This window comes from Phocoena sinus, chromosome 5 (assembly GCF_008692025.1).
Source record: "Phocoena sinus isolate mPhoSin1 chromosome 5, mPhoSin1.pri, whole genome shotgun sequence".
In the NCBI taxonomy this organism is placed as follows: domain Eukaryota; kingdom Metazoa; phylum Chordata; class Mammalia; order Artiodactyla; family Phocoenidae; genus Phocoena; species Phocoena sinus.
The window spans coordinates 30,639,943-30,784,121 of record NC_045767.1 but is presented as its reverse complement, the minus strand read 5'-3'; the positions used below and the strand labels follow the sequence as shown (position 1 = coordinate 30,784,121).

The window sequence follows — 144,179 nt, the reverse complement described above, 5'->3', positions numbered from 1 at the left end:
ATGATGTGAACACAGACATCTGTTTTTTTCCCTCCCCAAACCCCGTGTGAAAGTATAATAAATGAGTTTTGTTCTAAACCTACAAGTGTGGGGAAAGCGGTAGAGGAAACGACAGCGACAAAATTTTGAAAGGTGGAAAGCGGATGGATGTGTGATAACTGATTTAGCACCCCCAAGAAACTCAGATCCCAAGCTGGCAGCAAGGAAAGTTCAAAATCAACAAAATTTGCACCACAGCCTCAAAACGATCAGAAATTGGCAATGCTAGAAAAATGTGAAGCACAGTGTGAAGAAGAGTTCCTAAATAAGGGGGTGTAGGCAAAAGCCGTTTGAGAAACAGTAAAAATCCCAGGTCCCTTTGCTCCAACCTAGGAAAAACAGAGGAGGGATGCCAGGAGACCATATGGCCAGTGAATCGCCGAATGCAGACACCTCTAGCCTTCTTCCCCAGTACAGCTCCCAACATGCTGGCAGCCAGACACTTACCCTCCAGAAAAGAAACTGAGGCTCCTTTCCACAGACGCTGATCTGCCTAAAAGCAAGACCTAAAGGCACTGACCTCAGAGTTTCCCCTATAAATGGCCCACCCAGATTCCGACTCAGTGAAGCTCAGAGTTGAAAAGTCCTTCCCACAGGCTCAGGGCGTGAAACAGTTTTTTAGTCTCACGCTTTCTTGAGCAGAAAGCCAAGGGATTACAAGCCCAAAGAAGAAAGGCTCTGCCGCAGAAACTGGAAACCAAAATAAGTAAAGAGAAAAAAAAGGCAACTGTGGAGGAGGGAAAAACTAGATCCAACATGATTGGCTATGAATGGATAATTGTGGAAGCGGAATAATAGTAGGTAGGGATTCATTGTATCACTGTATCACTGTAGATATTAAAATTTTATGTAATGTGGAGTTTTAAAAGGATGGTAGGAAACGTTTGGATTTCTCAGCAATACTGGAAATAAAAAGCCAATGGAGCATAGGGCCACCTATTAATTTCTAATAATTGAAAATTTTTAATAATTTCTAATAATTGAAATTTCAAATAATTGAAAAATTTTGAAATTTCTAATAATTGAAAAATTTTCCAAACAAATTCTATAACTAGACAAACTATAAATCAAGTGCATAGGAAGCACCCGAGTAGATGGACTGGCCCTAATGAATCAATGGCGGTCCACTCATTCTACTAGGAAGTAAGACAAAGTATCTGGGTGCACATACAGGTTGGTTGGTATATTTGGTAATGGAAATAAGAGCCAGTTCTCTTCTGATTGCTTTACTTTGAGGAGCACATAGTCTAGTGGGACATATGGATACATAAAGAGATAGTGTTTATATGTACTAAAATAAAATGGCTGAGTTCTGTTATAGAGCTTATAGTCATAGTCTTATGGGACCCCAGCCTTTTGGCTCAGGAAAGGCTTTAAGGGGTAGGTAATGCCTGAGATGAGTCTTAAGGAATGAATAGTGGTTACCCAGAGAAGAAGGAAGGGAAAAGCATTCAAAGCAGAAAGACTGCCATTAACAAAGGGACAAAGGAATAAAATATCTTGGTGTGTATGGAATATAGCACAGAACCAAGCACAGAAAGTGTGCAGTAAATACTCACTGGCATCAATTAAATCACTTGGTATTTTCATGGACTTGGTATATCTAGGGTTACTAGAGGCTAGAAATGAAGCCAGAAAGTATACTGCAACTGTCTGTTATTCAAGTGTTAAGTTAATCATTTTGAGACAGCAGAATCAAGAAACAAGGTGCTGGAAACTGTATTCTGGAAGAGGTATTAAGGAGCTGGAAAATAGGAAACAACTGAGATGCTAAGGCTTCATCTGCTGATGGACTGCAGCACTTATTTTTAGGAGTTTTCTGATTGACTCACAGTTCAAAGATTATTTTTGAACTGATTGAATTTAGCTTTGGCTGATACTGCATTTGTTTAATTCAGCAATCTTTATCTTTACCTATTCTTTTGCTAGTTCATTCTACAAAAATTTTTAAGTACCCACTTGTATAGACACTTTATATAAAACAGTTCTTGGGGCTTTTGTAGTCTGAAGGGAAAGACATATGCTAGAGAAATTATGCATGATTAAATATACAGATGGTATTTTTATATGGCACAAGGTTCCTGCCATATGACACAACAAGAATGTTCAAATATTTCAATACCAATAAGGTCGGCCTCAATCTTAAAAATATTACTGCAATGTTGGTGGGAATGTAAATTGATATAGCCACTATGGAGAACAGTATGGAGGGTCCTTAAAAAACTAAAAATAGAACTACCATATGACCCAGCAATCCCACTACTGGGCCTATATACCCTGAGAGAACCATAATTCAAAAAGAGTCATGTACCAAAATGTTCACTGCAGCTCTGTTTACAATAGCCAGGACATGGAAGCAACCTAAGTGTCCATCAACAGATAAATGGATAAAGAAGATGTGGCACACATATACAATGGAATATTACTCAGCCATAAAAAGAAATGAAATTGAGTTATTTGTAGTGAGGTGGATGGACCTAGAGACTGTCATACAGAGTGAAGTAAGTCAGAAAGAGAAAAACAAATACGGTATGCTAGCACATATATATGGAATCTTAAAAAAAAATGTTTATGAAGAACCTAGGGGCAGGATGGGAATAAAGACACAGACCTACTAGAGAATGGACTTGAGGACACAGGGAGGGGGAAGGGTAAGCTGGGACGAAGTGAGAGAGTGGCATGGACTTATATATACTACCAAATGTAAAATAGATAGCTAGTGGGAAGCAGCCGCATAGCACAGGGAGGTCAGCTCAGTGCTTTGTGACCACCTAGAGGGGTGGGATAGGGAGGGTGGGAGGGAGAGAGATGCAAGAGGGAAGAGATATGGGGATATATGTATATGTATAGCTGATTCACTTTGTTATGAAGCAGAAACTAACACACTATTGTAAAGGAATTATACTCCAATAAAGATGTTAAAAAAAATACTAAGTACAATGGTAATTTTTAGTGCATATTATAAACAAGGGCCAGGAAAAAAACAAAACGAATTTGGTCTTTATATGTGTTCATTATAATGAAAATACTAACCACTACTTACTATTCATGTGAAATTATAAATTTTTATTCAAGATGAGTCCAAGCCTATTGGATAGACTTTGAATACTAGTAAAATGACAGAACATACTACAGGGAAAGAGTAAGAACATGCAGACTCATTTTCTTTTAAGTTTGAAAAAAGGAGTCTTTGATTCAAATGGAGCTTCTGTGTGGTGAATTAATGGGTCATCATAACCAAATGACTGTAAGTCACAATTTAACTGAAAACCAGAAGGATAAAAATAGCAAAGACTAAACATATAATATCCTTCTTTCTTCATCTTTGCTTCTGGAAGGTGTGTCTTTCCTGAACTATGAATCATTGCCTCAGACCTTGCAAATTTGTTCCATGAGAGGGAAGTACCAGAGAGCATTAATACTCTCATTGTGGGTGTCCCTGCTCAGGAGCGAAACGGCGCACAGTCTGCAGTTTGGATAACTCTCCTTCCCCGTAGGTTGCATAAAATGGAAACTAATGTTAAAAGAAAAATAGTCCAAGTAGTTTCAGCCTTACCTTTCTATAACAGCTGTAGTGACTGTACTAACAGAAGGAAGATCTTACTGCCTCCTAGCCTTCTTTAACTAGCCTGGGATATTGTCATAAGCAGCCACATCACAGAACTTCCAAGAGCTCAATCCTAAAAGGTAAATGAAAGTGTGATTCATTAAATGTACAGTTTACGCTTGATATTTTGGCAACCGTTGCTACTCTATAAGCCTAGAAATAAAATGAATAGGGCTTGAATTTTGAACCAGAATCAAAATTGAGGTTTTCTTTCTTTCAAGACTTAGCTTGCTTGTTACAGAATTTTACCAAATTTCCAGATTAATAATCGTTATATTAACAAAAAATAATTTCAATATTGCTAAAAGTATAGCATTGTTGGGCTTCCCTGGTGGCGCAGTGGTTGAGAATCTGCCTGCCAATGCAGGGGACACGGGTTCGAACCCTGGTCTGGGAAGATCCCACATGCCGCGGAGCAACTAGGCCCGTGAGCCACAACTACCGAGCCTGCGTGTCTGGATCCTGTGCCCCGCAACAAGAGAAACGATGACAGTGAAAGGCCCGCGCACGGCGATGAAGAGTGGCCCCCGCTTGCTGCAACTAGAGAAAGCCCTCGCACAGAAACGAAGACCCAACACAGCCAAAAATAAATAAATAAATAATTTTTTTAAAAAGTATAGCATTGTCTAGAGTCTGTGCATGTACTTTATTTCTGATATTTTTGCATTCCCTATAATTTCTATTTTTAATATATTCCTTTTGGTTATTCTATTAAAAAATAAAAATTAGGATTGACTTTTTAGCTTTTCTCCCAAGACATTTTTCTTTCCGTATATGAAACAAAAATTGCAAATGACAACGTCTTCAAAATTATATAGAAATAAGTTATGTACCATTTATTCTCTTGTCTTCCCAATAATAGTTGCTTAAACAATTATGATAACGAATTTGTGGGTGAAATTATTATTACTTTGTATCTTTAAGCTTTCCTGGCTAATTCAGTGTACAACAGCAACACCTACTGGACATTTTTGTACTTCTCAGCTAAGAATCATCTCACTACCATTCAAAGTATGAAACTGGCTAAGGAATGCAATTTATACGGGTATTACGGATGATAGCTCTTAACACTGCTCTGATCAGCAAACTTGTGAATTCACAGAGTTCACCTAACATAAAGAATGATAATCAGCCTCACAATTATTGAGTATTAAAGGTGAGAGAAGTATTTAAAAATGTGTGAAGATACACATATAGTCAGTCTGTGCTTCAAATTTAGTATGTCATATTAATTATTTTCTAAAACTGCTTTATAGGGGAAGCAGAGCCAATGCCTGAATTGTTGTGTAATAAAAATTCTCAGAGTTAAGCCACTCATTTCTCACTCACATTCTGTACATCTGTGGAAAGATTCTTAATAGAGCTAATTGATGCCGTTGTGATAAAATCAATGTCACAAAAGCAAAAATAACGTACGCTATCCGAGGAGATGATATGTAAATGCAGTTAACAAGGGGGAAAAGCTATGCTAATAACAACATTCTCATTTTCTCTTGCCACAGTAAAGTTGGATTTGTCAGAATTCAATTAAAATCAGCGTGGGAGAGAGGATTTTACACATTCATGGAGAAACATATATAGCTGCCATCCAAATGCAATAATACGGTATTCAATATAGTTCGGATACTCTCACCACTTTTCTCCCCAGAATAACTGAACCTCACTAACTCTGCACACAGCTCCCCCACTAGATTGGATCAGAGACCCAGAAAGGCCTAGTTATGTAGAAGAAAAAACTCATCCTTGGCTCCATGTTTTGGGGGTTCATCCAGCTTGTTCTTAGGATCAGGCACGTGGGAAAGATTCGGGACTTAGATTCTGGTGTAGGGTGGGAGGGAGCAAAATGGAGTCATTTGCAAAAGGTAAAAAAGGACAGAGGCACTCCTAGAGAGCTCGGTCATGTAATCACTCATTTAATTAATCAGACATTACTCAGTGAATTTCTATATCCGCAGAGCACTGATCTGGGGACTGGGGACTGTATAGCAGGGGTTGGCAAGCTACTGCCAGCTTGGGGCCCGTTTTTGCACAGCCTGTGAGCTAGGGGTGAATTTTGCATTTCCAAAGGTTGTTGAAAAAAGAAACGAATATGTGTAGGGGAAAAGCTTGGGTTTTTCCTCCTATGAGTCTCCTTTACTCTCACACTACTCCTGCATTCACAACAATTCTGATATTAGATGTGAGGGTGTTTCCCCCACCAAGAAATCCTGTGACACCAGCGGGGTGTCCTACGATTCAACTCAATTTTGACACTGCCTACCTGGAGATAGCATCCGATCCCACAGGTTAAGCGCTCAGTCCCATAAGACCGTTCCCCCTCTTCAGATGTCAATCACAAGTGGTAGGGCCCCAAGTTAACCACAACTTCTGTCCAAGTTGGCTACAAATCAGAGGTTCTCACAATCCTTTCCTTGGGTATAATTACTTTGCTAGAATGGATCACAAAACTCAGCGAAACACTTTAGGTTACCAGTTTATTAAAGAATATGTCAAAGGATACAGCGAAAGAGCCAGATAAAGAGTTCAGGGCGGGGTCTGGGAGGGTCCCGAGCTCAGGAGCTCCTGTCTCCTTGCAGTTGGGGTGTGTCACCCTCCCAGTATGTTCACCAACGTGAACATTGGTGAACAGGACGTGTTCACCAACCTAAAAGCAATCTTAACCCCACACCATTGGGATTTTATGGAGGTTTTCTCACCTAGGCATGATCAATTATTAACTCTATTTCCAGCCCCTCTCCTCTCTCTGGAGAAGCGAGTGGGGGGCTGAAAATTCTAAGCTTCTTATCATGGCTTGGTCTTTTTGGTGACCTGCCCCCATCCAGGAACCATCCAGGAGCCCACCTAGAATCACCTCATTAGAACAAAAGACATTTCCATCACCAGGAAGTTACATGGGTTTCAGGAGCCCTATGTCAGCAACTGGGGTCAAAGACCAAATATCAGAACAAAAAGATGCCTGTAGTGCTCTTATCACTTGGGAAACTACAAGAGTTTTAGTTTCATTATGCTGGGAACTAGGGGCAGAGACCAATATACATATTTTTACTATTATTTAACAATATGTGACAGAGATCTATGTTGCCTGCAAAGCGTAAAATACTGACTTTCTGAACTTTTACAGATAAAGTTTGCTAATGCCTGATATATAGAGAGATTTAACCCTCATGAAGTTCGAGTCTAGAAAGGAAATTAAAACAACAATAATAACAAACACAATAACATAACAATAACATGATTTTTTGATCTTTTACTATCTTTTGAGCATCGAGTTAGGTGTACTACGTCATTATCTCATTTAATCTTCATCAACAAACCTGTAAGATAGTTATGATTATTGTTAACTTACCAATGAAGAACCCAAGACTAAAAAAGGCTAACATCAAAGACCACATAAATGACCAGACCTGGCATTAAAATCTAGGCTGTCTGATCCAGAGCCCGTAGCCACGCAGTTCAGGTACACAAATAGAATGACAAAAGGTAGAAAGTGATAGGTATCTCAAGAAACAGAAAAACACAACACGCTGTGGGAAAACAGATGTGGCAGCTAACACTTCCGGAGGGGATGTTCAGGGAAGATTTCAGGGACAAGGCAGCTTTTAAAGGTCCTGAAAGATGGGAAGGATTGTAAGACTGTGGTGAAGGACAAGGAGCCATGGAACAGCCTTGAGGCATTGGTGTGTGGAGGGAACAGGGAGTCCCATGTAACGAGAAGGGAGTACTGGGAGACCAGTGGAAAACCTGGATCAGAGGGAGGTCCCAGACGGCGCTGAATGCAGAACTAGGGGAAAAACAGAATAGAAATAAATGTGACTAAACATTTATGACTAAACTATTAGCACAATCAGCCCGATGCGCCGGGGAGATTAATCTGAGAAGGATGTTATTAGATGGAGTAGTGGAAGGAGAACAGAGGCAGAAACATACGTTAGGAGACTACTAACAATAATCCAGATCTGAGATGATAATGATCCAGATTAGAGGGGAGACGAACAGAGTGGTAGAGAGAGATGTCAAGGGTATTGTTAAGTCTCCACCTACACTCCTTCCCAAGTCAGAAAGCCACGCAAGAGGGAAGGCAAATGGCTTGGCAACCACAAGCCCCTCTTGCTTCCACAGGCCCCTCGGGCTAAATATCGCCTTTTCATGACATCCTCAGTCTAGTTTTTTCCCAGCCTCGTGCCAACACACACACACACACACACACACACGCACACACACCAGTTTGACTGTTTTGCTGACTAGAGGTCCCAGTTTTAGACATAAAGAACAGACTTGTGGTTGTCAAGGAGGAGGGGGTGGGAGAGGGATGGATTGGGAGTTTGGGATGAGCAAATGCAAACTATTATATATAGGCTGGATAGACAACAAGGTCCTACTGTATAGCACAGGGAACTATATTCAATATCCTGTGATAAATCATAATGGAAAGAAACTAACACATTGTAAATCAAATATACTTCGAAAAAAATAAATTCTTAAAAAATAAAAATAAAGGTACCAGTTTTGGTCCTCTTGATAAAGTCATTACTTGATATTTGTTTTAATGGAATTTCACCTGAATAAAAATGTCAATGTTGTGGGGCTGAGTGGGGAGGTGGAGGGAACAATGCCCACACAGTGTCATTTCCCAGGTCCACAATCCACAGGAACTGTCCTCCAAACGGGTGGTGACATCTGTACACAGATCTACAGCTCACACTTCCTGACATGCAGGCCTTGGTTTGTTGGATCTGTCAGTTCAGTCACTTAAAAACTTAAGTGGGGGACTTCCCTGGCAGTCCAGTGGTAAAGACTCTGCACTTCCACTGCAGGGGGCATGGGTTCGATCCCTGGCCGAGGAACTAAGATCCCACATCCCCAAAAAAATTCGGTGGTTATTCAGGAAGGGAAATAAGAGAGATGAAAATTTGGTCTGTGCTCTTAAGAAGCTAAGAGTTTAATAGGTAAATGAACTATTGATTGAATAGTCCAATGAATACAGAATGTTTTAATATAAATGCATGTTAATATCATCAAATTAAATTCATTTGAAACACTCGAGGAATAAATTTTGTTTGAATAACTGAATAATATGAACAGGTGAGGTTTACCCACCCTCTCACTCTCCCTTTCCATAGCCAAACTCTCTTTACTTAACCATCTTGAATAGAAAGCTTCTTTGAAAATACACTAATCGCTACCACTACTTCTGAAACATATCTGGACCTCAGTGGAATGAGTCTGTCTCCAAGGGCAGGATATGGTTTGGTAAATCTCAAGGGTGAAGCCAAGCAGGGAAGGACATTCTTACCCTGCGATGGTCTGTGAACGCTTCAAGACAAAGGAGAAAGAAGAAAATGTGGCTGGGAGGGAAAACAAACTCAAACCCCAAGAGAGGCTGTATTAAGCATTGAGCTGAAAGAGTAGGGTGAGGACACAAATCCCAGGGAGGCATCAACATTGAAAGCCAAGAGGCGAGAGAAAGCCCTGTGGAGGGGGTGGAGCTTGTGGGTCAGACACGTGGACAGGAGGTCCTTGTACAGAAGAGCAGCGGCGTCTGGCTGGCTGCCAGGGGAGAGGAGCTCCTTAAACGTGATGCCAGACTGGACAGCCATAGTCTACTGACCATAAATGTGTTCTGGATTGGTGGCCATTACAGGACAAATCTGAAAACATACAGGCTGAAATGATGACAAACAGTAAAAGAGCTAATAGAATCCAATAAGATTCTTCAGGTCTATTCTCTTTGGGGTGAGTTTTGACTTAGATTTTGAAGCTCATATTCCAGGCCTTCTTTGCTATTGTTGACTCATCTGGTCCAACTCCCAACAGCAAGTTATGGCCTCCTTTGTTTTGCCTGATTGTGCCTTTGAATCCCAAGTCCCACTGCCCTCGATGTATGTACGAATCATCGTCGTGCGCACAAGGAAGGATTCCAGTAAAGGAAGCAAGCAGGGTTGTTAGAGGAGCGATTCTGGGGCCTTGTTGTTATTCACTGGACACTGCTTATTTCACTTTGCGGGTTTACAATGCAGCAGCTGTGTTTCAATGTCTCCTGTAAAGCTAGATGCAGAGAAATATCACCAATTAAAACAGACCAAAAAAGACGGCAAATTACTTTACCAGCTACCCCCAAGTTGACAGTCTATAGATTACAACCAACTCTTAACGTGTTTTTGCTGGTCAGTTTTATTTTTCTGTAGCTCTTAAGTATCTACTTGAAGACCTAAAGCAGGTGATGTTTTCGGCCCAGATCCAGAGTTTAAAACTTATGTCATAGAATGTAAGCCTACCTAAAGTTTTATGAGAATTTCTGTTAAGCTTTTGGGGGTTTGGACTGTATGCTGTCATCCTTCATTTTCAAAGAAGACATTTTTTAATGATGGTGTTTCACATATATACTTCCGCTTGTCGGCAACATCTACGCTGCATTACTTATAAACTACTGTCAAACTCTCAAAACTTTGCTGCCTCATGGCTCCTGAACTTGACTCCTTCTCCTCTTTCTCTCATGATGGATGGAGAAACAGATGATCATAAAGCTTTCAGAGGTCCTTGGTGGGTTTGTGTGGTAGAGGAGAACTTGTGGGGAGAAAGGACAAATTGGAGAGTAGAGAAATAGGAACCGTTCTTGGCAAAAGAGCTTTGCACGGGAGTCATTGCATCTGTGTGATACCTCAATGCCAGCCTGTAAGAAGACCAAGCCTGTAAGAAGAGCAAGAATAATGGTTCCTGCCGACTGGCAGCAAGAATTTGTCCTGTCTTTCCAAAATGCTGTGGAGAGACTTCTTTGCCAAGGAATGCATCCTTGGGTTGCTGAAAGGGACAAGCAAATTTACACATATGCCTCCAGGTGAAAAGCACAGAAAAAAGGTTTCCTCTCCTCTGTACCTAGGAGACCTGGGTTCTAGTTCTGATTTTACTAACAACTAGTTGTGTGGCCCACGGTAAAACCATTTAGCATCTATGAGATCTAGCTATGTTTTGTGAATAAAGGGAAGATCTGAGTAAATAATCTCCCTGGCCCTAAAATTCCCTGGGCCTATAATCTATTATGTATCTGGTAGGCTCAACAGCAGTGAAAGTCTGGTGCAGCAGTTCTTCTAAAGCTTCTATTGTCTGGTCCTGTCTACAATCGGGCCAAGTCCTATAGTTTGTGGGATTAACACGAGGCACAAAATAACTGTGTGTCATCAGAAACAAAGAGTTTGGAAAAGACATTTCCCCTAACGAAATTAAATATCACTGCTCAAAAATAATAAAAGGCTATAGATAGAAAATATCAACGCCACCACAAATCAACATCTGAGGAACAGCTCTTAGAAAACATCTGGAAAATAGCACTAAGTTAACAAACCACTAGATAAAATGTTTGATTTCCCAGTCACTGATGTTACTAACTGCAAAAGCAGTTTAAAAGTCTTATGAGGAATAATATCTTGGCACTGGATGAACAGCAAGAAGCCCAGCTGTTTGCACTTGCTGTATAACAAGTGCCAGTGTACATACTGTAATCCACACAGTCTGCTGAGGATAGAACAGCCAACCGCACGACGTGATGGAGAGTTCGGACTGGGTAGGGGTGATCAGGCCATGGGGACTAAGTAACAGGCACTGACCTCTTTTTACTACAACAGCCTACTTCCAGGGCAACTTCCTTGTGAAATGTTGTTTCTTGTTATATACTCATTCATTTGCTTTTACTAGAAATTTATATCATGGCTTGGAAAGAACTTCTGTTTTCAGACAAGAGTCCCCTCTAAACCATAACAGATGTTGGAAATGCTACTGAGACTGGTCAAAAAAGAAAAGGAGGAGGGCATGTTAGCAAGGACTGTATCAGTGACAAACAGAAAAGGAAGGGGCCCTTAGGTGAGTGGACATGTAGAGAGAGAAGCTGAGAAGCACGGGAAAGCAAGATAAAGTGAATCCTTCAGCCGCCTCACCTCAAAGGACCAGAGGATCATATCCATGCTGCTACTGAGATTTTGAAAGAGACTAAGGTAAAATTCCAAGATAAAGGAAAAGAAGGGAGCATTCAGACAGCAGGACAATATGTTTATTTGCAAAGCTTCTTAGGCACTCCTTGAAATCAGCAATTCTTTGGAATTTAAAAGCTAAAGTCTGGTCAACTTTCCTATCAATCATTCAATGATTAGTTGTTAAGCTCCTCAGTATGCTTGAGGAAAGCTTCAGGGAGTGGGTGGGTAGGGGGAATAATAGTAAACAAACAGAAGTGGTCTATGTGGAAGACACTTTATTCTGGTAATCTCGTTATTCTGGTAACCGATCAATCACCACCTACAATAAGTGTTATGAGAACAAAAAAAGATATGTAGGGAAGGGGTTTCTTCTCTTTCTTTTATTTATATGCTAGAAAGATAGATAACAATCAAATAACCACAAAAATAAATATAAAATTGCAACTGTATGAGTGCAGCAAAGGAGAGGTGTCTGGTCCTATGAGAGAATGATTAGAAGATCTGAACTTGACAGAGGGGAGAGATAGCTTCCTTGAAGAAGCGATACTTGAATTTCAATATGAAGGATGGATGGAGTTTAATTAGATGAGGCTGGGAGGGAGGTGAGAAAGAGTCCTCCAGGAAAAGGTCAGAAGAAATGGAGTGATCAAAGAGCTGCAAGGCCCGTGTTCAGGAATGGAGAGCGCTCAAGGAGCATGTTGCAAACTGAAACTGGAGAAAACATAAGAGCAAAATTTGCAGGAGTCTATAGGTCATGTTTGTCTTTATTCTCAAAGCATTAAAGGGTTTTTGTGGGGACAGGGATAATGTCAAATTTGGTGTTAAGAAGATCACTCTGGCTGCAGTGTGTACAATGGATTATAGGAACAAGAATGGATGCAGACAGCCTGGTCAGTAGATTATTTCAGTAGTGCACAGTCCAGATGATAAAAGAAGGTAGCTGGCCCCAGGGCACTGCTGATGTTGGAGGCGCGGGAGTTTCAGCGAGACTCATAGCCGGTAGTGGGTAAGCACGTCAGGTCTGCGATTGTTCTATGATTGGGCGGGGTGAGGCACCAACAGTCCCAAGAAGCTACACTTCATTCAAACAAGAACTTGCTTTGAGTGCAGAATGCACAAAGAAGGCAGTGGTATTCTAAAGAACACGAACAACCAAAGAACCCTACCCTGTCTTTTCTTATTTACATAATTTCCTGGTAATAGCCAACCACTTCCACTGAAAAGGATGACACAGAAGGAGAGGGAAATATAGGGGAACACATAGTTCCTTTTCCTTTTGGTCCCTCCTTATTCATCAGGAAGCTAAAGTATTGTAGAGCACATTGGTAGGATGTGCATGTATAAATAAGTGAAAAAAAAGTGTGAGAAATAAGACAGTTTTGTGCAGCGTTTCTGTTCTTCTGTCAATACCAAAAACAAAATGCAGGGCTTCCCTGGTGGCGCAGTGATTAAGAATCCGCCTGCCAATGCAGGGGACACGGGTTTGAGCCCTGGTCCAGGAAGATCCCATATGCCGCAGGGCAACTAAGCCCGTGTGCCACAACTACTGAGCCTGTGCTCTAGAGCCTGTGAGCCACAACTACTGAGCCTGCACGCCACAACTACTGAAGCCCACACGCCTAGAGCCCACGCTCTGTAATGAGAAACCACTGCAATGAGAAGCCTGCGCACCGCAACAAAGAGTAGCCCCTGCTCGCCACAACTAGAGAAAGCCTGCGCACAGCAATAAAGACCCAACGCAGCCAAAAAAATTAAAGAAATAAAATAAATAAGTTTTTAAAAAATGGATGTGCATGTACCAGCTAAGAAGCATGAATTGTGTAATTTTGGTGATTCCAGAAGTTTAATGCTCTTATAGTTTCATTTAAACTGGTATTCCACAATATAAAGAGGAAAGGTAAAATTCATGCTCATAACTAAATTTTCAAATTTTTCTTTATTTAAAATGGCATTAAATAAAAAATAAAAGACACCAGAACAAGTTGAAAGAGACCATGGAAGAAAAGGGAAAACATATTTTCATACCTTTAACAGCCCTTTTCCCCTACTCTTTTGAACAAGGCATCTTGCATTTTCATTTTGCACTGGGTCCCAAAAATTACGTAACAGGCCCTGCATAATACTTTCATTACTAGCTTGTAATTGGCTACTTACATGCTTAATTCCTACTAGATTGGCCCACTGCTGAACACATAGCAGGCCAGAAGGAAATGTCAAACAAAAACAAATCTGGACATAGGTAAGAAGAGACCTTATTTAAAAGGATTATTGTGACTGGAGGAAAGGGACTATTGCAGTAGAGAATGCTCTGACCATAGGATCTGCAATGGTCTTTATAAGAAGAGGAGATCTGGACACAGACGTGCACTCACAGAGAAAACACCTTGTGAGGACACAGAGAGAAGGCAGCCGTCCACAAGCCGAAGAGCGAGGCCTCAGAAGACACCGAACTTGCCAACCTCTTGATCTTGGACTTCTTCTCTCTAGAACTGTGGGAAAATAAATTTCTATTGTTTGAGCCACAAAGGCTGTGCTATTTTTTTATGGCAGCTCTAACTAACAAATACAATCTTCTTATTTTTGAGATACTTTATATATTCTGTTTATGTCCCTTCTCAGATATACATATTACAAATATTCACTATTTGACTGAATTGCCTTTTCACTTTTTTAGTGATGTCTATCAAAGAATAGAAGTCTTTAACTTTCAGGAAGTCAAATCATTTAGTTCTTTTATGTTGTGGTTTGTGCTATTTGCAATAATTCCCAACTACTCCCTCTGCCTCAGCAGTCCCCAACCTTTTTGGCACCAGGGACTGGTTTCGTGGAAGACAATTTTTCCACGGAGGGGGGTGGGGGTGAGGGCTGGGCAGGGGGGAGGGGAATGGTTTCGGAATGATTCCAGCACATTACATTTATTGTGCCCTTTATTTCTATTATTATTACATTGTAATATATCATGAAATAATTATACAACTCACCATAATGCAGAATCAGTGGGAGCCCTGAGCTTGTTTTCCTGCAACTAGATGGTCCCATGTGGGGGTGATGGGGACAGTGACACCCGAAGTGTGTTGCTTATGTCCAGTCTACTCCGTGATCTCATTTTGGTCCCTGTCACTGCAGAAAACCCTGCTTCACAAGACAGGATGTTGGAAATGCAAGCAGGCTTTTCAGTGGTTTTGTGGCAGTCTCAGGATATTTCACCTTGACTTTAATCCAGAACATATGGAGATTTGAGGTTGTCTCAAACATACTTTTAAGGCCACCGTCATTTGCAATCTCAAGCAGTTGATCCTCTTCTAGCATGGACAAAGTCATTCACCTGGCTTATTCACAAATGTGTCACGGATCCATTCCTTCCCAGTTCAGGGGTCTTTTGTGGTTGGGAAGTAATGCTCAAACTCTTTTGAAAGCTGAGATAGGTGAACAGTTTTGAAGGTTTCATGGCTTCCTTGGATAGCCAGTCGCCACATATTATACAAAGTGGGCTTGGAGAATGTGAAGCACCTGTTGCAATGAACCTGTAATTTAAGTAGGACTCAGTATTTTCTTTTAAATGCAGCTTTCTTTTTGTGGGCAGTCTTAGAGTCTTCTGCTGTCTCATCACTGGGTCTTTCCCCCTTTTCAAAGAAGCTCTCCAGAGATATTTGTTTTTTACTCATTTTGGCTAGGGTTAGCTTGTGAGCTTACCAAAACTGTGACCGAGACAAGTGCACAGTGTGGGAAAGAGGCATGGACAGAGGTTGTAAACAAAATAATGGGCAAGCCATGCATGGACTAAAATAAGTGTCGGATTCTGACTTAAAGCCTGCCACCAGATGCAGCTCTACAATTGAAGTACATCAACTCACTTGCCAATATAAAACCTGCCACCAGATGCAGCTTAATTGTCACTTGACAATCACTGATAGGGTTTTTTTTTTTTTTAACATCTTTATTGGAGTATAATTGTTTTACAATGGTGTATTAGTTGCTGCTGTATAACAAAGTGCATCAGCTATACATAAACAAATATCTCCATATCTCCTCCCCCTTGCATCTCCCTCCCACCCTCCCTATCCCAATCCTCTAGGAGGTCACAAAGAACCAAGCTGATCTCCCTGTGCCATGCGGCTACTTCCCACTAGCTATCTATTTTACATTTGGTACTATATATATGTCCAAGTCACTCTCTCACTTTGTCCCAGCTTCCCTGTCCTGCCCCTAAGTTCTTCAGAAACTTTTTTTTTTTTTTTAGATTCCATATATATGTGTTAGCATATGGTATTTGTTTCTCTTTCTGACTTACGTCACTCTGTATGACAGTCTCTAGGTCCATTCACCTCACTAGAAATAACTTAATTTCATTGCATTTTATGGCTGATTAATATTCCATTGTATATATGTGCCACATCTTCTTTATCCATTCATCTGTTGATGGACACTTAGGTTGCTTCCATGTCCTGGCTGTTGTAAATAGAGCTGCAATGAACATTGTGGTACATGACTCTTTTTGAATTATGGTTGTCTTAGGGTATATGCCCAGTAGTGGGGTTGCTGGGTCATATGGTAGTTCTATTTGTAGTTTTTTAAGGAACCTCCATACTGTTCTCCATAGTAACTGTATCAATTTACATTCCCACCAACAATGCAAGAGGGTTCCCTTTTCTCCACACCCATTCCAGCATTTATTGTTTGTAGATTTTTTGATGATGGCCATTCTGACCGGTGTGAGGTGATATCTCATTGTAGTTTTGATTTGCATTTCTCTAATGATTAGTGATGTTGAGCATCCTTTCATGTGTTTGTTGGCAATCTGTATATCTTCTTTGGAAAAATGTCTATTTAGGTCTTCTGCCCATTTTTGGATTGGATTGTTTGTTTTTTTGATGTTGAGCTGCATGAGTTGCCTGTATATTTTGGAGATTAACCCTTTGTCAGTTGCTTCACTTGCAAATATTTTCTCCCATTCTGAAGGTTGTCTTTTCATGTTATTTATGGTTTCCTTTGCTGTGCAAAAGCTTTTAAGTTTCATTAGGTCCCATTTGTTTGTTTTTATTTCCATTTCTCTAGAAGGTGGGTCAAAAGGATCTTGCTGTGATGTATGTCATAGAATGTTTGCCTATGTTTTCCTCTAAGAGTTTGATAGTGTCTGGCCTTATATTTAGGTCTTTAGTCCATTTTGAGCTTATTTTTGTGTATGGTGTTAGGGAGTGTTCTAATTCCATTCTTTTAAATGTAGCTGTCCAGTTTTCCCAGCACCACTTATAGAAGAGGCTGTCTTTTCTCCATTGTATATTCTTGTCTCCTTTATCAAAGATAATGTGACCATATATGTATGGGTTTATCTCTGGGGTTCCTATCCTGTTCCATTGGTCTATATTTCTGTTTTTGTGCCAGTACCATACTGTCTTGATTACTGTAGCTTTGTAGTATAGTCTGAAGTCACAGAGCCTGATTTCTCCAGCTCCATTTTTCATTCTCAAGATAGCTTTGACGATTCAGGATCTTTTGTGTTTCCATACAAATTGTGAAAATTTTTGTTCTAGTTCTGTGAAAAATGCAATGGTAGTTTGATAGGGATTGCACTGAATCTGTAGATTGCTTTGGGTAGGATAGTTATTTTCACAATGTTGATTCTTCCAATCCAAGAACATGGTATAACTCTCCATCTGTTTGTATCACCTTTAATTTCTTTCATCAGTGTCTTATAGTTTTCTGCATACAGGTCTTTTGTCTCCTTAGGTAGGTTTATTCCTAGATATTTTATTCTTTTTGTTGCAATGGTAAATGGGAGTGTTTCCTTAATTTCTCTTTCAGATTTTTCATCATTAGAGTATAGGAATGCAAGTGATTTCTGTGCATTAATTTTATATCCTGCTACTTTACTAAATTCATTAATTAGCTCTAGTAGTTTTGTGGTAGCATCTTTGGAATTCTCTATGTATAGTATCATATCATCTGCAAAAAGTGACAGTTTTACTTCTTCCTTTCTGATTTGGATTCCTTTTTTTTTTTCTTCTCTGATTGCTGTGGCTAAAACTTCCAAAACTATGTTGAACAATAGTGGTGAGAGTGGGCAACCTTGTCTTGCTCGTGATCTTAGTGGAAACAGTTTCAGTGTTTCACCATTGGGAACGATGTTGGCTGTGTGTCTGTCATATATGGCCTTTATTATGTTGAGGTAAGTTCCCCCTATGCCTACTTTCTGGGGAGTTTTTTTTTTTTTTTTTTTTTTTTTTTTTTTTTTAATGTTGGGGTTAGGAATTTATTAATTTATTTAATTTATTTTTGCTGTGTTGGGTCTTCGTTTCTGTGCGAAGGCTTTCTCCAGTTGTGGCAAGTGGGGGCCACTCTTCATCACGGTGCGCGGGCCTCTCACCATCGCGGCCTCTCTTGTTGCGGAGCACAGGCTCCAGACGCGCAGGCTCAGTAGTTGTGGCTCACGGGCCTAGTTGCTCCGCGGCATGTGGGATCCTCCCAGACCAGGGCTCGAACTCGTGTCCCCTGCACTAGCAGGCCGACTCTCAACCACTGCGCCACCCGGGAAGCCCCTCTGGGGAGTTTTTATCATAAATGTGTGTTGAATTTTGTCAAAAGATTTTTCTGCATCTATTGAGATGACCATATGGTTCTTCTCCTTCAATTTGTTAATATGGTTTATCACATTGACTGATTGGCATATATTGAAGAATCCTTGCATTCCTGGGATAAACCCCACTTGATCACAGTGCATGATCCTTTTAATGTTCCGTTTGATTCTGTTTGCTAATATTTTGTTGAGGATTTTTGCATCTATGTTCATCAGTGATATTGGTCTCTAGTTTTTTTTGTGACATCTTTATCTGGTTTTGGTATCAGGGTGATAGCGTATGCAAAGAATTAGTTTGGGAGTGTTCCTCCCTCTGCTATATTTGGAAGAGTTTGAGAAGGATAGGTGTTAGCTCTTCTCTAAATGTTTGATAGGATGTGCCTGTGAAGCCATCTGGTCCTGGGCTTTTGTTTGTTGGAAGATTTTTAATCATAGTTTCAATTTCAGTGCTTGTGAGTGGTCAGTTTATGTTTTCTATTTCTTCCTGGTTCAGTCCCGGAAGGTTGTGCTTTTCTAAGAATGTGTCCATTTCTTCCAGGTTGTCCATTTTATTGGCATAGAGTTGCTTGTAGTAATCTCTCATGACCCTTTGTATTTCTGCAGTGTCAGTTGTTACTTCTCATTTTTCATTTCTAATTTTATTGATTTGAGTCTTCTCCCTTTTTGTTTGATGAGTCTGGCTAGTGGTTCATCAAGTTTGTTTGTCGTCTCAAAGAACCAGCTTTTAGTTTTATTGATCTTAGCAATTGTTTCCTTCATTTCTTTTTCATTTATTTCTGATCTGATCTTTATGATTTCTTTCCTTCTGCTAACTTTGGGGTTTTTTGTTCTTCTTTCTGTAATTTCTTTAGGTGTAAGGTTAGGTTGTTTATTTGAGATGTTTGCTGTTTCTTGAGGTAGGATTGTATTGCTATAAACTTCCCTCTTAGAACTGCCTTTGCTGCATCTCACAAGTTTTGGATCGTCATGTTTTCATTGTCACTTGTTTCTAGGTATTTTTTTTTATTGCCTCTTTGATTTCTTCAGTGATCTCTTGGTTATTTAGTAGTGTATTGCTTAGCCTCCATGGGTTTGTATTTTTTACAGATATTTTCCTGTAATTGATATCTAGTGTCATAGTGTTGTGGTTGGAAAAGATAGTTGATACGATTTCAATTTTCTTAAATTTACCAAGGCTTGATTTGTGATCCAAGATATGATCTATCCTGGAGAATGTTCCATGAGCACATATGAAGAAGTGTATTCTGTTGTTTTCGGATGGAATGTCCTGTAACTATCAATTAAGTCCATCTTGTTTAATGTGTCATTTAAAGCTTGTGTTTCCTTATTTATTTTCATTTTGGATGATCTGTCCATTGGTGAAAGTGGAGTGTTAAAGTCCCCTACTATGAATGTGTTACTGTCAATTTCCCCTTTTATGGCTGTTAGCATTTACCTTGTGTATTGAGGTGCTCTTATGCTGGGTACCTAAATATTTACAATTGTTATATCTTCTTCTTGGATTGGTCCCTTGATCATTATGTAGTGTCCTTCTTTGTCTTTTGTAATAGTCTTTATTTTAAAGTCTATTTTGTCTGATATGAGAATTGCTACTCCAGCTTTCTTTTGATTTCCATTTGCATGGAATATCTTTTTTCCATCCCCTCACTTTCAGTCTGTATGTGTCCCTAGGTCTGAAGTGGGTCTCTTCTAGACAGCATATATACAGGTCTTGTTTTTGTATCCATTCAGCCAGTCTATGTCTTTTGATTGGAGCATTCAATCATTTACATTTAAGGTAGTTATCAATATGTGTGTTCCTATTACCGTTTTCTTAATTGTTTTGGGTTTGTTTTTGTAGGTCTTTTCCTTCTCTTGTGTTTCCTGCCTAGAGAAGTTCCTTTAGCATTTGTTGTAAAGCTGGTTTGGTGGTGCTGAATTCTCTTAGTTTTTGCTTGTCTGTAAAGGTTTTAATTTCTCCATCGAATGTGAATGAGATCCTTGCTGGGTAGAGTAATCTTGGTTGTTGTTTTTTCCCTTTCATCATTTTAAATATGTTCTCACACTCCCTTGTGGCTTGCAAAGTTTCTGCCAAAAGATCAGCTGTTAACCTTATGGGGATTCCCTTGTATGTTATTTGTTGCTTTTCCCTTGATGATTTTAATATTTTTTCTTTGTATTTAGTTTTGTTTGTTTGTTTGTTTGTTTTTTTGCAGTATGCGGGCGTCTCACTGTTGTGGCCTCTCCCATTGTGGAGCACAGGCTCAGTGGCCATGGCTCACGGGCCTAGCCCCTCCGCAGCATATGGGATCTTCCCAGACTGGGGCACGAACCCGTGTCCCCTGCATCGGCAGGCAGACTCTCAACCACTGTACCACCAGGAAAGCCCTGTATTTAGTTTTTGATAGTTTGATCCATATGTGTCTTGGCGTGTTTCTCCTTGGATATATCCTGTATGGGACTCTCTGTGCTTCCTGGACTTGACTGACCATTTTCTCTCTCATGTCAGGGAACTTTTCAACTATAATGTCTTCAAATATTTTCTCAGTCCCTTTTCTTTTCTCTTCTTCTTCTGGGACCCCTATAATTCAAATGTTGGTGCGTTCAATGTTGTTCCAGAGGTCTGTGAGGCTGTCCTCAATTCTTTTCATTCTTTTTTCTTTATTCTGCTTTGTGGTAGTTATTTCCACTGTTTTATCTTCCAGGTCACTTATCCGTTCTTCTGCCTCAGTTATTCTGCTATTGATTCCTCCTAGAGAATTTTAAATTGCATTTATTGTGTCATTCATCATTGCTTGTTTGCTGTTTTTCTTCTAGGTGTTTGTTAAACGTTTCTTGTAATTTCTCCATTCCATTTCTAAGATTTTGGATCATCTTTACTATCAGCATTCTGAATTTTTTTCAGGTAGACTGTCTATTTCCTTTTCATTTGTTTGGTCTGGTGGGTTTTTACCTTGCTCCTTCATCTGCTGCATATTTCTCTGTCTTCTCATTTTGTTTAACTTACTGTGTTTGGGGTCTGCTTTTCCCAACTGCAGGTTCATAGTTCTTGTTGTTTTTGGTGTCTGCCCCTGTGGGTAAGGTTGGTTCGGTGGGTTGTGTAGGCTTCCTGGTGGAGGGGACTGGTGCCTGTGTTCTGGTGGATGAGCCTGGATCTTGTCTTTCTGGTGGGCAGGTCCACGTCTGGTGGTGTGTTTTGGGGTGTCTGTGAATTTACTATGATTTTAGGCAGCTTCTATGCTAATGGGTGCGGTTGTGTTCCTGTCTTGCTAGTTGTTTGGCATAGGGTGTCCAGCACTGTAGCTTGCTGATTGTTGAGTGGAGCTGGGTCTTTGTGTTGGGATGGAGATCTCTGAGAGAGTTTTTTCCATTTGATATTACGTGAGGCTGGAAGGCCTCTGGTGGACCAATGTCCTGCACTCAGATGTCCCGCCTCCGAGGCTCAGGCCTGACACCCAGCCAGAGCACCACGGCCCTGTCACCCACATGGCTCAGAAGAAAAGGGAGGGGAAAAAAAAGAAAGAAAGAAGAGAGCAACCAAACCAAAAAAACAAATCCACCAATAATAAAAAGCGCTAAAAACTATACTAAAAAGAAAAAATAAAAAACGGACAGACAGAACACTGGACAAATGGTAAAAGCAAAGCTGTACAGACAAAATCACACAAACAGGTGTACACATACAAACTCACAAAAGGAGAAAAAGATAAAATATATATACAAAAAAAAGGAAGAGAGCAACTAAATAAATAAATCTACGAAGCTCTAAATACTAAACTAAGATAAACATACAACCAGAAACAAATTAGATGCAGAAAGCAAACCCCAAGTCTACAGTTGCTCCCAAAGTCCACTGCCTCAATTTTGGGATGACTTGTTGCCTGTTCAGGTATTCCACAGATGCAGAGTACATCAAGTCGATTGCGGAGATTTAATTCGCTGCTCCTGAGGCTGCTGGGGGAGATTTCCCTTTCTCTCCTTTGTTCGCACAGCTCCTCGTGTTCAGCTTTGGATTTGGTCCTTGCCTGTGTGTGTAGGTCGCCTGAGGCCGTCTGTTCCCTGCCCAGACAGGATGGAGTTAAAGTAGCAGCTGATTAGGTGACTCTGGCTCATTCAGGCCGCCCCCGGCAGGGGTATGAGATGCGGGTAGAGCCTGCAGCGACAGAGGCCAGCCTGATGTTGCAACAGCCTGAGATACAACGTGTGTTCTCCGCGGAAGTTGTCCCTGGATCATGGGGCCCTGGCAGTGGCGGGCTGCACAGGCTCCCGGGAGGGGAAGTGTGGATAGTGACCTGTGTTTACACACGGGCTTCTTGGTGGCAGTAGCAGCAGCCTTGGCGTTTCATGCCCGACTCTGCTGTCCACGCTGATAGCTGCGGCTCACGCCTGTCTCTGGAGCTCATTTAGACGGTGCTCTGAATCCCCTCTCCTCGCGCACCCAAAAACAATGGTGTCTTGCCTCTTAGGAAGTTCCAGACTTGTTCCGGGACTCCTTCCCGGCTAGCTGTGGGGCACTAGCCCCCTTCAGGCTGTGTTCATGCAGCCAACCCCAGTCCTCTCCCTGGGATCTGACCTCCAAAGCCCAAGCCTCAGCTCTCAGGCCCCACCCGCCCTGTCAGGTGAGCAGACAAGCCTCTTAGGCTGGTGAGTGCTGGTCAGCACTGATCCTCTTTGCGGGAATCTCTCCGCTTTGCCCTCTGCACCCCTGTTGCTGTGCTCTCCTCTGTGGCTCCGAAGCTTCCCCCCCCACCCACCCGCTGTTTCCACCAGTGAAGGGGCTTCCTAGTGTGTGGAAACTTTTCCTCCTTCACAGCTCCCTCCCAGAGGTGCAGGTCCCATCCCTATTCTTTTGTCTCTGTTTTTTCTTTTTTCTTTTGCCCTACCCAGGTACGTGGGGAGTTTCTTGCCTTTTGGGAAGTCTGAGGTCTTCTGCCAGCGTCAGTACGTGTTCTGTAGTAGCTGTACCTCATGCAGATATATTTTTGATGTATTTGTGGAGAGGAAGGTGATCTCCACGTCTTACTCCTCCGCCATCTTGAAGCTCCAGTTACTGATGGGTTTTGTATTTTTTTAAATAAATTTATTTATTTATTTAAGGCTGTGTTGGGTCTTCATTGCTGCTCACAGGCTTTCTCTAGTTGCGGAGAGCGGGGGCTACTCTTCATTGCAGTATGAGGGCTTCTCATTGCAGGGGCTTCTCTTGTTGTGGAGCACGGGCTCTAGGCACGTGGGCTTCAGTAGTTGTGGCACACGGGCTCAGTAGTTGTGGCACATGGGCTCTAGAGCGCAGGCTCAGTAGTTGTGGTGCATGGGCTTAGTTGCTCCGCAGCATGTGGGATCTTCCCAGGGATCGAACCCGTGTCCCTTGCATTGGCAGGTGGATTGTTAACCATTGCACCCCCAGGGAAGTCCCCACTGATAGGGTTTTAATATGAGTCTGAAAGCGATTGATTTATGGTCTCTGTGCAGTCAACCCTCTCTGCTAATGACAATCTGTATTTGCAGCCGCTCCCCAGCATGTTAGCATCACTGCCTCAGCTCCACCTCAGATCATCAGGCATTAGATTATCATAAGGAATGCACAACCTAGATCCCTTGCATGTGTATTTCACAGTAGGGTTCGCACTCTTATAAGAATCTAACACCACCGCTGATCTGACAGGAGGTGGAGCTCAGGCGGTAATGCCAGTGATGGGGAGTAGCTATAAATACAGATGAAGCTTTGCTCACTGGCCTGCCGCTCACCTTCTGCTGTGAGGCCTGGTTCCACAACCCAGTACTGGTCCATGGCCCGGGGGTTGGGGACCCCTGAGCTGCCACATTCTATCATCCAAGGTCCAATCAGGAGACAAAAACTATATCAGTTATTTAAATAGAAAAGTTTAGTATAAACGACTGTAAAGTAGTAAAATGTAGTGAGCTACTAAAGGAGATAAAAGAGGATTCTAAGAGGTACAGAAATGGCACCTGCAGATAGCAGCTACCACCTTTAACATTAGTGGAAAGTGAATAAGGAAGGAAAATTCAAAATTTAGAGGCTTCCCACACCAAGGTTGAGATGCATAACTCCAAGGAGATGTGTGGCTGCCACAGGAACCTTCAACCTTCTCGTGGCAACGGAACTGCTACAGGACATGAGCCACAGCAGCCCCACCACTGGGTGACAGAGAACTTGATGGAGGGCACAGACCTCAGCTGGTCAACAGGACTCACTGACCACAGCTCAGGTCTCAAGATGTGGACTTGTTAGTCAAAATGCTCCTAGCAAGGGAGTGAGGAAAGAGAAGGGAAAGGAACTCAGGACCAAGAAGACTGAGAAGGAGCCAGACAGGTAAGAGGAAAAGGTATTATGGAGGGCATTATGCTAAGTGAAATAAGACAGAGAGAGAAAGACAAATACTCTATGATATCACTTATATGTGGAATCCAAAAAAATACAGTAAACTCGTAAATATAACAAAAAGGAAATAGACTCAGGTATAGAGAACAAACTAGTGATTTCCAATGGGGAGAGGGAAGAGGGGAAGGGCAAGAGAGGGGTATGGGATTAAGAGGCACAAACTACTACGTATAAAATAAATAAGCTACAAGGATATTGTACAACACACAAATACAGCCAATATTTTATAATAACTATAAATGGAGTATAACCTTTAAAAATTGTGAAACACTATGTTGTAAACCTGTAACTTATATGATATTGTGCATCAACTATATCTCAAAAAAAAAAAAAGGAGTCAGACAGGTAAGAGGAAAAACAGAAAGGTGGGAGGTAACAGAATCTGAGAGTCAATGACTGGTGCTGCTAAGAGAACTGTCTCAACACCAGCTTTTTGTATTTGCAAATTTCCTCTATGAGGTTTTTTCTTCTAATCCATCTTCATCTAATCCTACTTAACATTTATACCTTTCAATATCAATTTAGATATCTCCTCTTCTGGGTGCCTTCTCAAATCTGCCCCTTAAACACATGGTTAGGTGCTCCTTTGGCCGCTAAATGCATTTGCACTTATCCTTGTGATAAAATTTAAGCTCCTTAAACTATGAGATTATGTTTTATTCCTCACCGTATCTCCGGATCATAACACACTTCTCAGCACATTGTTAGCATTTCAGCATTTGATAAATTTTTTTTCATCTTAATAAATTGCTCTTTTCTCTGTCCCAAATCACTTTTGTTATACTTCCGTCAAGGCACTTATTACCTATTATTATTTTTGTGTGTTATTTCCTCTCCCCAAGAAACCATTAGCTCCTACTACTATGATTGACAAGCACTGTGTATTGCAGAGTAAGCATTTTCTAAATATTTGCTGTATAAAATGTCACCAAACTCATAAAAGGTGATTAAACTATAGTTAGACTGTTTCAGGATTGGCTTTTGAACTGTGTCTGAAGACATTTCCTTTTATAACTTTATCAGGAGGCATGCAAGAACCTGGGGGAGTACTGTTTTAAACTCATTTGACTACATGAAGCAAATTAGCTTAAATGGAAATGGGGGAAGTTTCTTCCTATTAGGAGTGGGGCTGCTGTGGAAACTCTGGAGTGAGCTGGAATCAGGCCCTTCATTGCAGGCAAGAGCATTCTCTGTTCCTACCCTCCTGCACATCCTCTGCTTCCATCCTCCCACTCACAGTGGCCTTTCATTCATTCCTTCATCCTTTTCTTCCTTTCTTTTCTTCCCTGATAACAATGATGGAATCACAAGGTGAGGGAGGGAAATGCTGTTGAAAAGCATTCCTGGGAATTCCTTCCCTGGAGGTCCGGTTGTTAGGACTCCGAGCTTCCAGTGCAGGGGGTGAGGGTTGGATCCCCGGTAGGGAAACTACGATCTCACAAGCCATGAGGCCAAAAAAACCAAAAAACAAAAGCCTTTCCCTAAGGTTGGCAATGGCCTCCTACAGCTCCAGAATTTACAGATCCTCCATTCAAGAGAGGTTCCAAACTGAGATTGAATTATTTTATCCAGCCCCACACTGAGAGCAAAGGGACTTTGATTTACCCAGTTTGTGTCAAGTGCCTACTCCTGGTCCACTCAACTGCAGGGTCTTGCAGCAAAAGCATGGCTAAGAGTTATCCCTGTAACTGCAGCAATGGATCAGTAGGGGATAGAGGTTAGAAAGGATAGGAAACTAAAGAACTAGACAGAAAGAACCTACTACATTATCCACTACACAACCCACCCAGGTCAGAGTTTAAGAGGAGGAAACCATGTCTCAGGGGGAGGAAGGATCCTAAACAACTATAGCGTTGGCCCTAGATTTAATGGTCAGCAGTCCAATGTAGGCAGTGTAGGGTCAGGTCTGATGTGACTCGGTGGACACGAAGGGCCTAGATCTCATCCCTAGTCACATCAGATACGGCCACTTACGGGGCAGAGGCTCCTTCAGCAGCTCCTTCGGTAGCTCCCATCTTGCTCATTTATGTCTGACCAATTGGTGAAGGCTGGCCTGCAGGTGAAGGCACTGGAGCTGGGGACAATGGAGGCTTATGATTTCTAGTGTGTTTTGCATCTAGCAGCATATCATTATCCAAACTGACCACTTTGAAAGGCAGCAGTTTTTATGTAGCTAAATATGTTCTTGTAAGTATGTATAGTTTATCACATCTCATACCACTTGCCCTATATTTATTATAGGAGAGGATGACATTGAGCAAGCTATATATTTAATGTCTCATTTGTTTTACTAATGGAAAAATGACAAAGGAAATTAACCAAAAAAAAAAAAAACCCACTGAATTTTATGGATTTGATCATCAACTCTGCTGCCTCGTATCAACTGTTAACTACTTTCTTAAAATCATATGGACTTTTAAAAAAATCTTAACTCATAACTCATTGACCAGAATGGGCCCCAGGGCCAACCTACCACCAAGTGAAATCTGACCATGTGTTGTTTAAAGGCAGAGCTGGAACTGCTCCAGGACTAGCATGACCCATTGCTTTTCCTCTGCTACAAACATTCCCCAACCACATCTCTGCCCTAGCCCTTTACAGATGTGTTACACCTGTAAGGGTTATCTGCATTTTTAAACTAAAAGAAATAAAACAATTATCAGAAATTTTAGGTGTAGGAGAAGTGAGGTTGTAGAAATAGAAATGGATGTAGATACAGAATTTCCTGTCCTTTCAGATGAGATCGCTGTATAAACATCTTTAAGTTGGTCCACGGTGTTTTATACTATGGAGTGTGGAGTTGAAGGAGTCTAGCAAAATTAGTTAAAGAATATTTTAATTACTTTGGTTCCGTATCATCCTAATTTGTAATCCAACACCTAAAAACTGTTCCCCTTTCTACAAAGAAATAAACCATTTTTTATCCATCTAGTTTTTTTATTTCTGTGCATTCCTTTCAGATCAACTGCACGAAACACAAAACTCTTCTTATTAATCACATCTCTCTAGGCACACCTACATATTGTCCACCAGATGGCAATGGAAGCCCACCAACAGTTTATACCATCAAGACAAAGGGCTGGGGGGAGGTTGCTTTCTATCTTTTTTAAACCTAATTGTTAAATGGAGGAGGGTTGTTGCATTTTAGAGCCTTAGATATTGGGCTTTTTAAAAAGCCTAATTAAAAAGAAAACTTTTAGAAAGATATGTTAACGACAGTGTTTTTAGTACTCTAACTAGATTACATTTTCTGGTGATTTTTTTCAATGAAACAAAATGGTACTGAACATCACTGCTTGGGTAAAGTTTGCTAAGATATATTTTTTAAGTTCTCAGTAATCTGCTCATTGAAATGTTTGGCTGGGAGAGGAGTAGAAAGTGGCGTTCTTCTATATGCTTGAAATCTCTTATGCTTTTTCTCACCCAACTAAGGCACACGAGAGAATATCCTCTTCACAGACCTCATCAAAAGCTGGAAACTGGGTCAGCTACTTTTGCACTTGGATTCTGGAGTCTTTCAGGCAACCATCCCTTCTTCCTCTATGACTTCCCCCATGTCTCATCCCACTCACTGAATTATTGGGATAATTGTGAGCTTGGGGGGAGTTTCTTAATCATTTTGAGTTTCATATTTCTCAACCTGAGAATTATTTTTTAAATGTCTGCTATTTTGTGGAAATAATATTTTAATGAACCTAAAACAATGCCTGGCTCTTGGTAGGTGCTCAAACTATAGCAACAATGATTATTTTTGCCTCCAATTTCTACCTTATTTTGAAAGTGAACATGTGACTTATTAACCATAGTGAGTTGTATAGTGTTATCATTTTTGCCTCATGATAAATGCAACAGAATTCTTGCAACAGAATTATGACTGTGCCTGTGGTTTATGTGTGCAGGTTAACTATCAAAATTTACATATTTTATGTCTACAAAGAACTCAGGAACTCATGTATTTGCAGCCGTTACGATTTTTGGTTTCTTTAGCCTGGTAGGCTGAATACAACAACATAGTACACACACACGCACACAGAAGAAATGTCACCTCAGCTCAGAGTGTGTCTCAAAGCACATATTTTCCAAACTTCAGATGAGGGGGAAGAAACTAATAGATCTCAGAACCGCTGGTTCTCTAGCTCTTAGTTATGGAGAAAGTATATGGATCTTATGCTTCAGTTATGCAACTTATAGCTCCACTGGAGTTTCATGGAAAACAAAGTAAGAACTTTTTTTTGTCTTGGAAACTAGACAGGAAATCCCCACTTTACTCATATATCATAAATCTCAGGAAATAAGAACAGCTAGGCCTAGAGATCCTTTTTGGATTAAGCTTGTTCAATCTACAGCCGGGTACCATGTGATCCAGTGTCTGTGGGGAGTCTCATTAGAAGATAATGGCACTAGTTTTGATGAATAATAAAGATCTTTATTATTATAAGTTTCCTTAGAGATGTAATACAGAGGCCTTTCACTGAAAAAGCAGAAAGGAAAGCTTCCTACAATACCTCTGTATATATTTCCTCTCTCCGAAGTTCCTTATTCATGATAGCTAAAATCTCCTACTGCTCTTTCTTTTTTTTTTTTTTTTTTGTTATTTAAATTTTTTTTTTTTTAACATCTTTATTGGGGTATAATTGCTTTACAATAGTGTGTTAGTTTCTGATTTATAACAAAGTGAATCAGCTATACATATACATGTGCTCCCATGTGTCTTCCCTCTTGCGTCTCCCTCCCTCCCACTCTCCCCCTCCCACCCCTCCAGGCTGTCCCAAAGCCCCGAGCTAATATCCCTGTGCCTTGCGGCTGCTTCCCCCTAGCTATCTACCTTACTACGTTTGTTAGTGTGTATATGTCCATGACTCTTTCTCGCCCTGTCAAAACTCACCCTTCCCCCTCCCCATATCCTCAAGTCCGTTCTCCAGTAGGTCTGCGCCTCTATTCCTGTCTTATCCCTAGGTTCTTCATGACATTTTTTCCCCTTAAATTCCATATATATGTGTTAGCATACGGTATTTGTCTTTGTCTTTCTGACTTACTTCACTCTGTATGACAGACTCTAGGTCTATCCATCTCATTACAAATAACTCAATTTCATTTCTTTTTAAGGCTGAGTAATATTCCATTGTGTATATGTGCCACATCTTCTTTATCCATTCGTCCGATGATGGGCGCTTAGGTTCTTTCCATCTCCGGGCTATTGTAAATAGAGCTGCAATGAACATTTTGGTACATGACTCTTTTTGAATTTTGGTTTTCTCAGGGTATATGCCCAGTAGTGGGATTGCTGGGTCATATGGTAATTCTATTTGTAGTTTTTTAAGGAACCTCCATACTGTTCTCCATAGTGGCTGAACCAATTCACATTCCCACCAGCAGTGGAAGAGTGTCCCCTTTTCTCCACACCCTCTCCAGCATTTATTGTTTCTAGATTTTTTGATGATGGCCATTCTGACTGGTGTGAGATGATATCTCATTGTAGTTTTGATTTGCATTTCTCTAATGATTAATGATGTTGAGCATTCTTTCATGTGTTTGTTGGCATTCTGTATATCTTCTTTGGAGAAATGTCTGTTTAGGTCTTCTGCCCATTTTTGGATGGGGTTGTTTGTTTTTTTTGTTATTGAGCTGCATGAGCTGCTTGTAAATTTTGGAGATCAATCCTTTGTCAGTTGCTTCATTGGCAAATGTTTTCTCCCATTCTGAGGGTTGTCTTTTGGTCTTGATTATGGTTTCCTTTGCTGTGCAAAAGCTTTGAAGTTTCATTAGGTCCCATTTGTTTATTTTTGTTTTTATTTCCATTACTCTAGGAGGTGGGTCAGAAAGGATCTTGCTGTGATTTATGTCATAGAGTGTTCTTCCTATGTTTTCCTCTAAGAGTTTGATAGTTTCTGGCCTTACATTTAGGTCTTTAATCCATTTTGAGCTTATTTTTGTGTATGGTGTTAGGGAGTGATCTAATCTCATACTTTTACATGTACCTGTCCAGTTTTCCCAGCACCATTTATTGAAGAGGCTGTCCTTTCTCCACTGTACATTCCTGCCTCCTTTATCAAAGATAAGGTGTCCATATGTGCGTGGGTTTATCTCTGGGCTTTCTATCCTGTTCCACTGATCTATCTTTCTGTTTTTGTGCCAGTACCATACTGTCTTGATTACTGTTGCTTTGTAGTATAGTCTGAAGTCAGGGAGCCTGATTCCTCCAGCTCCTTTTTTCGTTCTCAAGATTGCTTTGGCTATTCGGGGTCTTTTGTGTTTCCATACAAATTGCAAAATTTTTTGTTCTAGTTCTGTGAAAAATGCCAGTGGTAGTTTGATAGGGATTGCATTGAATCTGTAGATTGCTTTGGGTAGTAGAGTCATTTTCACAATGTTGATTCTTCCCATCCAAGAACATGGTATATCTCTCCATCTATTTGTATCATCTTTAATTTCTTTCATCAGTGTCTTATAATTTTCTGCATACAGGTCTTTCGTATCCTTAGGTAGGTTTATTCCTAGATATTTTATTCTTTTTGTTGCAATGGTAAATGGGAGTGTTTTCTTGATTTCACTTTCAGATTTTTCATCATTAGTATATAGGAATGCCAGAGATTTCTGTGCATTAATTTTGTATCCTGCTACTTTACCAAATTCATTGATTAGCTCTAGTAGTTTTCTGGTAGCATCTTTAGGATTCTCTATGTATAGTATCATGTCATCTGCAAACAGTGACAGCTTTACTTCTTCTTTTCCAATGTGGATTCCTTTTATTTCCTTTTCTTCTCTGATTGCTGTGGCTAAAACTTCCAAAACTATGTTGAATAAGAGTGGTGAGAGTGGGCAACCTTGTCTTGTTCCTGATCTTAGTGGAAATGCTTTCAGTTTTTCACCATTGAGGATGATGTTTGCTGTGGGCTTGTCATATATGGCCTTTATTATGTTGAGGAAAGTTCCCTCTATGCCTACTTTCTGGAGGGTTTTTATCATAAATGGGTGTTGAATTTTGTCGAAAGCTTTCTCTGCATCTATTGAGATGATCATATGGTTTTTCTCCTTCAATTTGTTAATATGGTTTATCACATTGATAGATTTGCGTATATTGAAGAATCCTTGCATTCCTGGAATAAACCCCACTTGATCATGGTGTATGATCCTTTTAATGTGCTGTTGGATTCTGTTTGCTAGTATTTTGTTGAGGATTTTTGCATCTATGTTCATCAGTGATATTGGCCTGTAGTTTTCTTTCTTTGTGACATCCTTGTCTGGTTTTGGTATCAAGGTGATGGTGGCCTCGTAGAAGGAATTTGGGAGTGTTCCTCCCTCTGCTATATTTTGGAAGAGTTTGAGAAGGATAGGTGTTAGCTCTTCTCTAAACGTTTGATAGAATTCACCTGTGAAGCCATCTGGTCCTGGGCTTTTGTTTGTTGGAAGATTTTTAATCACAGTTTCAATTTCAGTGCTTGTGATTGGTCTGTTCATATTTTCTATTTCTTCCTGATTCAGTCTTGGCAGGTTGTGCATTTCTAAGAATTTGTCCATTTCTTCCAGATTGTCCATTTTATTGGCATAGAGTTGCTTGTAGTAATCTCTCATGATTTTTTTTATTTCTGCAGTGTCAGTTGTTATTTCTCCTTTCTCATTTCTAATTCTATTGATTTGAGTCTTCTCCCTTTTTTTCTTGATGAGTCTGGCTAGTGGTTTATCTATTTTGTTTATCTTCTCAAAGAACCAGCTTTTAGTTTTATTGATCTTTGCTATTGTTTCCTTCATTTCTTTTTCATTTATTTCTGATCTGATTTTTATGATTTCTTTCCTTCTGCTAGCTTTGGGGCTTTTTTGTTCTTCTTTCTCTAATTGCTTGAGGTGCAAGGTTAGGTTGTTTATTCGAGATGTTTCCTGCTTCTTAAGGTGGGCTTGTATTGCTATAAACTTCCCCCTTAGAACTGCTTTTGCTGCATCCCATAGGTTTTGGGTCGTTGTGTCTCCATTGTCATTTGTTTCTAGGTATTTTTTTATTTCCTCTTTGATTTCTTCAGTGATCACTTCATTATTAAGTAGTGTATTGTTTAGCCTCCATGTGTTTGTATATTTTACAGATCTTTTCCTGTAATTGATATCTAGTCTCATGGCGTTGTGGTCAGAAAAGATACTTGATACAATTTCAATTTTCTTAAATTTACCAAGGCTTGATTTGTGATCCAAGATATGATCTATCCTGGAGAATGTTCCATGAGCACTTGAGAAAAATGTGTATTCTGTTGTTTTTGGATGGAGTGTCCTATAAATATCAATTAAGTCCATCTTGTTTAATGTATCATTTAAAGCTTGTGTTTCCTTATTTATTTTCATTTTGGATGATCTGTCCATGGGTGAAAGTGGGGTGTTAAAGTCCCCTACTATGAATGTGTTACTGTCAATTTCCCCTTTTATGGCTGTTAGTATTTGCCTTACGTATTGAGGTGCTCCTATGTTGGGTGCATAAATATTTACAATTGTTATATCTTCTTCTTGGATCGATCCCTTGATCATTATGTAGTGTCCTTCTTTATCCCTTTTAATAGTCCTTATTTTAAAGTCTATTTTGTCTGATATGAGAATTGCTACTCCAGCTTTCTTTTGGTTTCCATTTGCATGGAATATCTTTTTCCATCCCCTTACTTTCAGTCTGTATGTGTCTCTAGGTCTGAGGTGGGTCTCTTGTAGACAGCATATATAAGGGTCTTGTTTTTGTATCCATTCAGCCAATCTGTGTCTTTTGGTGGGAGCATTTAGTCCATTTACATTTAAGGTAATTATCGATATGTATGTTCCTATTCCCATTTTCTATATTGTTTTGGGTTCGTTATTATAGGTCGTTTCCTTCTTTTGCATTTCTTATCTAGAGAAGTTCCTTTAGCATTTGTTGTAAAGCTGGTTTGGTGGTGCTGAACTCTCTCAGCTTTTGCTTGTCTGTAAAGGTTTTAATTTCTCCATCAAATCTGAATGAGATCCTTGCTGGGTAGAGTAGTGTTGGTTGCAGGTTTTTCTCCTTCATCACTTTCAGTATGTCCTGCCACTCCCTTCTGGCTTGTAGGGTTTCTGCTGAGAGATCAGCTGTTAACCTTATGGGGATTCCCTTGTGTGTTATTTGTTGTTTTTCCCTTGCTGCTTTTAATATGCTTTCTTTGTATTTAATTTTTGATAGTTTGATTAATATGTGTCTTGGCGTATTTCTCCTTGTATTTATCCTGTATGGGACTCTCTGTGCTTCCTGGACTTGATTAACTATTTCTTTTCCCATATTAGGGAAGTTTTCAACTATAATCTCTTCAAATATTTTCTCAGTCCCTTTCTTTTTTTCTTCTTCTTCTGGAACCCCTATAATTCGAATGTTGGTGCGTTTAATGTTGTCCCAGAGCTCTCTGAGACTGTCCTCAGTTCTTTTCATTCTTTTTTCTTTATTCTGCTCTGCAGTAGTTATTTCCACTACTTTATCTTCCAGGTCACTTATCCGTTCTTCTGCCTCAGTTATTCTGCTATTGATCCTATCTAGAGTACTTTTAATTTCATTTATTGCGTTGTTCATCGTTGCTTGTTTCATCTTTAGTTCTTGTAGGTCCTTGTTAACTGTTTCTTGCATTTTGTCCATTCTACTTCCAAGATTTCGGATCATCCTTACTATCATTATTCTGAATTCTTTTTCAGGTAGATTGCCTATTTCCTCTTCATTAGTTAGGTCTGGTGGGTTTTTATCTTGCTCCTTCATCTGCTGTGTGTTTTTCTGTCTTCTCATTTTGCTTATCTTACTGTGTTTGGGGTCTCCTTTTTGCAGGCTGCAGGTTCGTAGTTCCCGTTGTTTTTGATGTCTGTCTCCAGTGGCTAAGGTTGTTTCAGCGGGTTGTGTAGGCTTCCTGGTGGAGGGGACTAGTGCCTGTGTTGTGCTGGATGAGGCTGGATCTTGTCTCTCTAGTGGGCAGGTTCACGTCTGGTGGTGTGTTTTGGGGTGTCTGTGGCCTTGTTATGATTTTCGGCAGCCTCTCTGCTAATGGGTGGGGTTGTGTTCCTGTTTTGCTAGTTGTTTGGCATAGGTTGTCCAGCACTGTGGCTTGCTGGTCGTTGAGTGAAGCTGGGTGCTGGTGTTAAGATGGAGGTCTCTGGGAGATTTCCACCGTTTAATATTATGTGGAGCTGGGAGGTCTCTTGTTGATCAGTGTCCTGAAGTTGGCTCTCCTACCTCAGAGGCAGAGCCCTGCCTCCTGGGCTGGAGCACCAAGAGCCTTTCATCCACACGGCTCAGAATAAAAGGGAGGAAAAGTAGAGAGAATTATTAGAAGTATGAGGAAAGAAAGAAGGAAAGGAGGAAAGGAAGGAAGGAAGAAAGAAGCAAAGAAGGAAAGAAAGGAGGGAGGGAGGGAGGAAGGAAGGAAGGAAGGAGGGAAAGAAGGAGAAAATGTAGAGAGAATTAGTAGAAGTATGAGGAAAGAAAGAGGGAAAGGAGGAAAGGAAGGAAGGAAGAAAGAAGCAAAGAAGGAAAGAAAGGAGGGAGGGAGGGAGGGAGGGAGGAAGGAAGGAAAGAAGGAGGGAAAGAAGGAGAAAATGTAGAGAGAATTAGTAGAAGTTTGAGGAAAGAGAGAAGGAAAGGAGGAAAGGAAGGAAGGAAGAAAGAAGGAAAGAAAGGAGGGAGGGAGGGAGGAAGGAAGGAAGGTAGGAGGGAAAGAAGGAGAAAATGTAGAGAGAATTAGTAGAAGTTTGAGGAAAGAGAGAAGGAAAGGAGGAAAGGAAGGAAGGAAGAAAGAAGCAAAGAAGGAAAGAAAGGAGGGAGGGAGGGAGGAAGGAAGGAAGGTAGGAGGGAAAGAAGGAGAAAATGCAGAGAGAATTAGTAGAAGTATGAGGAAAGAAAGAAGGAAAGGAGGAAAGGAAGGAAGGAAGAAAGAAGCAAAGAAGGAAAGAAAGGGAGGGAGGGGGGAAGGAAGGAAGGAAGGAGGGAAAGAAGGAGAAAATGTAGAGAGAATTAGTAGAAGTTTGAGGAAAGAAAGAAGGAAAGGAGGAAAGGAGGAAAGGAAGGAAGGAAGAAAGAAGCAAAGAAGGAAAGAAAGGAGGGAGGGAGGGAGGGAGGAAGGGAGGAAGGAAGGAGGGAAAGAAGGAAAAAAGACAGAAAGAAAGAAGATACAGTAAAAATAAAATAAAGTATAATATAGTTATTGTACTAAAAAATATTTAGAAAGAAAAAAAAAAAAAAAAAAGAACAGATAGAACCCTAGGACAAATGTTGGAAACAAAGCTATACAGAGAAAATCTTACACAGAAGCATACACATACGTGTTCACAAAGAGAGGCAAAGGGGGAAAAATCATAAATCCTGCTCCCAGAGACCACATCCTCAACCTGGGGTTATTCGCTGTCTAAAGGAGGGAAGGAAGGAAGGAAGGAAAGAAAGAAAGAACGAAAGTAAAGTACAATAAAGTTATTACAATTAAAATTAATTATTAAGAAAAAAAAAATTTTTTTTAAAAAAAAAAAAACCATGGACGGATAGAGCCCTAGGACAAATGTTGGAAGCAAAGCTATACAGAGAAAATCTTACACAGAAGCATACACATACACGTTCACAAAGAGAGGCAAAGGGGGAAAAATCATAAATCCTGCTCCCAGAGACCACCTCCTCAACCTGGGGTGATTCGCTGTCTAAAGGAGGGAAGGAAGGAAGGAAAGAAAGAAAGAACGAAGGTAAAGTACAATAAAGTTATTACAATTAAAATTAATTATTAAGAAAAAAAAATTTTTTTTTTAAAAAAAAAAAAACCATGGACGGATAGAGCCCTAGGACAAATGTTGGAAGCAAAGCTATACAGAGAAAATCTTACACAGAAGCATACACATACACGTTCACAAAGAGAGGCAAAGGGGGAAAAATCATAAATCCTGCTCCCAGAGACCACCTCCTCAACCTGGGGTGATTCGCTGTCTAAAGGAGGGAAGGAAGGAAGGAAAGAAAGAACGAAGGTAAAGTACAATAAAGTTATTACAATTAAAATTAATTATTAAGAAAAAAAAAATTAAAAAAAAAAAAAAAAACCATGGACGGATAGAGCCCTAGGACAAATGTTGGAAGCAAAGTTATACAGAGAAAATCTTACACAGAAGCATACACATACACGTTCACAAAGAGAGGCAAAGGGGGAAAAATCATAAATCCTGCTCCCAGAGACCACCTCCTCAACCTGGGGTGATTCGCTGTCTAAAGGAGGGAAGGAAGGAAGGAAGGAAAGAAAGAAAGAACGAAGGTAAAGTACAATAAAGTTATTACAATTAAAATTAATTATTAAGAAAAAAAAAATTTTTAAAAAAAAAAAAAAAACCATGGACGGATAGAGCCCTAGGACAAATGTTGGAAGCAAAGCTATACAGAGAAAATCTTACACAGAAGCATACACATACACGTTCACAAAGAGAGGCAAAGGGGGAAAAATCATAAATCCTGCTCCCAGAGACCACATCCTCAATTTGGGGTGATTTGTTGTCTAAAGGAGGGAAGGAAGGAAGGAAAGAAAGAAAGAAAGAACGAAGGTAAAGTACAATAAAGTTATTACAATTAAAATTAATTATTAAGAAAAAAAAATTTTTTTTAAAAAAAACCATGGACGGATAGAGCCCTAGGACAACTGTTGGAAGCAAAGCTATACAGAGAAAAATCTTACACAGAAGCATACACATACACGTTCACAAAGAGAGGCAAAGGGGGAAAAATCATAAATCCTGCTCCCAGAGACCACCCCCTCAACCTGGGGTGATTCGCTGTCTAAAGGAGGGAAGGAGGGAAGGAAAGAAAGAAAGAAAGAACGAAGGTAAAGTTCAATAAAGTTATTACAATTAAAATTAATTATTAAAAAAAAATTTTTTTTTTTTTTTTAAAAAAAAAAACCATGGACGGATAGAGCCCTAGGACAAATGGTGAAAGCAAGAGTATACAGACAAGATCTCACACAGAAGCATACACGCACACATTCACAAAAAGAGGAAAAGGGAAAAAAATCACAGATCTCGCTCCTAAATTCCCCCTCTTCAATTTGGGATCACTCCCTGTCTATTCAGGTATTCCACAATGCAGGGCACATCAAGTTGATTGTGGAGCTTCAATCCGCCGCCTCCGCGGCTGCCGGGAGAGACCTCCCCCTCTCCTCCCTGTTCTCACAGCTCACAGGAGCTCAGCTTTGTACCCGGCCCTGCCCCTGCTCGCAGATCGCTGGAGGGCGTCTGTTTTTTTGCTCAGACAGGACGAGGTTAAAGGAGCCGCTGATTCGGAAGCTCTGGCTCACTCAGGCCGGGGGTTGGGGGATGGGGGAAGGCGGGGCACTGCGTGCGGGGCGGGCCTGCGGCGGCAGAGGCAGCGTGACGCTGCAGCAGAGGCCGGCGTGACGCTGCACCGGCCTGAGACCCGCCGTGCGTACTCCCGGGGAAGTTGTCCCTGGATCCCGGGAACCTGGCAGTGGCGGCCTGCACAGGCTCCGCGGAAGAGGGGCGCGGAGAGTGACCTGTGCTCGCACACAGCCCCCCTGGTGGCGGCAGCAGCAGCCCCAGCGTCTCCCGCCCGTCTCTGGGCTCCGCGGTTTCAGCCGCGGCTCGCGCCCGTCTCTGGGGCTCGCGCTTCCCGCCGCGGCTCGCGCCCGTCTCGGGGGCTCGCGCCCTCAGCCGCGGCTCGCGCCCGTCTCTGGGGTTCGCGCTTTTAGCCGCGGCTCGCGCCCGTCTCTAGAGTTCCTTTAAGCAGCGCTCTTAAACCCCTCTCCTCGCGCACCAGGAAACAAAGAGGGAAGAAAAAGTCTCTTGCCTCTTCGGCCGGTGCAGGCTTTTCCCCGAACTCCCTCCCGGCTAGTCGTGGCGCACCAACCCCTTCAGGCTATGCTCAAGCCGCCAACTCCAGTCCTCTCCCTGCGCTCCGTCCAAAACCGAAACCCGAGCCTCAGCTCGCAGCCCCGCCCGCCCCGGCGGGTGAGCAGACAAGCCTCTCGGGTTGGTGAGTGCCGGTCGGCACCGATCGTCTGTGCAGGAATCTCCCCGCTTTGCCCTCCGCACCCGTCGCTGTGCACCACTCCGCGGTCCCGAAGCTCCCCCCTCCGCCTCCCGCAGTCTCCGCCCGCGGAGGGGCTTCCTAGTGTGTGGAAACTTTTCCTCCTTCACAGCTCCCTCCCACTGATGCAGGTGCCGTCCTTATTCTTTTGTCTCTGTTTTTTCTTTTTTCTTTTGCCCTACCCAGGTACGTGGGGAGTTTCTTGCCTTTTGGGAGCTCTGAGGTCTTCTGCCAGCCTTCAGTAGGTGTTCTGTAGGAGTTGTTCCACGTGTGGATGTATTTCTGGTGTATCCGTGGGGAGGAAGGCGATCTCCACGTCTTACTCTTCCGCCATCTTCCCGCCGACCTTGCCTCAGCTGGAGATAGAGTTCTCCTACTGCTCTTTCAATCCCCCAGTCCCTCAGAGGGACTTTGCTTCCACTTTGTTCACTACCTTCTTCCCACATGATGTAAAAGTGAGAAGCCGTGGGTTCCAGTGTCCCTGTGTACCAGCTACACCCAGAGGACGGCTGGAGGTCTCCTGGTTATTCTTCTCTTCTTGGTAAGAAGCATGTGGCATCCCCTGGAATGTGTATTTCTCTTTTCCTGAATGTTTGCCTACATTCCCTACCTTGTTATATTTAAAAGGAGAAAATTTCATGGGAGAAATTCTTGTTCAAAATAACTCTCTTGTACCAAGTTTCCTGTAGCTTAAGCCCTATATTCTATGCTTGCTAGCATGTGATAAGGGTTATTTTAGTCTATCACACAGCAACTGTGCATAGGAATCTACTTGATTTCTACTTTTCATTAGTGAAGAAGAAGGCTATTATAAGAAAAAAAAAAAAACCTTTTTGAAAGAGACTATGAACCAAGAAAGTAAAGAAACTCTACTTCAGTACCTGAATATAATATAGAGGAAAGGAAGGACCTCACAGGAAGGACATTGTTTAGTTTACTAGGGCTGCCATGACAAAATACCACAGACTGGGTAACTTAAAACAATAAAAATGTATTTTCTCATAGTTCTGGAAACTAGATGTCCAAGATCAAGGTTTCAGCAGGGTGGGTTTCTTTTGAGGCCTCTCTCCTTGGTTTGCAGATAGTATCTTCCCTCTGTGTGTCCTCACGTGATCTTTCATCTTCTTATAAGGACACCAGCCAGATTGGATTAGGGCCCATTCATATGACCTCATTTTACCTTAATTACCTCTTTAAAGGTCCTATCTCCAAATACAGTCACATTCTGAGTTATCAGGGGTTAGAACTTCAACATATGAATTATGAGGGGATGCAATGTAGCCCATGACAGATATTTGAATTTTACTGGAATTAGAGTTGTATATGCCTTTGAAGACTTTAAGGATATTAATAAAGGTTTTTTAATTACTGAAAATATCAAACTAAATGAAATCCAAATGACAAATAGAATGACAGGCTATGGAATCTGGAATTAGGAGAAAGTAGCTAAACCTCCCTCCCAGTGTGGGGATACCTTCTCCAGGATTCCCAGGATCTGTGCTTGAAAGTATTTCATGTATCAAAATTCAACTCATTTGTCCTTGTTCTGACATCTGAAGCAACAGGCTTACCACTCTTCAGAAGAAAGCTTTCAAAGCTTTTAGGAAGTTTATCATTTTGCCTGGTCTTGTCTTCTCTAGTCCAAACCCCCCAAATTCCTGGACATTTTTTATATGGCAAGCTTTTTAGACATCTTGCCGTCATAGTGTTTTTTAAAAGTATGGCTCTCTAAATGAATTGGTATCTTCGACATGTTTTTAATCTGGCATTTTTTGAATAGGGAATTGCGTTTCACACAACTGATTTTTTTCACATAATTGAAGCTTATCCTTTCAAGTAGTAACAGAAAAATTAACTTAATCTTCTGTAAAACAGAAACACTCCTTCTTATGATATTTTAACTTACAAAGTTTCATTTAAAAAAATCAGCCTTTTTTTTTTAAATACTGAGCAACAGTATATCAACTTCACCTGCTTCCAGCAGATGGCACTAAAGATTGTACAAAGTAATTTTCGTCTAGGGTAGAGCTTCCCAGCCCTTTCATGTCATAGCAGAGCTGGAAAATAAGAGTATTTTTTCCTGGATAAGTAAACAGTGTGTTGCAGCCGAAGAAGAGGTGCATCGGGGGTCACCTAAAGGCCCCCTCTGGTTCTGAACTGTGTTGATTCTACATTCATATGTTGAAGCCCTAACCACCACCAACCCTCATGTGCTCGTAATGGAAACAGGGTCTTTGAGGAGGTGATTAAGGTTAAATGAGGTCAGAAGGGTAGAACCCTGATCTGATAGAACTGGTGCCCCTGTAAGAAGGGAAGTCCCTGGTGGCGCAGTGATTGAGAATCTGCCTGCCAACGTGGGGGACACGGGTTTGATCACTGGTCCAGGAAGATCCCACATGACGTGGAGCAACTAAGCCGCAGCCTGCGCTCTAGAGCCTGTGAGCCACAACTATTGAGCCCGTGAGTCACAGCTACTGAAGCCCGCGTGCCTAGAGCCCGTGCTCTGCAACAAGAGAAGCCACCGCAATGAGAAGCCCATGCACCACAACAAAGAGTAGCCTCTGCTCGCCGCAACTAGAGAAAGCCCACGCACAGCAACGAAGACCCAACGCAGCCAACAATAAATAAATAAATGAATAAAAATTAAAAAAAAAAAAACAGAAGAGACACCAGAGAGATAGCTCTCCCTTCACCGTGTGAGAACACAATGAGAAGGTGGAGGTCTGCAAGCCAGGAAGAGGGCTCTCACCAGAACCTGACCATGCTGGCACCCTGATCTCAGACTTCCAGCTTCCAGAACTGTGAGAGAATAAATTTCTGTTGGTTGAGCTACCCAGGCTATGGTATTTTGTTATGGCCGCCTGAGCTAATACACCATCTTTCTACAACAAACAATAACCGGCAAGAGGAAAAGTAATTGGCAAAATGGAAACATTGTTGAATGGGTGGCAAGATGATCAGTGTCAACATCAGGCACCCATTAACCCATTAGGAGGTGTTTCAGTATCTTAAAGGCCTAAGAAAGTACTGCTGGTGTAGAAAGCCAGGGAAATTCCAGACCCATTTTAATCTGTACCTCATCAACAGGAACGGTGGGAATACACTATAGCTACTAAGAGGTTCCCTTAGGATTGTAAAGAGGGGCATTCCTTCCCTCAATGGACTTTCAAATGTAAATGAAAAGATGCCCTTTGGAACCTTGCTGCTCAAAGTGTGGTCCAGGACCAGAAGCATCAGCATCACCTGGGAGCTGGCCAGAATTTCAGAATCTCAGGCCTTCCCAAACCTACCAAATCAGAATTTGCATTTTAACAAGACCCTTGAGTGATTCATAGGCACTTTAAATTTTGAGAAGCATCACTTTACATCTTATATCAGCAAAACAAAAAGAGAAGAGTAAGCTTGGTTCTAAAGCTTCAAAGAAGCTCACTTTTGGGAATTCCCAAAAGTGGCAGTCCAGTGGTTAGGACTCTAAGCTTCCACAGCTGGAGGCCTGGGTTCAATCCCTGGTCGGGGAACTAAGATCCTGCAAGCTGTGTGGCACAGCCAGAAAAAAAAAAAAGGAAAAAGGGGGGGAAAAAAAAGCTCACTTTTCTGTTTGGTGGAAATACATTTGTGGCCTAGGAGAGTTTACCCTGGATTTGTGAATATTGGGACTTGTGAACAAGGAACTTTGGGAACCTAACCTGTTCATATGTAAAAGAGTTTATAAGGTTCTAAAAATGGGTTGTATATCCCTGCTGTCAATGCCCTTCAGAATACCAGGTTAGAAATTCTCAGATGGTAGAGACCTGTGGGCTATGTTTATCATATTCTCAGTGTAATATACAGGGTTGTTCAATTTAACTAATTGCCCCAGACTGCTGTGCATTTAAGTTCTTCCATTTTTTCAATATTCTACTGGTAATTGCTGCTCTCACTGCGCCTATATCAAGTGTTTCCTTCTCCTGCCTCGTGATTCATTGTTTCTAACCTGCTGGGGGCTGGATAAGTGGATAACTACAGAAATTACGGTATAGCTAAAATAATAGCCAAATATTCTAAGTGAGAACTTGAGAGAATTTTCTGTAAGTGCACTTTTGCACGTAGGCTGACTATGTGGTAATTATTTGCCTAAAAATCCCACCTTTCTTTTAGGATCTTAGTTTGTCTTAGACAGTTGAGACTTAAATGATAGCTAAATTACATCAACATAAGTGATCAAAAGATATGAACATCAGAGAAATTATTTCTTCCCATCATAATATGTCCTGGAACTCAACTTAGAATGCCCTAATCAGGGGTCCCCAACTCCCGGACCACAGCCCAGTACCGGTCCACGGCCTGCTGGGAACCGGGTCGCAGAGCAGGCGGTGAGCAGCGGGTGAGTGAGTGAAGCTTCATCTGCCGCTCCCCGTCCCTCCCCGTCCCTCCCCGTCCCTCCCCATCCCTCCCCATCCCTCCCCATTGCTTGCATTACCGCCTGAACCATCCCCCATCGCCCCCACCCTGTCTGTGGAAAAACTATCTTCCACGAAACTGGTCTCTGGTGCCAAAAAGGTTGGGGACAGCTGGCCCTAATAAAAAGGAGAAACAAAGATTCACAAGGAACGTGAGAAAAAAATAACACAAGTTTGTAGGAAAAAAATCAAGAAATAAATATAAGAAAGTAGGATTATATGTAAAGGATCCTGCATAGGATCTTCAGGGACACATTACATCCTATTAATCTTTGTATCCCCAATACCTGGCCTACTAAAAATGCAATAAATGTGTAAAGAGATCAGAAAAAGGAGAGGAAAGAAGAAAATCATGTCTTCATATTGGGAGAGGGACATCTAATAGGGAATGCCACTGAAAGAGGAAAGGTATTCTACAAAGGTCACATGTAATTTAAAAACTAGAGGAAAAAAAAAAAAAGCTGAGGAAGATGGGAAGCCAGGTACAACAGAGAGGGACCTGGATTAGCATTTTTTGAGATAAAAATAGGTGTTCAGTTGTTCAAGGCTCTCACAACTTCTGTTACAGAGAATGTGAGTCCTAAATTGGGGGTGACAAATAGTGGCACGTGTGTCAGAATTTGACATTCAGCAAAAATGTCCCTCCTGCACCTGTGGCAGGGCTTATTTTCAATTATAGCACTTTTTCCCATTGAACACAAACTGGGCAACAGCATTTATCTTCACATTGCCCATCAAAACAATTAAGATTGACGCTACCATATTTGACACTCCTGGAACAAAGTATCACTTCTAATGACTGGCAAAAGATTGGAGAAATGTCCTGAAGAAAAGGACCATCGTTTCCTGATGTTGAAAAGAATGAACCAATTCAGCTTAACTTTGCGATTCAAAGCAGTGGTCCTCAAATTTTCTTGTGCATCAGAAACACCAGGAAAGCTTGCTTTTGGGTCGCATCTCCAGAGTTCAGTAGGTCTGTGGTGGGACCTGAGAACTTGCATTTCAAACACTTTGAGATTTGCCATTCTAAATGTCACTGGAACAAATTCTAAATATGTAAAACTGAAAATCCTTTGACAAGCAAAATAGTACATAATAATTAGCATAGCTTTATGAAGAAAAATGTAAATTAATCAAGTATACTACGTATTGAATAGAGCAAAGACTTTGGAGCTAAACAGATTTTGGTTTGAGCTCTGGTTCTGCCATTTACAGGTTCATGATTTTTACTAAGATTACTTGAACTCTATATAAGCCTTAGTTTCCTCTGGTAAAATGGGGATAAGAAAAATACCCAATAGAGTTATTGTGAGGACTAAATGGGGGGGGAATATATCTAAAGTGACTAGCACAGTGCCTGGTACATGGTAAGCAGTCATTCAATCCTTCATCCTATTCCTCATTTTCTTCACTGAGAGCAGTCGTGGGACTTAAAGCAGTAGAGTGAAATAACCTATCTTCATAAAGGTTGTAGGATCTGTCATGCAAAAGATTCTTACAAGCATGCTAGAAAATACCACGGTGAATTAGCGGACAGGTGGAAAGAGTTTAGGTGATAAAGACTGTGGGGAAGATGAGTCAAAACACAGAGTCCCCGTCCTCCTTCTTCAGGAGTCTCCCTTAAAGAGACGGGGCTCAATTTCAGTCCATATACCTGTGATTAAAATGGGCTTCTTATACCCCAAAGCAGCGGTCCCCAACCTTTTTGGCACCAGGGACCAGTTTCGTGGAAGACAATTTTTCCACGGACGAGGCAGCGGGTCGGGGGGATGGTTCAGGCGGTAATGCGAGCGATGGGGAGTGGCAGGTACCAGTCCGTGGTTTGGGGGTTGGGGACCCCTGCCCAAGAGGATACATTCCAAGGACAGAAAGCCAATTGGCTCGTTATTCCCTTACCCTTAAAATATCAGCCCTTAATACAGGGCTTTTCTCTGAGCCATTTTTCAAAGGCAGCACTGGAATCTGTAATCGTGTAATCTTCTCCATGAAGCAGAGTGTGGTCTTTTGCTTATGTGGGGGCTTAGGTTTTTGCGGAAAAGCTGGAAATGCTGTAGAAAAGTGCTTGCCCATTTTGTGTAGATGGATGATGTATTGTTGAAAATCCTAAAACTCAGAAAGTACAAACTATTACAAAAGACAATTGTGGACTGTATATTTGATGATACTGATGAATTATTTTTAATGACTTTAGGTATAATAACGGTATTGTGTTTATGTTATACATTTAGAGATACATGTTGAATACCTACTGATAAAATGATATGTCTGAAATTCATTTCAAAATAATCTCAGAAGGTACTTCCCTGGCTGTCCAGTGGTTAAGACTCCACACTTCCACTGCAGGGGGCAGTGGAACTGATCCCTGGTCGGGGAATTAAGATCTCATATGCTGCACAGAGCAGCCAAAAAGAAAAAAACTTAATCTCGGGAGAGTGGATGTTGGTGCCAGTATAGATAAGCAAGATTAGCCCTGAACTGACAAATGTTGACGCTGGCTGATGAGTATATATGGTCCATTATACTACTTTCTCTTACTTTGTATTTCTTTGAAATTATCTACCTAAAATGTTAAAAAATTCAAGTAGTTTTATTAATGGGATATTGCTTTCTAGGACAGGATTGTGTTATAATATCTGTACAGTGTAATTTTCTCTAAAGATTCTGAAAATTTACATTTAACAAAATTATTGGCTTTTAAACCTAAGAATTTGGCTTAATGCCTCTTTCACATGCAGGAACTAGTATATTTTAGCTTCTGGATATTGTAATGTAAAAGTATTGCTTGGGTTGCTTACTAGTGTAGCGTATAAAATGGAAAGGAAAAATTAATCAGAATTATGGAAATAAGAATAAAGATAAATTCCAAAAACAAAAGTACAAATCCAACTACTGAAATCCTATTTGTAATTCATTTGGTGCATTAAAGCACCAAGTATCATTAATTCACGGCAGCAACTAAAGGGAAGCTTCGCATTATTCTAGGACTACAACACACTTTATGTTTGGCATAATCATTCAGTAATTAGACATCGCTCCAGAAATAAAACCTTGCAACATCCCATTCGGAATTCGACGCTTTTGAACAATTTCATTTCTAACAAACACAGAATGACTGTGGCATACTCAGGATTCCAAGATGGCAAAATGACTTGCTTGCCAGGGCTTGCTTACCAGTTAACATGCTGGGACAGGCCAGAGATTCAACGATTTCACTAGCGTAGACAAACCACGCTGAGTTCTTGCTTTGGGTGTTACAGCTTCTCTTCTGAACATCAACAGGATGAGCCAACTCTTGGCAAAAATCATGAGGACGATAAAGTTTGCCTTTCAGCTTCCCTTATACTCCATTTCCCCCTTTCCTTTCCCAGGATTTAAGTCAGTGGGAAAAGTTCTCAATTCTTATTGAGATACTGTGTTTATCATAGAGAAATATTTCCTTTTCTTTTGCCCAGGATTATAATTCCCTACGGACAGGGAGCTTGAATGTCTATTTCCTTTAGGATTTAATATTAAGGGGGAAAACACCTCAAGATTAAAAAAAAAAAAAAGCCAAACCCAGGGTTCCTCTTCGGAGGAAGGGTGAGCTGGGTCAATCCGGCCAGGCGCTGCCTTGGTCTTCGGAGGTCACCCCGCAGCTCTGGAACCCCGTCCCCGCACCGCACCGCCCGGCCCAGGCCCGCCGCGCTCCTGCCTCCGCCCCACGTGGGAGCGGGCCCAGCGCCGTCTATCCTGGTCCACCCCTTTCGCCCCGAGGCGACAGCAGGTCCGCCTGGGCCCGAGGTCGCAGGGCTGGCTGGGAGGCTGCCGCCCCGCGCCCCGCCTCCGGCCTGGGCGCGCCGGGCTCCGCCTGCAGGGGGCGCTGCGGCTCGCACAGTCAGCGCCTGCCGGGAGCGACCCGCGGGGTGGGAGTCCCGCGTCTCGGGGCTCGAGGCGGCGGCGGGGCAGGGCCGGGAGGGGTTCCGGCGCCCGCAGCGGCCGAGCTAGGCTCCAGGGCGGAGCGCGAGCACTCCAGCCACGGTCCCGGGCGACTCCGTCGGTGACGCCGGGCGCGTTCTTTCCTCTTCCTCTCGCCGCTCCGGCTCCGCCTTCCCTTCCCTTCCCTCCGCCCAACTACCCGAAGCGGAGCCGCGGCCGCCGCCCGCAGTGCCGTCATGTCGGCCCCCGCCGGGTCACCTCATCCGGCCGCCAGTTCCCGGATCCCGCCCAAGCTTGGCGGAGCCGCCGCCTCAGGAGCCGCCGCGCCCGCGGGCCCGGGCCCGGGGCCTCACCAGCAGAACGGTGAGGAGGGCGGCCGGGGCGGAGCGCGGGGCCTAGTACTGGCGGGGCAGCCTGCGCGGCCGAATCGGGCGGGGCGGGAGGGAGGGCGGTGGGAGGGCGGGCGGCTGCCGGGGCGGGGTGGGGGGCGGCACGCGGCGGGGGTCGGCCCCGGGGGGTTTCGGGGGGCTGGGGGGGAGGGGCGGCCCGGCGTGGGGGCCGGCCCGGGGAATCAGGGAGCAGGGCTGTCTCTGTAGTGTGACCCCGGGCCCGAAACCACGGGGACGAGTAGGGGCCATAGAAAAGGGGGAGACCAGACACCGCGTGAAATCCCTTTTATCCAGCCCGGGCGCAGGGGAGTTTCCACGGGCGACCCCTTCGCCCAGATACCGGGCGAAAAGCCGAGGCCGCAGAGTGCGTGGTCCGTGGAAGGCTGGTGTAGCCATGGAGCTGGGAGGGTTGTGCCCTTCCTGTCTCAGGAAAATTGCTCTGATTTCTGAGGCCCGGCGAGCACGCTGCCTGGAAGGGAACTGAAGTTAGTGCCCAAGTTTGTAGACAAAGGATGTAAAGATGCAACACAAGTGTAACTGTAACCCTGACCCAGTTCGGCCTCAAGATCTGTCATTGCTGCTGCGGCCGCTACTCGAGCGTTTGGTTTGCTGGTCGTGTTTGAAAGGGAGCAGGTGTCAAACGGATTTAAACGAATACTTTTAGATCTGGGTGTTTCCCCCCCCGCCCCCCCCCAGCTTCACTTTCAAAAACACAAAAACGTGCCAGAGTTGGCCCTGTTTGAGGCAAGGCCTTCATACCGGCAGCAGCCAATGCACCGTGAAAGCACTTTCATACTAAGGTCGCGGGCTTTGGGGATGCGCGAGTTTCAGCTGAAAAATGATCGGCTCTAGTATTCCCTCATCTTGAAATTTGGAGTGTTCGTGGCTGGGGCCGGGGGAGAGGGGGCCTCCCTTTATAGACGATAACATTTTAGATGAGAACTCTCGAAAGTGATGGACTGAATACTTCAGAAGAATATGTCTGGTTCTCTGTAAAAGAGAACAAGGTCTGCTGGTACTCTTTAAAAATGGTTGTTGGACTGACCTATTTTATCCAATCTGTGATATGAAAACTTACTAGACTTTATAAACCAGTTCAGCCAGCATCTAAATTTTATAACTGATGCTTTTCAAGCTTGCAGTTTATCGTTTATCCTGAGAACCAGAAGTTGAATTTTTTTCATAAGTCAAACGTGATGGCTTAGCCTTATCCTTTGGATCAGCCATACTTGTCAGTATTACATGCTTTACTTTAACTGGTCATTGTTTACTCTGTGGGTTTTGAATGTGAACAGTGTAGTAGGTTTTGTACTTCTGTCCTGAACATACATGAAGATATTATTTGTGAGCAGGTTTTGTTCTTGTAAACTTGATATAAATTCTTGTTTTTGTTTTGTTTTTAGAATAGCTTTGTGTGTGGAGGAACTAGAACATGATAATTTAGGAAGTGATCCCAAGTCTTTTAGAATATTTTAAATCCATGATTAATAGTGATCCAAGGATTGTGTCTTGATTTTCTGAGTATGCATTATTGTCTTAGTGTACAGTTTTTAGAGTGGCAAGTATTTACCTCAGCCTTAACAAATTTTGTGAACGCTCAAGGAATGGCAGGATATCAGTTGTGATCAGGCTGTTAAATATGTAAAAACAAATCAGTTAATACATTTAGAAGCCGAAAATAGATGATGCTTGATTTCTGCTGTTTATAATCGTTACTTTGACATAATTCATTTCAACATTTTTTGCATGCTTGCCAGTTGGGAACTCAAGGTTAGCCTAGTAGAAAAGACAGAATCCCTGCCTTTCTTGTAAATTGACGTGTATTTTGGTGACATTTGAGTTGGTTATGACCTTGAGGGATTTGACAGGGATGGATAGGAGAGGAGGGCTGTCTCAAGGACATGAACAGAAGTCTCAAAATTTAGAAACTAAGAGGCAGAAAGGGTGTTGGGTGAGAGGGAAAACCCAAGAATACCTAAAAGGGGCCAAGTTACAGAAAGGCCTTAAATGCTAAGGAATTTAGAAATTAAGATAAAGAACTAGAGTTAATTTTTGTTTGTTTTTGTAAAAGTAAGTAGCTTAAGTAGGTAAATAACAAGATCAAATCTGTTTTTGTTTTGTTTGTTAATCTTAGAAAAAAGTAATTTTTGCTATATGGTATTTGGCACCCATAGATAACGATTAAGCAGACATTCAGGTTTGTGGTTGATTCTTTAGCCCCACGTAAACTAGTTTGCCTTTTACTATATCTCTGTGGAATTCCAGCACGGTGAAAAAGAAATAGGTCAGAAGTATGAGTTTGAAGCATCACAGAAGACAGAGTTGTAAAACTGGAATGGTACTTAGAGATCACTTAGTTTAGCGGTTATCAAACATTTTTAAAAACAGATTTGTTTTCCTGCAGAGCCCTGCTATAGAAATCAGAAAAAAGCAGAGCTGTTGTGGTTAAAATAGAGATGGAGGTCCAGGTGTTTTGGGAACACAGTCTGTAAAACACCTAGTTCACTTCTCTAATTGAACAGATCCAGAAAGTTTTGGGTGGGTGTTTTTCACCAATGCCCGTATGAGCTTCTTGAGGGTAGCAGCCTGCCTCCTGTTCACTGCTGTATATTCAGGGCCTAGAACAAGTTATAGTCTCATTAAACATTTCTTAAATGAAGTCTAATACAGTCTTCTAGTTCCAAGTCCAATCTCTTTCCATTACCAGACTCTAAGAAGTCTCTTATTAGAAACTTTGATATTGGAAAGGGTAGGGAGGCAGAAATCGGGCCTTCATTATTACTTTTACTTATTTTCTATGTTTAATTGTTAACATGCTTTCCCCCATTTATTTGAAGATAGAATTTGACTTCTTTGAGTCTTTGAAATATTTCTTTTTAAACTTCCTCCCTTGAAGTTATATTTCTGTAATTTAGTTTTTCATTGAGAACCGTGTGGGCGGTTTAGAATTATTTGTATTTTCATATGAAGTATTAGTTGAATATTTTTCAACTTTTACTCTGCCTTTTGAGAGTCCTTCCAAAACTGAGTCCTCAAACAAGGGAAGACTGAGTGAATAATATCCTGGTAATGATGGCATAACCCTATAATTTCCCCCAATCGACTTAAATTGAAAGAGGTCTTTTTAGAATTTTGGGGGGCGGTGGGTCACCCAAATTTACCAGTAAAACACTGCTTTTTAATTCTACGTTTAGGAAGCAAGTGGTGCTCATTTTCAAATGAAAATGTGTTTTCTTCCTTCCATGTGCCTTTTCCAAGAATGATACTACTGGCAGTTTTATCATTTTAATCGTTAATAATGCAAGGAAGATGAGATAGTAATGGGAATTATGAGAATTCATTATGGAAGCTATAAATAAATATACCATTCACTCAGCAATACTGTCTGGTAGGTTATAGGAAACCCTTCAACTTTGAGAGCACATGCAAAATTTAAAATGATACAAATCTCCCTAGTGTGTCTGAAGTAAGTTTCTTTTGATCAGAGCAGTATCTGTGTCTCAGGTTTCTAGTCTTCCTTTCTAGCTAACCAGAAGCATCAAGTCCTCTCATGAAGATACTGCCATGGTATAACATAGCTTTCTGCACACATAATTTCCCCCTAGGTTGATTAATAGATATCTCAAGGAACTTAAAAAATATATAAACAAGTGTCTTTTATCTGGGTTTAGTTTTTATTGTTGTTGCTGTATTGCTTTGGTTATTTTTATTGTATTTTCATTCCCATGCCACTCCCTCCCCCTCAGTTTCTGAGGTTATATCTGTACTGATTTTTGTAAATCACATTCATTGCTACTGATCCTAGTATTTCAGCTAACTTCCATCTTTCTGATTCACCTGTAAACCCTGAAGTATTTATTAGATGCTAAAGACGTTGAAATAGAACAGATTTTGAGCCAATCTTCAGCAGACTTTCCTAGAAATGAGAGTATCTTCACAGTCAGCACTGAGTGTTAGAGCAGATCATGTTATATTCAGCCCTGGGGAAGCCACTATTATTTCCAGTAGGCTAAGCATACTCAGAATTATCAGAAAGTGTGGGCTAGTGAAAAGGCTGTAGGCTCTGTTACAGCCCAGGGTTTTGTGGAGAAAATTACTTAACATCTCTGGACTTCAGGGGATAATAATACCTCCCTCGTAGGGTTGTTGAGAAGATTACATTAAATGAGGTACTATTTTTTAAAGTACCTGGTGCTTAGCAAAATGAGACGCTTAGCAAATGAGGGTCCCCTTCAAAATACCGGGATATAAATTCTTCATGTGGCAGATACCGTGTGAGTTTTCCTCATCACATTCCGTGGCAGCATGCAGTAGGCACTCAATGGAGTAAGTGAACTTGTCTATTATTTTTTTACACTCCCTCCCACGAATCTGCTCTTGGAAGGTTTCCTCTAATAGGCCACTACCTCTGCTAGCTGGTTTGCGGGAAGAGGGGTTTCATCGGTTTTAAGTTTTCTAAAATTGTGTGCTGAAAGCTGCCTGTAAGAGGAACTGAGGAAAAAGCAGATGAAGTAGGGAGGGGGGAGGGACTAGTAAAATGCCTTGCCTAGGCAGTGGCCAGGTCCTAACTTGCTTATTTTTCCTAGTATTTCTGTGAAATGGGCTTTGGAACCTGCAATACCTGGCTTCTTCACTACTTCCCAACTATTTGAAATTGTATGAATTAGTGACCTTTCGTGTCCCTGTTTGTTTGTTTGTAAAATGACAATAGTGGTACTTCACAGGACTTGAGAGAATTATATAAGATTATATATAGGAAAGTAAAGTACCTGGCATATAGTAGGTTTTCAAACAATATTGATTTTCTTTTGGCCCCTTCACTCTTAGCACTCATTATCATGACATCCAAAGAGGACAACTGATGTAGTGGCAGGAATAACCTATACTTAGTACAGTGAGATTTCATCCAAATGGTTGCATAGGCTGTGTCTGCCAGCAGTGACTGGAACAGTTACCTTTGTAGCTATTAGCCCTCCATCAGGAGGAATAATCCAGGGGAATCAGATGTGATTGAGACTCCCCAGTTTTTAAATAACTGGAGTTTCTAATTGCAGATTTCTTTAGAGGTGTATGTGTGTGTATACATTTTATGCTCACTAAAAATGTATTTTAGTAATATTATTGATACTTTATTGGTAGGGGTAGTATATTCAAACTATTTAGTACTCAGTACTGCATGTACTGACCACTGAATGGATACCAACCTTGCCCCTAGAGCAGAATTCAGACAGACTGCAGTGTGCCAGGCATTAGTCCTTTAGCTGCTAAGTCGTGAGTGGCTGTGTGGCAAGGGGCCAGCATGGTGGGGCGCAGCGGAGAGTCAGGGTCAGGACTGTGGCTTTTGACCAGCTGGTTCTAGAGCATTTTAACAGTTTGATGAGGACGATTGTTAAAGTGCATACTGGCTGAGTATTGACGGACTTCTTGGTTACTCAGTGATGAATGAATTACCTTCTTAAATCTGATTCTCCTTCTCCCAATTAGTACGAATTGTATCTCAATAGGATAGAGGAGTTTGTACTCCGATGACCTTTCATTATCTTTTAAAGATAATGAAAACTTTTCATCTGACTTTTTTAAAAAGTTGGAAATTCAATTCAGGAAACGACTAATGAAACAAAAATACATTAAAAATGTTGCTTCTCTGTGGGACTGCGGGGGGATGAGAAAACATTAAGAGCCTATGGGTTTTTGTATAGTGACTAGACTTTCCATAAAATACTTGATTTGTAAATTTTGATTTTCATGTCGAGTTTGCTTAAAGCAGGAATATAGAATGAGTTTTCCTTTGGTGAGACTCTTATCTCTGAAAGGAGATTATGTCACTGAGGCAGATCTATCCCTTGGGTGGATCTTGTGATAATTTACTCTTGCTAAGGAGGGCATAGATGCTTATAGAAAATCAGGCTGTATCTAGCTTGTATATGATAATATCAGTCAGGCTGACCAGCTGAAACCTCTGCAGCTGTGATTAGAGTTGGGGAGATTATCCTGGATCTGGGCAGTCCTGATATAATTACAACCATCCTTATTAGAAACTGGAGGAGTCAGCCTGCAGAGAAAGTAATGTGACCATAGAGCAGAGGTTAGGATGTTGTGCTTTGAAGTTGGAGGAAGGGGCCATGAGCTCAGGAATGCAGGTGGTTACTAGAAGCTGAAAAAGGCAAAGAAATAGATTCTGTCCTCAGGCCTCAGAAGGAACCAGCTTTGCCCATGATACCTTGATATTAGCCCAGTGAAACTGACTTTGGATTTCTGACTTCGAGAACTCTAAAAGAATAAATTTGTGTTATTTCAAGCCATTGAATTTGTATAATTTGTTATACTTGCAGTAGGAAACTCATACATCTGGTGAGAAGGGAAGAAAAAGTGGCAGTGTCAAAACACTTTAGATGTAATGAAATACAGTAGGTTTTTACTTTCCTTTTGTTTCAAATGTTCTTATACTTGAACTACTACAGAGTAAAAAGTGTAGAATGCCAAGGTAAAAAAAAAGTCAGACTTGTATATTTGTTCTCATAGTAGCGTATAAATGACTTTACATAGTGGAAGCTATTAAGTTTTGAATCTTTCTCTTTCAGTATCATATAGTTCTTGTTGATAATTGTGATGAGGTAAATGCCTGATACAGAAATATTTGAGGATTATTTATGGGGCTTAATTTTTTTCAAAATATAGTAATGGATTCCATGAGCCAATCACTATCCTAAGCCTTAAGGATATGATAGAGCTGAGAGCAAACTAGGCCCAAGTTTTTCACTTACAGAGTGTACACTTAGAGTTCCACGTGGAAAGCACTGTCCAAAATACTGTAGTACAACATTAAGCAGGCATCTGCTTGTAGGGTTAGACAATGTCTTCTAGAGGAAGAGCTGAGCTGAGAACTGAAGAATGAGTAAGAGTTGGTCAGATGAAGGGAGTAGAGGGAGTTTTTGAAGTTTCCAGGTAGAGGGAAGAGACTGTGTGAACAGTCAGGGGTGAACAAGCATGACTTGAGAAAAATTTTCTATGGTAAGAGTGTGGAATAGTGATTTTCAGCCTTTTCACACTCATGGCTACTTTAGTGCCAGAGTTTTTGGTGACATTCTTTTTTTTAAAATTATTTTTATTTATTATTTGGCTGCGTGGGGTCTTCGTTGCTGCGCACGGGCTTTCTCTAGTTGCAGCGAGTGGAGGCTGCTCTTTGTTGCAGTGCACGGGCTTCTCATTGGGGTGGCTTCTTTTGTTGCGGAGCACGGGCTCTAGGCACGCAGGCTTCAGTAGTTGTGGCACGTGGGCTCAGTAGCTGTGGCTCGTGGGCTCTAGAGAGCAGGCTAAGTAGTTGTGGCGCACGGACTTAGTTGCTCCGCGGCATGTGGGATCTTCCCGGACCAGGGATCGAACCCGTGTCCTCTGCATTGGCAGGCGGATTCTTAACCACTGCGTTTGGTGGCATTCTTGAAAGAATTAAGCTTTGAATACCTGTATTTTTAAAAAGCAAGTTTCAGAAAAATATCACATAATTTACTTGATCCTCTTCAGAAGTCTTTATATGGCAACTTAACTGTTGTATTCTGCCCTAATTAAACCTCTTCAATGGCCTTTTGAGGCAAAGCTCCAGCATACAACCTTACCTGATGTTGTGCTGTGGCTCCTTTGCTTTTCTCATGGCAAGTTATACCTCTTCCTACCAGGTCAGCATTCTGTGTCACTTCATCATAACAGTAGGCATTCTGAGTTGTGGCAGAATTACATTTTATTTATTGATCAAATTTTGGCGGACCCACGTAAGGACTCGCAGTATATTAAGGTATACCTATAGGAAATCATTGTGAGAAAGGAGAGTGGTAAGCAATGAGTTGGGAGAGGTAAGCAGGGGTCAGATCATGAAGGGTCTTTGCATTGGTTTTCTCTTTGCTGATGTAACAAATTGCCACAAACTGGTGGCTTAAAACAACATGAATTCATCTTCTGTAGGTTAGAAGTCTAACTGGGCTAAAATCAAGGTGTCATTAGGGCTGCATTCACTTCTAGAGGCTCTAGGCAAAGTCAAAGGTCTTTTTCAGCTTCTAGAGGCTACCCACATTCCTTGGCTTGTGGCCCACTCTTTCCATCTTCAAAGTCAGCAACATTGCATCTCTCAGAGGAGTCTTCTGTAGTCACATCTCCCTCTGACTCTCTTCTGCTTCCCTCTGCCACCTTTTTTTTTTTTTTGCGGTACGCGGGCCTCTCACTGTTGTAGCCTCTCCCGTTGCAGAGCACAGGCTCCGGACGCACAGGCTCAGCGGCCATGGCTCACGGGCCTAGCCGCTCCGCGGCATGTGGGATCTTCCCGGACTGGGGCACGAGCCCGTGTCCCGTGCATCAGCAGGCGGACTCTCAACCACTGCGCCACCAGGGAAGCCCCTCTGCCACTTTTAAGGACTCTCATGATTACACTGAGCTCACCTGGATTATCTAGGATATTCTCCCTCTTCTAAGATCAGCTGATTAACAACCCTAATGCTATCTGTAACCTTACCTCCCCTTTGCCATGTAACCTAGCATATTCACAGGTTCCAGGGATTAGGAAATGGACATATGGGATGAAGGAGGGATATTCTGTCTTCCACTATCTTACAGGCCATGTTAAAGAATTTGTATTTTTCCTTGATGGCAAGAAAAACCCTTAGAAAGCTTTAAACAAGGAAGTAACAATCAGATTTTTTTTTTAGGAAAATCACTCTGGTGGCTATGTTTGGTGTAGTCATTTGTTTCAAAAATTTTGTCTATCAATTTAGTAGGTCGTTTCCAGCACTTTTTTCATTGATGGTTTAAAAACTTGTTATTTTGCAATAATTTTAGATTTGCGGAAGTGATACACTGTACGGAAAATGTAATAACCTTCACTTAGCTTCCTATAAATTCTTATTAACATCTTCCTCTCATGATTTACCATCTTATAAAACTATGGGGCTTCCCTGGTGGCGCGGTGGTTGGGAGTCCGCCTGCCGATGCAGGGGACGCGGGTTCGTGCCCCGGTCCGGGAGGATCCCGCGTGCCGCGGAGCGGCTGGGCCCGTGGGCCATGGCAGTTGAGCCTGCGCGTCCGCAGCCTGTGCTCCGCGGCGGGAGAGACCACAGCAGTGGGAGGCCCGCGTACCGCAAAAAAAAAAAAAAAAAAAAAACTATGGTACCTTTATCAAAACTAGGAAATTAACATTGGGGAAATACAGTTAACTAAACAACAGATTTTTATTTACATTTCACCAGTTTTTCTGCTATTTTTTTTTTCCATTCCTGGATCCAATCCAGGATATCATGTTGCATTTAATTGTCGTGTTGCCTTAGTCTCCTCTGGTCTATGACAATTTCTTAGTCTTTTTTTTGTTTTTTAGGACTTTGACAGGACTGATAAGTTATTTTGTAGATAGTTCCTCACTTTGGGTTTGCTGATGCTTTCCCATGATTAGACTGGGGTTATGATTTTTTTAGGAAGAATACCCAGAGGTTGAAGTGCCCTTATCATGTCATATCAGGGGTTACATGATATCAATTTGTTTTATTACTGATCATGTTAACCTTGGGCACTTGATTGAAGAGATGTCTTAGTTTGGGCTACTATGACAAAATACCATAGACTAGGAGGCTTAAATCACAGACATTTATTTCCTCAGTTTTAGAGGCTGGCAGTTCAAGATCAGGGTGCACTTGATTGAAGAGATGTCTTAGTTTGGGCTACTATGACAAAATACCATAGACTAGGAGGCTTAAATCACAGACATTTATTTTCTCAGTTTTAGAGGCTGGCAGTTCAAGATCAGGGTGCCAGCATAGTTGTGTCCTGGTGAAGACCCTCTTCGTGGCTTGTAGACCTCCGTCTTCTCGCTGCTCGAATGGTTTTCTTCTTATAAGGATACTGATTCTTCATGAGGGTCCTTCCCTCGTGACCTAATCTAAACCTAATTACTTCCCCAAAGCCCCACCTCTTATTAATACCTTCAAATTGGGGGTTAGGGCTTCATACGGATTTGGAGGGGGACACATTCTGGCCAGATTCCTCCACTGTAAAATTACTATTTTTTATTTTTTCCTGCTCTGTTGGGAGCAACTCATTTAACTCAAGCCTACATTCAACAGAAAGGGAATTATGTTCTACCTCCTGGAGTGAGGTGTATCAAATAATTTGTGGGCATATGTTAAAATCACCACAGTAATTAATAAACATTCTTAGGGAGATACTTTGAAGTTACTATCCTGTCTCTGCTTAAAATTTCATGTACTAACTTTAGCATTCCTCATTCGCTCTTGCCTGTGGTTATTATTGCTGTGGAATTCTAATGGTGATTTTCTTTTTCCCTCATTCTTTCTACATATATTATTCGGAATTTTTCTGTAAGGAAGTCTTGCCCCCTTTTCTCTCCCATCTTAAAACTTATTCAGTCATTTATTTATATTATTATGGGCTTAAGAATATTTATTTTATTCTTTGGATTATAAGCCAATACTATCATTATTTAAAATTTTTACTCAAATTGTTACAGCTTTGGCCATTGGGAGCTCTTTCAGTTTGGCTGTTGTGTCCTTTGGCCACCGTCCTTTTGTTTTTTGAGCACTTCCTTACTTTCTGGCATTAGCAGATGCTCCATCTTTTACTTGCTCTATGGCAGCACCAGAGTCTGCTCTTCGTCCAAGGAGCCCTGATTCCTTTTTTTGGGACATGGTGTTAAGAAACCAAAAACTGGGCCTTGGATGTGCTCATTGCTACTGTGGTGTCACTGTTTATAGGCTCTCTCAGCAGACAGAGCTAGGGGATATATATGTATAGGAACCCAAGTATGTGAACCTATTTATATAATTATATCTGTTGCCTGTTTATCTGTATGTGTATTACCTAAATATCCTTCTGTTAGGTTATCATACATTTGTAATAAAGTTAGACTGATTTGTCACAGTCTGCATTCCATCCTAGATTTTCTCAACATCTGGTTGATTTTTTACAAAAATTTGCATGTAGTAAATTTCATTCATTCTTTGTAGTGTACAGCTCTATGGGTTTTGATGAATGCATGTACTAGTCAAGTATCAACCACCACAATACTATTCAGAACAGTTCCATCACCATAAAAAAAATGTCTTCATGCAGTCCCTTTGTAGTTAACAGCTCTCCCTTCTCCAAATCCTGGCAACCATTGCTGTTCTCCTTCACCTTTTCCAGAGTGTTGTATAAATGGAACCATAAAATATATCATCTTTTGGGTCTGGTTTCTTTCACCATGTTCATCTATGCTGTTGCATGAAACAATGTTCTGTTCCCTTTTATTGCTGCATAATATTCTAGTATATGTATAAACAGGATTGTTTATCCATTCCTCCGTTGTTGAATATCTTGGTTGTTTCCAGCTTCTGGTGATCATGAATAAAGCTGCTATAAACATTCAGGCACTGGGTTTGTGTGAATACTAGTTTTCAGGTCACTTAGGTAAATATGTAGGAGTGGGACTGCTGGGTCATATGGTAAGTGTATGTTTAACCTTTTATAAGAAACAACCAAACCATTTTCCAAGGTAGGTGTACTGTTTTGCATTCGCTCCAACAATAAATTAGAGTTTCTGTTAAACTATATCTTTGCCAACATTTGATATTTTCAGGGTTTTTGTTTCAGTCATTCTAATGAGTGTATAGAGATATCTCATTGTGGTTTTAATTTGCATTTCTCTGACTAATGATGAGCATATTTGCATACATTTGCCATCCATATATCTTCTTTGGTGATTATCTTTTCACATCTTTAACCAGTTTTTGGTTGGGTTGACTGTTTTCTCACTGTTGAATTTTAAGAGTCCTTAATATATTCTGAATACAAGTTCTTTACTGAGCATGTGATTTGCAAATATTTTCTCCTAGTCTGCTACTTGTCTTTTAATCCTCTTAGTGGTTTTTGCAGAGCAAAAGTTTTTAATTTGATTAAGTTCACTTTTTCAATATTTCATGCTTTTAGTGTTATAGGTAAGAACTTATTGCTAAACCCATATTCACCTGGATATTCTTCTATATTTTCTCCTATAAGTTTTAAAATTTTCCATTAAATCTATGCTTCGTTTTGACTTAATATTTGTTTAAGATCTGAGACATGTGTTGAGATTCATTTTTTTTTTGCATATGAACTATGCATCGATTGAAAAGTACTGTCAATTGAAAAAACTGTCTTTCCTCCATTGAATTGCCATGGCATCATTGTCAAAAAATCAGTTGACTGTGTTTTTGTGGCTTTATTTTTATTATTTTCTGTATGTCTAGCCTTTTGTCTGGACCACACTTTTTTTTTTTTCTTTGTGTGTGTGTGTGTGTGTGTGTGTGTGTGTGTGTGTGTGTGCCACGCAGGCCTCTCACTGCTATGACCTCTCCCATTGTGGAGCACAGGCTCCGGACGCACAGGCTCAGCAGCCATGGCTCACGGGCCCAGCCGCTCCGCGGCATGTGGGATCTTCCCGGACCGGGGCATGAACCCGTGTCCCTTGCATCGGCAGGCGGACTCTCAACCACTGCGCCACCAGGGAAGCCCTGGACCACACTTTCTTGATTATTGTTGTATATAAAGTCTTGAAATTTGGGTAATGCAAATCCTCCAACTGTTCTTTTTCAAAGTTTTTTGTTTGTTTTTTGCTATTTTAGTATCCTTGCCCTTTCCTAGAAATTTTAGAATCGGCTTGTTGATACCCATAAAAAAGCCTTCATGTATTTTTATTGGTATTGTTTGAATCTAAAGATCAAAATCGAGATAATTTACATCTTAATGTCAAGTCTTCCAGTCCACAAACATGGTATATCATTCCATATCCTTGATTTCTTTCATCAGTGTTTTGTTCTATATATAGTTTTGTTTTGTTCTGTATATCAGTTCTATATATAGATCCTTCACATATTTCATTAGATTTGTATTTTAAGTACTACCTTTTGTGTGTGTGCTATTATAAATAGTATTTTGGTTTTAGAATCTGAATTCTGAAATTTTAAAAACAGTAATTGCTGCTCTAGTTGCTATTAGTACATAGTAAATTACAACAAAACAATGGTTAAGCAACCATTTTATTATGCTCACAGACTGTGTTGAACTAAGACTTTGAACAGGGCATGGCATAGATGGCTTTGCTCTGGGATGTCTAGGGCCTCAGCGGGGAAGACTTAAAATGATTTTGATGGCTGGAGATTGGGATGATCTTGAAGGCTTATTTATTCTCACATCTGGCGCTTAGACTAGAATAACTCAGAGACTGGGACTTCAAACCAGAGTCCCTACTGGTGACCTCTCTATGTGGTTTCTCTTCCTCAGACCATGACAGCTGTGGAGTAAATGGATTTCTTATGGAGTTGCTTAGGGATCCATATGCAGATATTCCATCAAACAGTGCAGATGCTGAGTTGTCTATGACCAAGCCTGTGAAGTCACACAGCTTTGCTTCTGCCATTCTTTATTAGTGGAAGCTGTTATAAGCCTGCTCAAATTCAAGAGGAGTAGACAGATCCTACCCTTTAATCAGCAGAGTATCAAAGAGTTTGGGAACTGTGTTTTAAAACTGCCACAGATGCTAAGGCAGTTATAGGAAATATAAGCAAATGAAACTGCTAATACTAGTAAAAACCCCATAATTTACAGAGTGTGTGTGTGTGTTTTTTTTAAAGAGTATATAAATGATTTATTTGTGATATTTGCCAGGCTCAGTTTTTAGTTTATGCAGAAGAAATAAAACTTTAATACTAGTATACCCTAAGAGAAAGTTGAGTTATCTAATATATTTTAAGGTTGAAGAAAAGAGAGTGCATGCCTTGCTAGGTCACAGTAAGACAAAATTTTAAAAAATATTTGCTTGTCCTAGATATCAGTTTTTTTCAATTTAAACTGATCTTTATGGTTTGTTTTGTTTTGTTTTTTCAGTGCAGGCTTTAAAAGTTTTTATTTTTTTATACAGCAGGTTCTTATTAGTCATCAATTTTATACACATCAGTGTATACATGTCAATCCCAGTTGCCCAATTCAGCACACCACCATCCCCACGCCCCCGCGGTTTTCCCCCCTTGCAGGCTTTAAAAGTTGATTTAAAATATTTAAAACAATCATTTTGCTTTCAACGAAGTCTTGATTCATTTATTATTTTGATTAAATTATATTAGAAATTTTGGGGGGTACACTTGGAACATTTAGATCTTGATATAGTGTAAGGAATGGTAAGCACCAACATATAATTAGCTGTTCCTACCTTTGCGTTCCCCCCCCCCCACCACAAAGTAAGTACCTTCCTTTTCTTTGATGGGCTGAAAAAGCAAATAGGATTTTTTGGGTGGGTAATTCACTTCTGATAAATTTCAGCCGATACAACGTTCCTGTTATTTTTAGAAGAATGGCATTTGAGTAGCTTGGATATGATGATGATGATTTTCCTGTTTTCAGATCATGTGGCATAGATGAACCAAATCAGATCATGAAGTGGGTAGATATTTAAACAGATTTCTCTAACTCTGACTTGGCTCTTCTCTTGATTGATCAATTTGTACCAGTGTTGGGTTTTCTGTGACTGTAATGAAGAGTAGCAAACCCTGTGTTTTGTTTTTTTTTTTTATTTTTATTGCAGTATAGTTGATTTACAGTGTTTTATTAGTTTCAGGTGTACAGCAAAGTGAATCAGTTATATGTATATCCAGCAAATCCATTTTTAAAATATATTTAAGGAAGAGAAGGAGGAGAACAGTTTACACTTTTTTTAAGCATGTTAAATTCTTCTAAATGAACTGTGATCATGTAGAATATCCTGTAAGAAAAGTAAATTATATACCTAGTAAAACAGTGTTACCTGAGTTTTGGTTCTCTGTATGCTTCTTGGAAGTGTGGCCATTATTTTTTCTTTACAGCTTGATTGTGTAAGTTATGTTTGTATCTGCCATGGAGTATGTATTTAAATGACCAAAGATTAAGATTCCACTGCATTATTTAGTAGGAATTGAAAACAGAATAAGGAAATTATTCATATATCTTTTATAAACACATTGTCTATTTTCTATTTTTATACATTATTATGGCAAAGAATACAGTGGCACTTTCTTTGTGTCAGTGAACTTGAAACAGCTTGAAATATATATATATATTTTGATTATCTTTTCATTTGAGGTATGATACAGATAATCTATTTCATTCCACAAGACAAGAAAATTAGATTCTAGGATAATTAAATTTGCCCTTGTAAGCAAAGCTAGAATTCCATTGTTTGAGATAATTGACCTTCTTCTTGGCTAAAGAAAGGTAGCAGGATTTTAGTGTAGCGAGGGGCAGCAGATCATTGTCTGAAAGCACGGACTTGAGCCAGATTATTTGAATCAAATCCCAGCCCTCTTACTTCCTAAGTATGTGACTGTATTGAACAACTTAACTTTTGTGCCTCGTTTATTTTATTTATAAAGCGGTTATAATGATACTGTTTACTTCAGGGGGCTGTGAGGATTAAAGGAGTGAATGTATGTAAAACATTTAGAACAGTGAGCAGCACAAAATCTAATGTTTAGTAATGTTTAGACTATTAATAATATTAATATTGTTGTTAACTTTAATGGTATTGATAAAATAAATACATTCTATAGTGACCAAAGATAAATACATAAAAATGGAAGTATTAAAAGCACTAGAGGAAAACATTGGTATATAGCTTTATAACATTGGAATGGGGCAGGCTATACTAAGTATGATTTTAAAATTTATCAAGCATGAAAGATTTTACTATATAATAATTGAGAAACTATAGCAAGAGACAACATGAACAAAGTTAAAAAACAAACAATAACAGGGAAAATATAGACAGCACATAATAATAACATATGGTTAAATTTCTTAACATACAAGAACATTTATAAATTATTAAGGGAAGCACAATCCTGTGGGAAAAGGGCAAATAACAAAGAAAGATACCCAAATGGCTAAGAAACATTCGAAAGGATTCTGAGCATCACTCAAAGTCTAGTATTGCAAACTAAAATGTTTCTCTCTTATTAGATTGGCAAAGATTAAAATGGTGCTCAGTGTTGGGAAGATGAGGCATTCTTAAGCATTACTGCTGAGCAGTATAAATTGATAGACATTTTTGGAGAGTTATTTGGCAATAATGGTCAATTTTAATAGCCCCCAAACCCTTTGAACCTCCAGTTTCACTTCTAGGAACTTACCCTGCAGATTCATCAAAGAAGTTGACTTCATAAATTAGTTCTCTCCCTGGAATAAATACTCATCAATGGGGATTTGGTAAATAATGTTATGTTTCTACAATGAAATACCATATAGATTCTTTTAGAAGAAGAATGAAGTTTGTATATGCTAACACAGAAGGGGATCCAGGATATATTAGGTAAAAAAATGAAGCTGTCAAACTGTAGTATGATCTATGCCTGTTTAAATATATATGCTTATATATACATTACATATGTGTATATAGGTATACAAAGGATACACAAGAAACCATTAACTGTAGCTACATCTGGGACATAGGACATAAGCTACCAGGGAGAGAAGGGGACTTGTACTTTTCACTTTATATTCTTCATTGTTTGAATGTCTTTTAACAGTGGATATATTGTTACTTTTATAACTTAAAACAAAAAAAAAGCCTGTAAGAAAGGTTTGAACATCTTCCATGCTAGGTATATTGTTATCTATTGCTGCATAACAAAATACCCCAAAATTTATCAACTTAAAACAACAAATATTTAATCTCATAGTTTCTGAGGGACATGAAGCAGCCTAGCTAGGTGGTTCTGGTTTAGGGTCTCATGAGATTGTAGTCAGGCTATCAGCTGGGACTCTAGTTAGATTCTACTTGGGAGGGGACCTTCAAGATGGCGGAGGAGTAAGCCATGGAGATCACCTTCCTCCCCACAAATACATCAAAAACACATCTACATGTGGAACAACTCCTACAGAATACCTACTGAATGCTGGCAGAAGACCTCGGACTTCCCAAAAGGCAAGAAAATCCCCACGTACGTGGGTAGGGCAAAAGAAAAAACAGAGACAAAAGAATAGGGACGGGACCTGCACCTCTGGGAGGGAGCTGTGAAGGAGGAAAAGTTTCCACACACTAGGAAGCCCCTTCACTGGCAGAGACGGGGTGGGTTGGGGGGAAGCTTCGGAGCCACGGAGGAGAGCGCAGCAACAGGGGTGCGGAGGACAAAGCGGAGAGATTCCCGCACAGAGGATCGGTGCCGACCAGCACTCACCAGCCTGAGAGGCTTGTCTGCTCACCCACCGGGGCGGGCGGGGGCTGGGAGCTGAGGCTCGGGCTTTGGTCGGATCCCAAGGAGAGGACTGGGGTTGGCTGCGTGAACATAGCCTGAAGGGACTCGTGCGCCACAGCTAGCCAGGAGGGAGTCCGGGAAAAAGTCTGGACCTGCGTAAGAGGCAAGAGACCATTGTTTCGGGGTGCGCAAGGAGAGGGGATTCCTTCCCTGTCTGCCCACAGAAAGCAGAGCACCGCCTAAACGAGCTCCAGAGACGGGCATGAGCTGCGGCTATCAGCTCAGACCCCAGAGACGGGCATGAAATGCTAAGGCTGCTAGTGCAGCCACCAAGAATCCTGTGTGCAAGCACAGGTCACTGTCCACACCTTGTCCCCAGGAGCCTGTGCAGCCCGCCACTGCCAGGGTCCTGTGATCCAGGGACAACTTCCCCGGGAGGACACATAGCATACCTCAGGCTGTTGCAACGTCTCGCCAGCCTCTGCCACCACAGGCTCGCCCCGCATTCCAATTATAACTACCGCACCCCTCTCCCGCCGGCATGAATGAGCAAGAGCCCCCTAATCAGCCGCTGCTTTAACCCCGTCCTGTCTGGGAGGGAACAGATGCCTGAGGGCGACCTACACGCAGAGGTGGGGCCAAAACCAAAGCTGAACCCCAGGAGCTGTGCGAACAAAGAGGAGAAAAGGAAATCTCTCCGTGCAGCCTGAGGAGCAGTGGATTAAATCCCCGCAATCAACTTGATGTACCCTGCATCTGTGGAATACCTGAATAGACAGTGAATCATCCCTAAATCGAGGCGGTGGACTTTGGGAGCACCTGTAGACTTGGGGTTTGCTGTCTGCGACTGATTTGTTTCTGATTTGTATGTTTATCTTAGTATAATTTTTAGTGCTTGTTATACTGGTGGATTTGTTTGTTGGTGGTTCTCTTTATTATTTTTTTTTCATTTTAATTATTTATTTTTTTATTTCTTTTTTTTTTGCTCCCCTGTCTTCTGAGCCGTGTGGCCGACAGGGTCTTGGCGCTCTGGTCTGGTGTCAGGGCTGAGCCTCTGAGGTGGGAGAGCCGAGTTGAGGACACTGGACCACTGGAGACCTCCCGGCCCCATGTAATATTAATCAGCGAGAGCTCCCCCAGAGATCTTCGTCTCAATGCTAAGGCCCAGCTCCACCCAATGGCCAGCAAGCTCCAGTGCTGGGCGCCCCATGCCAAACAACTAGCAAGACAGGAACACAACGCCACCCATTAGCAGAGAAGCTGCCTAAAATCATACTGAGTTCCCAGACACCCCAAAACACACTGCCAGATGCAGCCCTGCCCACCAGAAAGACAAGATCCAGCCTCATCACCAGAACACAGGCACCAGTTCCCTCCATCAGGAAGCCTACACAAGCCACTGAACCAACCTCACCCACTGGGGGCAGACACCAAAAACATCGGGAACTATGAACCTGCAGCCTGCGAAAAGGAGACCCCCAAACACAGTTAAACAAAATGAGAAGACAGAAATATGCAGCAGATGAAGGAGCAAGGTAAAAACCCACCAGACCAAACAAATGAAGAGGAAATAGGCAGTCTACCTGAAAAAGAATTCAGAGTAATGACAGTAAAGATGATCCAAAATCTTGGAAATAGAATGGAGAAAATATAAGAAACGTTTAACAAGGACCTAGAACTAAAGAGTAAACAAACAGTGATGAACAACACTATAAATGAAATTAAAAATTCTCTAGAAGGAATCAATAGCAGAATAACTGAGGCGGAAGAATGGATAAGTGACCTGGAAGATAAAACAGTGGAAATAACTACCACAGAGCAGAATGAAGAAAAAAGAATGAAAAGAATTGAGGACAGTCTCAGAGACCTCTGGGACAACATTAAACTCACCAACATTCGAATTATAGGGGTCCCAGAAGAAGAAGAGAAAAAGAAAGGGTCTGAGAAAATATTTGAAGAGATTATAGTTGAAAAGTTCCCTAACATGGGAAAGGAAATAGTCAATCAAGTCCAGGAAGCACAGAGAGTCCCATACAGGACAAATCCAAGGAGAAACACGCCAAGACACATATTAATCAAACTATCAAAAATACAAAGAAAAAATATTAACAGCAGCAAGGGAAAAGCAAAAAACAACATACAAGGGAATCCCCATAAGGATAACAGCTGATCTTTCAGCAGAAACTCTGCAAGCCGGAAGGGAGTGGCAAGACATATTTAGTGATGAAAGGGGTAAACCTACAACCAAGATTACTCTACCCAGCAAGGATCTCATTCCCATTCGATGGAGAAATTAAAACCTTTACAAACAAGCAAAAACTAAGAGAATTCAGCACCACCAAACCAGCTTTACAACAAATGCTAAAGGAACTTCTCTAGGCAGGAAACACAAGAGAAGGAAAAGACCTACAAAAACCAACCTAAAATAATTAAGAAAACGGTAATAGGAACATACATATCGATAATTACCTTAAATGTAAATGGATTATATATACAATGGAATATTACTCAGCCATAAAAAGAAACGAAATTGAGTTATTTGTAGTGAGGTGGACGGACCTAGAGACTGTTATACAGAGTGAAGTAAGTCAGAAAAACAAATACTGTAAGCTAACACATATAAATGGAATCTAAAAAGGAAAAAAAAATGGTTATGAAGAACCTAGGGGCAGGGCAGGAACAAAGATGCAGACGTAGAGAATGGACTTGAGGACCCGGGGAGGGAGAAGGGTAAGCTGGGACGAAGTGAGAGAGTGGCATGGGCATATATACACTACCAAATGTAAAATAGATAGCTAGTGGGAAACAGCTGCATCTCACGGGGACATCAGCTTGGTGCTTTGTGACCACCTAGAGGGGTGAGATAGGGAGGGTGGGAGGGAGACGCAAGAGGGAGAGAGTATATGGGGGTATATGTATGCACATAGCTGATTCACTTTGTTATACAGCAGAAACTAACACACCATTGTAAAGCAATTATACTCCAATAAAGATGTTAAAAAAAAAAAGTAACGTCGGAAGTTTAATATCCAGTTACTCCTTGGCAGCACTGTCATCACAGCCAAATGCCCACCAACTGATAAATGGAGAAACAAATCGTGGTCTGTCCATACAATGGAATGTGACTCAGCCATAAAAAGGGATGAAGGTCGGATACAGGCTACAATGTGGTTGACCCTGAAAGCATTATGCCAAGTGAAAGAGGCCGAACACAAAAGGTCATATACTGGGTGATTCTATTTATATGAAATACTCAAAATAGGTAAATCCACAAAGATGGAAAGCAGATTAGTAGCTGCCAGGGAGGAGTGAGGAGCAACTGCTTAATGGGGATGGGTTTCCTTTCAGGGTGATGAAAGTGTTTTGAAATTAGAGGTGATGGTTGCACAAGAGCGTGAATGTACTAAATGCCACTGAATTGTACCTTTTAAAATGGTTGAGTGTATGTTATATAAATTTGCCTCAATTAAAAAAAAAAAGAGAGAGAGAGACTCTACTTGGTATGAAGGATCTGCTTCCAGGCTCACTCCTGTGATTGTTGGCAGACCTCAGTTTCTCTCTAGCTGTTGGTCAGGAGAATTCAGTTCCTCACTGCATGGGTTTCTCCAGAGGGCTCTTCACAACTTGACAGCTTTGTTCTTCCACACTGAGTGAGTGATCTAAGAGAGTGCCAGCGCCCAAGACTGGGCAGGTCTTTGGAGTGATATATCATTACCTCTGCTATATGCTGTTGGTCACACAGTCCACTCCTGGTATATTGTGGGAGGGGGTCAGTACCAGGGGGTGGGAGTCATTGGGGGCCATCTTGGAGGCTATCACAGTGGGTCTATCAGAGTATAATCTCTTGTAACAATTTGGGATTATGAAGAAGTAAATTAGGGCAACATTTAGGTGGGAACTGTGCTTAAAAGTTAGTTACCTTCTTACTAATTCTTATAAACATTTGCTCTTTTTTTTTTCAGGTCCGGCACAGAATCAAATGCAAGTTCCATCTGGGTATGGATTGCATCCTCAAAGCTACACTGCTCCCTCAGGACATTACTCTCAAGGACCTGAGAAAATGACCTCATTGCCATTGGATAGCCAGTGTGATGATTACTACTCTGGTCTCTATAGGGTACCAACACAAAATGTGGTGACTCCTAACACAGCAAGCCCACAACCAGGAGCACAGCAGATGTATGGCAGCGTTCCTCCTGCTCCTCATGTCGTGGGATCCACTCTGGGATCATTCCAAGGTGCCGGGTCATCAGCATCACATTTGCATACGAGTGCCTCCCAGCCATACTCCTCTTTTGTGAATCATTACAATAGTCCAGCCATGTACTCTGACAATTCTTCTGTTGCTGCTCAGGGATTTCCCTCTACTTGCGGTCACTATGCTTTGTCAACTGTTTCTAATGCTGCATATCCTAGTGTTTCATATCCCTCTCTACCTGCTGGTGATCCATATGGGCAGCAAATGTTTACCTCACAGAATGCTCCGACTGTCAGGCCAATTAGAGATAATTCATTTTCTGGTCAAAATACAGCTATCAGCCATCCATCACCACTTCCACCTCCACCATCACAACAGTACCACCAGCAGCAGAGTCTTTCAGGATACAGTACTTTTGCGTGGTCAGCTTCAGGCCTTCCGTCAACCCAAGACAATCTAATCCAAAACCACACCTCCCTGGCTACAGCCAACAACCCAACAAATCCTGGTAGGTTGAATGAAAAGTTCACCAAAGCATGGTTGAAAATCAGTGCATTTCCAATCTGACTTTTATTGCATGAAGGTTAAAGATGATACTGCCTAATAGAAAAATTGGAAATTAGCTCACCTTTGCAATTTATTTGCTTTATTTATAGTGGAATTTTGCAGCATCTTCTTGAACCCTTCCCCTTCATCTATTCACAATTAGCCACCCAACCATCTGCCTTGTATAGCATGGTTCCTTGCCATAATTGGGATCTCAGTTGGTATTTATTGCTGTGTTTTCATGCCTCTGCAGTAGTTGTCTTTAATGTGAGTTAGGAATAAGGCAAAATGGAAGGGTCTATTTGGGGATATGCTTTGATAGCTAATACTTTCTTTTTTATATTAGTTCAACCTTGGGACAGTTACTATTCCAGCCATAGTCCTATTCACTATAGAAAAAATGATGGCCTGCAATACCACACTGGTTTCTCTAGGTGAACCCCTATTAGTGACTTTCACAGAAGATATATTTCCTATACATTAAAGTTGATGTTTTCTCAGCCCCAGATTGGTAAGTTAGGATGAAGGACAGGGAAGATGGAGAAAGATACATGAAGAATACCCTTGTAATTAGTTTTTCTTACCTTCCTAAACCAAGATGTGGTTAAATTTATTTGTTTAAAAATTATGTATGCAAGGTATATAGTTTTTTAGTGTGGGGTTTGCATAGGATATATTCACTTTAATTCAACTTGTGAACTTGAACTTAACAAAATCTGCTCTTGAACTGAATGAAAAGGTATGTAAAGGATGGGAATTGTTAAAGCTGTGATCGTTTTCTGAATGATGTCTTTAGATTGTATATCAGAGTCTAGATAGCCGTATGTCAAGGATGTTGTAGAAGAGTATCATTCCCTGGACAGTTAGATTATTTAAAGTTAGAACTTTAGAATATTAGATCTGAAGTGTGCATTTGAGATCATCTATTCTTTCGTTGCTATGTTGTTTAGAAACACTTTGGGCTACAAGCAACTAATAGTGGTTTAAACAAGAAAGGTGGTATTTTTCTCACATAACAAGAAGTCTAGGCAGATGCAGTAGATCTAGATGTCCTCAGTGTCTTTTTTCCCTTTCCACTCTGCCATCCTTAGTATGTTCGTTTATAGAAACAAGATAACTTCTGTACCTGTAGACAGCAAGTCAAAGTTAAAAGCAGAAAGAAGGGAGAGGAAAGAAGATGGGGTCGTGGCATTGACCCCATTTCATTTTACATACCATTTGCCATAGCTGTTTTAAAAGACCATCTCTAATTTAAGGGAAGGCTAGAAAATGAATATTTAGCTTTGTAGCCTTCATGATAGAGGCAGGCAAGAAAGAAGGGGTTTAGCATTAACTGGGTTTTAGGTAAGTCAACTTGAAGCATCTATCACAATTCCCAAATCTGGCTGTGCACCAGAATCCCTTGCACAGATTGTGATCTTGAAACCCAACTTACTGAGCTAGAATACAATCTCCAGGGTAGTCTTGGCACGCAATTTGTGGGATCTTAGTTCCCTGACCAGGGATCGAACCCGGGCCCTCAGCAGTGAAAGTGCAGAGTCCTAACCACTGGACCACCAGGGAATTCCCTTGGAAATCTGTATTTCTGACTTGATCATGAGTGATGTCGGGTAGCAGATCCATATTCTACTGTAGTCCTTTTGTTTAACAAATGAGGAAAGCCTGTAGTCATTAATGTTAGAAACAGAGCTTGTCCTGAAGCTCAGTTTCTTCTGACTCTCAGTCTACCCTTCTCAGAACCAGGGCTTTCTGTCCCCTAGAAATTCTGTTTTCTTTCTTTCTTCTTTCAGCAGTCCTTTTACACATCAGCTTATCCTAAGGTCCCTCTGACTGAAGGATTTTGTGACTTTCATGACAAAAAAAGAAGAAATTCAGCTAATTGCTGTCTTATTCTGAGATGGGACTGAATAGAACTAATTTATGCTGAGATGTAGGATCAGGGAAATGTAGGGCCACTTGGCTAAGGAATAGAATACCTGTGGGGGAGGGCCTATCGTTGAAGAAAATGTTGAATAAAGAGTAAGAATAATTAGCTTCTATTTGAATAAGTAGTAATTAGGCCGTTAGGCAGAGAGAAGGGGGTATACTTCCTTTCTTTTAATTGTGATACTATACTGTGAAAGCCATAGTAAATATAATTTTAGAAGTTCATTTGTTAAGAAGTGGGTTTCTTTATATTTTCCCTTTAGATTGGTAAATGACTTTAATTGTAGTTCAGAAGTTGACAAATTAAGTGTATCTCAGGTTAGTATGACCCATGCTCGTCACCATTTCAAAAGAAATAAAGAGGTTACTTTTAAAACGTACTTTAAATATTACAGAAGTTCCTAAACTTTCTCAGCTGATGTTTCTCAATATTTTTTCCAGTGCCTCAAGCTACTTAGTATTAATAGTTCACAAGGTTTTTTGACAGCTGTCTCTGTGTTTCTCTTGAAAATTTAAAACATCCCTTGGAACTCTGTGAGTTTGTTGCGAGGGCAACTTGGGTGCCTAATTACAAGGTTTGGGAACCATGGGTATACTGATTTTAATGTTCTAGAAAGACAAGCAATTTAATTGGTTTGGACATTTTAAAATTATATTGTCGTATTAAAATGAGAATCTTAGGTATTAATCATAGTTTTGTGTGAAAATCAATCTTTGAGTAATTGACAAGAATGATTGCATTTTTATTACCTGGTTATATTAGTTTCATTTTCAGGTAGTATAGTAAAAATTCTTAAGCAATTTGTTAAGGGTTAAGATCCAAAAGCATAAACCTGACTTAAGTGATTATCAAAAACACAGTGATTGATACATGCTGTTACTTTTAGGCAGTTGATGAGTTCATATTCAGAAACATAGAATAAAAGAGACATGTAAATGTTATCTCATTTGCCTATATTTTTTATTATTTTTTAATTCTATTTATTTGGCTGTGTTGGGTCTCCATTGCTGCACTCGGGCTTTCTCTAGTTGCAGCGAGCGGGGGCTACCCTTCGTTGTAGCGTGCGGGCTTCTCACTGCAGTGGCTTCTCTTGTTGTGGAGCATGGGCTCTAGGCATGCAGGCTTCAGCAGTTGCAGCACGCGGGCTCAGTAGTTGTGGTGCGCGGGCTGTAGGGTGCATGGGCTCAGTAGTTGTGGCTCGCGGGCTCTAGAGCGCAGGCTCAGTAGTTGTGGCGCATGGGCTTAGTTGCTCTGCGGCATGTGGGATCTTCCCGGACCAGGGCTCAAACCCGTGTCTGCTGCATTGGCAGGCGGATTCTTAACCACTGCACAGCCAGGGAAGTCCATTTGCCTCTTTATTTTAGAAAAGCATGTTAGTACAATTCAGCACTAGAATTTCAGATTACTTTATTAAAAACATAGTGATGTATGTTTGGGGGGCTATGTTTAGTTGTTAACTTAGAGTGAAATTTTGGCTGGTGCTTAAAAGGTGTCATTATACCATTAAAATTTTTTAAACTGGCACTATAGGTAAATTTGTCAAGGTTCAGAAGCTCTTTCTTAGTTTGAGATGAAGTTGGCTGAGTAATACAACTTCAGTAAGGATCACATCTTGACAGCATATTGTAGAATAATACTGAGTACAATTTTATTAAAAAACACTTTAAAATCTACTTATAAAAATAATAATAATAAACATTTATATAATCCTTATATAAAAATCCACAACATACATGACACTAAGGTATAACCACTGGTAAGTTAATATACATCTATCATCTCAGGGTGGTGATGTGCCTGAGGAAAAGCAGAATAGATCCCTATAGGAGGTGACTATCTGGATAAAGAAATACGAGTTAGAAGTAAGTTAGAAAACTACATTGGAGGTACAAATAGTACAGTTAAGAGATTATTTTCAGCTTTGGAAACTTGTGATGAGATTGCAGAGTTGTGAGATAGTAATAATTATGCTCCCTCACACTCGTACTCCTTCAGTTTTTCCAAAGCTACTCTTGAACCTTTTCATCTTTACTCAACTTTATACCTTCCACCTGTAAATTGTTCTATATTTACTCCTTCTTCAAGCTCAGAAGATGAGATGTCCATCTTTGTGACCACTTCCTTCAAAAGTTGACTTTATCAGTTGTCCCTTTTCTGTATCTCAGTTTCCCATTTTCTCCTGGGCTATGGCATTGGAAAGGTGAGAGGAAAAGACTTGAAGGAAAAACATAAGCTCTGTCCTGTATGTAATCAGCAGCCATCAGAAATTTTTAAGCAAGGGGGTGATGCTATCAGGTTTGTGTTTCAGATCTTTCTTCTGTGAGCAGTGTGGTAGGTGGACTGGAGGAGGAAGAACTTGGAGACAGGAAGACCAGCTAGGAAGGAATTACTACAATTATCTAGATGAAGGATGCTGACACAGGTTGAGATTTATTTATACAGAAGACAGATGGCAAGAGATGATTTCAAGAATTCATTGATAAGGTTTATGAAGGAAAAGGAATAATAAAAGTTGACTTAAATTTTCTAGTTTGAACAACTTGAATGGGTAATGGTGCTATTAGTTGAGAATTTGCTTAACCTTCCTAGTTTCAAAAGAGTTTATGTACAGTTACTAAGGAGCTACTAAAAACTAACAGGGGAACTACCTTAATGCCAATAAATAAATAAATAGATAAACAGACAAATGATTTATTTTTGAATTGTAGGTTCTGTCTCTAAGTATACCATGTTTCATCTGTCAAATTCTCTTTGTAAAAGGGGTAGTTTTGTTGTTGTTGTTTTTGGCTGGCAGTTTTCTGTGGTCCTTCATATTTGTGGAACTTGTCTCCATTTATTTGACAAATACTTGAAAGCCAGCTATGTGACAGGTGTTTATTTTAGTGCAGGGAGATAAAATAGCAAGTAAAAAGACTTGATCCTTATCTTCATGAAGTTTGTAATCTTCTTGGGGAGGCAAACATTATCCAAATAAACACAAATAAACACAAATACATGTAAAATTGCTACTATTATTTAAGTATCATGAAGCAGAGATGTATAGTGCTTGGTGAGAGTACTCTAGGTATAGTGTACTCAGGAAGTTTTCCCTGATCTCTGATATGTGAGCTGCAATCTGAAGAATGAATTCTCCATTTATGCATGGAGAATTCTGAAGAATGAATTCTCCATGTATAAAATAAATTACAGGTGAAATAAATATTTAAATGCAAAAAGGCAAAACTTTAAAACTTTTGAGAGAAAACACGGAAGAACCTTGGAGTTGGGAAAGATTTCTTAAGGACACCACGCATAGTGCTAGCTAGCCATAAAGAATAAGCATGATAAGGTTTACTATCATCTAATTAAGGACTTTTTTTCATTGAAAGGCAACATAAAGAGAACAAAAAGACAAGCCATGAAAAGGGAGAAAAAAAAATTTTATAGTATTTTATCCAGATTATACAAATAACACATAAGATCAATAAGGAAAAGACCAGCAACCCAAGAAAAAAATACATGAACAGGCATTTCACAGATGAAAGGAAAACATACTCAGTCTCATTAATAATCAGGGAAAAGCAACTTAAAACTAGAATGGGATATCTACTTATACCTAGTGGCAGGATGGTAAAACTTTGAAAGACCGACTATACCAAGGCATGGCAAGGATGTGGAATAACAGGAAAATCTTAGACAGTGTTAGTAGAAGGACCTATTGGTTCCACATTTTAGGGAAATTTGGCGTTAGTGGGATTGAAGGTAACCACACCCTGAAACACAGCTATCCCACTTCTGTGTGCTCTAGAGAAGTCCTTCTCATACTTTGTGAGTATGAATCACCTGGGGCCTTGTTAAAATGGAGGTTCTGATTCACCAGGTCTAGTAGTGCCTGGCCTAAGGATTTTATCAAGTTTCTGTATAAAGTGTTGCTAGCCCATAGAGTACACTTTGAATAAGAGGGCCCTACAGCACCACTTCCTGTTTTAAATGTGTAGTACTTGTAGAAAATAACATTTTGCGGGGGGGGGATTCTGAGCTAAAGGGTCTAGTCTGTTCCCCAGGCCAAGGAACTCACTTCCCACAGGCCCCCCGGGGCTGAGGGGATCCTCGTCCCTTGCTGTACAGCTACATACACACTTTTGAGCTGTGGCACACACATTGAGAAGCTCCACCCCCAGAGAAACTAGCACATGTGTACCAGGGACATGTTCATGAATATTCCTGTAGTACTGTATGTGAAAACATAAAATTAGAACCCAAAAGTCCATTTATGATAGAATGGATATCAGTATATCCTTCCAGTGGGCTACTGACCAGCAGTGAAAATGATGAAATAGAGCTATACTCATTAACACAAATGAATCCCAGAAATGTAACAGGATTCATGGAAGAATAGATGCAGTATGCTATTGTTATAAAGTTAAAAAAACAAGCAAAAATAATGTTTAGGGATACTTATTTGTGTGGTAAACTAATAACAAAAGCAAGAGAATAAGGAACACAGTTCAGAAGGGAGACAAGGGAATACCTTCCGTGAGGAGTACACCAAGAGCTTCAACAGTATTGGAAATGTTTTATTTTCACAGTTGGATGCTGAGTTCATGGGTGTTTCTTTATTATGATTTTATAAATACATACACATATACATATCACCTTTTATTTGTATCAATTATTTTATTAAAGAAAACAATTTATTACATCTAAGGGGGAGCAAGTGTATTCCCCTTTAATGGGAGAGAGCATGGCAAGTTCAAAGGACTGAAAGACCAGTGAAGCTAGAGGAGAACCATGGGCCAGGAGGAGGCTGGGAACTCAGGATCATTCAGGGCCTCGTTGACCATGTTAAGAAGTGTTCAGGGTAAGATGTTTTGTCTTCACCCTCAACCACTGGCAGACTATTGAAGGACTGTAAGGAGGGTGATGCCGTGTATCAGGCTGGAGACTGGAGAACACAGAGGGCCGTGTTCAAACCTGAACTACTTATCTTAGACTTTGTGCTTGGAATTGTTTTTGAAAAATTACTTGTGGGAATAATTTAAGGCCTAGGGTGATGGAATTGTTCTCCAGAGAGGATTTATATTTCCTTCTGCCAGTTTCCTCCAGGTACTGCCAGCCTGTGATCACATCCATCCAAGTCCAAGTGTCTAGATGTGCTGGACTGTGCAGATGTTCTGAATCAAAGCTGCTGGCTTTTGTAAGGCTTAGCTTCCTGGTTTATCCTTAGCCCGAGGTTATAACCCTTCAGATACTATCCTAAAAGTGGAGGTATGGGGTGCTGAATCAGGTGCCCCATCTTGGGTGTGCTGTAGGAGATGTCTTGCTTCCCATGCTCTGCAAGGCTACAGAAAACAGCAAATCAGGTTTTCAACAGATAACCACAGGGAGAAAGCAACTCTGAGTGTTAGGCTTGTTTCTCTGAGTTTTCAATTTCTTACAGATTTTCACCCAGAGATTCATTAATATCATGTTGGATCTTTGATTATTTTAAGAAGATCTTTTTAAGTACAGTTTTTAAAGTTACCGTTAGTAGAAGGTTTGATCCTAATTACCTAGATCATCATTAACAGAGGCAGAAATATCTTCTATATTTTTAGACAGTGTCTTTTAGTTTCTTATTATGAGCAAAGGTAAAGTTAATATATTTACTGTCTTCCACACCCCTCTCCTTATTTTTATCACTCAATTTTAGGTGATTATATCTTAATTTTTTACTTAGTACTGTTAAATATATTCATCGCTCTGTTACTTTAGCATTTTTAATGATTTCACCAGTTATCTAATGCTGGTTTAAAACAAAAATTATTTATTATTTTTCATAGTTCTGTGGGTTGTTTGGACAGTTCCTCTGCCCGTTTTCTTGGACTCATGTGACTTCATTTAGCTGGAGAGTTGGCTGGGCTGGAGAATCGTAGACTTCACTCATATGTCTAGCAGTTGGTGCACACCGTTCAGTGGGGCACCTAGGTTTTCCTCCACGTGACTAGATTAGCTTCCTTACGTCAGAGGTCCCCAACCCCCCGGGCTGCGTACTGGTACTGGTCCGCGGCCTGTTAGGAACCGGGCCACACGGCAGGAGGAGAGCGGCAGGCAAGCAAGCAAAGCTTCATCTGCGGCTCCCCACCGCTCCCCATTGCTTGCATTACCACCTAAACCATTCACCCATCACCCAAGGCCTTGGTAGAATTGTCTTCCACGAAACCGGTCCCTGGTGCCAAAAGGTTGGGGACCGTTGCCTTCTGTGATGGTCGCAGGGCAGCATTTCAAGAGCAGAAAGGCATAAGCTGTAGTACCTCTTGAGACCTGAGGTCTTGGACTTGTACACCATTACTTCTGCCACATTCTGTTGATTAAAGCTAGTCGAAAGTTTAGCCTCAGTTCAGGGAGTGGGAAAATAGATTCCGCTTCTCAATGAGGGGAACTGCAAAATATTGTGACTGTGTTTTCAGTCTCTCACAATGATGTTTGTCCTTCCTAAAAATGATGTGGCAATTAACGTATTTAGACTACCTTCCACCTTCTTTCTCCATTCTCATATTTATATCATTTGTACACTATTGGGAAATGTATCACATTTTGTTCTGTCACTATATTCTTGCATTTGTTTCGGTCTTAGACCTAACTTTGTTCATATATATATATATGTCATACATATATACACATATGTACATGTCTATATGTGTATGTATACTATTGTGTAAGTTTAAGATGTGCAACATGATGATTTGATATATATATTTATTGCAAAATGATGACCACAGTAGGGTTAGTTAATACATCCATCATCTCTCATAATTACCATTTTTGTGTATATGGTGAGAATATTTAATATCTACTGTCTGAACAGCTTCCAAGTATATGATAACAGTATTGTTAACTGTAGTCACTGTGCTATACATTAGAGCTCCAGAACCTACTCATCTTATAACTGAGAGTTTGTACTCTTTGACCAATATCTCCCTATTTCCCCCGCTTCCCTGCTTCTGGCAACCAAAACTTTCTATTTCTGTGAGTTCGGCTTTTTTAGATTCCATATATAAATTACACCATGCGTTATTTGTCTTTGTCTGATTTTCCTCAATTAGTGTAATAACCTGAAAGTCCCTTCACATTGTCACATGGCAGGATTTCCTTCTTTTTTATGGCTGAACGATATTCCATTGTGTGTGTGTGTTTTCTTTATTTCCACATTTTCTTTATCCATTCATCCATTGTATATATGTCTGTATATATACACATACACACATGCATGTATTGATACATGCATACACATACATACCTACATGTATATATAAATGTATACACTACATTTTTAAAGTCCATTCATCCATCAGTGGACACTTATGTTGTCATCACAGGTTTTTCAGTTATCTCTTGGTTGGCTGAAGATGATCCTGTAGGTCAGGCAGTTTGAGCTATCAAAAAGGCCAACTATGAATCACATGTACTTTATTCCAGAGGTCCAACCTAATGTTACTGTCAGGCCCTTACTTAGTTACCTGTGAGATATGGGATCTGATTAGAAACAGCAAATGAAAAGTGGCAGTTTACAATACAAAATGGGATCTGAGCTAATAGAAACATCTGTATAATTCATGAGTCACATTACTGCAGAAGCAAATAACCTCTGTTCATCTTATCTATCTAAGGTACCATTGCACACTACAATAATTAGTATTAATAATAGTGATCATTAGTAAAGAAAAGCTGTTTGGGGTTCATTTTGTTTAAGAAGGTATGGAAGCTTGTGAAATGTTTTAGGAAAATTGCCATTAAAGACTTCTAAAAACATTTAGTGAGTAAGTTTTTCGTTTTTTTGAAAATAATTTCTTTGGACCCCTTATTTTCTAGATATAGATATAGTAGATAAATGTGATGCTGCTGAAGTTTCTTACAAGAACTTCAGATTAACTGTATTTTGTTAGTATTTTAATATATTTCAAGCTTACTGCTGTGGATGAAATAGTTTCTTGTTTTCAGTTGCAGATACTTTGTCCTGTTCTGTAATGCAAAATGTTCAGCCTCCCAAGTCCAGCCCAGTAGTATCCGCTGTTTTGTCAGGAGCCTCGTCAACAAGAACACCTGCTGCAAGTCGCCCAGTTGAGCCTTTGGCCTCAGTTGCACGGCCGTCAGAGCTATTACAGCAGAAAGGTATTTGAAAAATTTGTTATACTGTATATATTGTACATATATATACGCACACAGTAATTCAAATAGCTGAATTTAAAAAGTCAAACTGATTAAGCATAATTTATGGAAAATATGAGAAAAAGTAATTTATAATCTCAATTCAAACACTATTTTTTAATATATTCCAGTCTCTGTGATTTTATATAATTATGTTATAGAATTTTGTTAAATCTGTTATATATTTTATATCATTGCAATCATAGTTTACATACCATTTTGTATTTTGCTTTTACATTTATTAAATTATGCAGTTCTTCATATATCTCTGTACAGCTTTATAGTCATGGCTAATTCATTGTGTCGTTGTATTATAATTTACTACTCTATCCCTCCATTATGGGCCATTTATTTTCTATTTTTTAAAGGTTATTATAGTTTCTTTGGGGATGAAGCACCCAAGGTTTCCTTGTTTTGTGAATTTCCATATCCTATTTGATGATTTCTTTGCTTGTCATTATTATTAATGGAAAGTAACTTTTGACCCAATTTTGAGAATGAGAGGATGAAAATGAAATATTAAGCCACACTCTTGCATCATTGACAAACAATACGGTTTATTTGTTTGCTTGTTTAATATTCTCCGTGTGTTAAATAAGTGACAGGTGACTAAAATGTGTTGTTTCGACCATTTCCCCACATTGCCTTTTCTTTTGGTTGTATTCTTGATTGTTCTCTGGCTAAAATTCCAAATCTATTGATGTTTCAGGTTAATATACTATATTTTTCATATGATGAGAGATAACTGTTTTTAGGAAAATGTGGTTTGTATTTCCAGCACGATCATTAGTAATATTTTAGGGACTATATTCACTATGTAGTGACGGCCCCTCACCTTGAGTATGAAGAACTCTCTTATGTTCTGAGACTTGGAAAAAGCAACATAAATCCTTAGGCTGATCTCACTGCTTATATCTGCTGAGTGTTCCTGTGGTCAACAGAGGCTTTTCTATCCTTTGATCAGATTATACATTATAGATTTCCTTATTTGTTTTTTTTTTTTTTTTAGGAAAACCAACTGCAGCACCAGAGAGTGTCCACTGATTCCCAACAAGCCAGTGGGTGTATTAGGAATAGGATCTAGTTATTATAAGCATTTACTTTCAAAGTGAGGGGCTGGTAGGAAAGTTGTACTTATCATGTGTAGAAGAAACTTAGGGGTACATAGGAGCCCTAACTAAATGAGTGATGTCTTTCCTCTACATTGATGATTACCTTCTAGATGTTAAGATATATATACTGCTTGTTTTGGCCCTTTACGTTTTGCCCGCTAATTAATTTTTTCCTATTATATTTTTCTTTTGACCATTTTAGTTTAAATACCATCCTATCATCTTACTGTATCATTTTGTAAACCACTTTCCCACTAAATAATTATGATTATTATGTTTCCTTTTTCTTACTAATAAGATAGATTTGAAAAGAGAAGGAACTATCGTTTATCGAGCAGTTACAATGTGCCAGATACTTCATATTTATTATCTCATTTAATCCCCTTACCAATTCTACTAGGTAGGCATTATCTTGGTTTTACAGGTGAGAAAAGTGACATTCACAAAGATTAGGTAACTTGCCCAAGATTATAAATTAGTAAATAGCAGAGTAAAAGATTTTTCTTTCTTCTTTTGGCCACACCACACAGCATGTGAGATCTTAGTTCCCCGACCAGGGATTGAACACGTGCCCCCTGCAGTGGAAGCACAGCATCTTAACCACTGGACCGCAGGGGAAGCCACCAGAGTGAAAGATTTTCAACTCAAACCTTTCTATTTTGTGCTCTTTCTATAAATGAGGCTGAATTATTGTTTTTGTTGGCTGTTAAACTCTTGATTTACCTAAGGTAAACTCCTTGAATAAGTAACAGGAAAGATAATGCTGGAGACCTTTGAATTGCAGCTTTTATTGTTCCATTTTCTGAAGTAGGAGATTGGTCACTTAGTGGTCTCATTGCCTTTGGGTAGATCTGGATACACACAGAGATGCGTATGAGTTATGGCCCCATGTACGTTGTGCAAACTGTAGTTTACAGGACTGACGCCCCTTGTGTGCAGGGTACGGCTGTGTAGGGTGTGCTGTGGGTCTTATAAGACTAGAAAGTATTGATACTTAAAAGAGGTTAGTCTTTTTCTCCTGTGGATGAAGAGTGTTGCCTGCCATAAAGCAAAGAATGTTGAGCCACCAAGCCACTACAAAGCTGCCGCCAGCAGTGAGCCCCGAGGGAACTCAGGATGGAGACAAACTGCAGAACCCTGAGCCACTGCAGCCAACCCCGCAGCAGTGCACCCGAGGGGACTCAGGATAGGAAAGAACAGGACACCGCCCTAGAGAGCTATGGTACCTATGAAAGGAATCATTTCAGTGAGCCCAGGCTCTTGCATCTTCCCATACACAGAAGAGTGCTAAGTTCACTGACTTGAGATACCTGGTTTTCTTTAATTAATGGTCATCTTTTGATGTTCCGACTCCCTGGTCTTTGTTGCAAAACCTCTGTATGTCCCGGCTCCTCCCTTACCTCTTTGGAGCCATTCCTCAGAGCTGCCTGAGAGGCTGTCTTCTAGGCTTGAACTCCTCAGAAAGTCCACCAAATAACACAGTTCTCAACTTTTAGGTTGTGCTTTTTTTTTCAGTTGACATTCCCAGCTTCAAAGACCCTTTCTGAGCTATTCTCTCAGCATTTTTTACTGGTTTTTACAGGAGAGGCTTCAAATTTTTGCTTGCATATCTATCTCCTAAAAATTTTTTGAAAAAATTGTAACTACTTGAACATTTTTAGATTGACATCTAAAATTTTTCACCAAAAGTTTAAATACTTGCAGTTATATAATTTTCAACATACTGCGTATGTTGACTTTAAAAAAAAAGATGTTATGTTTTTCTGTGTATCCACTGGAATGAAGCCTGTCATCCTTTAAAAGATAGTGAAGAGACTTCCCTGGCAGTCCACTGGTTATGATTCTGTGCTTCCAGTGCAGAGGCTGCAGGTTTGGTTCCTGGTCGGGGAACTAAGATCCCACATGCTGTGCAGTGAGGCCAAAAGATTAAAAAAAAAAAAAAAAAAGAAAGTGAAATTAGCCCTTCTTTAACATTTAGAAAGTTTACATTTTTCCTTTTTCTTCTTAACATCCCTTGAATGTTTCCCTTGAATGTAGTAATAATATAATATATTCTTAAACTAGAAACTCTTTTATCATGCTTTTCTGCTACAATAACATTATATATAATTGAAATTTTAAAATATTGTCTATAACCGTAAGTGTCTAAACATTAACATTTTTTCTTCTGGATTATTCTATCAATATAATTATTGTCAGTATCTAGTGGGTCAAAACGACATAAATGTCGTGAATTTTGGTATTTTTTTAATGGAAAGTACGTTTTTATTGGAAATACATCTTTCATTGAGATAAATGGCTTTCCCTCGTCCCACCATAGGTTTCTGTACCTGAATTGCATGACTCATTATTAGAATAATAAACGTTAGAAAAATTTCATTCATAGTTTTTATTTGCATATATATAATTACTGAGAAACTTTGTTCATGTAAAGTAGATAGGAATGGTATTGGAAGGGTTTTATTAAAGCAATATTGTTCTATAACGTTTTTTAACCTTCTGAGTTACATGTGAGAAATTTTTATTGTTGTTGGTTGAATTTTATTTTCCAGATTGTAGATAGTTGGTAGCATTATTATTTCATGTAGCAGTTTACAATTTTAAAATACCTTTAAGTTTTATTATCTCACTTGATCATCATGTGAAGCAGACATATCATATTACACCTTTATTTTATAGATGAGGAAACTGAGGTTTGGAGAGGTTAGGTGTTTTGCCCAAAGACATAGAAGTTCCCAAAAGGGATACCAAGACCCAGTGCAGATCTTCTGCTTCCAAACCCAGTGTTTGTTTTACTGACTTAGCAATTCTTCAAAATATTATGAATTTTATTATATCATAGCCAGTATAATATCACATACTTTAATGTATTTTTATCAAAAACTTCAAGCTGTGACGTAAGTCATTTATCTCACGGATGGGATCTCCATATAACCTAATTGGCAAAGGCAGTCCTCATTTTCAAACCAGTGACACAAATTTTAACCTTTGTCAGAAAGCCTGATTTAATTTTTTAATTCAAAGAAATGTGTTCCTAAAGTTTCAAGGGGTATCATAAACTCCGCTGAGAAATAAATTGCATCCTACATCTCCTAAGCCAAATTACTAAGAGCAATCAAATTTAAATGTCAAAGATTATTCTTTTTTATAGTATAGGTTATAAAAACTAGGCAGTGAGTCAATATGCTGTTTCTCATTGCCAAATTTGAAATAAAGCATTGTAATATGTACCTAATATTAGGCTATTTGTGAAGCAAGGATTATATTAAAAAGCATTGTATTCCTGTGGTAAATATATGCATAGTGTGTATCAAACTGTTATTTGGCTTTTTTTAGTATTTAAATAGGAATCAAGCATAAAAATTAGAAATAACTCTTAATTTCATCATACATCATTATAAAAATGTTCCCATGTATTTTATTTTATATATATATATACATATATATATATATATATATACACACTACAAAGTACTAATAGGTTTACCTGCTAGTAAATTTTTGTTTTGTTTTGTTTTGGTTAAAAGGAGGTAGAAAGCATTAAGTACTATATAAAGTATAAGGGGATATGAAATGATTATAACCATTATAAATATTTTATGATAAAATAGGTTGTAAAGTACTTTATTGAACATCTCATAGCTTCTGAAAAAAACATGTAGAATTTTTACCTATGAGTTTTATCCAGTGTCTCTTGAAAAAGACTGATAGTCCTAGAAAATGTTCTACTTATTTTTAAAAGAACTAGCATTACTAAGAATATTATTCAGGTTGGTAGAAGGTTCTTTTTCTAACTACTGACTTGTCCTAGGGATAAGTATTAAGAATAGTTGAAAATAATTGTTTTTAATCAAATATATACAAAAATATGTTTTTAAAGTTCAATAGTAATAGTAGTGGGCTTCCCTGGTGGCGCAGTGGTTGAGAGTCCACCTGCTGATGCAGGGGATGCTGGTTCGTGCCCCGGTCCGGGAAGATCCCACATGCTGCGGAGCGGCTGGGCCCCATGAGCCATTGCTGCTGAGCCTGCGCGTCTGGAGCCTGTGCTCTGCAACGGGAGAGGCCACAACAGTGAGAGGCCTGCGTACCGCAACAACAACAACAAAAAGTAATAGTAGTGAATACTTGTATAGTATTTACTATATTTCAGGCACCATTCTAATAAGATTTAAAATATATTAATTCATTTAATCCTCCCAGCAGCTGTTTGAGGTAGTTATTACCCCACCTTACAGATGATATAGATGAAGAACAGAGAGGTTAGTAATTTTGCCCAAGGACACACAGCTAGTAAGTGGTATTACCTGGAATTGAACCCAGAGACCCCATCTTTATCCATAATGTCCTGCTGCTTGTCTGTTCAGTATTTCTTACTGTTTTTGCTTTGTTCTCATGTGACTCTTTCAAAAGCAATGGATTCTTTGGCAGTAGTGGTTGGGGCCTTCACACATGCAGAATCATTAAATAAATTTATCATTACTGCCGCCACCCTACTTTTCACTATTTCTGAATTAATAAAGCCAACCCTATTTCTAATATGTTTCATTTTTAACTGCAGCATGTATGGCAAGGTAAAAGATAGTCTGTAGATTTAGGTGCCTTGATCAATCATTTAAAGAAGGAGGAAGCTTTCCTAGTAATATTTAGGATAAGTTAAGGTAATGTGTTTCCTTTGTAAAGTGAGAAAAAGTCTGTTCTTAACACAGGTACTTTCTTAGGTGGATAAGATGTAGGAAAGAGAGTACTGTGGAGAGTGATTCCCTTAAAAGCCTTCTTTCGTGGGAACCCTTGCAAAGTCTTCTAGTGTGTGTACCTAGTTAGAAGACCAGATTAGGAAAGGTAACAGTTTCTCAAAAGTCTGAACTCTTGAATTTAAAAAAGCTAACCTCCACAAGGGATTTGTTTTCTCTTAAGACTAGTTTTATTTATTCCCAGTGTAACTGTATCTAGGGAACATTAAAGATGCCTTTTATTAAGCAACTCCAACTCTCCTGGAGAATTTGGCCTGAAGGTACTTTAATGATAGGTAGTTTAAACAGAATGTCTTTTTAAAAATATTGGGGCCCTGTCAGTAACAGGCTCTTCATCATGTCATTCAGTCTGTGAAATAGCGTCCCGCCTCTTGGTTTTCTAGATCCATACCTTGGAAGCTCTGCTTAAGACAGAATGAATTGAGGGTGTGGCATTCCTTCCTTGTTTGGTGGTGATGGCTGGGGTGGGAGGTACCCCAGGACATTTCGACAGTATGCTGTATACAACCTAGAGCAGGGCATTTAAATGTGAATTGATTGTTATTCTGGAGCTCTTACCATTTTTCTGTGGATTAACTAAAATATATCCTTCTGCTGTTAGTATTCCCAAGCTTTTAACAAAGTTTACTTAAACGAGCAAAGGAAGGCTAAATTCTGAGCCTTAAATATTGAGTCGCAGCTGGGAAGAGCTTAAATCTTGATACTTTCATCTCCGGCACTTCTCAAAAAGGATTGCATCTTTTTTGTAGGACAGTAAAATTAAGTATGTTGTGTGACATTCTGTTAATACAGTAAGTTGGCAACCACTGTATAATCTAAAATGATATTGTAATAAATAATATTACTCTGTTCTTATTTATAGGTTTGTTCCAGTGCATTAAGTAGTTGCTCTATAAATTTTTCTTTAATCATTGGATAGCCATCTCATTTGCTTCCAATTAAGCATTGGATATTTTCCCAATAATATGTGATATCTGTTTTTATTCAGTAAATCTGGAAAAAGAGAGGAAAATATTTGTCTTATAATACCTATAGGTTTGCCCTATGCTTTGGCTTCTTTGATTAGTTAGAGTCAGCAGTCTACAGAATGATTCAGTCATGAAAAGAATGGATTTTCTTCCTGTTTTTTGGCCTCTCTTAGCTTAGCACAGTAAATGTAATTTCTTTTTTTTCTTCTTTCTCTTATTTCTGCTTATTATATACATACATGTGTACTTTTTAAAGTGCAATGCTAATTGGCATTTTGGGAAAGTACTTCGTTTTTAAAGAAGTTCTTAAATTGAAGAATTTCTTTTCTATAAAATCTTTTTTACTATTAACTTATGTCTGTTATAAACTTCTTAATATATTTAACCTAAGGTCTAATATTAGTCAAATTTTCATTTTAACTAGGCCTTTATTAGAGGAACATGCCACTCTGAATTTGGTCTTTCAAGGTACCAAGCTTATTTTTTGTGTTGCCTGAACTTATTTTACATTGATTTTTACTTTCTCAGATGAATTTGTGATAACTGCCATTTTATCTGTATTTAAAAATGTTTCAGCAAAGCTAGCAGATTTTTCCATGACTTCTTTAGTCATGAGGATCAAAGCTTCATTCATATACAGTTTAACCTTTGCTCTCTTCTAAGTTCAGATTTTACTCTTTAATAGCTTTTTTCTTACTATAGGCATGAGTTATGTTTCTCCATGCTAATTTAAAAGGTCATCTGGGGCTTCCCTGGTGGCGCAGTGGTTAAGAGTCCACCTGCCGATGCAGGGGACACGGGTTCGTGCCCCGGTCCAGGAGGATCCCACATGCCGCGGAGCAGCTGGGCCCGTGAGCCATGGCCGCTGAGCCTGCGCGTCCAGAGCCTGTGCTCCGCAGCGGGAGAGGCCACAGCAGTGAGAGGCCTGCGTACCGCAAAAAAAAAAAATAAGTTCATCTGAAAAAAACAATGAAGAGAGCATCAAAGGTCTACCACATGATTTTTTCGGTGAGGCAGGGCTTCATTGTGCTTCCAGTATTGTGAAATGTTCTTGAAAATCCGCACTATGTTACTGTTTTTTCAAATTGAGCTATAACATTTTTCTTTGTAAGGATGTTTATTTTTATTTATGAAGCGTTTGCATTTTGATTGTTTTAAAAATTTTCCCCCTTAGAAATTTTGTGGATGTTAATTTTTTTGTCTTGATTTTGCTAGATTAATCAAATAATAAAAATATGCAATCAACTTTTTTTTTTTAAAGGAAAGTACTATACAGTTACCAGCTGTTGGGCCTTTTCCACAGACTCTGCTTTCTCTTGCTGTATCTCACACTGAGGACTAGTCTCATTCACCTACTTCAGACTCACATGTAGGCATTAGTCTGATGCTGAGATGATTGGCCATCTCAGAAAATTTACTTTTCTGTAATTGTCTCACTTGTAGGGCCACAGGTAATAAGCCTTTTTTTTTTTTTTTTGAGCGTCTACTCTGAGCAGAGAACTATGCTCAATACAGTTCTTTTCTTTAACTGTCATTGTTTTTCCGTTATGAGAACTGAGGTACCAGCAGGGTGGCATTAGCAGAAGGAAGGTACCAAGTATCTGTACGTGTGTTGTGTGCTGTATAAATTCATTTCAGTAGAAACGATCACTGCTTACCAAGAATACACAGTCCCAAAGGAAGTATACCACAAGGGCCCCAAGGTCAAAGAAGGTAAACATGTACAGAGCTCAGTAAAATGTTCAGAGAGTATCAGTGCAGTTTTCTAAATATTAACAGTGTCAGACATGGTCCTTTTTATTTTTTTACACTTAGACCAATTAGTTCATATTAAAGCTGCTTTTACTAAACTGCTTCGCAGAGATTTTCTAATGGTTTGTTTCAGTTTTGATAATAAGTTAGCTGATATTAATATGCATGCTGGGATGTTCTTCGGAATGTCAGAGTTCTTTCTCACTTTTAATGCAATGTCAGAATTTTATTTCTCATCTCTCCTGTTGGTTTGACTCTTGTGTTTGTGCTTTCCACTTTACAGGCATGCAGTATGGTGAATATGTTAATAATCAAGCTAGCTCCGCACCAACTCCCTTGTCATCCACTTCCGATGATGAGGAAGAGGAGGAGGAGGATGAGGAAGCAGGTCTGCTTTAGCTTTACACCAGTTCTTGACCTTTCCCTGCTCGAGTTTTCTTTTTATGTCCACAGTCTTACTGGTCCTTAAAAAATGTGTCTTTGCAGATTTAGCTCAGTAGCTTGGTTTCAGTTATAGAAGGTTGGGGTCACTCGAAATGAGGTGTTTTGCATGTTTATTTGTTTTGTGTTTTCTCCTTTGGACCCCTCTACCGTTTTGTAAGTAACAATGCATTTTTCACGAAGATAGAGTGCTTTCTTCTTTCCGAAGCGCATTTTCTCTCGTGCCACATGCAAAAGAATGAGTCCTGACTGAAGCTTTTGGCTGATGATTGCTGTAGCACCCTTTTAGGACTCCTTTTAGGAATGTTTTATTTTCTGCTTTGCATGCTACTTTAGTGTAATCAAAATGAATCATGTGGACTTCATAAAAGTGAAAGAGAAATAGGACATTGTTCCTCTGAAGTCCTTGTGGCCTTTTCTGTCATCTATTTAGAAGACCCCAAATTTTTACTTATCTTCCTGCTTCATGAAGTAGTAGTTCACATCATGCTAGGTGAAGAAACTGTGCATGCGATTATGTGTTGCAGGCTGTTTAATATCTTTTTCTGCCTTTGATAAGTATAACTGTTGAGTTTTAAGCTACTCAATTTGTCCATTAATTCTAATGGTTTGACGGAACCAATAAGTGATGATCTTTCAGGTTATTATACATGACCATGATTCTCTTCCTGTTATCTTTATAATTGAGTGGAAGGATTTGCTCTGTAAACAATCTGCTTAACTAAAAGTTTCCACTTCCTTTGCGTTTTTTAAATATTCAGATCCTTATGCATGATTTGAGGTGGTGGGTTGAAAATAGAGGGTTCCAGATGGAGAGTAATTTTTCTTACCTTAAAAATCTACATACCCATTTATCTTTCTGAATTTGGGGCAATTTTTTATTTTATATAATCTCAATCTTATAGAAGAGTGAAAGAAACTACCGTATACACTTTACCATTTTTGCCGCATTTGCTTCTCTCTATAAACATTTTTTCCTACGTCATTTGAAGGTGGAGATATCATGAACCTTTACCTCTAAATACTCCAGTATGTATTTCCTGACTGTAAGGACAGTGCCTTACATAACATAAACACAATACAGTTGTCAAGAAATTGAGCACTGTTGCAATAATATCTGTTACACAGTCCATAGTCAAATCTCAACAGTTGTCTCAGTAAGATCTTTTATAGCTGTTTCCATGGCCCAGGGTCATGCACTGAATTTAGTCGTCATTTCTGTTTAGATTCCTTCAACCTAGAACAGTCCCTTAACCTTTCTTTCTCTTTCTTGACTTTGACATTTTTGAATAATAGAGGCCAGTTATTTTGTAGAATGTCCCTCAGTTTGGGGTTATCTGGTGTGTACTTGTGATTAGATTCAAATCATGCATTTTCTGGCAAGATTACCACTGAAGTAATGTTGTATTCTCAGTACATTGTGTCCGAGGCACATGTTGTTGATTTACCCCCATATTGATGATGTTAACTTTGATCACTTGATTAAGATGGTGTCTGCCAGATTTCTCAACTGTAAAGGTACTTCTTTTATCCATTGAAATTAATAAGTGATTTGTGGGGAAATTCTGTGATACTACGTAAATTTCCTGTTCTTTTTTTTAAACCATCACTCACTAGTTTTAACATTCATTGGCGATTTTCTAGTTCCAACGTTCCTTCTATATTTATGAGTTGAGGTTTCATTGTGAAGAAGAGCTTTCTCTTCTCCCTTGTTGATTGCTTTGGGTTCATATTGACTCATGGATTCTTATTTTATTCAGTGGGTAATAATCCATTACTGTCATTAGTTATTTTGATAGCAACTTGTCCTGGCCAGTAGCAGCTCCTTCAAACTGTCTTTTTTAAATGTTCCCATGAATCTTTAAGCACTTATTTTAAGTACCTTAAGTCCTCGATAAGATGTTCCTAGCTCATCTTGTATTTGGGCTGCTGCAAGCCTGGGACAAACCATTTCCTTTAGTCCTGGTGCGTATAGTAGAGAAGGGTGTTTTAGAAACCAAGATGTGATTGTAATGTGTGGTCATTGCTAATGATGGGTCATTGCTCCCAGGTCCTGAATTATTATTATTATTTAATGTATATATTATTCAGATCCTACATATGTCTCACTTTTTAATCTCATGATCCTTATTTTACACATTTCAAAAATATGTTTTTTTTGCGTAATGTTATTTGTCAGCCTAAATTACTCCCGTTTTTGTTCTGCTTACAATTAGGTGCAGTGGTTAAAAACCCCTTTTCCTTAGACAGAACAAAAAATTGGAAAATCAAAAAGATTTAGCATTAATGGCTTTTCTCCTATCACCTTATCTTATTTTACTACTTTTTTCTTGAATATATTACAGATTAAAAATCCCTAAATTCTTAACTCACAGCATTTAGATTTTAATAATACCTAACATTTTTGAATACTTACTGTGTGCCAGATGCAGCACTAAAGAGCTAAAAGCTGTGGGGTTTTGTGTCATTTCTTCTAAATTCAGATCCTGACTTTGTCACTTATTAGTTTTGTGACCTTAGACAAGCTTCTTAAACTCATTGAGTCTCAATTTACTCATCTGTAAATGAGGAATAATAACAGTAACAATTACATATGGTCGTTTTGAGGATTGAAGGTATTCTTCGTAAAGAGCTTAGAACAGTGTCTGGCAAATGGTAAAATCTCTCAAAAAAAAAAAATTAGGTGTGGGCTTCCCTGGTGGCGCAGTGGTTGAGAGTCCGCCTGCCGATGCAGGGGACACGGGTTCGTGCCCCAGTCCGGGAAGATCCCACATGCCGTGGAGCGGCTGGGCCCGTAAGCCATGGCCACTGAGCCTGCGCGTCCGGAGCCTGTGCTCCGCAACGGGAGAGACCACAACAGTGAGAGGCCCGCGTACCACAAAAAAAAAAAAAAAAAAAAAAAAAATTAGGTGTCATTACTAACATTGAGAACATGTTTTTATCTCAATTTTTTCTTCTTAACAATCCTGCAAGGCAGAGATAATTGGCTCCATTTTTCAGATGAGTTGACTATGATCTGAACATGTACAGTAACATTTGTCTCTGGTCACACAACTCCTAAGTAGCAGAGCGGAGATTCAAACTGAGGTCTGTCTGCAGAGAGGTGTGAAGAGGATAGTCTTTATCTCCTAGTGAGAACACAAAGCCCTGGAATAGGTGGGAACTAAAGGGCACATGGCAGTGGTCACCATGGCATTTCTTACGTGTTGTCTTCCTCCTTTGCCTTTTTTATTACGCAGCAAAATAATGACTGGACTATGGACATTTTTACTAGGATCCCGGTGTTATCTCTTCATGGTTTGTAAAAAAAAAAAAAGTCCTAGTTTTGTTGATTGCAAATTAAAGGGACATTCTAAGTGAGGGGAAAGAAAAAATGGAAAGAAAATCTAGCTTTAAAATGAATTTTATTTTATTTTTTAAATCCTGCTCAGTTACAGTATTTTTTTCATATGTAAAAAGGTAAAAGAATGCCTCAAATTGGTACGGAGATTACATATAAGTGTATCTGTCAAGTAGAGATTTTGGAATGCTTTATTTTTTAAGCATTTCAGTGGTATTCATTCCCTGTAATCATGAGATTTTTATGTGTTTAGTTTATGTGGATTATTCTCCAATTTTGGAAAAATTTATTAAGCAGTAATGAAATATCAACTAGCAAGCAGGTTTGGAAATCAGTGATAATCTTCTTTATAGTTATATTTAAAGTAACTATCCTCTTATTTTAGCTTTTTATTTATTAAAGCTTAGGGTTTCCTTGACAGCGGGTCTATCTAGGAGTCAAGTACACGGATATTTATCTAAAACTTTCAGTTTTAAAAGAAAATTTTGATTTCAGTTCTGATTTTACATTAAACCATCTAATTATATTTTTTTAAATTACATGCTACAAATAGGCTTCCTTTTTAAGGTTTCCTCATTAAATGCACACTTGGAAACTAAAATAGGATTTTGTACTAGAGACAGTCTTATGTTTTGTTGGCAGCTTCTAAAAGTTCAGAATTGTTGGAGAATAAACTTAAAACTTGAGCAGATAGCAAGCTATCAGGTTCCCATAATGGTTATATCTTAAATTCCTCACTAAGTTTATTGAGTCACAGGTATTCACTCCTTCAGTTGTTAGTGCTAGAGTGGACCTTTTATTAGTTTTAGATTCAGTACTGAAGACAAGTACTATCATACCTATACTAGTAAGGAATACTAACTTGAAAATGGGAGTGAAAGGGAGTAAGCAGTGAAATAAAGTGAAAGGGGAGAGTAAAAAATCAGAGATCAGTATCAGCCCTAGTCCCTGGGAGACACTGTCAGCTAATGTTCTGTCACCTGCTGTCCATACTCCCAGTGCCTTTCCTCTCGGGAGTTTTCAGGTTAGGAAGAGGCCAGAGGACAACAGGAAGCTCTCACCCATGGCTCTGGTAATGTGACAGCTTGATTCTATATTTTATAAATGACGTTAGGAAAAAACTTCTGATTTTTTCATAATGAATTTTAAGGTGCTAGTCAATTTTTATTTGACTTTCAGACAGGCTAATAGTAATTATTCAGTGCCAGGTACTATGTCAAAGATAATAATATGTTTATGGTTTGCTTGGATATTTTAAAAGGTAATGTTGTATTTTGATACAGAACAAATTAAGTCAACTCCTGTAGATAACAGCACAGTATTGGCCTTATCTCTAACTTCCACAGAAAATTCTTCTTTTTTTTCTTAATTCAAGTATATAATATGGTATTGTTAACTGCAATCATTATGCTATACATTAGATCCCCAGATCCCTAGAACATGTATAGCTGGAAGATTGTACTCTTTGATCAACATCTTCCCTTTTCTTCTACCACTCCCCTACCCCCAGCCAAAGAAAATCCCTAAAAGGGTTCAAATCTATCTTTTTCTTTAACTGATATACTATGTGATTATTTTAACAAATAAATATCTTTCAACTAAATTCAATACATATTTAGTATACTTTTTAAATTTTAGAAATTGAATACATGTCCTAGGTCTGTGAAGGATATAAAAAGATATCCATGCCATTAAGAACAGTATTAGTTTCAGGGTTTTCAGTATTCATATACATTGAAAACAAAATGTGCTCATATGTTTGCAGATGATGCCTGTTCTAGCTTGCAAACATCATGTATATATAATTGCTATAGCTGGAAACTCCAACTCTGTGCAGTGGAAGAGGGCAGAGTATTAGGGCTATAGCAGAAGGAGATTTGGTACCAGTGTCCAGAGTTAGAATTCAGAAGGCACTTTCAAATAGAAATAGTGATTGGATGGTGATTGGATGTCTAGGCTAGCCCTAAAACTAATTAACTGAAATACTAAACATTTGCAAATGCTTTATTTTTTCCAGCCTGTCATAAATGTATAGTGTTTAATCAATAATATGGATTATGGGTTTTTTAAGAGTGCTTATGAAACAACTTGGGATAATAAATACCAGTTATTTCATTATTTCTTTGAAAAAGTGTATTCTGAGTTCTGAACAACCAATTTATAAACAGATTAATAATGCCCTATTTGTGAGCTTGATTAAAAACCCAAGAAGCTCACAGTCTGATTTGGAATATAGAACAAAATGATAGTGAGTCCTGTGTTAATCATAGTGTTTTATAGGAATACATAGGAGAATTTGGAGCCAGATGTAGGGTGGGATGACAGGGAGGATTCTCCTGGAGTGGGGGCAGGGGAACCTAAACTGAATCTGAAAGAACTTGGAATTGGGCAAGTGAGGGATCTGGGGAAAGGCAGAGACACTTTTTGAAACAAAGCAAGACGCTTGAGAGAAGGTAGCATGTTTGGGGAACTTTAGTGAGTTTGAGACCTATGGTTTGCAGAGAGCAGTGGCAAGAAGAATTGAGTGAGGGTGAGTAGGATGGCTGGGTAAGATCTTTAAGAACCTTGCGTTTCCTAGTAAGGAGTTTGGATTTTATCTTGAAGGTAGTGAGAGGTCACTGAAGGAGTTTACATGAGAAAATAACATAACCAAACTTGCATTTTGGAAATGCAAATTGATTTTGCATTTACAGAAGAAATTGATTAGAGCTTGAAGCTTTTGGAATAAGCCAGTGAGAAATAAGAGTTCTTAGACTAAGGTAGAAGGAAGATTGGAGGGCGGGGGAGAGTATTAACAGAGTATTACCGAAAGAAGAGAACCGTTTTTACAAATCAAAAGTAACTTGGTTCTCAGTGATAAATGTTAAGGAAAGTTTGGTTGAAGTCTGAGAGCAAACGATTAGCCTTATCCATCAGGAGGTTCTTGTCTTGGTCTTTCTTTTCCCCTCTTTTGTAGCACTGTTTTAGCATAGGAAGAGGGAAGAGAAAAAAAGAACATTTCCTGAGTCTCTGGCTAGTATCTGTTTAATTTATATCTGTTATAGCTGTTTAATCTTAACATTAGGCCTGTGGAGTAGGTGTTATAACATCTGTTTTTACAAATAAGGAATGGCTCAGAAATGTTAGGATTCTGGTCCATTTTCTCTCAACTGGTAAGTGGTAGAGATGGAATTTGACTTACAGTTTTCCCTGTTTTATACAAGATATGAGGAAGTGAAATCTCAAATTACCTGGTTAATTTCAAGTTGAACAATACTAGTAAGTAACTATATTAGACTTTGTTGACCCATAGAGAGAGAATGGCTTAAGTTTTTTTTAGAAGGCTTCAGTGCATCCTGTTTTTTTTCCCCCAACTTCACAGATTCTGAGCTAGTCATTTGACCTTACTCCTTACTTCCTTAGATTCAGCTCCCCCTCTTTTCTGACTTCCCCTTTTCTTCTCTCAACCTGTGACATAGAGCCAGTAAAAGAATGAGGGAAAATGTTTCCCAAGTATTACATTCATATTCACCCTCCGTTTGATCTCAGAATATTTGTTATCACTAATTGTACCGTGAAGTGACTAAGGCAAACTGGACCTAGCAGAGGTTTTAAGAGTGGTGACAAGTACCAGAGCTTCTCATTTGACTAAAACTAGCTCGTATTTAGAAAGCAGTATTTTGCTTGGTATCTTTGTTCCAAATATCAATACAGTAGCATAGCTGCCTCTATATACTAATAATATGACAGGGAAGCAGATATCATCTGTGATTACAGTACAGCTTGAAAAGTACAGTAATTCGGGGTTAAGAAAATGTCACTATATAGGAGAAGAAATGATTTCCATTGGCATGTCAGAAAGGTTTTAGGAAGGGTTTGAAATTTGAAGGATGAGTAGGAATTTGCCATGTGGAAAAAGAAAATCTAGGCTAACAGACCAATATGTACAGTACATAACACAAAAAATAGTGTATTGGGATGAAGAGTGAGAAGTTGGGTGTGACTATGTCATAAGGTAAAAGAGGGAAGGTGGTACAAGAACAGGTGGGAGATGGAGGTGACAAGGAAAGTGGAAGACAAATTTTGAAGTTTTTTTTATGGCAGTATAAAAGCATTTAGACCTTATTCTATAAAATGGTAGGGGAACTAGTGAAGGTGTTTTTAAGCATGTTTAGAATATTGACATGTTTCATAATGTACCTTTTTAAAAAATATCATTTTGATTTGTATTGGCAGTAATGGCGTAACCTAATTAGAATTAATCTGAACAATAAGTTTTAGCAAAGTTTGAGTCTGTTTAGTGTTTCATCTGGATTTATAACTTTTATTGTTGCTTTGATATTTTAACAAGTTCAAAATAGAGATTTGCATTTGTTCTTTTCTTCTGAAAGTGAATTTTAAAAACTTTTTAAATTTATTCAACTGCATTGGGTCTTAGTTGCAGCCGGTGGGATCTTTTGTTGCAGCGCGCAGGCTCTTCATTGTGGCGCACAGGTTCTTCGTTGCTGTGCTCAGACTTCTCTCTAGTCGAGGTGTGCAGGCTCTCCAGTTGTGGTGCGCGGGCTCAAGAGCGCATGGGCTTGGTTTCCCCACAGCATGTGGGAATCTTAGTTCCCCGACCAGGGATTGAACCCGTGTCCCCTGCATTGGAAGGTGGATTCTTAACCACTGGACTACCAGGGAAGTCCCTGAAAGTGAATTTTATTTTATTCTTTTATTTATTTATTTTTAGTTTATTTATTTATTTTTACTTTTGGCTGCATTGGGTCTTCGTTGCTGTGTGCAGACTTTTCTCTAGTTGCGGTGAGCGGGGGCTACTCTTTGTTGCAGTGCGCGGGCTTCTTATTGGGTGGCTTCTCTTGTTGCAGAGCACGGGCTCTAGGTGCGTGGGCTTCAGTAGTTGTGGCACCGGGCTTACTAGTTGTGGCTCGCGGGCTCTAGAGGGCAGGGTCAGTACTTGTGGCACATGGGCTTAGTTGATCCGTGGCATGTGGGATCTTCCTGGACCAGGGCTCGAACCCATGTCCTCTGCGTTGGCAAGCGGATTCTTAACCTGTGCCATCAGGGAAGCCCTGAAAGTGAATTTTAAACTAGCAGGTTTCAAATTATCCAATAAATAAAATAGAATATTTCTATCAAATTAATATTTTAAAGTTTGTTACTATAGCATTATTATCTAAATGGACAATATTTTTAAGCATTAATATTTGATTTGACATGGAAAGAAGAAGCTAAGCAGCATAATTAAGTAGTATTATGTATTATGTACCTGTTAATCCTATACTCCTAATTTGTCCCACTCCCTTCTCCCCTTTAGTAACCATAAGTTTGTTTTCTATGTCTGTGAGTCTGTTTTGTTTTGGGGTTTTTTTCTTGTTTTTTTTTTTTTAATTTTTAAATTTAATTTTATATATTTTTTTATACAGCAGGTCCTTATTACTCATCAGTTTCATACACATCAGTGTATACATGTCAATCCCAGTCACCCAATTCAGCACACCACCCCCAGACCCCTGCCGCTTTCCCCCCTTGGTGTCCATACGTTTGTTCTCTACATCTGTGTCTCAATTTCTGCCCTGCAAACTGGTTCATCTGTACCATTTTTCTAGGTTCCACATATATGCGTTGATATACGATATTTGTTTTTCTCTTTCTGACTTACTTCACTCTGTATGACAGTCTCTAGATCCATCCACGTCTCAACAAATGACCCAATTTCATTCCTTTTTATGGCTGAGTAATATTCCATGGTATATATGTACCACATCTTCTTTATCCATTCGTCTGTCGATGGGCATTTAGGTTGCTTCCATGACCTGGTTATTGTAAATAGTGCTGCAGTGAACATTGGGAACATTGGAGTGCATGTGTCTTTTTGAATTATGGTTTTCTCTGGGTATATGCCCAGTAGTGGGATTGCTGGATCATATGGTAATTCTATTTTTAGTTTTGTAGGGAACCTCCATACTGTTCTCCATAGTGGCTGTATCAATTTACATTGACTGTATCAGTTTACATTCCCACCAACAGTGCAAGAGGATTCCCTTTTCTCCACACCCTCTCCAGCATTTGTTATTTGTAGATTTTCTGCTGATGCCCATTCTGACTGGTGTGAGGTGATACCTCATTCTAGTTTTGATTTGCATTTCTCTAATTAGTGATGTTGAGCAGCTTTTCATGTGCTTCTTGGCCATCTGTATGTCTTCTTTGGAGAAATGTCTATTTAGGTCTTCTGTCCATTTTGGATTGGGTTGTTTTTGTTTTTTTAATACTGAGCTGCATGAGCTGTTTATATATTTTGGAGATTAACCCTTTGTCCATTGATTTGTTTGCAAATATTTTCTCCCATTCTGAGGGTTGTCTTTTCGTCTTGTTTATGGTTTCCTTTGCTGTGCAAAAGCTTTGTTTTATATATAGATCCATTTGTATTATTTTTTAGATTCCACATATAAGTGATATCTTATAGTATTTGTCTTTCTCTGTCTGACTTCACTAAGTATAATTTTCTCTAGGTCCATCCATGTTGCTGTAAATGGCGATATTTCATTCTTTTTTTATGGCTGAGTAATATTCTACTGTGTGTGTATATATATATAAATGCACACACACACACACACACACACACACTCACACTCACTCACTCACTCACTCACTCTACATGTCCTTAAGCTAATTGTCAGTTGATGGGCACTTGGGTTGCTTCCATGTCTTGGCTATTGTAAATAGTGCTGCTGTGAACATTGATGTGCATATATCTTTTCAAATTAGAGTTTTTATTTTTTCTGGATATATACCCCCAAGAGTGGGATTGCTGGATCATATGGTAGCTCTATTTTTACTTTTTTAAGGAACCCCCATACTGTTCGCCATAGTGGTCGCACCAATTTACATTCCCACCAACAGTGCATAAGGGTTCTCTTTTCTCTACACCCTCCCCAGCATTTCTTATTTGTAGACGTTTTATTGATGGCCATTCTGACCAGTGTGAGGTGATACCTCATTGTGGTTTTGATTTGCATTTCTCTAATAATTAATAATGTTGAACATCTTTTCATGTGCCTGTTGATAATCTGTATGTCTTCTTTGGTGAAATGTCTGTTTAGGTCTTCTGCCCATTTTTTTGATTGGGTTGTTTGGTTTTTTTTGGTACTGAGTTATATGAGCTGTTTGTGTATTTTGGATATTTAACCTAGTGTTGATCTCATCGTTTGCCAATTTTTTTCTCCCATTCTGTAGATTGTCTTTTCATTTTGTTGGTGTTTTCCTTTGCTGTGCAAAAGCGTTTAAGTTAGATTAGGTCTCATTTGTTTATTTTTGCTTCTATGGTATTTTTTTTAATTTTTTAATTTTATTTTATTTATGTTTTTATACAGCAGGTTCTTATTAGTCATCAGTTTTATACACATCAGTGTATACATGTCAATCCCAATCTCTCAGTTCATCCCACCACCACTACCACCACCCCCGCCACTTTCTTCCTTGGTGTCCATACGTTTGTTCTCTATGGTATTTTTATAATAACTTTATTGAGATATAATTCACTCATTTAAATTTAAACAAAGTTCTGCAACCATCACTGTGTAATTCTAGAACATTTTCTTCACCTCAAAGTAGAAACTCCATGTTTTAGCAGTCACTTCCTATTCTTGTCCCCCTTCATGCACGCATGCACACATACACGCACTAATCTACTAATCTACTTTTTGTTTTTATAGATTTGTCTGTTTTGAACCTTTCATATAAATAGATCATATACTATTTGGTTTTTGTGACTGGCTTCTTTCTCAGCATAGTGTTTTCAAGTTTTATCCGTGTTATGGCATGTATCAGTCCTGTGTTCCTTTCTATTGCTAAATAATATCTTATTGTGTGGATATATATCACATTTTATTTACCTGTTCATAAGTTGTTGGACATCTGGGTTGTTTCCACTTTTGGGCTGTTATGCATAATGCTTCTGTGAGCGTTCATGCACAACTCTTTGTGGGGGTGTATGTTTTCATTTCTCTTGAATGGAATTGCCAGGTCATGTGATAACTGTTTGGCGCCTTTTGAGAAGCTGTCGGACTGTTTTTCAACATGGCTACAACATTTTACAATCTCGTGGAGGCTTCCATTTCTCCACATCCTTGCCAGAACTTTCTGTTATCTGTCTTTTGAATTACAGACATCCTAGTGGATGTGAAATGGTATCTCACTGTGGTTTTGATTTTTATTTCCAGAATAGCTAGTGATGTTGAGCATCTTCTCATGTGCTTATTGGCCATTGGTTTATCTTTTTTGTAGAAATGTCTGTTCAGATCCCTTACTCATTTTAATTTGGTTATTTGTCTTTTTATTGTTGAGTCATAGAGTTCTGTAAATATTTTGCATATTAGACCTTTATTAACTAGATACATGATTTGCAAATATATTCTCTCATTCTGTGGGTTATCTCTTTATTTTCTTAATGATATCTTTGGAACACAAAAGTTTTTAATTTGATGAAGTCCAGTATATCTAATTTCTTTCTTTTGTTGCTTGTGCCTTTGGTGTCATATCTAAAAATCCATTGCCTAACCGAAGGTCATGAAGATTTACTCCCATATTTTAAGAGTTTTAGCACTTACATTTAGGTCTATGATCCATTTTGAGTTAATTTTAGCATAAGGTGTAAGGAAGGGGTCTAACTTCATTCTGCTGCATGTGGATATCTAGTTGTTCCAGCACAGTTTGTTGAAGGGAATATTCTTTCCCCATTGAGATGTCTTGGCATATTGGTTTGGTTTTGTTTTGAGGTGAAATCTACATAACATAAAGTAAACATTTTAAAGCACACAGTGGCACTTAGTATATTCACTATGTTGTGCAGCCACCACCTGTCTCTGATTCTGTCATTTGGGTTGTCATGCAGTCACCACTTCTGTCTAGTTCTACCTTTGTAAATGTAGTGAACTTGATAAAACTAAACATTTTCATCATCCTAGAAAAGAACTCTATACCCATTAAGCAGTAACTTCTCATTTCCCCCTCCTCTCGGCCCCTGGCAACCACCAATCTACTTTCTATCTCCAGAGATTTACCTATTCTGGATATTTCATATAAATCAAATCATTCAGTGTGTGACCTTTTGTGTCTGGCTTCTTTTGCTTAGCATGTTTTCAAGGGTCATTCATATTGTAGCCTGTATCAGTACTTAATTCCTTTTTATAGCTGAATAATATCCCATTGTATAGATATACCACATTTTGTTCATCCATTCATCTCTTGGTGAATATTTGGGTTTTGGTGTATTGTTTTTTAACGCTGTTACTTCAAGACTTTTGACCTTGTGTATCAGCATTCTTCTTTAGTTATAAATTCACAAATACAAGGAAAAGGAAGAGCCATTACTTCCCATTCTTAATTAAGAGTAATGACCTATATATGCAACAATATTCTATTTACCACAAAGAAAGCACTTGGTATGTATTAGTGTCTTTCACCTATTATTTATTTTATAGCCTTCATGTTTTGTAAGTTGCTTCATAACCAGTCTCATCTAAGCATCACAAGAACATTAAAAAGCACACAAAGGGCATTTTAAAAATTGTTCTCATTTTGCGAGAGAGAGTATTATGATGATTGTCAAAGTTATTTAGCAATTAAATGACAGAGTCTAATGTAACTACAGCCGTTTGCCTCCAGATCATGTTACTGATAACAAAATGTTTCTACACAAAAAATTTTAGCTATTATGCCCTGAGTCAATACACTGAGTTCTTGTAGTTAACCAAAATTATTCAATGGAAGATAGTTATGCATATCTATTCTTTCTATATCACAGTTGAAAATTTACCTAAAATATAGTTTAAACCCGGTTATAATATTGGTGTTAAGAGCCAGGGATAACCTCTGTACTACAGAATTTTATATTCTGGTGAAAAAGACCAAGATCTTTAACAAAAGAGCGAGGCTGTGTGCGTTTTCAGTTGGTTTTGTTTTTTTGTTTTTTTTTTGCGGTACACGGGCCTCTCACTGTTGTGGCCTCTCCCGTTGTGGAGCACAGGCTCCGGACGCACAGGCTCAGCGGCCATGGCTCATGGGCCCAGCCGCTCCACGGCATGTGGGATCTTCCCGGACCGGGGCACGAACCCGTGTTCCCTGCATCGGCAGGCGGACTCTCAACCACTGCGCCACCAGGGAAGCCCCGTTTTCAGTTTTATTCATTAGTATATACTCTAGTGTATCTACCTATGTTAACTGTAGGCTCTCAATAAAATATTTGTTAAGTGAATGAATGAGAGAAATACATGTTCTACCAGCTGTGTGACACCACTACATTTTATCGTAAATGGCCACTGAATATTCCCGTTAGTCTTTCAAGTTTTGAATGAATACATGTAATAAAAATTCTTATAATCTAACACATATTTGTTAGAGTACCTTTTATTTTTGTTACCTTATTAAATATGGCAGGTACTGTTTAATCTTGATTGAGCAGATGAATAAACCGAGGCATAGAAAAGCTTAGTAACATGCTAGGTAGCAACCCAAGCCATAGATTCCTCTCTTATGAAGGTTTCATACAGCTATGCTGAGTTATAAAAGTAATTAAGATTTAATTATCTTAAAATAACGTGATAGTGATATAGGGTATTTAATAGCTTGTGATTTGGTAGATCCAATGTTTGAGATGTGATTTTATTAACATTTCTATCAATCTAAAATTGATGTTTGTGTGTTTGACTACTTTGAAAGTTGTGTATCTTTTCTTTAAGATGCCTTCATGTGTGTCTGCTTAAATTTTATCAGCTCCGTATTCTTCCCACTTTCACCCCCTGTATTATCAGGAATTTATGTATGGTTTTTTAAATGTCATTAAACATCAGTCATTTCATGTTTTTAGGATCAGGAATTTTCCTAGATCAGCAAAACATCTTTTTCAAAATTGCCAAAGGTTGCTTTAAGATACGTTGCCATTTTAAACTTAGTGGATATTTTGGTTTTCCTTTTAGGTGTTGACAGCTCTTCTACCACAAGCAGTGCTTCTCCAATGCCCAACAGTTATGATGCCCTAGAAGGAGGCAGCTATCCAGGTAATTTGTTTTGTTCATATTTGATGTTTATTTGAAAAGTTACTGACCATCAATTACTTCAAACATGAACATGTACTATACATAATTAGCAGACTATATTTTTAACAGAAAAAAAGGGACATTTTCCTGGTTTTCTCAGCCTTAATTTAATGGTGTAATTGTCACATAACAACTGTGGATGCTGTTTTTGGGAGGCCAAGGAAATTTATTATTTGATTTTTGCTACCATGCTCTTTATCTTTTTCCTCTTTCTAAAAGACTTAATACTGAATAATTTTTCTCTTCTTTTCCCTTCTTTTTTATGCTAATAATTCCTTAAATAAATTTTATATTTCTGTTCTCATGCTTAGGTCCTTGAATTTCTTCCAGCTAGCCTCTGAATATAAATAGTCTTTGACTCTTTACTCCCCCTATGGCTCCTGGCTGCCTCCACCAGGTAAATAGATTAACCAACTTGGGGGTAGGTTTTGGAGGCATTACTTTTAACCATATCTGGAAGTAACTTTGGTCATATGTAGGAACAGGAGTGGTGGATAGTGTTTTAAAAAATTACGAACTGAACTTCTATAATGATTAGTTATTTCATTATAGCATCTTGTGCTGTGATCTTCCTTATTTGCCTGTCTCCTGTCACCAACAGCCTGACAACCACACCTGACCTCCTTCTTTGTCTTTTCTTTCTAATGATTCCAAACTTTAGGATTAACAGAACAAGTAATTTTGCTCTTCGCTTTATTTCTTATCATGTTGTTAATTATCCAGGATGAAGCTTAATTGAAGTTGGAGTGTGCTGGACTTCACACACCATCTTGCTATCACTGTTCTATGAGTCAGTAGAAAACTTTAATCTTCTCAGCTTAGTACAGAGTTCCCTTTTAACATTTCAAGAATACTTAAATAAGCTACTCAGTCTTTTGTGGTTAAGGGTTCTTTCCCTAGGGATCTCTGTGTGTGTGTGTGTGTGTGTGTGTGTGTGAGAGAGAGAGAGAGAGTGTGTGTGTGTGTGTGTAAAAAGTTGTGGACCATTCCAAAAGCAGTTACCATTGTCAAAATATTCTAGAAGAGTTACTTCATTCACTAAAAGATGAATACTATTTATTCAACTATCATATTTCATGAGCTTCAAATTAACCTGAAATAAAACATCTAATGTGGTATAGTTAAAAGATGATGGCCTTGGAGTTAGACCTTGCTGTGTTTATCTGTATTCATTTAATCAACAAATCTTAATCTTGTTATGAACTGTGCTTTGGCAGTAAGTGAATAACCTTAGGTAAATTTTCTAGCTATTTTATACTGCACCAAAATTAAGGAAAGCTATGAACATCTATCACAGTAAGATTAACTGAATTAAGTCTATGTGTCAGGTACTAGGTTGATCTTAGGGACTACAGAAATGTATGAAATACTGTCCTTTTCCTAAAAAGGGTGGGAAAAGTTTTAGACCCCCATGTTTAGGACTCCAGTTCTTCACTTCTTAAGCTGATGACTGTTGTCATGTTAAGAGACCTTTCTACTTACAGTCCCATCACAGTGAGGAGAGACAAGCAGGAAATCTAAGTATATGACACTGCATTGACGCTCTAGTCCTTTTAAGAAGTCTGGGAAGTTACCAGAAAGCCAGTAAGCCAGTGCTTGCCTAATTAGCACAAGACAATAGACAGCAGAATGTCTAGGAAGGTCTCTTCAAAATGAGAGTGAAGAGAGTCAGTAGAAAGATGATTCCTCAATAAACTTTGAAAAAATAAATTTAAGTCAGATGCTTTTAAGAACATATTTTCTTTTTGCAGAGTCTGATTGCTGGTGAAGAATATAATTTTTATATGAAAATATACAGTGAAATACAGTGACATGAGAGATTAAAATACACATGTACTTTAGATTTGACTTTTTGTTGTTGTTATTCTTGTACATGGTGATAAAATTTTCTACAGTTTTCTTGCCCCAGTTTTAATCAAATTTTAGTTTCTGTTTTAAATTTAAATAAAGAAAGAACATTCATTCATTACATTTTATTTGGCCTCTACTACATACCAGACATTGTTCTAGGAGCTGGACACTATTCTAGACTGTCTTTCATACTTTCATTTTTGCCTCTGCCAATAAAGCAGACTTCTAGGGGATTGTGGTAATATGCCACTCCTTCCATGGACTTTTTTTTTTAATTAATGTCAGGGTCAGATAAAAAGGCAAGTTAGAGCAAAGAGTAGTTGACACTCTTTTTGTTTTTTTTAATTTATTTTATTTATTTATTTTTGGCTGCATTAGGTCTTTGTTGCTGTGCGTGGGCTTTCTCTAGTTGCAGCGAGCGGAGGCTACTCTTTGTTGTGGTGTGCGGGCTTCTCATTGCGGTGGCTTCTCTTGTTGCGGAGCACGGGCTCTAGGCATGCAGGCTTCAGTAGTTGTGACATGCAGGCTCAGTAGCTGTGGCTCGTGGGCTCTAGAGCGCAGGCTCAGTAGTTGTGGCGAACGAGCTTAGTTGCTCTGCAGCATGTGGGATCTTCCCGGGCCAGGGCTCGAACCAGTGTCCCCTGCATTGGCAGGCGGATTCTTATCCACTGCGCCACCAGGGAAGCCCGACACTCTTTTTATTGCTTTGCTTTGTCTTCTGCTTCTTAGCGCCATTTCTGCTGAGAGAATAAAAGGAAAAATAACTGTATTTTTAATATACATAAATATATATTTATATTATATGGTACGTGGTGGTATATATATTTAATATGCATAAATATAAAGGTCTTATCTGTTAGAAATACCAATTGAAGTAATTGTCAATGAAATGGTACAAAATGGGGTTTTCTTGTAAATACGTGTTAAAAAAGATGGGGTAGGAACATGTGAAACATGATTAGCAAAATACTGATGAATATTAAAGCTGAGTAATGGATATATGGGGTTTATTGTTCTATTTTCTCTACTTTTGTGTATGTTCAAAATTTCTCATAATAAAAAAGTTTTAACAAAAAGGGAGATGCCAAAGGCTATGGCTCAGCCAAGAGTATTTGTGGAGTCCCGACTTTCAGTTGTCAACACCATGCTTTTCCCTTTGCTAGACATGCTTTCCTCATCGGCAAGCAGCCCTGCTCCTGATCCCGCTCCTGCCCCTGCTCCAGCTCCAGCTGCTCCTCAGCCTTCAAAAATGGCCAAGCCATTTGGGTATGGTTATCCAGCTCTGCAGCCTGGATATCAGAATGCTGCAGCACCACTTAATTCCGGAGTGCCGCCCGGTAGCCCAGCGTATTCTGGATTCCAGCAGTATGCTCAGGTATGTATTTAGTCATAAAAAGAAAATCATATAAAAATTGTGAAACTATTATCAATTCTGACAAATCCCTGTTGATTCAAATGGATCATAGGTATGAATACAGGTAAGTCTAGATCAAACATACATAGAATTTGATTCCAGTTTGTATGTGTGTGTGTGTGTGTGTGTGTGTGTGTGTGTGCGTGCACGCGCATGCGTACATAGAAGAAGATAAAAGGTATTACTGTGATTTTTCTTTTCTGCATTGTACTTCTATTTTTCAGGGGCTCTGCAATGTACAGGTATTAATTTTATGATCGGGAAATTAAAGTAAATGTTATTTTAAATTCTGTATTACTAAGCTGGCTTTCTCCTCAAAAAATGACATGGTATAAGTGTGGTTTGGGATTTTGGCCTCAGTTCTTAACTTGAAGAACTCTTGGTGACATATAACTGAAATTGGTAAAAGCCTCCATACACATACATGTTCATTAATACATTTGTTCATAATTACTGCTATGACCTCTTTTGATATGACCCTTCTTGGAGTTACCTGTTAAATACCATATCAGTTTAATAGGACAATAAGTATTTTACATTTATATTTATTGGGAAAAAAATAAAATATAAGGAAACGATTTAAATAGCAAAAGCATTCTACTTACAATAAAAAACTGCTCATAGTAGACTCACCTTACAGAAATTTCATCTGGTGGTGAACTGATGAAAATTAGAGGGGAAATAAGAAAACCATTTGTTTCTGGAATTTAATCTTAGAATTAAAGCACAGAAGAAAGAAGGAAACTGGGAGAGGCACTGGAGAAATGTGGTTGGTTAGTACAGATTTCCCTGCCTTCCATTTTGTTAGATTTTCTTTATGACTTTATTGGTCCAGATGGAACACCACTATTTCAGGGTAACTGAGCAATAATGATTTAAGCACATAGCTAGGATGTGCTTTTAAATTCTTACCTGTGTACTAAAAAAAAGGTTATAGATTTTAATCTAATCTTAACATTAACAAGCTAATTTTAAAAGCAGCCATTTATTTTTGAATCCTAGTTAGAATATTTTAATTTAACTTTTAGCAGCTTTCTATAGTAAAATTGAAATGCCTTTAAATGTTGCATTTAGTATAACCCCAGTGGGAGGGTTCTGAAATCTAAGGGCTTTCTTTGTGTTCATTTATTTATGATGACCTTTATTAAGTAGTGGGAAACCCCAATGGCTCCCCTTTGAGGAAGAAAAAAACTTAAAATTAGTTTTTCAGGGTAGAAAAACAGGTAAAAAGTTGATGTTTAAAAATGAAAATAAAAAATAGAAAAATATTTTAGTGAATGTGTAAAAAACCAGATACAGATACTGTATGGCTTTTTTTTTAACCAAAAAAAAAAAAAAAATGTTCATGATCAACTGTAGGAAAATGCAGATAAGCAAAAAAGAAGAAAATAAATATCAATCAATACACCCACCATCAAGATACAAAAGTAACAGTTGGAGGCTATCCTTCTGGGTTTCTTGCTGTATGCATTTGCAGGAGAAAGCCAGTAAAGAAGCTGGTCATGTAAATGATTTATTTACACAAACAAATAAGCTGATAAATATGGGCATTGTTTTGCATTTTTTTTAAATCCTTGAACAGCATAAGAGGAAACCTTTCTATATTATTACATATCCTTCATCTGATAACTGCATAACATTTTATAATCACCCAGTCTGCCACTATTGGGCATAACTTGAGTGTCAAAATCAAAATATACACCTGTGCACAAATCTTGTGCCTTCGTCTCATTATTTCCTTAGATGAAATCTCTTCAGGTGAAATTAGTGAATCATAGCACCTAATTTTACCAGTCTTTAGAATTTCTCTCTACTTATTCATTCAGTGAAAACTTAACTGAGTTTCTACTGTGTGGCAGCCCTACTCTAGGCACTGAGGTTACGAGAGGAAGCTAAGTGAACAAAACAGAGTTCCCTCTCTCAAGCAACTTGGTGGGAAGGCAGGGCCAATGGGACAGTAAGTAAGTAAAGCAATAAATTAACAAACTAGTTTCAGGGACTTCCCTGGCAGTCCAGTGGTTAAGACTTTGCCTTCTAGTGCAGTGGGTGCGGGTTCGATCGCTGGTCAGGGAGCTAGGATCCCCATGCCTAGTGGCCAAAAAACCAAAACATAAAACAGAAGCAATATTGTAATAAATTCAATAAAGACTTTAAAAAATAAAAACAAAAACAAGCTAATTTCAAATAGTTACAAGTGCTATGAATCAAGAGGAGTGGAAGAAATTGCAGGAGTTGGGTATAAAGAGTAAACAGTCAGGAAGGCCCTCATTATAGAAGTTATGTTTGACTTAATATTTGAATGACAGGAAAAGCCAGACATGGAAAAATCTGGGGGTAGAGGATTTCAGGCTAAGGAAACATATATACAGAAACGTTAAGGCAGGAGCAACTTTAACATGTTCTAGGACCAAAGTCCCAGTGTGGCTGGAACTCAGCAATGGGAAGAATAATAGGAATGAGATCAGAGAGCTAGGGAAGAACCATAGTCAGAAGCTTGGATTTTACATCAAGTGCAAAGGGAAAACATAAGAGATTTTATTTAATGGAATAAAATCTGATTTACGTATTTAGAGACTCATTTGGCTACTATGTGAAGAACGGATTAGGGCTGGGAGTATTTGAAAAGATAAAAATGGAAACGGGGACAAATGGAAGCTTTGCCATCATCCCAGAAATAGATGATTGTGCTTTCTTCTAAGGTGGTATTGGCAGAGGTAGTGAAAAGTGGATGGATAAGGGATATCTTTTGACTTATTGATGGATCGGATGTGGTGGGTGAGAGAAAGGAAGCATCAAGGATAACACTTAGGTTTTTGGCAGGGCATCTGGATAGAGGGTAGTGTATTTACTTAGATGGTAAAGACAGAGGAATAGTTCTGGGAATAGGAATCGAATTGGCCATATTAAGTTAGAATACCTAACAGACATCCAAGTGGAGATGCATAGTAGACATTAGTTGATCAGTATTTGGTGGTCAGGTATGGAGAAATAATGTACCAATTTATATTCCTAGCAAAAGTGTCTTTGCCTACTTTTCCATATTACTAAATATGTCAAGTATTATATTTTATAAGAAAAAATATTTTCATAATTATTAGTTATTTGTGTTACTTTACTGAAATCCCTGTTCATATTTTTTCACCATTATTCTATTCAGGTTCTTCTAGTTTGTAACATTTTTGTCTAATAATATATTGCAGTTTTTTCCCCCAGCTTGACACTTGTTTTTAATTTTAATGTTTTTTTTCTTAATTGGAGAAATGTTTAATTTTATAGTCATATTATAATTTCTTTTGTTTTTACCTTTGTATCTTTTTTTTTTTTTTTTTTTGCGGTATACGTGGGCCTCTCACTGTTGTGGCCTCTCCCGTTGCGGAGCACAGGCTGCAGACGCGCAGGCTCAGTGGCCATGGCTCACGGGCCTAGCCGCTCCGCGGCACGTGGGATCTTCCCGGACCGGGGCACAAACCCGTGTCCCCTGCATCGGCAGGCAGACTCTCAACCACTGCGCCACCAGGGAAGCCCATTTACCTTTGTATCTTTTAAAAGTCTTTTCAATCTTAAGATTAGGGAAAAATTCCCTCTCTATATATTTTTTTACTTTGGTGATTTCACTTTTTTGCATCTTTTAAGGTTTTGTTTTGGTACATAATGTAAACAATAAATCTCATTTCTCCCCCCCATATATATTCAATAGTTAGCTCTAATTTCACTGACATTTATTAAATAATCTATCTTTCCTCATTGATTAAATATTCCACCCTTATTTTGTATCCTAAATTCTTAAATTTAAATTCTTATATTCTAAATTCTTATCTTAAACTTGGGTCTGTTTGAGGTTTTCTTTTATACACTGTTACTGATCCATGTAATCATTTTTGTCTCCTCCTTTACAGCTCTACTGAAAACTGAAAGAATCTCTAGTATTATACAGTTTTGGTTGTTTTTCCTTAGGATCATCAGCTTCAGTTACTGTCAACAGTTTGTTATACTTATTTGACCTATCCTCTACACACACAGACACACACACACACAGACACACACACACAGAGACACACATACACACACACCCCTACCTTTTCTTACTGAGGGCTTTAAAGCTAATCCTGGGCAAGGGGAGGCAGGGAGATGGAAAAGATAATTTCTTGCAAACCACAATACCACTATCATATCCAACAAAATTAACAATAATTTCTAAATGTTGTTTAAAATTCAGTCCATATTCAGATTTGCCCGACTGTTTCAGTATTGCTCTTCTGTAGTTGGTTTGTTCAAATCAGGAGCTAAGCAAGACTTACTAATTGCATTTGCCTCTTAATTCTCTTTTTAATTTAAAAACAAAGCTCCACCCCCATTTTTTGTGCCTTTGAACCTTTGAAAAACCTGGATCTCTTGTCCTGTAGAATGTTCCACATTCTGAATTTGGCTGATTGCTTCTTGTGGTGTCATTTAACTCATTCCTCTGTTCCATTTTCTATGTATTAGAAATTAGATCTAATGGCCCAATTATAGTCAGGTATATTACTTCATTTATTTATTTCCCTAAGCCAAAATACAATATATTTTGGTTCTGTGTACATCATAATAATACTTGGTTGTCTCACTTTTAGTGGTGTTAGGATTGATTAGTGAGTTCATATGGTGACAACCTGATCTTTTTATTGTGAGGTTCCTCATTATGCTTTCATCCAGTGGCTTTATCATCTACTGATATCTGTTTATCATCTATTCCAGATGACCATTACCTGTATCATTTATTTCCATATGGGTTGTAAAATAGTGATTTTCCTGACTTTATCATTTTGCACTGATTAGCTGGAATTCTGCAGTACATTCACATAATGGAGTGATCAATAACTACAAAAAAGAATGTGGAAAATCTCTATATACAGACATAGAGTTATTGCCAGGACTTTTTTTTTTAGGTGAAAAAAGGGGTCATATTTAGAGCAGTGTATATATTAGTTTATATTTGTAGATGCAGACAATGGAAGATTAAACCAAAAACTAATAAAAATAGTTATTTAGGGGGAGGGATCAAGAGTGAAACAAGATATCTCTGAATTATTGTAAAGTTTTGACATTAGAATTAGGTAAATTTTGTTTACTCAAAAAGATTATTAAGTGGATAAAAAGATGAAACGCAATCCTTAAAAATTAAAATCAAACGAAAACAAGCAAACCAGTTAATCAAGTTGGATACATTCTGATATAGAAAAAAAAGTATTGTTCTAACTAATCTTAAAACTCAGTATTTTGTATGTTCTCAATGGGAAATAATCCAAGGACAAAAAGAACTACAAAGAAATCTTTAATAACTTTACATTTATAATATTAGTGTTGTCATTTTGGAACTATTTTAATATATTGTAGGATAAAACAAATAAGTAAGGCTGTTACCATTAGGAATCAAGATTTTCAGCAAAAGAGAAGAGAGATGCAGGCATAAAATCAAAAAAGTTAAATTAAAACACCATCATCTTAAATTTGAATTGGAAATGTCAATGTGAACTGATTATTCTTTTTTTTCTATTTAAAAATGTATTATGTTTTCTATCTCTACGTATTGTAGAAGTCTGGAAGTAATAACAGCACACTAGCAGTAAACACCCTTATTATCCAGATTATGGTCTCTAGGTACCATCCTTACTTAAAAGGAACCAAGAATCCTTTTTGGATAAATGATTAATTTGGAGTCTGAAGGAGGAATGGTACAAAATGTCATGCCAGAAAGCAAGGAAGCTAACAAAGGCAATGGGTTCATATCAAAAGGACACTGGGGTCAGCTTTAAGGGGATCTCACTGGCCAAAGATTGGGCAGTTTGGCCATCAAAGTGAATACTAACTAATTCGTTAAGTCACTTTGAGTTAATAAAAGGCATGAATTCAGAATAATACTAAAAATGTAAAGGAAAGCAAAAAATAAGCAAAGCAGAACTCATTGAACATCATTGTCATTTCTATGGCATCAGCTCATTCTGAAAATTGAAAAAACTTTAAAAACAAGCATTTACCCTGCTTTTCCAGTAAGAAAGATATTCAGAGAAACCAAATTCTTGATGTTGAAAAAAGCACTATTTAAATTTTGTTGTGGAGTTTAATCATGCAAATAAGGTTTAAATTTATTCAGCATTTTTGCTTTGAGTTTTTTCAAGAGTGCTTTAAACTGAGCTGTCCTATTAAGTTATTTTACTGTTACAAAGCCAGATTTAAATTTTTTTTTATCTTCTTGCTTTTCTGTATGTTAACATCCTATATATAGGATAATAAATTTTATTCATGTTTGTTAACATTGTTCTTTTGTTTTGCTTTGAATTGCCTTTTCAGCAGTATCCTGGTATGAACCAGCTGTCCTCCAGTCTGGGAGGTTTGAGTCTTCAGAGTTCTTCACAACCAGAAAGTTTGAGACCTGTAAACCTTACTCAGGAGAGAAATATTTTACCCATGACTCCTGTTTGGGCTCCTGTACCTAACTTGAATTTAGACCTCAAAAAATTAAACTGTAGCCCAGAGTAAGTATTTAATTTATAACCTTTAGTAAGTAAAACCTTGTCAAAAACATTGTATGACTTTCAAAAATAGTAAAAGTACTATGGTATTAATTCCTTGATTGGAAGTTTTGTTAATGTGAACTCTTGTAAATTAGTTTGTATAGAAATTCTAGATGTAAAATTCAATTTAGGTCATTGGATCCTGTCCCCATCTCTGTCGCCATCCAATCTCATTCCCTATCATCTAATGCTAGGAAAATTTTTTTCTATTTTAGTGAAGTGTTTTAGGAACCCAAATCTAACTACATTTTTTTTCTTAAATTTCTTTTTCCTCACTTTTCACCAGTAGTAACTTCTGATGTCTTTTAAATAAGGTGAAATCTTTAAAATTTTATGCACTTCAGTCTCTGCTTGAAAAGGATACAAACGTCATTTGTGTAATCCCAAGAACAGGTTTAGATAAATAATTTTTCTCTGAATTTTCTTTTCCCACTCAGTGTAGAATGAGAAGACCATTGCCCCCAGGCATATTTATCCAGACTGAATTTAGATTTGGATTTTCTTTATTGAATATTTCCTCACCTTATGGAGAAGTTTACCTGGCAGCCTCCATCTGGTGGCCACAAACCCCTGGTGTATCGTCTGGGTGGATGAGCTCTGTTACTTACCTCATAGTGCCCCCAAAACCAAAAGTTCTCTGTTATTACCTGCTTTCCTTTCTTCTGTCTCCTAAGAATAGGATATTCCTCTGCACCCAGACATCCTCCTGCTTGTGGAATCTCTCCTCAAAAAGTAAACTATGATTCACAGACAACATTCACAAACAACTCTGATTCACAACAACATCACAGACAACATTTCTTCCTTGCATTAGGATTAGTGTTCTTTAGAGACATATATATATATATATATATATATATATATATTCTTTTTTTAAAGGCAGTAATTTTCTAGCTTTTAAAAAAACTAAGTTCCTCTTTTTTTTTTTTTTCTAAGTTCCTCTTTTTTCAACCAAAGTCTTATATAGATTTCCAATACAGGAAACAGAAAATGGAGGTGCTTCAAGGGTTCCACCTCTTCTACCACACCCTACCACCAGCACCCCCATCAGTGCCGAAGGCAGTGCCAAGATCATTTCTATAAAAATGTATAATCATTGATTCTAGATTGAAAGTAGCTGCCTGTCCTTCTGAATGTAACTTGCCATCAGGTCGATAAGTATGTGGATTATGGCCTTGTACTATGAATGGTTAGGCATCCGCCAAGTAGGTAAATATAGTCTATGTATATGTGTAAGAGATCGTATAGGTAGGGAACGGTGTCTGTGTTTCTACTCAGTTATGTGTTTCCTGTGAAAATATCTCTTATCCAAACAACAAAGCAGAGTAATAGGCTTTAGAGTATAGGCTTTAGAGTTTGACAGACGTAGGTTCATACCATGGTTCCACTGATAAGTAGCTGTGAAGCTGCCAATTATTCAACTTCTCAAACCTCAGTATTGTCAACTGTAAAACAGGAATAATAATTGTGCCTACATGTTAACATAAATCATTCAGTATGTACTGAATGCCTTCTAAATAAAGTGCCAGGCACTGTTTCTAGGTGCTGGGAATGAAGCAGTAAACAAAACAGAGTTCTCAATCTCATACAACCAATATCCTATTAGGGAAGACACATTGTGAACAGTCAGACCAATGGGTGTATAATGTAAATGTAATTTCAGAGAATAACTATGAAGTAGGGAGTAGTAAGGGTGGAGGGTGACTATTTTTAATTGAGGAGTCGGGATGGGTTTTCCCAAGGAGTTATTAACATTTGAATAGAGATCTGAATGAAATGAGAGAGCAGGATGTGACTCTGGAAAAAGAGTGAGCCAAGCTGCGTGAACAGCAAATGCAGAAGTCCTGAAGCCAGAACCAACTTGGCGTGTTCACGGAACGTCACCAGCGTGGAGTCAACCCGTAACTGGATATCTCTACATACTGTCAAGCACTCCTTAAAATTCCTGTCACGGTTTCCAGTTCCTATGCTTCTTATCTCTTTGGTCGCTCCTTTATTGATTCTGTGTCTACTGACCTTAAGTTACTTACTCTATGAGAGGAATAGTGCTAGGGTGACACAAGGACAAAATGATCTCTAATCTCAAATGGAGAAGATAAAGAAAGTACACAACCAACTAAAGCAGATCAGACTAATTGATAACACAGAAGCATAAGTAGATCTCAGAGCACAGAGGAAGAAGTCTTTCTTCCTGACTTGCGATCAAGGGTGAGGATGGTTTCACAGGAAGCTATAACTTTGATGAGTTTCATAGAAAGATTAGGAGTTCAGCAGATGAAGAATGACAGCAAAGCAAGAACAGCATCATGAAAGCTGTACCTTTTCACTCATGTTTTCTGCTCCCTCCTGTTCATGCCCTGATAGTCATGATGGAGTTACTGTTTGTTCCTGAATGTGTTGTACTTTTTCACCATGAAAATGTTGAGTCCTTAATTTAGGCCTTTTGACATATAAATTACATATATGCCCATTTAAAGTAATCAGGACCCTCCTAATTATAGTTATGTAATATACCCAAATGATTTTCATGTATGCCCTTAAATGTTTAGTTATCTACAACTATCTACGTCAATATTGTTCTTTATCTCTGATAGCTAACGTAGTCTGTGTTGTTTATATCTTTGCAGTTCATTTCGGTGTACTTTGACAAATATTCCACAGACACAGGCTTTACTGAATAAAGCCAAGCTTCCTTTAGGATTGTTGTTACATCCCTTCAGAGACTTAACGGTAAAGTAACATATTTTAAAATATTAGTGGGTACTGACCTGTGTACTTATGTGCGAGGTATTCAGATTGTATATTTTCTTAGAATTTTTTTCATTTTCTTTCATTTGAAGTTAGAATTAATCATTTCTGTCAATTTCAATACAGCAAACATTTTCTGTCACCTGCTTTGTGACAGACCCTAAACTAAGCACTGGTAAATACAAAGATAATTAAGTCACTGATGTTGCCCCTAAGAAATTCTTATCTAACAGGGGACAAAGATATCCCAGATAATTACAGTGCACATGACTACAGTGCAGGAAAGCTAATACATGTAACTAATCAAATTCTATGAAGTACTTAGGTGGTGCATATAGTATTGGAAGGGATTTCCTCTGGGTACAGTAGCAGACTTTTCTACAAGTAATGAGATCTAAGCTGGATTTTCAAAGGTTAGTAGTTTTAGAAGTTGGAAAGGCCGTAGAGGATAGATAAACTTTAGGAGTTCTTTTTTAAACATAAAGGAAACACCAGCAATGATATGCATTTAGGGAGGAAAACCATATGATTGTTCCCAACTGTATTAATGAAATAACCTCTGTAATAATAAAGTTTAAATGCTTCAAGTCTATTGAATTAAAACATTACTTTTTAAAGTTTCCACAGTAAAGTTTACTTTACCTAGCTTGCTGGATTTTTACACATACCTCTGGTATTTCATGCAGATATGTTGAATTTAAATTAAAATGTCTAAACTTCAGAAATAATGTTTATCCAGATACATTCTATTTATACTTTAAGTTGCATTTCTCCCTCACACATGTTTATGACTGTGGTTTTCTACGTTCATCGCTACTGAGTTTCTTTTGCTCTCATTCAACCAAAAAATATTTATTGACTACCTATCATGCTGGGTGCTGAGGATACAGAGGTCATTGCTTCCTCATGGAGCTTTCTTTCCTACTAGGATGTATAGAAAGGAGCAAAGTGAATAGAAAATAAAATAATTATAATATGCAATAAGTACCTTGAATTTATTCATTCAGTAAATACTATTTGATCACCTGTAATAAAATTGCAACCTTTATCGCGAAACCAAGATCGTTAACTTCCCATATACATACGTGATTTTTTTTGTGTGTGTGGCTGCATTGCGTCTTTGTTGCTGCACGCGGGCTTTCTCTAGTTGCAGCGACTGGGGGCTACTTTTTATTGCAGTGCGCGGGCTTCTCATTCTTCTCATTGCAGTGGCTTCTCTTGTTACGGAGCATGGTCTCTAGGCACATGGGCTTTAGAGCGCAGGCTCAGTAGTTGTGGAGCATGGGCTTAGTTGCTCCGCAGCATGTGGGATCTTTCTGGACCAGGGCTCGAACCCATGTCCCCTGCATTAGCAGGTAGATTCTTAACCACTGCACCACCGGGGAAGTCCCCGAAAATTTTTGTCTAAATACATATTCCATATGTGATACCTTCTGGAAGTATATACACTAAATTGGCAGCAATGACTTCCTCTGGAATGTAGAATTCTGGATAATTTTTTATTTTCAGTTAAACATATTTCCTGATTTTTTTCACAAATGATATGTAGTTACGTAATAAAAATTATTTTTGTGAAAAAAATTAAGTACAAAAATAAATGTTTGTGTATGGATAGGGAGGAAAAAAGCCAGAAGGAAATATACTAAAATGTTATCAGGGGTTAATTCAGGGAGGTAGAATAATATGTAACATATTTTCTAAATTTCTTATATTGAATATAAAGTTCCTTTCCCAAACTAAGCATAAAGAGATGTATAGTGTTTGAGGCACATTGTGTTTGGTTTCTCGTGGCCACAGTCCCCAACAGGACTGTGTGGCTGTCTAACAAGCAGGGTCTTGAGAGTCTGTTACCAGGTGCAGGCAAGCAACAAAGACAAAGGCATTTTTATATGGTGCATGTTTCTTTCTCACTCTTGTTCCTTGAGTTCAGCTGATAGCTGAGGTTATTCTATTTTCTTGGCCAACCAGGCTTTTCTTGTCTGCCAGTAACTTTCATTACATTTGGTTTGACTTTATTTTAGTGTTATTTTATAGTTTGCGACAGAAGAGGGAGAAAACTTGATAGCTGCTTGTGTTGCTCAGTGCACCACTGGATTTTATTAAAATGTTTCAGTTTCAAAACACAAGTGTGGTTTCTATTCTGTATATGGAGCAGAGCAGTGTGTGGTCCACTTTCCTCTGGAGTGCTTTTTCTGCTACAACAGCTTTATTTTATTTCCTAGCAATTACCAGTGATAACATCCAATACCATTGTGAGGTGCCGATCTTGTCGAACATATATCAACCCTTTTGTATCCTTCATTGATCAACGTAGATGGAAATGCAATTTGTGCTATAGAGTTAATGATGGTGAGTTTCAGATTCTTAAAATAAGTGTGTTTTATATTTTAAACATTTTGACATTTTTGCCGTTATCTGGTCTCTCTCTCCTCATTGCTTTAAAAACTTCCATGCCACTTTTAATGGAGAGAATACAGGCTAGGGACACTTCGTTTTGGCTGGCCAAGGGAATAATTGATAATGAGGAGAGTGACAGGGAGGGGAAAGTAAAAAGAAATCGTAAAGCCAGCAGTGAAGGCCATGCAGATGAGATCATGCAGACTAATTATGCTTGACCCTGACAAGTTAAGGTTGTCTTCTGTTTGTACATTTGGTTCATTCAACTCAGTGTGGATCTCTGCCAGTATGTGTGAACACATGTGTGCATGTGTATCTGTTGTCCCCTTTAGTTATTCTTAGGTCCTCTTTGTATAATTGCTTTCGAATCTGTGTTTCTGTCTGATTTCTTTTCCATGTCATGTGATATAAGAAATAGGACACAAGCCTAAGAAGCAAGATTACTTGTATCCTGGTTTTCTCATCAGATTTCAGTAAATAAGTTTTTTATCCTTCTGATTTATTTTTTTAAAGAGGGCTTAAGGCATTACTTTTTATCATTAGATCTTCACAGAACTGTTGTAAACCTCATAAATATTGATGATAGAGGAGTTTATTTCTCGGCGTGTATATGTGTTACTAAATTTGTACTGGATTCCTAATCTTATCTAGTTCCTGAAGAATTTATGTATAATCCCCTTACCCGATCTTATGGAGAGCCTCATAAACGGCCAGAAGTTCAGAATTCAACCGTGGAGTTCATTGCTTCTTCAGATTATATGGTAACTATTCAGTGTTAAAATTAGTCGTGGGATGCAATTGTATTGGTCATTTGTAATTTGCTGTTAAGTGAATTCTTGTCTAAATTTTGAAATTGTCCATAGTATGAATTTTTTGAAATAGTGCTGAAAGTTTATACTTAATAAACAGAAAGCTCTTTGTAAAGATTACTTGATCTCCTAGAAGAATGCAGTTATATCACTAAGAAACATCGGTAATGCTGCATGATGAGCACTAGCATCTACAGTTTGTTGTCGTTTTGATTTGATTACTTGCGTGGAATGAATATAAATATTCTTTTTACAATTTTCCTTAAACAGAAAAACTCGTGTTTTTGCCAAAAACTGCCATTTTCAGGCTCTTAAAGATATCACCATCTCACTGGTTCACCCAGTACAAATATCAAGATAAATGGATATTAACTTGAATCTGACTTTTCTCTTTCCACTTCATCATAAAATTCTACCTGTTTTTTAATTATACTGATTCTTCAGATCTCATTCTTCTTTTCTGCTTACAAAAACAAATTCTTCGCCTAAGTTCTGCTCATTTCTTTATTATTTCCACTCATTTAAAATATCTGTATAATAACTTGCATTTCTTCTGTGTCCTCACTTCTCACCTTTGTTGTCTGCATAAATGTAAAATGTTGCTAGTGGGAAAAGGTGAATAGGGACAACTAATGTGTATGAAGTTCCTGGTGCTTGACCCATTTCCCTCTTTATTTCTGTGATTTTTTTATGATCCTTTGTGTCCAATTTCACATCTGCCCAACTACTGTTTTCTTGTCTATTTCCATATTAATATATTTTCCATTTTAACTCATGGTCACTTTTACTCTCAACTTCTTCTTCACAACTTGTTATATTCCCAACTCTGTTCTGGATCCTTAGGAATCAGTCTAATTGAAGTGGTGAAGTAAGAAGTAATCTTTAATTTTTAGCATATGACCTATATGATTCTTGATTGGCATATCTTCTTTTTTTTTTTTCTGAATACACTCAGTAAATATCCAGTAGTAGTTGTGATATAAAAAGAATAAATTATACTTACTAAATAAATTACATTATTTCTATTCCTTTCAGCTTCGTCCACCTCAACCAGCAGTTTACTTGTTTGTTTTAGATGTGTCTCATAATGCAGTGGAAGCTGGATATTTGACAATTTTGTGCCAGTCACTGTTAGAAAATCTAGACAAGTAAGAATTTTTTTTGCTCATTGTGTGTGTGTGTGTGTGTGTGTGTGTGTGGTATGTGTGCGTGTATGAAGTGTTTATTAGCAATTTATTTATGGGGTTGGTTTTTATTAAGTTTGATTTCATTCGTTTGTCACTAAAAGAGTACGTCCTGGCTACTTTAGAATAAAGATCCTGCTACTTAGATTATTATGATTTATGACTTGATATCTGATTCTTAAAACCATAAAAGTTTTAATACTTGGTAAGGAATTTAGATCTCATCTAACTATCCCTCTGACTTAGCAGATCTGAGCACTGGGACTCAGAAAATTCAGCTTAGCCAGGGTGTCAAGAGAAATGAGAGAAATCTAGCTGTAATTTATGCCTGAGCAAGGAGTTTTTCATAAGATAGTTTAAAATGTGCTAATGAGAGAATGAGCCAAATAAAGGGAAGGAGGGAATTGATTTTGTGCTGAATATTTCAAGAAACCAGAAACTGAACAGGCACATTAGTAAGGAGCTTTATTGTGGAAGTGGAAACAGAGTATAGCATAGGGTGCTTATACTTGGCTTTAATTCCTACCTGTGTGTCTACCAGTATTAGTCATGAAGGAGACCCGTAAATAACTTAAAAAATGAACCTTCCAAATCTCTGGAAAACAAAGTTGTTTATACATTTCTCTTTCTACTCCAACATTCATAAGAAATATGACTTAAGATTGTTAGTAAGAGTAGTTTCCTATTGCAGTGATTCTTGACATGTGTAGAGGTGTAGGGGTGGTTATGTATGAATATTTTGTCAGAAGTACTAGGTTATTCCAAAAGGTTCTTTTCCCCCATCTTCCATTTGAGTTTGAGAGTCCTTGCTCTACTGAGTGCTAGCTGTAGCCACCATAATTGCATATCACTGATCTTGGCCTGTGAATAAACTGATAACATTGAGACATTCAAGATTAAAAACATCCATAGACATTAAATGATTTGCTTTTAGATTCTGTTAGTAACTTGGAGTTTTCATATTTTTATCCTTGATTGAAGCATTTGCCCTTTTTTAAGTCTCAAGTGCTTAATTCGGACATAACTTCAGCATGTGTGGCAATGGAAGACCCTCTGCAAAGAAATAGTTTTGTTTTTTTTGCGGTACGCGGGCCTCTCACTGTTGTGGCCTCTCCCGTTGCGGAACACAGGCTCAGGATGCGCAGGCTCAGCCGCCATGGCTCACGGGCCCAGCCACTCCACGGCATGTGGGATCCTCCCGGACCGGGGCACGAACCCGTGTCTCCTGCATCGGCAGGCGGACTCTCAACCACTGCGCCACCAGGGAAGCCCCAAGAAACAGTTTTTAAGACTGAAGAGTTAGCTTGCTGGAAAAGTATATGAGAATATAGCCCTAGAAATAGGAGCCAGTGCAACAAAGATGAGTGACTGTGAATTCAATGGACTATGCAAAGCCAAAAAGATAAAATTGGGAATGAAAAATAGTTTTTAAAATTATCATTTCTTTCTTTAGGCTTCCTGGAGATTCACGAACAAGAATAGGATTCATGACCTTTGATAGCACTATTCATTTCTACAATTTACAAGAAGGATTATCACAGCCTCAGATGTTGATTGTATCTGATATAGATGGTAAGCAGTGAATAAAATAAAACTCTGTTTATTAATAAAACAGAATTTTGGAGTTAAGCCTACTTTATTTTACAGTACATCTTGTCGTAATGCTATATGGATAATTTAGCCTACTTTGGTATTTGTTTTAAAATAACTGTTTTCCTGGAAAATACTTGATCTAAGTTTTTTACACCCATGTGTGTGTACTTACACATGCTCGAGCACACACACACATATAATACATACAGCGTATATATGTATTTAATAAAGCAATATTATGGTACCCGTTAACATGTATGGCCTTAGAAAAACTAAGATTTTTTAATTCAAAATTCTTTTGGCTTATTTATCATTTGGTTAAAATATATGTTTTCCCTATAGATGTTTTTCTACCTACACCGGATAGCTTACTTGTGAATCTGTATGAAAGTAAAGAGGTGAGATTGATTTTTTTCTTAAAGTATTTCTCTTACTTCAACTGATTACTAAAATGCTGAACATGTGTTTACTTGGTGTATATTAACATTGCAGTAGACAATGTAGGTAGATATCTGTTGACTACTCACTTTACAGTCCTCCAAAATGCAGTGGCACGTACTATACTCTGGAATGTTTTAAAGAATAATATTGCTTTGCCTTCTCAGTAATTCAATTTTTAATCTTTGTTTTCCCAGCTTATAAAAGACTTATTGAATGCATTACCAAATATGTTCACCAATACAAGAGAAACACACAGTGCCCTGGGTCCTGCGCTCCAGGCTGCCTTTAAATTAATGTCTCCAACAGGTGGCCGTGTGTCTGTATTTCAGACACAGTTACCTTCCTTGGGGGCAGGACTTCTGCAGTCCAGAGAAGATCCTAATCAGAGATCAAGCACAAAGGTATTTTATATTAGTTTCTCTGTCATATTTAAGATCGTGTCTTCTACGTCTATAGACTGTGTAATTGTTTGTTATTTCTATTTTTCTACTTCATTGATAGTAAAAAAAAATAATAATAAAACTGGTTTTCTTTTTAGAGAGTTTAATTCAATTATTGTTTTGTTTTTGTGTTGCAGTGTGTTCTTTTTATTACTTTGTTTACAAGTCATAGAAATTTAGAAATTATCTACTCTAACCCTTTCATTTTACAAATGGGGAAACAGATTAAATGGTCTTGCCAAAAGTTATTAAGTATTTTACGGTAAAGATATGACTTGATTTTCTGACTCCACTTCTATTTCTCAAGTGATAATACTTACTAAATCTGAGATATTATAATTTAACATGCACATACTAACAAACTTTTTTATTATACAGGTAATATAAATCATTGTATAAAACTTGGAAAGTGGAAACAAATATGTCAATTATCTCACTGTCAGGATAATAGCATTTAGTTATACAAATAAGCATAACTGGGTATCATACATTATTCTATATTTTTAAATGACTTTTTTCATTGAAGAGTACATAGCATCTTCTGAGGTCCCTAAAAATTCTCCTAAAAAAATGTTTTTTAGTAAATGTGAAAAACTCGATTTAATTAATTGCCTGCTAGCTGTTGAATAGTTGTCGCCAGTGTTTTCACTATTAAAAAAAAAAGAATATGAGGCTGAATATTACTAGGGTTTTACATGAAGATTTGGTCAGGGTATTTTAATCCCTATTTCAAATAATAAATGAACTGGGACAATCATTTTTGTTCTGTACATAAGTTTTTTCTGACCTCAAATTATATATGTATGAAAATGCCATTACAACTAGTTATGAGTATGAAGTAAACACGTTTAATAGTGTTATAAATCTTTAGCCACGTGTTCGTTTTTTCCGTAAGATAAATTCCTAGAAGTGAAATAATTGGATCAATGAGTGTAAACTGTATTTAAATTACTATTGTATTCTACTTACTGGGGGTTTTATCAACCTGTACTCTTAAGGACTCATCTTCTAGCCACCATTAAGTATTGTTGCTTTTTTATTCTTTACCAATTTGCTAAAGAAGAATAGCACTATATTGTAATCCATTACAAAATACTGAGGTGTTTTGAACAGAGCAAAGTGTTTACTGATTCTTTGATACAGTTTTAGGGGTTTTTTTCTCATTTAACTTCTAGAAATGTTCTCTATCTGCCTGGGACTCAAAAGCTTAAGTATCTCTTCCGTTTTAAACTCTGATATAATAGTCATACACTACAGTTAAGAAGATTGAAACATTTTGCTGTGCAATGTAGCATAGTAATTAAGAACTTGGAGCCCGGCTCTTGCATTCTTAACTCTTCTCCGGTGCCACCTCCTCAACTCAAGTGTCCTCATACCAACAGGAAAAACTTTCCTTAATCTGTTATTCTCATGTTGTTATGTAAAAGTATCCGTACAGTAATGGGTAACAGCACTCACTCTGGAGCCAGACTTCTTGGGTTTATTATATTCCAGCATCTGCCACTGAATGACAACGTAACTGGTCGAGTTACATAATCATTTTTTTGGCCTCAGTTCTTTCATCTGTAAAATGTTGGTAACTCTATGAGATATATGTTATTATGAGGGTTAAATAATCTATATTAAATATCTGTGCTGGCACATAAGTGCTTTATAAATGTTAGCGATTGTTATTATCCTCATAGGAAATTTGTGCCAACTACCTAGACATTTTAAAAACTCCTTAGTTTGATAGGGGGACAGAGGATATCCTCTTCTTATTTTAACAGACAGAAATATATGCATAATTCAAGGTTTCTAGCTCTTACTTTATGACCTGTTGACTTAGGTTGTACAGCATCTTGGCCCTGCAACTGATTTTTATAAGAAACTTGCTTTAGATTGCTCTGGGCAGCAGACTGCAGTGGATCTGTTCCTTTTAAGTTCACAGTACTCTGATCTCGCTTCTCTAGGTAAGGAGATACCATTGTGTTTATCTGTTTACCTAAACATTTTTAGCATATAATTAAATCTAAACTCTTTACTAAGAGTTCTCAATAGTTTGGGGAGAAAGGTGTGAATTAGATAATGTCTGTGAAAATTACCCATAAACTTTAAAGCACTATACACATATAAAATGCTATTATGGGTTGTTGTTGTTTTTTTCAAATACAATTCCTTTACCATTCTGCTCAACAGTAAATTTATTATATATTTTACAAATGTTTATGTTTCTCAGATACATGTATTATCCCCATTTTGACCACTTTATTTTTTTTTCACTACGAGTTAGAGTTCTTCATAATACAGAATGTGCACTGCTATTGGACAAGTAGAATATTATTGTTTCTGTAGCTAATACTTATATTTCTTTCTAAAGCTTGCATGTCCAAGTATTCTGCAGGGTGCATCTATTATTACCCATCTTTCCACTATACTCACAATCCTTCACAAGCAGAAAAGTTACAAAAAGATCTAAAACGATACCTCACAAGAAAAATTGGATTTGAAGCTGTTATGAGAATAAGGTGTACTAAAGGTATGAAATTATATAAATTATACTTTATATTATATACTTTTGTCAAAATTAATAAGCATTCATATACTGATGACCTTTGACTACCTATAATAATCATAAACGATTTTCTGCTTGGTCCAGTTAGCTATACCCTGTTTTAAATATAGTTATTAAATAATTGCCCAATTTTTTAAGCAATTTGAATAAGTGGGCAAAGGTAATGTTTTGCTTTACTAGAAAGAACCCACGAGAAAGTCCACGTTGGAGGTGATTTCAGAAGAATTTGAGGAATAGGGAAGATCTTAAGTGAAAATCGTCAGATTAATAATCTTTGCCTTCCTAATCATTCAAATGGTCTTCAATTTACATTATCTCTTTTATGTGAATGTTTGCTGGAGGGATTCTCATCCCTTATTTTTATTCTTAAGTAAGTTGTATAGTAACCATCATTTGTTTAATTTTGTACGTTAGGTCTTTTTTGTCTGACTTCAAATTACCTATAGGAAAATATTATAAGATCGTCAATACAAGTTAAATGTGTAGCCTCCTTTTATATAACCTGCCTTGGTGTTTTTGAATTGATATTTTAGAACCTCCACCAACAATCCAATACTACTCCCCAGTTATCCTTTTGATTCAAAATCAGAGATATTTTTTATTTTAAGCAGTAGCTTTAGGGCTTCCCTCGTGGCACAGGAGTTGGGAGTCCACCTGCCGATGCAGGGGACACAGGTTTGTGCCCCGGTCCAGGAGGATCCCACATGCCACGGAGCGGCTGGGCCCGTGAGCCATGGCCGCTGAGCCTGCGCATCCAGAGCCTGTGCTCTGCAGCGGGAGAGGCCGCAGCAGTGAGAGGCCCGCATACCGCAATTAAAAAAAAAAAAAAAAAGAAAGTAGCTTTAGCCTGAGGTAAAGATACTAATGTTACCTCATCTTTTATAACAAGCTTTCTCTTCTGTAGGTCTTTCCATGCACACTTTTCATGGAAACTTCTTTGTCCGTTCCACTGACTTGTTATCCCTCGCCAACATCAATCCTGATGCTGGATTTGCAGTACAGCTGTCAATTGAAGAAAGTTTGACGGATACTTCCTTAGTGTGCTTTCAGACAGCCCTGTTATATACATCAAGCAAGGGTAATGTTAACAGAAATGAAATATAACCTGCAACAGTAATTCTCCCCTCCTTTCACGTGCTGGGAGAATAGGGAGAAAGAATGAACACCAGTGGGAAGTAATGGAATTTGTATTAGTTAATCAAATATATGTTCCATTCTTTTTTTTATATTCATTTTTGAATCTTTAAAGATATCTTTTTTGACTTGTGGAAGATTTGTATTCCCAGGATCATGCTATTATAATAACTCATACTAAATCTACCTGTGTCATCCTGAGCATTCTTTCTTTCCCCATAACATAAGAAATTCTGCATGCCACTTCAGGCCTACATTTGTTATTTCATAGTCTAAGTTTTCTGACATTTTATTATGTTGCGTATAATTTAGAGTGAGTGATATTAAGATAAAACCAGAACCTAATGTTCGACTATATAAAAAATATATGTTCATAGTCTTCGTTCAGATTTGGAGAATGTTTAATTTTCTTTAAAACATGTTTATTGTAAAACTTTGTTTTTGCGTTTCAAAATCAAAATTAAATGGTGATTTAATACAATCAAAACAATAGCTTGAATAATATTTTGACCTGTCTGCTTTCTTTCTTTCTTGGTCTAATGTATTTTGCAATGACATGGATCCATCCTTTCATTAGGTGAGCGGAGAATTAGAGTGCACACACTTTGCTTGCCAGTGGTCAGTTCGCTAGCAGATGTGTACGCAGGGGCTGATGTACAAGCTTCCATCTGCCTCCTGGCAAACATGGGTGAGTAAAAAAGTGAAGCAACAGGTGAAATATATTTTCCTGTCCTAAAAACTGAAACCTGGGCATTTTTTTTACCCTAGAAATCCCTTATTTAAAAAGTATATGTTTTGGACTTCCCTGGTGGCGCAGTGGTTGAGAGCCCGCCTGCCGATGCAGGGGACACGGGTTTGTGCCCCAGTCCGGGAAGATCCCACATGCTGCAGAGCGGCTAGGCCCGTGAGCCATGGCCTCTGAGCCTGCGCGTCCGGAGCCTGTGCTCCGCAACGGGAGAGGCCACAACAGTGCGAGGCCCGCATAACGCAAAAAAAAAAAAAAAAAAAAAGTATATGTTTTACATTTTCATTTGCAACAGTGTGAATTGGACTGTTCTTATATTTCTTATTAATTCTTTAGTTTAAAAATTATGTGTGGGATTCATAATCACTAATAACTGGTAACAACTCAGACGTTTTTCAAATGGTGAATGCGTGAACAAATTATGGTACATCCGTATAATGGAATATAACTCGGCAATAAAAAGGAACGAACTGTTGATATGTGAATGGGTGTGACTCTCAAAGGCATTATGCTAAGTGAAAGAAACTAGACTCAAAAGACTACATACATATGATTCCATTTATATGACATTCTGGAAAAGTGAGAATTATGGGAATGAAGAATAGATAGTGATTATCAGGGTTGGTAGCAGGGGGAGGATTTCACTACAAAGGGGCAGCCACAGGGGATACTTTTAGAATGATGGATCTTGATTGTGGCAGTGATTACATGGCTATGCATTTGACATACATATATGACACTCTGAAAAGTAAATTTTATTATATGTAAGTTTAAAAAACTCCTTTGGAGAATTAGTATAACACAGTGTTTTGTTTTTAATGAATTTACCTTTTAGATGAATGTAGAGGTAAAATGAACCTTGTTATTTTCCATGTAGTCCTGGAGAAAGGTAAACATTAGTACTTATTTTGGGAAAAAGTTTAATAACATTTACTAAGGATCCCAATATTTTAATTATCATTTTTATCCTATATTTCAAATTAATTATACTATAACTATTTTTCAACAATTGTTTTATTTTTAATATTTGGGCATTTGTATCTCTGTTTTACTAAAATATGTACCTGGAGGAAAATAAGTTCCACACTGATACCTGGCTCTTCATTGTCTATATTTAGAGAACCTGTGTTTAGTTTGCCCTCTTTTTTTGTTGAGTAAGGAATGCTTTGACAGAGAAGATATTAGAGGATCGTAAGGGATAATTCAGATTGCAGAACTTGCATTGTTTATGCAGAAAAGAACGATGCTTTATACACGTGACTATTGTTTGAGTAATGAAAAGATACCCAGAGCTTTCTCAGAAGTAGATGGATGGTACATCTTCTCTAATATCAATAGCAATTAAGTGTTTTTAGACTTAAAAAGATTAAAACAAAAAGGTCCAAAACAATCTAGATTTGTTCTGATTGTCATATTTATTCAGATTTAGTTCCAAAATTGTCTAATGAGCAGATTTTTTTTTTTTTTTTAATGGCTGCACTGCACGGCATATACATGAGCTTAGCTACCCAGCCAGAGGTTGAACCCACACCCCCTGCAGTGGAAGTCTTAACCACTGGACTGCTAGGGAAGTGCCCAGATGCTTTTAAATTGAGGGAGCAAGTGAAATGTATTTTTCTAACCTAAAAATGGAATTTTTGTTGCTTTCTTAAATATTGCATGTAAATTGTATCTCATAGTATTCATTGGCATCTAATGATTAAATTCTTTTTCATTTTGGTTGCTTTATAGCTGTGGATCGATCAATTTCATCAAGTCTATCGGATGCAAGAGACGCCTTAGTGAACGCTGTGGTGGATTCATTATCTGCATACGGCTCAACTGTCTCAAATTTACAGCACTCTGGGTTGATAGCACCCAGCTCCCTCAAGTTGTTTCCTCTCTATGTTTTGGCCCTTCTCAAACAGGTAGTTCTCTATATACTGTTAGATTTAATAAAGTCTTTTGAAATTCTTGATACATAGGTGAAAAATGAAACCTAGGTTTTCTGAGGGGTTTTAAATATTTGATTAGCCAATTACACAGCTTAGCATTGGAAAAGTTTTGAACAGGAAAATGTGAGTGGGAAATGACGGTATACAAATACATGATGAGTCTCATACAGCCATATGCTCTCAGTTTAACATGTGGGAGCAGCTTGAATAATGGTGTGCGTATAGCGCACTCGTAGTGTGTGCTCCTGGAAAGAGACTTGAAGGAAAGGATATACTGTTCATTGAACATCTTCCCAAGTCTTAGGCACCACAATACGTGTTATATATACATCATCTTATTTAATCCTTACAGCAGCCTAGAGAGGTGAGTAGTATTTTCCCTGTTTTTCTTATGATGACAGTATAGCTTTGAGAAGCTGAGTTACTTGCTCACATACCTACCTATTGAATGTCAGAGTTGAAAATTGAATCCAAGCCTGTCTGCTTTGAAGGCTGTGCTTTTTCCATGACTGATGGTATATATTTGTTTTAATATTTGTCCACTATATTTATGTTTTACTGAAAAATGTGTATCGTTTTTCCATGTAGAAAGCATTTAGAACTGGTACAAGCACACGCCTGGATGATCGTGTATATGCCATGTGTCAGATAAAGTGTCAGCCACTTGTTCATCTAATGAAAATGATTCATCCCAACCTATACAGGATAGACAGACTGACAGATGAGGTATGATTTGTTTTTTCAATGTGTTTGAAATTTTTTAATTTAAATTTATTTGGGTGTCTTGATTCTACAGCTAAGGTAGTAATGTATTATTAGCAATTTCTTCCATCTGTTTTTCCCCTGTGGTAATAATACATTAAATAAGGACACTAACTATGGATTTGATTGGACAATAGGACTATTAGATACTGTCATAGTTACAGAGTTTTCAAAAATAGTTTCATATGGGAAGTAATTCACCTTGTGGGTTTGCTTACATTTACTGCAAAGGTATGCTATAGAGTGGGCAGTTTCATCTATATTTTGAAGATATTGACTGTTTCTGATGTGATCAGAGTGAAACTTTGATTATATTATTGTAAACCAAATCTGGTATCCAACAGTATTTTTTTTTTTTTTTTTTTTGCGGTACGTGGGCCTCTCACTGTCGTGGCTTCACCTGCTGCAGAGCACAGGCTCCAGACGCGCAGGCTCAGCGGCCATGGCTCACGGGACCAGCCGCTCCACGGCATGTGGGATCCTCCCGGACCGGGGCACAAACCCATGTCCCCTGCATTGGCAGGCGGACTCTCAACCACTGTGCCACCAGGGAAGCCCCAACAGTATTTTTAATATGCAAATATGTAATGTCTTTTTTCTTCCTTGTGTTAAAACTCTGCTATTTGGAATCATCTCTGTATTTTGTTACTGGAGGAATGTAAAAAAGTCCTTTGCAGCAGATTTCGTAGTCATAGTTTTAACATATCCTGATCCCAGAAGGGAAGGAAATGGACAGGTCATTTACTTATTCATGTTTTTATCTTTTAAATTTGAATACATTCAAGAATCTTCTAATTTAAATACATCTGAGCATCTTGATTCTACAGCCAAGGTGGTAATGTATTATCAATATAGTTGACCCTTGAACAACGAGGGGGTTAGGGCCACCAACCCCTGTGCAACTGAAAATCCGTGTGTAACTTTATAGTCAGTCCTCTGTGTCCTCTGTTCTGTATTCAGCCAACTGCAGATCATGTAGTACTGTAGTATTTATTTATTTATTTATTGAAAAGAACTGCATATAGGTGGACCCATGTAGTTCAAACCCATGTTGTTCAAAGGTCAGCTGTAATTTTTTGCATCCTACAAAGTTCTCAAGTATCATTTTTCAGTATTTCATAAAGAGCTAGTGGCCATTAGCTTCCAGCCTGTAATAATAGTAATGTAAGTACATTCACATTCCATCTTTTTCTTTTCAGGGTGCAATACATGTTAATGACAGAGTGGTACCTCAGCCACCTCTTCAGAAATTGTCTGCAGAGAAACTGACACGAGACGGTGCTTTCCTTATGGACTGTGGCTCTGTAAGCACCCACTACTGACAAAAGCTTAACACTTCCAGCTGGCAAAAGGAGAAACACTTACAGGGTCCAGCTCTGTTATCACAGATCAGGCAATGAAAGGTGGATTAGGAACTCAAAGGCAGTAAATTGGTAACTGGCACAGGTGGTCAATTTATTTAAGAGAAGTAAAGAGATAAATTCCTGTCTTCAACGATTTTACCATCAAGAATCATAAAATTCAAAGGGACCTCAAGAATTTATCTAGTTTAACTTGATCCGTTGTCTGAAATGCCATTAATAATTAGGAGTTCAGGAGACGTCATTGGACAGGGTGGTGGTGAAGCGTGTCAGAATGGGCAAGATGGCTTCATAAATGATGCCTTGTGAGCAGGAAAGGGATTCTGATAGCCACAGTATGGGGTGGGGCAGGAATAGGGTAGGGGTGGAAGGCATTAGTTACTGTCCAGAGACAGTAATTGAAATGATGGAACTAGTGGGTAGGATATAGAGAAAGTCAGTTATCCTGGTTGAAGCATTACATTCCTGTTGGGAAAAAGGTAAGGAAAGCAATAAAATATATTTTATGAGAAGCCTTGACATTTAAGCAGAGAAGATATGAACCACTCTAGATTCCTGAATGTAGATTCCAAATGTGCCAGTTACAGGTTTCCTTTTTTACTTTCATGTTTGTTCCTACTTGATTTGAGTTAGTATACTTTGCCTCTTTTATGCTTGATAATTTTGAGAAAAGTAGCTATACTGGGTTTCTGATTAGGGAGTTTTAATATTTTGTTATTGTTATTTTTAGGTTTTTTACATTTGGATTGGAAAAAGCTGTGACAGTAACTTTATAGAGGATGTGCTCGGGTATCCGAATTTTGCATCAATACCACAGAAAATGGTCAGTGGATTTTGTGTACTTGTTTAAAATTTGTTCTGTGAGATAAAATTCCCATGAGTCACATTTTAACCATTTTAAAGTGTACAGTGCATTAGTTTTTAGTATATTCACAATGTTTACAACGATTTCCAGTATCTAATTTCAGAGCATTCACCTCAAAAAGAAACCTATATCCCCCAGTTATCCTTTCTTTTTTTTTTAATTTAATTTTATTTATTTTTTTATACAGCAGGTTCTTATTAGTCATCAATTTTATACACATCAGTGTATACATGTCCATCCCAATCGCCCAATTCATACCACCACCACCACCACCACCACCACCACCCCGCCACTTTCCCACTTGGTGTCCATACGATTGTTCTCTACATCTGTGTCTCAACTTCTGCCCTGCAAACCGGTTCATCTGTACCATTTTTCTAGATTCCACATACATGTGTTAATATACGATATTTGTTTTTCTCTTTCTGACTTACTTTACTCTGTTTGACAGTCTCTAGATCCATCCACATCTCTACAAATGACCCAATTTCGTTCCTTCTTATGACTAATATTCCGTGGTATATATGTACCACATCTTCTTTATCCATTCATCTGTTAATGGGCATTTAGGTTTCTTCCATGACCTGGCTATTGTAAATAGTGCTGCAATGAACATTGGGTTTCATGTGTCTTTTTGAATTATGGTTTTCTCTGGGTATATGCCCAGTAGTGGGATTGCTGGGTCATATGGTAATTCTCTTTTCAGATTTTTAAGGAACCTCCATACTGTTCTCCATAGTGGCTGTATCAATTTACATTCCCACCAACAGTGCAAGAGGGTTCCCTTTTCTCCACACCCTTTCCAGCATTTGTTGTTTGTAGATTTTCTGAAGATGCCCATTCTGCCTGGTGTGAGGTGATATCTCATTGTAGTTTTGATTTGCATTTCTCTAATAGTTAGTGATCTTGAGCAGCTTTTCATGTGCTTCTTGGCTATCTGTATGTCTTCTTTGGAGAAATGTCTGTTTAGGTCTTCTGCCCATTTTTGGATTAGATTGTTTTTTTTTTAATATTGAGCTACATGAGCTGTTTATATATTTTGGGGATCAATCCTTTGTTGATTCGTTTGCAAATATTTTCTCCTAAGAGTAGTCTTTTCATCTTGTTTATGGTTTCCTTTGCTGTGCAAAAGCTTTTAAGTTTCATTAGGTGCCATTTGTTTATTTTTGTTTTTATTTCCATTACTCTAGGAGGTGGATCAAAAAAGATCTTGCTGTGATTTATGTCAGAGTGTTCTTCCTGTGTTTTCCTCTAAGAGTTTTACATTTAAGTCCCTAATCCATTTTGAGTTTATTTTTGTGTATGGTGTTAGGGAGTGTTCTAATTTCATTCTTTTACATGTGGCTCTCCAGTTTTCCCAGCACCACTAATTGAAGAGACTGTCTTTTCTCCATTGTATATCCTTGCCTCCTTTGTCATAGATTAGTTGTCCATAGGAGCGTGGGTTTCTCTCTGGGCTTTCTATCTTGTTCCATTGATCTATGTTCCTGTTTTTGTGCCAGTACCATATTGTCTTGATTACTGTAGCTTTGTAGTATAGTTTGAAGTCAGGGAGCCTGATTCCTCCAGCTCCATTTTTTTCCCTCAAGACTGCTTTGGCTCTTCGGAGTGTTTTATGTCTCCATACAAATTTTAAGATTTTTTGTTCTAGTCCCATATAAAATACCACTGGTACTTTGATAGGGATTGCATAGATTCTGTAGATTGCTTTGGGTAGTATAGTCATTTTCACAATATTGATTCTTCCAATCCAAGAACATGGTATATCTCTCCATCTGTTGGTATCATCTTTAATTTCTTTCATCAGTGTCTTATAGTTTTCTGCGTACAGGTCTTTTGTCTCCCTAGGTAGTTTTATTCCTAGGTATTTTATCTTTTTGTTGCAATGATAAATGGGAGTGTTTCTTTAATTTCTCTTTCAGATTTTTCATCATTAGTGTATAGGAATGCAAGAGATTTCTGTGCATTAATCTTGTATCCTGCAACTTTACCAATTTCACTGATTAGCTCTAGTGGTTTTCTGGTGGCATCTTTAGGATTCTCTATGTATAGTATCATGTCATCTGCAAACAGTGACAGTTTTACTTCTTCTTTTCCAATTTGTATTCCTTTTATTTCTTTTTCTTCTCTGATTACCAAGGCTAGGACTTCCAAAACTATGTTGAATACTACATAGTGGTAAGAGGGGACATCCTTGTCTTGTTCCTGATCTTAGAGGAAATGCTTTCAGTTTTTCACCATTGAGAATGATGTTTGCTGTGGGTTTGTCATATATGGCCTTTATTATGTTGAGGTAGGTTCCCTCTCTGCCCACTTTCTGAAGAGTTTTTATCATAAATGGGTGTTGAATTGTGTCGAAAGCTTTATCTGCATCTGTTGAATGATCATATGGTTTTTATTCTTCAATTTGTTAATATGGTGTATCACATTGATTGATTTATGTATATAGAAGAATCCTTGCATCCCTGGAATAAATCCTACTTGATCATGGTGTATGGTCCTTTTAATGTGTTGTTGGATTCTGTTTGCTAGGTTTTTGTTGAGGATTTTTGCATCTATAATCATCAGTGATATTGGTCTGTAATTTTCTTTTTTTGTAGTATTTTTGTCTACTTTTGGTATCAGGGTGATGGTGGCCTCATAGAATGAGTTTGGGAGTGTTCCTTCCTCTGGAATTTTTTGGAAGAGTTTGAGAAGGATAGGTGTTAGCTCTTCTCTAAGTGTTTGATAGAATTCACCTGTGAAGCCATCTGGTCCTGGACTTCTGTTTGTTAGAAGGTTCTTAATCACAGTTTCAATTTCATTACTTGTGATTGGTGTGTTCATATTTTCTATTTCTTCCTGGTTCAGTCTTGGAAGGTTATACCTTTCTAAGAATTTGTCCATTTCTTCCAGGTTGTCCATTTTATTGGCATGGAATTGCTTGTCATAGTCTCTTAGGATGCTTTGTATTTCTGTGGTGTCTGTTGTAACTTTTTCATTTCTAATTTTATTGATTTGAGTCCTCTCCCTCTTTTTCTTGATGAAGCTGGCTAATGGTTTATCAATTTTGTTTATCTTCTCAAAGAACCAGCTTTTAGTTTTATTGATCTTTGCTATTGTTTTCTTTGTTTCTGTTACATTTATTTCTGCTCTGATATTTATGATTTCTTTCCTTCTGCTAACTTCGGGTTTTGTTTGTTCTTCTTTCTCTATTTCCTTTAGGTGTAAGGTTAGATTGTTTATTTGAGATTTTTCTTGTTTCTTGAGGTAGGCTTGAATAGCTATAAACTTCCCTCTTAGAAATGCTTTTGCTGCATCCCATAGGTTTTGGATTGTCGTGTTTTCATTTTCATTTGTCTCTAGGTATTTTTTGATTTCCTCTTTGATGTATTCAGTGATCTCCTGGTTATTTAGTAACATATTGTTTAGCCTCCATGTGTTTGTTTTTTTACGTTTTTTTCCCTGTAATTCATTTCTAGTCTCATAGCGTTGTGGTCAGAAAAGATGCCTGATATGATTTCAGTATTCTTAAATTTACTGTGGCTTGATTTCTAACCCAAGATGTGATCTATCCTGGAGAATGTTCCGTGCACACTTGAGAAGAAAGTGTAATCTGCTGTTTTTGGATGGAATGTCCTATAAATATCAATTAAATCTATCTGGTCTACTGTGTCATTTAAAGCTTCTGTTTCCTTATTTATTTTCATTTTGGATGATCTGTCCATTGGTGTAAGTGAGGTGTTAAAGTCCCCCAATATTATTGTGTTACTGTCGATTTCCTCTTTTATAACTGTTAGCAGTTGCCTTACGTATTGAGGTGCTCCTATGTTGGGTGCATATATATTTATAATTGTTATATCTTCTTCTTGGATTGATCCCTTGATCATTATGTAGTGTCCTTCGTTGTCTCTTGTAACATTCTTTATTTTAAAGTCTATTTTATCTGATATGAGTACTGCTACTCCAGCTTTCTTTTGATTTCCATTTGCATGGAATATCTTTTTCCAACCCCTCACTTTCAGTCTGTATGTGTCCCTAGATCTGAAGTGGGTCTCTTGTAGACAGCATATAGATTGTTTTTGTATCCATTCAGCAAGCCTGTGTCTTTTGGTTGGAGCATTTAATCCATTCATGTTTAAGGTAATTATTGATGTGTATGTTCCTATGACCATTTTCTTAATTGTTTTGGGTTTGTTTTTGTAGGTTCTTTCTTCTCTGTGTCTCCCACTTAGAGAAGTTCCTTTAGCATTTGTTGTAGAGCTGGTTTGGTGGTGCTGAATTCTCTTAGCTTTTCTTGTCTGTAAATCTTTTGATTTCCCCATCGAATCTGAATGAGATCCTTGCTGGGTAGAGTAATCTTTGTTGTAGTTTCTTCCTTTGCATCAGTTTAAGTATATCATGCCACTCCATTCTTGCTTGTAGAGTTTGTGCTGTGAAATCGGCTGTTAACCTTATGGGATTTCCCTTGTATGTTATTTGTCGTTTTTCCCTTGCTGCTTTCAGTAATTTTTCTGTGTCTGTAATTTTTACCAAGTTGATTACTATGTGTCTCTGTGTGCTTCTCCTTGGGTTTATCCTGTATGGGACTCTCTGCGCTTCCTGGACTTAGATGGCTGTTTCCTTTCCCATGTTAGGGAAGTTTTCGACTATAATCTCTTCAAATATTTTCTCGGGTCCTTTCTCTGTCTCTTCTCCTTCTGGGACCCCTATAATGCGAATGTTGCATTTAATTTTGTCCCAGAGGTCTCTTAGGCTGTTTTCATTTCTTTTCATTCATTTTTCTTTATTCTGTTCCACAGCAGTGAATTCCACCATTCTGTCTTCCAGGTCACTTATCCGTTCTTCTGCCTCAGTTATTCTGCTATTGATTTCTTCTAGTGTAGTTTTAATTTCAGTTATTGTATTGTTCATCTCTGTTTGTTTGTTCTTTAATTCTTCTAGGTCTTCTAGATGCAACATTTCTTGCATCTTCTCGATCTTTGCCTCCATTCTTTTTCCGAGGTCCTGGATCATCTTCACTATCATTATTCTGAATTCTTTTTCTGGAAGGTTGCCTATCTCCACTTCATTTAGTTGTTTTTCTGGGGTTTTTTCTTGTTCCTTCATGTGGTACATAGCCCTCTGCCTTTTCATCTTGTCTACCTTTCTGTGAATGTAGGTTTTGTTCCACAGGCTGCAGGATTGTAGTTCTTCTTGCTCCTTCTGTCTGCCCTCTCGTGGATGAGGCTGTCTAAGAGGCTTGATGGGAGGGATGGGTGGTGGGTAGAGCTGACTGTTGCTCTGGTGGGCAGAGCTCAGTAAAACTTTAATCCACTTGACTGCTGATGGGTGGGGCTGGGTTCCCTCCCTATTGGTTATTTGGCCTGGGGCAACCCAACACTGGAGCCTACCTGGGCTCTTTGGTGGGGCTAATGGCAGACTCTGGGAGGGCTCACGCCAAGGAGTACTTCCCAGAACTTCTGCTGCCGGTGTCCTTGTCTCCATGGTTAGCCACAGCCACCCCCCGCCTCTGCAGGAGACCCTCCAACACTAGCAGGTAGGTCTGGTTCAGTCTCCCCTGGGGTCACTGCTCCTTCCCCTGGGTCCCGATGCACACAGTACTTTCTGTGTGCCCTCCAAGAGTGGTGTCTATTTCCCCCAGTCCTGTTGAAGTCCTGCAATCAAATCCCACTAGCCTTCAAAGTCTGATTCTCTAGGAATTTCTCCTCCCGTTGCCAGACCCCAGGTTGGGAAGCCTGACGTGGGGCTCAGAACCTTCACTCCAGTGGGTGGACTTTTGTGGTATGAGTGTTCTCCAGTCTGTGAGTCACCCACCCAGCAGTTATGGGATTTGATTTTACTGTGATTGCACCCTTCCTACCATCTCACTGTGGCGTCTCCTTTGTCTTTGGATGTGGGGTACCTTTTTTGGTGAGTTCCCGTGTCTTCCTGTCGATGATTGTCCAGCAGCTAGTTGTGATTCTGGTGTTCTCGCAAGAGGGAGTGAGAGCACGTCCTTCTACTCTGCCATCTTGGTTCCTAATCCCAGTTCTTCCTTTCTGTTTTCCCGTGGCAACCACTAGTTTACTTTCTATCTCTACGGATTTGCCTGTTCTGGACAATTCATATACAGTACATGCAATCACACAATATGCAGCCTTTTGTGTTTGACTTCTTTTACTTCTCACAGTATTTTCAAGGTTCATCCATGTTGTAGTATGTATCCGTAGTTCATTCTTTTATATGACTAAATAATAGTCCATTGTATGAATATACCACATTCTGTTTATCCAGTAATCTGTTCATGGGCATTTAGGTTATTTCTACTCTGGGGCTGTTGTGAATAGTGCTGCCATGAACAGTTCATGTAGAAGTGTTTGTGTGAACATCTGTTTTCAAGCTTTCTTGGGTATGTAACTAGGAGTGGAATTGCCGGGTCATATGGTAAACTCTAAGTTTAACTTTTTGAGCAACTGCCAGACTGTTTTCCAACAGCTTTAACTTCTCTAATTGAAATTATTTTGCTGATAATAAACATAATTTCTTCAGTAGGCCTTTACTGTATGTGTGTTAGTACCAAAGAAATATGATTCTGAAAGCAGTTCTCTATACTTAATGGAAAAGGCCTACCTTATTGTAAATATATACTTTCTCCTAAATGAATATAAAGTCAATGTGATTCTTACCACATTTGCTGTTTGATTTATTTTTTTTAATTTGACACATTAATCCCAGAGTTCATTTCTAAGACTCAACAAATGAGGATAATAAGGAAAAGTTTGAAAAAAGAGAATACTATCAGCAACGGGGAAATCATGTGAAAAACAGGTCCTGCTAAATAAAATAGTAAACTTTATTTTATAGCTGTATCTATGCACGGTAATACTGGCACAATAAACATATCAGTGGAACAGAACAGAGTACAGAAATGAATCTAATTCATGAAAAATAGAATGCGGTAAAGATTGCATTTCAAATCACTGAAAAAATGGAATATTAGAAAAATAATATTTATTATATTAAAATGGGTAAGGCCTTTGTAAGTCAGTGGTAGAAAAGGTTAAAGAATCTGAGAGCATAAAAATAAAACATTTCTATCTGGTAAAATAAATAAAGCCAAAAGACAACCAAATCAGAAGATTATCGGTAACTCATATGACTGGGAAGGGGCTTATTTCTCTAGGATAAGAAGTTCTCTTACAAATCTTTAAGAAAAGGACACCCACACTCCCTCAAATAAGAAAAGAAAAATGAGGAATGATTTGAACAGGTAATTCATGGGCAGAAGATACAGTAGTGGCCATATGAAACAGTGTTCAACTTCATTTGTAATTAAGAAAACAAAATAACAGTGTAGCATTTCTTTCATTTATCAGATTTTTGCCAGCTGGTAAAATTTTTTTAAATTTGATAACAGGCAGTAATGCAGAGGGAATAGGTCAACAGGCCTGTCAAATACTATTGATTGGACTCTACATTTACACAGTCTTTTGGAGGATCGTTTGACAATATCTGTTCAAATTAAAATCACACAGTGTATAAAACAGTAAATTATTTACTCCTAAGAATATATCCTATAGGTATATTCATGGAAGTATTTATATGTACACATATACTTGTAGCATTAAATAAATAATATCTATGCATCTGTTAAAAAGAATACAACCTGAAGAGAGAATAATGCGCAAAGAATAGACTTTTTAGGTATCTAAAATAGTCTTGCATATAGTGTTTAAATATATTTACACATTCACACTATTCTTTAAAATTCCTTGCCCTTAAATTTTAAGAACTAAAGAAAACATAAAATTCCCTAAGAATGCCTATTATTAGAATAGGGTATAATGTATAGTTGTTTATAAGTGAAATTGGAGCTTAGTGATAGCCCCCTTCTCTTGAATACTTCCTTTAGAAGAAACATACAAAGTGTAGCAATATATGTGAGATACTAATCATTGTGTATGTTTTATTGACTTGTCTGGAAAAAAGTATAGTATTCAGGTAAAATGTCAGTCACATACTTATCAGTACGTGTATCTGTGACTTAGAAAAACATAACCAGATGTATCGACAGTGTAAATTTCACGTGTTTGGTTGCTGCTGTTTGGGCTGGGGGTCGAGTGCTGGCAGTTGGTTGGTGATAGTGGCAGTCATGATTGAGTCCTAACACTGCCTAAGTCTCTGAGAAAGGAAATAATCTCCTAATTACATTTTTTACCAGACACATCTTCCAGAGCTAGACACCCTTTCATCAGAAAGAGCTAGATCCTTTATAACCTGGCTTAGAGACAACAGACCATTAAACCCAATTCTTCACGTGGTAAAGTAAGTACTTCTATAACGTAATTATGAAATTGTCTTATCCTGTCCAGTCTTTGTGAAATTGTTTGTCTTCAAAAGCAAATTTTAAATAATAATATCAAAATACCTTCCAGTGGTAGAATGCTATTACTTGATTAACATCCCCTATTCATTTTCAAGTTCCTATGAATTAGTCATTTTTTTTGATGTATAAGTATTCTTTTTAATAGTATGCATTATAGATAAAAACCCCTTTTTCTTCTTCAGAGATGAGAGTCCTGCCAAAACAGAATTTTTTCAACATTTGATTGAAGACCGGACAGAAGCCGCATTCTCTTACTATGAATTTTTGCTTCACATTCAGCAGCAGATTTGTAAGTGAAGTGGAATAAAATTGAATAAGAAGAAAATGGTCTATAACCTAGGTAAAGTGTAATCTGTCAGAGAAGCACATAGGAGAGTTGAAATGTAGGCATTTGTTGTTACAAGAGACAATGTGTAGCATAGCACCTGGTCTGAGGCTTTGGCAAAAGGTAAAGAGGAAGAAATAACCTGACAGATTTTCTTCATCCTAAATTAATGGTAAAGATGATGCTGTTTCGCGAAGTATATTTTGAATTGGTTTCCATACATTTGCAGTAGTGCAGCAGTACAGTGCTCTGTTCATTGCAAGCCGGCAAACTTACGTAGTTACGTGGGATGATGTGTCATAATGTAATATTAAATAATTTCCCTTTTCTTATAATTAATATAACATTTCTGGACTTGAACTCTGACAAGAGATGCCAAAAGGCCGTGGTACCGTGTTGTTTCTATGAATTACTTTTTAACAAGGAATGATTCATATTCATTAAATGAATTCAGTATTTTCCCTGTAAAAACAATAGAGTTTCAGTACATGAACTATAGAAAACAATATATATATAATGTACATAAATGTTACATTTGTAAAGAAAATGTAAAAATGTAACTACAGAATATGAATTGCTTAAACTGTGCTGCATTGTTGGATGACAACTCTTTTGGTGGCAGTTAGAGAATGAGGTTGACTAACGCATATTACGAATTGAGTCCACAAAAGAAACACAAAACTCTTTGTAATTCTGTTAAATCTTTTATGTGGATTTATTTATGATCAGCCTACTAATTAAAAATATTTTGCTTGACAATACGGCTTGGTGTTTGTGTGTTTGTGGTCGGGGAGTGTTGGTGGTATTTTTACATATAGGATGTATTGAATTTACTGCTTGGGGAAATGCAGTGATACCGCATTTCACTAGGTAATATATGTGAATATGTTTTCATTAATTTGTGGACATTATCAAGTACTTATTCTGTTTGTATTCTAAAAAACCACTACTTTCAAAACACATATGATTATTGACTAATCATAACCTTAATTTGTTTTTCTTGGTTAAATTAGGCATTTTTTTCCTGCACATGCATAGCAAGAAAATTTTTATAACGTTGTGACTATCCTGTTGAATTGACTTTAAGATTACCATCTTGAACTTTGAGAGTGATTTTATTCTGATGGAAAAAAAAAACTCATTTACTAACAGCTTATTTACTATATAAAAACTGTTCATGATCCATTAGCTTGTAAATAAAATTTTATTATAAACACTGTGAAAGTCCCATTGATGAACTTTGGAAGGAAAAAGGCTCTCGATGTGCGTGGTGAGTGATTTCTACCGGTTTGTGTTTGGTGGACCTCTTTTCTTTGGATAAAAATAAAAGTACTCTCTCGCATTCCCTGCTAGAAATGAGAGGTTAAATGACTCACCCCGGATGACGTTACTAATTAGCGGCCGAGCCAATAGTAGACGTTAGATGCTCTGCACACCCACCACCTTTTCCCAGCCGTCCCCACACCGTGCCGCATCCGGGAGGGGACTCTTGTGGGCCGCGAGGATCGACTGCAGTACTCCAAGGGCAACCGAGTACTGTAATTTTACAACGCAAAGTATCGTGTTTCTGCTTTAAGAAAGATGAAATGTTTTGTCTTTGGATAGTTTGTTCCTCAGTTAATAAGTATTTATAAGTACTAATCCTTGCTAGATACTGTTCTAGGCCCAAAACACATAAAATCCCTGCTTTCACAGAGCTTACACTGCAGAGTGAGCTTGTGGAGGACTGGGGGAAAGACAGTACGTTTATATGTCGGGTGTGGTGAATGTAACGGAGAAAAATGAAGCCAGATAAGGAATCCAGAATGCTGGTTTTAGCACGGGCTCCAGCAGCGGCTGCGGCTCCTCTTCAGCCTCGAGCCACTCCGGAAGTTCCAGCAGCTCCCCTGGCTCTCCGAGCCCTTCTTGGCGCAGGCATGACAGCAGGCGGCGTTCCCGCTCCAAATCCAAACCACCCAAAAGAGATGAAAAGGAAAGGAAACGGCGGAGCCCTTCCCCTAAACCCACCAAAGTGCACGCTGGAAGGCTCACCAGGAATGTGACCGAGGATCATATGGAGATATTCTCCACCTACGGGAAAATTAAAATGATTGACGTGCCTGTAGAAAGGATGCACCCCCATCTGTCTACAGGCTACGCATATGTGGAGTGTGAGAATCCAGATGGAGCTGAGAAGGTGCTGAAGCACGCGGACGGAGGACACATCGATGGCCAGCAGATCACTGCCGCTGCTGTGCTGGCCCCCTGGCCTCGGCCACCCCCCAGGCGATTCAGCCCTCCCAGGAAGGAGAGTGCCGCCACCGCCTCCCATGTGGTGCAGGCCCCCCCCCCCCCCCACGGAGGAGGAGAAGGTCGCATCCCCCTCGGCTCAGGTCCCCCAGCCGCCGCAGTCCCAGGAGCTGCTCCAGCTTCAACTCCTCCCGGTGCGCAGGGCCACCGAAGCTCTGCCCTGTGACTTGTATTCCCGCCAACTCACTTTTGTCACTTTTCTAGACGAAGGAGGATCGGTTGGAAAGAAATCCCTTACCCGGGCAGGCCTCGAAGGTGAAGGCAGTAATTGCCACGTTTCCCCTGGCAGCAGAGTTCCGGCTGCAGGAGCGTTATTGGTTTGGGGGCGTGCTTATAAAGATGCCCTCCAGTCTTCTGGCTAAAGCTTACGCATTTCTAGTTCCTGACAGGCAGTTTAGTGGCAGAGCCGCAGGGAGGAGCAGGGGGCTCCAGGAGGTGGTACAGCCCCAGCCTGGGAGCATGTTTTCCCATTCCACAGATGACCTGGGGCCCATCTGGTGGCCTGCAGGGTCCCACGGGAAAAGTGTGCTTTTACGCAACTGCCGTTCTTGTTAGCCTGGCCGTGCTCCCCTGCATGAGTCCTTTTCTGACCTCTAGGGCCAAGTACCCAAAATGGTTCTTTTCACGTGTACTTATGTTGTACACACACACACACACACACACACACACACACACACACACACACACACACACACACACCCATGTCTCCCTTTCTCTCTGAAACTCGTAACTTGAGAGTCAACTCTGTCGGGTCATCACAGAACACCCCCCCCCCCCCGACCCCCGCCGCATTGTGTTGGTATACATGGTGGGTCGTGCAGGTTACCTTGGCAACGTGTACATTGTTTTTTTGGCTTTTATTGTACAGTCAGTACTATACGTTTTCTGTTTGGAGTTTTGTAACTTTGTAGCATTTTAGATAATATTGTGTTTGTACCTTGTTGTGTAGAGAAAAGAATCGTGTTGACTAAACCTAGGGTTAGAGTGCAGCTCGAGTGTTGGGTTCACAGCCTGTCCCTTGGCCCCAAAGGCAGCTTCAGTTGTGAGGTAATTAAACATGACTGTCTTAAAAAAAAAAAAAAAAGAATGCTGGTTTTGATAGTAACTAGGGAAGGCCCTTCCGAAAAGGTGACAGTTGAGCAGAGCCCTAAAGCCATGTGGCTGTCTGGAAGAAACCGTTCCGGGGGGACCTTTGCAATGAGTGAATGTGGAAGTTAGCTTCTGATCACTCTGATTTTCCCTATAAAAGAAGCAATTGGAGTTATCAGCTGCGAAAGGGGAAAGAGTGTGAGATTCCAAGAAATAGTCGCCTAGGAGAGTGAGAGATGCGACTGACCAGTCAAGCAGCACCGAGGGCCCTTCTTGCAATGTGAGCCATGAACTTCAAGTGAACCCAGTTAGCATGCCTCTTCCTTCTAGCCACATTCACTACCTGGTGGAAAGTTGGATTTAAGTTGGAACAGAAGAGCAAGGGAATTGAGGATGTATACAAGGAAGATACTGTGTCATTTAAGTGAAAGGGGCACATACTGAGTGATGGATAGAAAAAGGTCATGGGCTTAGTAGTTTGGAGGTCCTGTTGAGGTCAGAGAGCTGTTA

At 38.8% G+C, this 144,179-nt stretch overlaps 2 protein-coding genes and 1 non-coding gene across 9 annotated transcripts; 2 read left to right on the top strand and 1 right to left on the bottom strand.

Annotated features, from left to right (window-relative positions):
• Positions 1 to 46,868: 46,868 nt before the first annotated feature.
• Positions 46,869 to 141,052, top strand: SEC24B (SEC24 homolog B, COPII coat complex component). 7 transcript variants are annotated; one of them, XM_032633410.1, is made up of 24 exons: positions 46,869 to 47,303; positions 68,523 to 69,266; positions 79,191 to 79,361; positions 88,264 to 88,368; positions 102,717 to 102,797; positions 105,851 to 106,062; positions 112,429 to 112,613; positions 115,280 to 115,382; positions 117,623 to 117,749; positions 118,449 to 118,558; positions 119,642 to 119,754; positions 121,244 to 121,362; positions 121,726 to 121,781; positions 122,019 to 122,225; positions 124,093 to 124,216; positions 124,624 to 124,782; positions 125,723 to 125,896; positions 126,530 to 126,640; positions 128,429 to 128,604; positions 129,220 to 129,357; positions 130,593 to 130,697; positions 131,485 to 131,577; positions 139,802 to 139,905; positions 140,149 to 141,052. In XM_032633410.1, exons 1-24 carry the CDS (start codon positions 47,177 to 47,179, stop codon positions 140,261 to 140,263), a joined length of 3,759 nt encoding a protein of 1,252 aa, XP_032489301.1. In that variant the 5' UTR covers positions 46,869 to 47,176; the 3' UTR covers positions 140,264 to 141,052. The 7 variants fall into 7 exon arrangements, 6 of the variants coding, with proteins under 6 accessions (XP_032489301.1, XP_032489303.1, XP_032489302.1 ...); XM_032633411.1 differs by having other exon boundaries at positions 46,933 to 47,303; positions 112,432 to 112,613; positions 140,149 to 141,049; XM_032633414.1 differs by having other exon boundaries at positions 46,947 to 47,061; positions 140,149 to 141,051.
• On the bottom strand, positions 70,795 to 70,867 carry TRNAE-UUC. The gene has a single exon. It is a non-coding gene; the product is annotated as a tRNA-Glu (tRNA).
• Positions 141,053 to 141,524: 472 nt separating the features above from the next.
• Positions 141,525 to 143,135, top strand: LOC116753918 (RNA-binding protein with serine-rich domain 1-like). Its single transcript, XM_032631959.1, is given in 6 exon segments — positions 141,525 to 141,561; positions 141,745 to 141,824; positions 142,096 to 142,575; positions 142,577 to 142,618; positions 142,620 to 142,742; positions 142,785 to 143,135. Coding segments are annotated over 6 exon segments (1,113 nt in total).
• Positions 143,136 to 144,179: the final 1,044 nt, after the last annotated feature.

Coding starts and splice junctions, on each gene's coding strand:
- SEC24B (XM_032633410.1), top strand. CDS start 47,177: ATGTCGGCCCCCGCCGGGTCACCTCATCCGGCCGCCAGTTCCCGGATC. Junction 121,782..122,018: donor ATCTGTATGAAAGTAAAGAG/GTGAGATTGATT, acceptor TTGTTTTCCCAG/CTTATAAAAGACTTATTGAA. Junction 139,906..140,148: donor CCAATTCTTCACGTGGTAAA/GTAAGTACTTCT, acceptor TTTCTTCTTCAG/AGATGAGAGTCCTGCCAAAA.